This window comes from Diceros bicornis, chromosome 19 (assembly GCF_020826845.1).
Source record: "Diceros bicornis minor isolate mBicDic1 chromosome 19, mDicBic1.mat.cur, whole genome shotgun sequence".
Classification (NCBI taxonomy): domain Eukaryota; kingdom Metazoa; phylum Chordata; class Mammalia; order Perissodactyla; family Rhinocerotidae; genus Diceros; species Diceros bicornis.
Window position 1 is genome coordinate 1728260 of NC_080758.1, and position 133520 is coordinate 1861779.

The 133520-nt window shown below is 55.9% G+C and overlaps 3 protein-coding genes and 1 pseudogene across 11 annotated transcripts; 2 read left to right on the forward strand and 2 right to left on the reverse strand.

The window, feature by feature from the left end:
• Positions 1-929: 929 nt before the first annotated feature.
• LOC131418093 (mitochondrial nicotinamide adenine dinucleotide transporter SLC25A51-like) lies at positions 930-1944 on the forward strand (annotated as a pseudogene).
• A 9176-nt stretch (positions 1945-11120) lies between these two features.
• LAMA5 (laminin subunit alpha 5) lies at positions 11121-67251 on the forward strand. The gene is made up of 80 exons (XM_058562351.1): positions 11121-11482; positions 16249-16401; positions 26107-26224; positions 27063-27181; positions 27272-27442; positions 27537-27634; positions 32629-32744; positions 33116-33234; positions 33405-33495; positions 33782-33916; positions 34071-34130; positions 39837-39977; positions 40061-40198; positions 40294-40428; positions 40513-40647; positions 40723-40860; positions 41506-41558; positions 41790-41889; positions 42041-42093; positions 42186-42291; positions 42776-42875; positions 43041-43197; positions 43343-43481; positions 43685-43827; positions 43910-44016; positions 44112-44265; positions 44806-44966; positions 45066-45174; positions 46729-46826; positions 46907-47108; positions 47268-47394; positions 48067-48206; positions 48901-49016; positions 49099-49310; positions 49953-50157; positions 50344-50488; positions 50690-50830; positions 50965-51126; positions 51399-51500; positions 51604-51687; positions 52462-52692; positions 53325-53438; positions 53679-53806; positions 54045-54125; positions 54210-54424; positions 54919-55019; positions 55190-55370; positions 55468-55617; positions 56131-56282; positions 56350-56460; positions 56696-56807; positions 57429-57599; positions 57776-57972; positions 58243-58359; positions 58501-58655; positions 58953-59094; positions 59194-59296; positions 59907-60017; positions 60891-61070; positions 61169-61317; positions 61396-61566; positions 61664-61800; positions 61886-62039; positions 62195-62328; positions 62405-62567; positions 62646-62768; positions 62859-63007; positions 63078-63210; positions 63281-63424; positions 64062-64192; positions 64323-64493; positions 64585-64723; positions 64814-64959; positions 65027-65219; positions 65292-65456; positions 65580-65742; positions 65877-66010; positions 66085-66178; positions 66393-66512; positions 66697-67251. Exons 1-80 carry the CDS (start codon positions 11171-11173, stop codon positions 66858-66860), a joined length of 11124 nt encoding a protein of 3707 aa, XP_058418334.1. The 5' UTR covers positions 11121-11170; the 3' UTR covers positions 66861-67251.
• A 227-nt stretch (positions 67252-67478) lies between these two features.
• On the reverse strand, positions 67479-74060 carry ADRM1 (ADRM1 26S proteasome ubiquitin receptor). 4 transcript variants are annotated; one of them, XM_058562348.1, is made up of 10 exons: positions 73960-74060; positions 72906-73119; positions 72025-72141; positions 70248-70371; positions 69739-69855; positions 69052-69133; positions 68599-68831; positions 68195-68352; positions 67930-68032; positions 67479-67711 (listed from the first exon to the last, which is right to left on the reverse strand). In XM_058562348.1, exons 2-10 carry the CDS (start codon positions 73116-73118, stop codon positions 67605-67607), a joined length of 1254 nt encoding a protein of 417 aa, XP_058418331.1. In that variant the 5' UTR covers position 73119; positions 73960-74060; the 3' UTR covers positions 67479-67604. The 4 variants fall into 4 exon arrangements, with proteins under 4 accessions (XP_058418331.1, XP_058418333.1, XP_058418330.1 ...); XM_058562350.1 differs by lacking the exon at positions 73960-74060 and adding an exon at positions 73394-73717 and having other exon boundaries at positions 68710-68831; XM_058562347.1 differs by lacking the exon at positions 73960-74060 and adding an exon at positions 73394-73716.
• An 8038-nt stretch (positions 74061-82098) lies between these two features.
• On the reverse strand, positions 82099-130268 carry OSBPL2 (oxysterol binding protein like 2). 6 transcript variants are annotated; one of them, XM_058562354.1, is made up of 14 exons: positions 130201-130215; positions 121928-122036; positions 111910-112081; positions 108284-108428; positions 105280-105355; positions 99980-100114; positions 99235-99332; positions 95544-95726; positions 93633-93740; positions 92817-92906; positions 90563-90689; positions 88775-88903; positions 86821-86944; positions 82099-83471 (listed from the first exon to the last, which is right to left on the reverse strand). In XM_058562354.1, the coding sequence occupies exons 3-14, from the start codon at positions 111944-111946 to the stop codon at positions 83218-83220; spliced, it is 1506 nt and encodes a 501-aa protein (XP_058418337.1). In that variant the 5' UTR covers positions 111947-112081; positions 121928-122036; positions 130201-130215; the 3' UTR covers positions 82099-83217. The 6 variants fall into 6 exon arrangements, with proteins under 6 accessions (XP_058418337.1, XP_058418336.1, XP_058418338.1 ...); XM_058562357.1 differs by lacking the exon at positions 130201-130215 and adding an exon at positions 85576-85666 and having other exon boundaries at positions 83271-83471; positions 108284-108392; positions 121928-122910; XM_058562356.1 differs by lacking the exon at positions 130201-130215 and adding an exon at positions 85576-85666 and having other exon boundaries at positions 83271-83471; positions 121928-122893.
• Positions 130269-133520: the final 3252 nt, after the last annotated feature.

The following is a 133520-nucleotide window of genomic DNA, read 5'->3' on the forward strand; positions in this document are numbered from 1 at the left end:
CAGGGTCCCTGACCCTGCCAAGGTTGGTCTTAGCCCAGCTGAGCCTCCCTCTGAGGCCAGTGGCCAAGGTGCACCCCACACTGCCCACTCCTGGTCCCTGGGCAGCCTCCTCAAAGAGCTCGCCTCCCAAGGCTCAAGTCAGGACCTGGTGCCTTTTTATGGCTGACTAATATTCCACGGTGTGGCTGGACCCACCACACTTATCTACCCACTCACCCACCGATGACATTTGGGCTGTTTGCACCTTACATGTTCTGGATAGTGCTGCCGTGAACACTTGTGTACAGGTTTTGTGTGTGGACACATGTTTACATCCCTCTTGGGCACGTACCCAGGAGTGGAAGTGCTGGTCGCACAGCAACACTGTGTTTAATCTTTGAGGAAGCGTCATGCTGGTGTCCACGGCAGGTGTACCATTTGCATCCCACCAGCAGCATAGGAGGCCCCGACTTGCCCATGTCCTCACCCCGTTGTTGATGTCTGGTGTGTTTGTTCTGCTCAGTGACTGCAGAGCGAGAACTGCACTGTGGACCTCAGGCCACACAAGAGGAGCGCCAGGTCTGGGCCCCGAGCCCCCACCTCAGGGCCTCCAGGCCAGTGTGAAGGCGATGGGGCACAGGTGTCCCAGCACCCAGCCACTGTCGTGCAGCACCTGCTCAGCACGGGGCTCGGGATGCAAAATAAATAATAAAAGTAAGTAAAATAAATAAAATTTAAAAATAGTTGTTGAATAAATGAAGGAAGAATATACAACAGTTGCGGGCTCGCGGGCTCGGGCGCTTGCCAACTTGCAGGCGGGCGGCTGCCAGGCGTGGAGCTGGGCGCCTGCGGCTATGGGAAATCCATTCATCAATACTGACTCCAGAAGAGAGAACCTAGCAGACCAGTAACCATGGAAGAAATTGAGAAAGTTATCAAAAAGCTACCATCTTCCAAAATACCAGGCCCAGATGGGGTTACAGGTTAAAAAAATCCTTCATGAAGAAGGAAGATCTTAAGCAACATGGTGGATTCAGAAGCTCATGGAAAGAGGCCACCACTCCTGACATCTTCACAACAGGACGTGTCACCTCACACTGCAAATGTTGGTGAGACGGCGCATCGCTTGTGTGGCCGCTGTGTAGCTTTCAACCACACAGCCGTCACCTTTCCCATTCAGAAGGCCCTCTTTCGGCAACAGCCGTATGGAATCAGAACGCGGGATGCAGTCCTGCAGCTGAGGAGGGATGGATTTTGAAACTTGTGTCGCGGAATCCTTCCCCCCTTAACGCAGAAGACAACCACGCTGGCGCTTATGTTTGGTCTGTATGAGGATCTATCTTGCCTTCTCCGTAAGCCTGTCAGTACCCCAGAGCTTGCAACCCGCAGCATGGCAGCACTGCTGGCAGGGACAACAGAAGCGATTTTCACTTCACTGGAAGGAGTTGAAGCATTGCTTCAAGACCACAAGCGTCATGACAAATTTACAGACACCATCATGCTTTCAAGGCACTGAAATGCCACGGAATGAGAGAGTATTATCAAGGCTTGGTGCCCATTCTGTTCCGTAATGGATTCAGCAGTGTCCTTTTGTGGGCCTTCGAGGGCCCATCAAGGAGCGTGTGCCGACCGCCACAACTCACAGTGCTCACTTGGGCAATGATTTTGTCTGTGGAAGTCTATTGGGTGCCGTGTTCGGAATCTTGTTTTTTTCCAGTTAATGTTGTAAAAACTCGCATGCAGTCTCAGATTGGTGGGGGATTTCAGTCTTGCCCCAAGGTTTTCCAAAAACTCTGGCTAGAACAGGACGGGAAACTGAGAAATCTTTTCAGAGATGCCCATCTGAATTACCATCGGTCCCTCATCTCTTGGGGCATAATCAATGCAACTTATGAGTTCTTGTTAAAGATTATATGAAAGAAGTCAGTTAAGTGCCATTTACCAAGTGAATAGAACTTCTAATAAGAATGCAGTTTTGGGGCCAGCCCCGTGGCTTAGCGGTTAAGTGCACGCGCTCCACTGCTGGCGGCCCAGGTTCGGATCCCCGGCGCGCACCGACGCACCACTTCTCCGGCCATGCTGAGGCTGCGCCCCACATACAGCAACTAGAAGGATGTGCAACTATGACATACAACTATCTACTGGGGCTTTGGAGAAAAAACAAAAACAAAAACGGAGGATTGGCGATAGATGTTAGCTCAGAGCCGGTCTTCCTCAGCAAAAAGAGGAGGATTAGTGTGGATGTTAGCTCAGGGCTGATCTTCCTCAAAAAAAAAAAAAAAAAAAAAAGAATGTAGTTTGGCCTCATTCCTAATTGGCCAATACAAGTTGGTGTCATAAGTCCAGGGCACAGTGAATTATGGGCAAAGCTATTTTCCTTAAGCACCAACAAATTCAGAATAAAAGGTTTCAGTAGGGGAAAAAAAAGAATATATGACAGACTAGGGGCTAGGGGGACCCTGGAGCTGGGATCTGAAGGGTAGGCTGAGAGTGGGTGGGAGAAGCATTCCTGGTGGGAGATGTGGCTTGTGCAAAGGCCCGGTGGTGCTGTAGAGGGGGCACTTAGCGTTTTGTAAGGAGGCCAGTGAGGCTGGAGCCCTGGGGTTACGAGGGGCAGCTTGAGGTGGGGCCGGGCGGCATGGGCTGGCGTGAGGGCCTTGGAGGTTGTGGGAGAGCTGAAGCTTTGGGGCAGAGAGGAGAGCTGAAGGGTTTCCAGCAGGGTCCAGAGGGTGACTTGCCTCCAAAAAGCCAGCTGAGGTGACAGCCGTGTGGCAGAGGAGGGACCCCTTGTCACAGCCAGGGCCACAGGGCAGGTAGGTCTGGGCAGTGTCCAGACCAGGGCTCCCCAAGGGCCCTGCCCAGTCCCTTCCTGCTCGGTGCTGGGGGAGATGCTGCGGCTCCTGCCGGCCCACAGGACGTGCTGGTCTGCACCACAGCAGGACGGATGTGGCAGGTGCTGCCCGAGGCCTCCTGCCCCCACACTGGGCCCTGCCAGCCTGGCGGCCCTCGCCCTTCCACTGCGTCCCCTTCAGAGCACATCCCGGACAGACAACTGTTGACACCGCTGGCATGCGCCTCACTGGCCGCTTCCTGGGCCACAACACCTCCCCGAGCCTCAGTTTCCCCTCTGTGAAATGGGAATAATGATTCCCCGCGGTCACCTGAGAGCCCGCCTGCAAAGCGCAGACAGGTGGCAGGGCCAGGAGCCCCCACAGCGTCCTCGGGACACACGGGCCGGGCACGTGGAACCTAGTGTCTTGGGGGAGGCACAGAGGGTGGTCTGGGCTGGCCCTGACGTACATTCGCTGTGGGTCTCCACCTCGGTCTGCTCACCTGGACAGCGGGGTGACAGGAGTCCCTGCCTCTCACAACTGGCCCGAGGAGTGGCTGCACGCAAGCACATAGTGGGTCTGTCACCTCTTATCTCCCTCTGTCCTTGGCCCAGGGCCTCCCCAGACAGCAGCCCCGACCTGCCAGCGGGTGGACTATGGGTGGTGTGCACGTTGGGGTGAGATATGGAAATTCCTTGCCCCCTGGACGAGGTGGACACCACCTCTGCTTACTGCGCCCAAGAACGTGTGGCAGCTGCAGGGCTGAGGGTCTGTCAGCTCAGGGGCCCCAGGGGAGCTGTGTCCTCGCCAGCCAGCCCACTCCCCAGCCCAGCCTGCAAGGGCTGCCCAGACCCTGCAGCTAGAGCTTCCCGGGCAGGCAGGCAGGAAGCAGCCCTGTTGCCACTGCTGCTGCCCCTTGTCAGAAACAAATCCTTTCTCCAAAGGCCCCCAAAGATACCAGCGCTCCAAGGCCAGACACGGGGAGAGGGGCTCAGGGCCACCCGAGTGCTTGAGCTTGGCAGGTCTAGGGCAGTGGTGGTGGTGGTGGTGGGGGAGACAGACAGACAGACACAGAGAAAGAGACAGAGACAGACAAGCAGACAGAGACAAAGAGACACAGAGACAGAGAGACAGAGAGAGACAAAGAGACAGCGACAGACAGAGGGGGAGAAGGAACATTCAGAAAATGAGAAACTCAGAAAGGGAGAGTTAGAAGAGAGAGCAGCGGGGCCATGACGGAGGGAAGATGGAGGACTTAGGCGGGTGTGGCAGGGGCTGGGGGTTGAGTCCTAGTAAGAGCCCAGGAACAGGTCAGACCCCCTGGCTTGGCTCGGGGACCCAGTGCTGCTCTGAGGGAGAAGCCCATGCCAGGCTGCACCAGCCCGGGAGGGGAGGGAGCCTACTGAGGGCCAGTGGCCTGGCTGGTCAGGGCACAGGGCAGGGCTGTGGAACCCAGGCCAGTCACGGGCAGGGAGAGGACCATACCCGGTGGGTGTTCGCATGGTGCCGGGAGGGGAAGGCTGACCTCGAATGGCTGCTCTTGCGGCTGAGGCAGACCCAGCAGGATTCAGGGGAGCCTGCTCATCCCACTGCTGCAAGGGGACCCCTGGGGAGCTGCAGGTGAACCCCTTCATTACAGGGCCCCCAACCACATGTCCCAAAATTGGCAAGGGGGGCTATCTAATCCAGCTCCCTTTGAGGGACTGTGGGCCCAGGAGGCTGCAGTTTAGGGGCCCTTGGAGGCTGTCAGCTCACGGCAGCCCTGGCCCTGCCCAGGGCACAGCCCCGGGTCCCTGCCTGGGGGATCAGATTCCTCCTGGGCTGCGAGGCCTCCTGGCCATATAAGGCCGTCTGTGGGCACCTCTTGGAGAAGCTGCAGAGCCCTCACCCCCGCCCCACCCCCATGGGAACCAGAGCTTGGCCAGGCCCCCAAGGACGGAGGCGGGGGAAGGGGCCTGCTGGAGCCTCGTCCAGGAGGGAGGAGGGCAGGGCAAGCCAGGCCCCCAGGGCTGGGGATCAGGGTCCCTCCCTTTGTGCTGGGGAGCCCCCGCCCCTCACCTCTTTCCCCCAGGGCTGCCCAGTCTGGGGTACGGAGTTGGGAGGTGGTGAGGATGCGGGTGGCAGAGCCCAGGGGCCAAAGGTCAAATAAGATAAAGAATGACCCTGCAAGGGCCGCCTGGTGGCGCAGCGGTTAAGTGCGTTAAGTGCACGCTCCGCTGCTGCGGTGGCCCGGGGTTCGCAGGTTAGGATCCCGGCGCGCACAGATGCACCGCTTGTTAAGCCATGCTGTGGCAGCGTTCCATATAAAGTAGAGGAAGATGGTCACGGTTGTTAGCCCAGGGTCAGTCTTCCTCAAGAAAAAAGGGGAGGATTGGCATCGGATGTTAGCCCAGGGCCAATCTTCCTCAGAAAAAAGGGGAGGATTGGCATCAGATGTTAGCTCAGGGCTAGTCCTCCTCACAAAAAAAATAAAAAAAAAGAATGACCCTGCAGAGATGCCAGCACCCAGGGTGACCGCGATGTAAGGTGGACACATCAACTTGGTCATGGCCTCCTTCTGGCGTCACCCCATGTGCTCCCCACAGATCTGGGATCAGGAGCCCTAGACTCCCATCTTCGCACCCAGCAAGGTGCTGGGAGGGCCTGATGGGGTCCCCTCTGGAGGGAGGTGCATGGGGCTGGGGTCCGAAAAGCAACTTCATTACTGGAACAGCTCCTTCTTCTGCTCTCCCAGGCAATCACACTAACAATGATGCTGGAGATAGCTGGATCTCCAGGGAGGTCCAGGCCCCTCCCCAGTTCCCAGGGCCCTTGCCCTGTCCAGCCCCACCTCTGAGGCTGAGGCCGGCCATTTGTTGCTGAGGCTTGTCCCTCAAGCCAAGGGCTGGGTCCAGGGAGGGTCCTGTAGTGAGCCAGTATGGGGGGGTGATATCTTTCAAGGATGCAGACACCTGCGCCCATCACAAACAGCAGCCCCTCCCTCCACCCCCCACAGCTGGGGCTGCTTCTGCCAGGCGAGCCCCTCCTTCCAGCTCACAGGCCCCAGGCTGGAAAAGGCACCGGAGGGGACTGGAATGGGCCATTGGCATTGGGGCAGAGCAATGAGGGGTTCTTCCTGGGGACCCCAGGCTTCTTCTAAACACCCCTCAAAGTCACAGCTTGGCCGGGCTAGGGGAGGTGAATCCTAGAGGCCGTCCCCTCATGCAGTGGGCATGCTCTGGTCACCCACTCTTTGCCAGGCCTGGAGATATGGCAGGGCGGCCAGGTAGGACACAGCTCGGATTTAACTTAATAAAATGAAATCAGACCAAATGAACACCTGCTGGCTCTCTGGGGGCGGTCCCTGGGGGTCCCAGACCTGAGGTGGGGAGAGAGGGAGGTGGCCAGACAAAGGGGCAAGGGCTCTATTGTGCCCCGGGTGGAGGTAACAAGGCCAAAGTCCCGAGTGAGAGAGAGAGGGGAGGGCTGGAGGATCTGTGGGGCCTGGACTGACGGGCATAGCTGGGAGGCACCTGGCTCTGTGGGGCCTGGTGGGCTGCAGTGAGGGGTCTGGCATTTATCCTAAGACAAGCAGAGCCCCTGTTTGAGGCTTGTGTGCCAGCCCAGAGCCCAGCACCCAGCAGGCACTCGGCACCTGGAGCTGTTATCGTAAGTGTTCCTGTCCACAAGGGACAGCCTCTGACAATGGTGACCATTCCGATTCCTTCTTGCTAGTAGCACACTTCACAAGCCGGGTGTCCCAATGTCAGCCCGGGAGGGGGTTCTCCTACACTCAGCTGGAGAGACTGAGGCTACAGGTGGGGGCGTCCAAGCTGGACCCAGGACTCTGCACATTGAGGTCATGCTGACCACCCCATGGCGCATCACGGAGCCCCATATTTTTGAGCATCCTGGGTTCATGTGCTTTTTATAGGGCTAGGCCTGCCTGCCCAGGGCACCAGTTGGGAAGAAGGCAAACCAAGTTGGAGGAGACCTTTGGGGAGAGCCCAGGACCTGGTGGGCTGGCCAGCCCAGGTCTCCCAGGCCTTGGGCACACCTAAGCCTCTCTGCCCGCTCTGGCGTGCAGACCACCCCCATCAGGCCACTCGAGGGTCAGGCATGTGGTGGGCACAGCCTGTGATTTGGGCATGCAGCAGGCAGAGGTGGACCCTCCTGCAACTCCGGGGTCAGAAGGCTCCCAGAGGAGACGCCCTGGCTGGGCAGCGCACGGGTCAGAACTGTCTGTTCCTGGTTGGGGTCAACCCAGAGCCACGCGCCCTGGAGGCCGGGAAGAGCCCTGCGGTAGTCCAGCTGGGGCTGCAGGCAGGAGGAGAAGGGACCACTTCTTTCAGAGCAGCGACAAGGGCCTGTCCCCAGACCCTCCTCCAGCCAGAAATGCCAGGGGTCTCACCTGGCCCCATCCTTCTGAGGGCAGCAGCCCACGGCCCTTGGGGGGTTGGAGACAGGAGGCAGCCTAGGAGGTGAAGGGTGCTCCTGGCCTGGGGGAGGGGTCCAGCTGCTGCTCTGGGCCTCCTGCCAGTCCTCAGGCCCTGGGCCCCCATTCCTTGAGGCCTGTCCTCTGCCCCTGACCTCCAGCCCCGCAGGCTCTCAGGCGCTGGGCTGGCTCCTGCAGTGGACTGTGCCAGCCAAGGGCCATGGGATTGCTCCAGGCAGAGCAATGGCAAGGGAGGCCGGGAACTCTGCCTTGTCCTGCTGAGCTCACAACCTCCCAGGGAGGCCTTCTCCCAGCTGGTGTGCGTCCTCCTCCCACAGGACGGGGCTCCACCACTGCTGACAGTGGCCACAACGATCAGGGCTGCTGCCTGCTCCCAGCGTCTCTGCCCCACGGCCAGGGTAGACATTCTTGCCAGCTGAGTTCCTGGAAGGGTATCAGAGCAGCCCTGAGAAAGGGCGTGTGGCCTCCACTATTCCAAACCACCGCGCTAGCTTCTCCCCAAACCCTCTTCCTGCAGAGACAAACATTCCCTGTCGTGGAGCAGAGAGCCACACACCTCACTTGCCGGCGGCTGGAGCCGCAGGCCCCTCCTCCTCACACAGCGCTGCACGGATCTGCTTCGACTCTGCAGCTTCTCCCCAGGGTGCAGGGCCCAGTGGGAGAGCTGGGAGCTGGGCTCCGGGGACAGGACGTCCAGCACAGTCATCTGTTACTGATTGTGACCGCAATGACGAGGCCTGAGTGTGGAGCGAGTGGGCGCCCTGTGCAGCTGCTTCCCCGAGAGGCCCCGAGTTTATGGCTCGGGCTGAGTCAGGTGTGCCCATGGCCTGGCCTGCCGGTCCCCACAGCTGCCGCGCAGATGGGGCCGGGCAGGGGGCTCCTGGGGATACCACTGGAGTGGGGGTAGAGGCTCAGTTAAGGGGGCTGTCCTGAGGACCATATCCCATGGCTGAGGGGGAATCTGCTGGCCTCCCACCCAGGGCCAGGAGCATCCCTTCCCAGCTCAGTCTGCCAACCACCTCCGACCTCCCACAGGTCCCAGAGCCCCTGTTACCTGGGACTGGGTGAAGAGGGGCTCTGGGGCTGGGGTCATCCCATGGGGGCATGGCCTGAACCTGGTAGGATGGAGGACCAGCTGCCTCTGTGCCCCTCCCTTAGGCAAGCTGACTCCTTCGACCCACCCCGCACTCCCCAGGACTGGGGGTCCCTCTCCTGTGGATTCAGGACAGAACCTGGGGCTGCCTGACAAACCAGGGAGGGGGGCACTACATTAGGGACTGGTGCCCAATGAATGTGGGGGAGAAAATGAATGACTGACCAACCCTCTCCCCTTTGCTAACCGTGTGCTCTTGACTGACCCTTGGACCTTTTGGCCTCAGTTTCCCCATTTGTAAGTAGGAAAGGGGGCTTGGTGGCCACAGGACACACACTCACTGGGTCAGTTGGGGATGACTTGCTGGTTATGTGACCTGGGCAGCAGGGGTGGAGGGGGCCAGAGATGGGTCTTCCTTCCCCTGCCCTGCCCCTTTCCCCTCCAGAGCCCCCCCAAGAGGCCTGTATGTAGCCTGCTGGGACAACACCTCCATCCTCACGCTGCCCCAGCTCCTGCCCCAGCCGAGGCTCCTCAGCCGGCACAGGTTGGGGCAGAGGGTAGGCAGCTCCTTTCACCACATTCTCCTCTGCCCACTTCACCCCACCCTCCTCCTGGCCACCAGTTGCTCCCGGGGCAGCTGTCTGCCGGGAAGCAGCTAGCCCAGGATTAACCCTCCCTGTGCTGGGTGCTCCGGCTGACTCAGCGCATTCTTGGAGAGCCGCCCCTCCCTCCTGCCTGCTCTATGACCTCTGAAGGCAGAGGCCTGGCCGCTACGGGGCTCAGAGGGCTCCCCCCACCTCTGCCAGCTGGCCCCTCCAGGGGTATCGGGAAGCAGACCTTTGGGGTGGTGGGAAGGTTCCCAGTCTCCAGCCTCCAGGCCGCCAGGGACCAGAGTGCACTGCTGTGATGTGCGTGATGGGGGAGGGAGGGACCTCTGGGCAGGAGGGAGGGCGGGGCGGGGGCAGGTCAAATCCCCCATCTGGGAACCCTGCTACTGCCCAGAGGCGGCTCTCGTCTTTCCCTAGCAAGGGATCCAAGGGATCGTAAATTAGCTCCCGAGCTGGCCTGTCTGCACCAGCCCTGGGGGTTCCTCCCGGTCTCCCGCCCACCCTCTGGGCCGGCCCCTCCCCCACTCGGATCTTCTGCAAAGGGAACCGCCTCTTGTCACCCTCCTCCAGGTGGAAGAACTAAAAGTGAAGTTACAGAATTAGGGAGGAGGGAAGGGAGGGAGGGTCATCCCCACTGCCTATTTCCCAACTTGGAAGAGAAGGGGCCGCCCAGCCCCTTGGGAGTCAGGATTTGCAGGAGGCCAAGGGCAGCCTGGAAGATGTGGATGGTGGGGAAACCTTCCGGGAAGAGCTGCTGGTGCAGGACCCCGGCCAGGACCAGCTGGCCGTCGCTCCACGCACTTACCCAGCACCCCAGGACTGTCCAGGGGGTCCCACGTGGAACAGACACCCGTGCTGGCCTGGCTCAGAGAATGGGGGATCTGCCAGCGCGGCAGCTGCAGCCCCACTCCCACCCCCTCGGGGCTTCCCTGGAGGCTGATTTGGGCCAGGAGCCCAAAGGGAGGAGGCCCAGTAGCCACAGCCACCCAAATGCAGAAACAGCTGGGACACAGCCCTGAGCTCAGGCCTCTAGGTCCTGTCCCATTTCCCGGGTGTCCTCGCGTGCCTGCCCTGAGCAGGGGAGTGGCCCTGAGCCGGGGGCCGGGGAGGGGGTTCCGGTGACAGACGAAGTTGGTGGAGTCCATAGTCCCCAAAGCACGGGCACCCGTGGCACTAGGGCAAGCTCACACCCGCCCCCACCCCCCAGCAGATGTCCTCCCTCATGGCCAATCCTCCTGGCACCCACTGGGCTATGAGCACCCTCCTCTTGCCCCAGGGGGCCCCATGGTTGAGCACCTGGGTCCAGTCCCTCCTGATCCATTTCCCTATTTTAGAGTACTTTTAAACCAAACCTGGGCAGTTCGGAGCCAGGCGGGGTTGATTCTCCCGGTTGCCCCAGGAAAGTATGGGGTCCCCAATCGGGGTCTCCCTATCCCTCTGCAGGTCCCATTCCCTCCAGGGCCCCCACCCACACCACCCACTGCTGGCAGAGTGCACCTTCTCACACACCTGTGGGATGGGGCAGATATGAGGGGGCAGTATTAGGAGAGAAAACCCAAAAACTGGCTGGGGAGAGGAGGTGAGGCTGCGCCGGGTCTCCGGAGGTCACTCCCTCAAGCCCGGGGGACCCAAGCGTCCAGGCTCCCCAGCAGCGGCCGCTCGGGACGCTGGCCCGGTCCTGGGACTGCGGATATGGACGCGCTGGGCGGTTGACGGGGCAGATGCCGGGGCTGGACCCGGGGCCAGCGTGCCGGACTCCGGCCGCTGCACGTGCGCCCGGGCCGCCGGGGGCGCTCGGCCGCCGAGAGGTGCCCGAAGTTAGAGAAACAAAGAGCGGAGCCGCTAGGCTGGGAAGAGCGGGCCCAGCGCGCCGGTGCCGGGGGCCGGGGGCTCTTGGGGGCGCGACGGTCCCCCCGGGACGGGGAGCCACGCCCTGGGGGGCCCGGCGGTGCCGCGTTCCCACGGCCTGGCCCGGGGCCAGCAGGTGCCCCTTCCGGGAGGCCGGCCGGGCCGGGGTCCGAAGGGTTAAGGCCGCCAGCCGCCCTTCCCCCGCCCCCCCGCCCCCGCCTTCCCCGGGGCGCGGGGCTCGGGCGCCCGGGCGGGCCGGGGCGGGGCCTGACGTCCGCGGGCGGAGCGAGCCGGACCGCCGCCGCGCTGCACACCCGCCGGGCTCCCGCGGCGCCCGCCGTCCCTGGAGCACGGGGAGCGCGGCCCGAGCTGGACGATGGCGAAGTCAGGCGCGCGGCACTTGGCGGGGAGCGCACGGCGCGCGGGCGGCCTCCGGTGCCCCGCGCCGCTGCTGCTGGCCGGGCTGGCGCTGCTGGGCGCGGCGCGGGCGCGGGCGCGGGAGACGGCGGGCGACGGCTTCAGCCTGCACCCGCCCTACTTCAACCTGGCCGAGGGCGCCCGCATCACCGCCTCGGCCACCTGCGGCGAGGAGGCCCCGGCGCGAGGCGCCCCACGCCCCACCGAGGACCTCTACTGCAAGCTGGTGGGGGGCCCCGTGGCCGGCGGAGACCCCAACCAGACCATCCAGGTGAGCGCGGGCCGCGGGCAGGGTCGCCGCCGAGCTGGAGGGGTGAGGGGGACACCGTCCCGAGGACCCCTGCGCCGGGGACAGATCTGGCTCGGACTCTGGAACTCCAGCCCGACTCGGCGGGAGGCGCCACGGGCCGGGAGAGCCCAGGTACCGGCCGAAGCCGCTCGTCCCGTCCCGACGCCTCGGTTTCGCATTTCGGGGGACGGAAGGGACCCCAACTTGGCCACTCAGGCTCTGCCCGATAACTGCGCGTCCCTCCGAGAAGGCGGGACGCGGCGTCCCCGGCCCGGACCCGGGGGCGGCCAGGCGCCGGTCGAGTTCGGCGGCGGTGGCGGGGCAGGAGGGGGGCGGGTGCCCAGTCCCAGGCGGCCCCAAGTCCCGGGATCCCGGCGAGGGCGGGGCTTGGCCTCCGCCGCCGGCTGCCTGTGGGGAGGGGGCGGGCCCGCTCCGCCTTCCCCTGGGACAGGCTGGAACCTGCTGGCGTCGGAATGGGACAGGGATGGGGGCGGGAGCGGCCGGGGATTCTCGAGTTTGGGGCCAGACACAGGAGGCTCTCACTGCCCCACAGCAAAGGAGGTCTAGGGACTCGGTGGGACCCTCAAGGAGGGGGGCGGCAAAGAGGGGATTTTTAACTGGGGGTGGGAACGCGGAGCTGGAATGAGGGGCAGCGTCTCTGCCCCACAGTCGGTGGTGTCCGTGGGCTTCACTCGCCCTGGAGAGACGTGGTTTCTATCCCTTAAGACCCTCAGGGAGGCACGCCCTCCGGGGGCGTAAGCCTGTGGGTGGGGAATGGGTTAGGAGGCCCCGCCCATGGATACCTGACCGAGGAAGCACGGCTGCTGAGACTGGGGGACTTAGTTTGGGGGCTGGGGTCCCCGAGGCTCCTTGGCCGGCATGGCCTCCTGGGGTCAGCCTTGGGGGTGAGGGTAAGGGGCTCCCTGACACCCCATGCTGGGCCCATCTTCCCACCCCTGCTGAACTTTAGGGAGAGTCTGGGGGCCCCAAGGCCGAGGTAACTTGAGCCATCTCCTCCAGGGACTGGCGGCCACCTTCCTGCTAGGAGAGGCTGGGGGAGGGGAGGCGGGTAGGTGGAGAGTGGATGAGCTGGGGTGGGCGATGAATGCAGGAGCCTCAGCTGGGCCCCCTTCACTGCCTGCCTCCCCATCCTCCTTGGCCCCGCAGTGGAAGGAGGAGCCGAGAGGGGTCCCTGGTGTGGCAGCCATCCTGGGACAAAGGTGTCGCCTCCTTCGGGGTCCGGGGCTCACCTGCACGCTCTCCTCTAAGCCCAGCGCAGCTGAGATGGGAGGTCTCAAGCCAGCATTTCAGAGGGGAAGCTGAGCCCTGAAGGTGCACAGCCAGACCGGGATCTGGCTGGGGTGAGCAGTAGAAATCTGGGTGGTTGTTATGGGCCCGTGGCGCATCTGGTTGATGTCAGAGGGGCCGGGTTGAGGGAAGGAGCTTGTGTGGGGGTCTCCAAAGCTGCCCCGAGAGCCTGGCTGAGCCCCACCACCCCTCCTCACTGCTCAGCTGGGATCTGCCGCTCTGGCAGCGGAGGCTCCAGGCCACCTCTGAACCCCAGACCACTCCTCCTCACTGCCCACCCTTGCTGCCTGGGCCGGGACCGGGACCGCAGGCCCTTGAGGAGGGGCAGCTGCGTGGATCCCTGCGGGGAGGCCATTTGTTGCCCCTCCTAGTGCCTGAAGGAACCACCTGGGAGCTGGTGGCCGTGGTCAAACCCCTCTCCTCTGTCTTTCCTTACTGTGAGGCTTGCCTGCCTAAGCCTCATTCTCCTCGTCTGTAAAATGGGCACAGTGTGAGGGACCGGTCCCCTGAAGTTATGAGCTTGACCCACGGAGCCTGGGAAGCTGTCCTAAACACAGTGACCGCCTGGCAGATGGCGGTGGCCGTGGTGCTACACACGAGGCAGCCGGCCCCGAGTGAGCACCATCAGCCCTGCTCGTGGTCTACCAACAGAGAGGCGAAGCTTCCCTTTGGGAGTCTCTGGCGCTTAGTGCTTAGCGCCCCTGTTCCGAGGCTGCCGGGCCTGGTAGGAAGACCGGCTGGTCCGACGGACACGAGCTGAACCTGCCAGAGCCCCCGCCTTCTCCTCTGGGGGCTCTGGGTCTGCTCACCACCCTGGCCTTGCCTGCAGGCCCTGTCTGCGGCTGAGTGGCCGGGCGCAGGAGGTGCCAGGGAGGCGAAGCCTCCCTTCTCTCCATCCTGAGAGCCTAGTTTTGTGTGGACATGGAGGGTGGCTCGTGGAAGATGGGCCCAAGGCTGCAGGCCGGCAGCTCCCAGGGGCCCCCTGCAGGAGATGGACAGAAGCTGGCCCGGGGCGTCCCAGCTGGGGCCTGGGTGAGGCGATCCTGTGGGCAGAGGAGCAGGCAGAGGGCAACTTGGGACCCCGGCCCTCGCAGCCTCAGGTGGGCATCGGAGGAATTCCGGGCTGGCCCCAACCCCACAGGGGAAGTCGGGGCCTCGGCTGCCAGTGCAGTGACTCACTGGGAGGGGAAGTCTTTATCACGGCTCCCTGCTTCCTCGCACTGTTCCTGGCAGGACCCTCTGCAGCAGAGGGGCGGAGGGAGCCTGGTTTCCCCAGCCCTGTCCGCTGTGAGCCAAAGCCAGGCGGAGAGGCCGGCAGGAGGCCCATGTCACTGAGTGGCCCCCACTGGCCGTGTGGGGACAAGAGTCACCTCTCTCTGACTCTCGGGGTGGCCTGAGCAGAAACTTCCCTGGGTTGCCTCCACCCTTGAGCAGCCTCCCCATCGTGCTTACGGCCCTGGGAGGGTCCTGACCACAGGCAGCCTTCTCTGGATGGCCCACCACCCCATCCAGATGGCCCTGGCCACCTCCTCCAAGAAGACCCCCAACCACCCCCACTCTGCCAGGCCCCTGACGACCTGCACCCACATGCGCGGTACTTTCGGGAACCCCCTCGAGCCCCCTCCCTTGCTCACCCGCTGTGAGCCCCCGCAGGCCTGGGGAACCAGAGACCTGGGTTCCAGTTTGGGGGTCCCATTTGAGCTTGGCAGTGTGACCCACAGATCTGCCACTTTTTCTGGGTGTCTTCTGTTGCTCCAGCCTCTCAGTATGGCAGCTCTGGGTGGTGGGCTCAGGGACTGCAGTTAAGGAGGAGGCAGGTGTGGCGCCCCCACCGCTGAGCCCTCGCCCAGGGAGGCAGCAGATAGAGAAGCACTAACAGGCAGACAGTTCCAGGTCTCACGCAGGATAAATAAAGCAGCGTGATGCATGGGCAGGTTGTCAGGTCAGCGTCTTGGGTGGTCTAGGGCTCTGGGGCCCTGCTGAGGAGGTGACAGCCTAGCTGAGACTGAGGACAAGAGATGAGGGTGCGAAGGCCCCAGGCAGGAACAAGGTCTGAGACGGGGTGACCCAAAGCACCCAACACAAGGGTCTTGGGAGCCCACTGGCTGGGTGCCCGGTCTGCTGCCTTATGGTCTTGCCATCCTGGGCTCACAGTGGAAGCCAGAAGCAGATGTGTCCAGGGGTGGCAGGGGCACACTGTGCGTCCGTGGAGGCTGGGGGCTCTCTGTGGCTGCCAGGCCTGGGAGTGGGGGCAGGGAATCTCCCGCACTCCCACCTCCGACTCCTAGGATGAGGTCTGGCCCCTTGGGAGGCTGGGAGGGGTGGGACGGCCACATTTCCCAGACGTGGCCTCTCGGGCCTCAATCAGTGCCAAGTCCCAGAGGGCTGCCTTTGTGTGCGGAGGGACAGCAGGTCTGGTTTCCTCGGGGTCGGGGGTTCGTCCTGCCCTCATCCAGGGCCCGGCTCTGCCCCTGAGCCCCACACCAGGCTCCCGGCACCTGCTCCCCCTGACAGGGACAGCAGGCCAAGGCCCTGCTGGCAGCCTCCTCTGTCCCTTCAGAGGACAGGCCCCTGGCAGGTGGCTGGACCGTGACAGAAGCAGCTGCCAGGCCCCATGTGGGATCCGTGAATCCTTCAGTGGCCGAGGCAGGTGCCAGCGTTACCCCCACTCTTCAGACGGGGACATTGAGGCTCAACAGCTGCCGTGACTTGGCTGGGTCCCAGGGCTCAGAAGCGGCAGAGCCAGCAGGTCCGGGCCTCGCCTGCTGGCTGCCCGCGTGCCTCCGCTCTGCAGCCTGTCCCCTCAGTCCGCCGGAATGTCTTAATTCTGTCTTTCTGGAGACCCTAATCCTGACTGCTCTGCGTGAGAGCCTGACAGGGAGGTTGTCGGGGACGGGCTGGTGGAGGCAGGGAGAGGGTCTGGCTCTTCCCATCATCCTGGCCACCTGGACCCCTCGCCTCCAAATGATCCCAGGCCTTCTGTCTCTAGGGGGCTGTGACTTGCCTCTCCACTGGCCCCTTTTCCCCCTCAGCTCCAGTTACATTGGCCTTCTTGCTACTTACTCCTTGCTTCTTCTTGCCCCAGGGCCTTTGCACAGGCAGCCCCTCTGCCTGGAGCACACCCCCATTACAGTGTAGGCCTCAGATGCCACCTCCTCAGAGAGACCTGCCTTGATTTCCCCACCTGAAACAGGTGCCCCTCTCCCTCCCTGCTCTCCTGTTGCTTTTGTGATGGGTGTGTGCCCATCTCTCACGTGAGCCGTATCCCGAGTCGAGAATACAGTAGGTGCTCGATGTGTGTTTGCCGATCGAATGAGTAAATGGTGGACAAGGGTCTGCGGGTTAGGGGTGGAGGCCAGAGTGGTGGGGTGGGAGGGTGACTGGAGGCATCGGGGGGGTCCCAGCCCTTGTCAGCCATCTGACTGCTCCTTCCCCCACAGGGCCAGTACTGTGACATCTGCACGGCTGCGAACAGCAACAGGGCACACCCTGTGAGCAACGCCATCGATGGTACAGAGCGCTGGTGGCAGAGCCCGCCACTGTCCCGTGGCCTGGAGTACAATGAGGTCAACGTCACCCTGGACCTGGGCCAGGTAGAGTCCCTTTTTTGCTAGCTGCAGCCCCCACCCTGTCTCTGGCCGAGGGCTTACTGTGGGGCATGAACCGTGAGGTCTCCACGCGGAGCTGGCTTTCGGGGCCCGGAGGCTGGGCACACGGGCTGCTGGTGGCAGGCCTGGCATGGACATAGGCATGGCAGTGGGCCCTTCTGTTGGTTCTTTGAACATCCTTGGCACACAGGGAAGGAGCAGGCTCTGTGGGGTGCTCACCAGAGGTGACGTGGGGGGTCGGGTGAGGGGCACAGAGGGGCCCCCATGGAGGCGGGCCTGAGATGCTGTGAGTCCCTGGCCTGGCGCCCTCTTGTTTACTCTGAGGAATTCCTCTGCAGGGAGCCAGGCTCTTGCTGGCCTGTGGGAGGGGCTCCAGGAATGCGGAGGAGGCCAGGAAGTGGACATTCCTGGGATACCTGTGCTGCAGTGGAGGCCACCGCGGGGTCAGGTGTGCCTGCTCAGGCCCCGGCTCAGGGCCCACCTTGGCCTTCGAGGCTCCTGTGCAGGCGGGTGGGGGGAGGGGGGCAGGCATTTCTCAGTGATGAAGGAGCCCCCTCGGTGGACCTGGGCCGGGTCCAACTCACACAGGCTGTGTCCCTCTCTCTCTGTGACTGCCCAGGTGCCTGGCCTTGGTGTCCTGGCCTGTGAAATGGGCCAGCAATCCCCTTGCATCTTGGGACGGGGTGGGGAGGGGGCAGGTAGATGAGGCCGAGCCTTGAAGCAGCCAGCACTGGGCCTGCCTGGGAGTCGGGGCTACAAAGTCGATCCTTCAGACCCCTACCCTGTTGGCAGGGGCGGGGAGGGAACACTGGACCATGAGTCCAGAGGTCTGAGTCCAGGCCAGCTTTGGCACTGTCACGGGGTGTGACCTGGTGGGTCTCTGCTCCTTGCTGAGCCCCCATCCCCTACAATCCTGAGGGTGTTAGAGGAGAGGGGTGAAGTGTCTCCCGTGAGCCTGGCTGGAAGGGCGGGCGCTGGGGGCAGGTTTGGGGTATGGTGTTGAGGTACCTCCTACCCCCAGCCTGGAGGCCTGCAGGCTTGGCCCAGCGGGTGGGTGGGCTGTGAGGAGAGTGGGTTCAAGTCCCAGCAAGTGGCCCGGAATTTCCGGGATGTGGATTAGCTGCTATGCCCCGGGGAAAAGCAGCCAGAGTCGGTGGGGGAGCAGCGGGTGGGTGAGGGGAGGGCTGGGGAGGGCTGCCCATCCTGGGCTCCCTGCCTGGGGGTCCCAGCTGGCGGTGTTACCTGGCCCAGGTGTGGGTAGGGCTCTGCCGTTTCCCTTCCCTCCCTGAGTTCCCACTGCTTTCCTGTCTCTGGGAGCCTGGGAGGGGCCTGAGTGACCCCGGATCCCCTTCTCTCTGGCATCACCATGGGGGGCGTGGGAGGGGAAGCGGAGCCTGCCCCCACCCTGGGTCAGTCAGAGGGAACTTACGCAGAGCTGGTGGGACAGGCCTGGGCAGTCTGGGGGAGGGATGATGGCCCTAGCTGGACGCACAGGCCCAGTCTCCCTGGCAATCCTAGGGGGCCAGGTGGGCACGGTCCCTGCTCAAGGTGCAGTGGGCAGGGCTGAGGAGGCACTGGGATGTCACCCTGCCCCACGCACTGTGGCTCTGCCCCCTCCTGGCCCTGTGGCCCACTGAGCCTCCGTCTCGACATCTGTGAACTGCGCTGGAGATGTCGGAGCAGCAGCGCATCTGCATTGTAGACGGGTCCTCGGCCAGGGAGAGGGTTTCACCACGCACATCCTGCCTCTCCAAGCCTCAGTTTCCCCAACTGTAAAATGACACAAAGGGGAAAGGGGCCATTTCCAGGGGAGAAATTTGTGGGGAGAGATTGACCCACCTGCCCATCTGCCTATCCCTCTCTCCCTCCTCCCTTTAGCAGATGAATCCACAAAGCCCCTGTCTTGGTTTGGGCGAAGGAGCCGCCAGCCCTGGTTGGGGGGTGCAGGGGAGCAGAGAGACTGCCCGCCTGTGTGCCCTGGAGTCTGGTGGGGCGGAGGGACTGCTTTCCAGCCCTTCGGGTGAGAGGAGTCTGTTTCCTGGGGATGAGCCTCTGTGGAATTCAAGAGGAAATTCCCGCATTCACTGCCTTCTCTTTTGGAAAAAGGAAGCCCACTGCCCCTTCCTCCCTGAGCCGCCCAGCAGTGCCTGGGTCCCTCAGAGTGCCCCTGCCTGCAGGGTCGGGGACAGAGACCAGGTCCTGCCGTCGGTGCCCAGTCTGAGGGTGGAGGAGCCCTACGTAGGTTAGGAAGAGGGATGCGAGGGCTCTGGAGGGGGCGGTAGTCAGGGCCGGAGCACTGGGGAGAAGCGTTCCGGAGGAGTGGGCCTGGGATGTGTCTGACTGGCCCTCACTGGCACCCTGGGGTGTGGGCCCTAAGTCCTCCAGGTCTGGTGACGGGAGCAGCTGCTGCCCACAGTCAGAGATGTCCCCAGGGAGGACCCTGTGCACACTCTCCCTGACGCAGATGGGAGAAGGCCAAGCAGGAGGGGCCTGGCTAAGCCAGCACGGTCCAGGGGTCCTGACCCCCGACTGAGGCTCTCCCACTTTGGGGGCCAGGCAGTCCTTTGAGGCGCAGGTCCTGGGGTGGGGCTGGGGCTTCTGTCAGGAAGCAGGCTGAACGGCCGCGGGTCTGGGCACTCCCCCTGCGCGCGCTGCCAGCGGCCTTTGTTCTGGGATCTGGAGCGGATGCCCCGGGAAGAGGGGCGGGGGCAGCTGGCACTGGGCACAGGAGGCCTTCGTGCCCCTGGGAGGACTGAGAAAGGGGGCGAGTGAGCTGCACTGCAGCCTCCGGCTCACGCCTGGTGGGAGGAGCTGGGGCTGGCAGGGCCTGGTCCCTGCGGTGTCCACCCATCTCGGGACGCGAAGCCCCGTGGGGCCTCTGTGAGCCGGCTCCTTCTTTCCTCAGACCACACCTCATCCTGTTCTGATCTTTCCCATCCCAGAGTAGGGTGGGGGGGGCCGTTGGACCCTCTCCTTCCCCTTTTGTAGATGGAGAAACCGAGGCTCCAGGAGCAAAGCCCTGGCTGGGAAGGGCACCGAGAGGCCCAGGTCTTGGCTCCCTGCCCTCCTCTCAGTGTGGACCTCAGCTGTGCTCAGGCCTGAGAGAACCAAGTCATTGGTCTGGGCCTTGATGGGTGCCAGCCTCAGAAGAGGCGGCGGGGGCACATGAAGGCTCCATGGCTGGTGACTGAGTCCAGCGGTGACCTGCCCAGGGGTCCTCCCAGGGGCCAGGGGGTTCGTTCTTATCTCCTGTCTTCCCCGGGGGCCTCCTGCCCCTCCTTCCCTGCACCCAGGGAATGGTTGGCGCTGTTTCTGACCACCCCAGCTCAGGCTGCACAGCAGGGCCGGTCCTGACTCAAGTGCCCCACCCCCCCCAAGGAGCTCTGCCATGGGATCCCAGGCCCTGTCCCCCTTAGGCCACTGGCAGTAAGGAGCTGGGCAGGGTGAGTTGGGGCTGGCAAGGTGTTCCCCTCCCTCTCCAGACATCCCCCTGGTGTCCTGGCCGTGGGGGAGGGGTTCTCCCCAGCTGACCCCTCCCCTTACCTGCTGGCCCAGCCCACATTCCCTAGATCCGGCTTCAGGTGTAGAATGCTGATCCTCTCTGGCTGTTTTCTTCTCCTGTGCCCTGTGATGGGGCAGGAGGGCCCTTTGTCCTAGCCCTGGAGCCGGTCAGTGGAGGGGAGCAGACTGGAGGGCCAGATGGAGGGGTGCAGAGGGGGACCTGGGGCCGGCATCGGGGTATAGGCTGGGGTGGTTGAATGTGAGTCAAAAGTGTTGGTTGAGGGCCTAGAAATACCAGGGTGAGGGGTCTGTGCCCTCTCTGGGGGACACTGGGGAGACAGGGCGCCAGTGTTGGCACCAGATTGGGGTGCCAGGGAGCAAGGCCCTGGTGAAGCTGCTGACCACAGGGGGCTGAGTTCTCCCTGGGCACATGGGGAAATTGAGTGCCAGTGTTGAGTGACCAGGCCCCCGGTGTTGGTGTCTGAAGGAGACACTGGGCTTGGACACGGCCAGGCTGTCTGCGTTCCGTGCCTCCCGGACTCAGTTTCCTCTTGTGTCCGTGGGAATGAGAGCACCTGTGCCTTGTAAGGGCCCCAGGACACACCGGCTGCCTTGGCTGTTGGGCTTCCCTGTGCAGCTCTGCCCACCCCAGTTCTGGGCGGCATGCCCTCGGAGGCTGGCCGGCTCAGGCCTCTCTGGGCAGGCCTCCTGGTCCCGACGTGCCTGCTGGCCTGCTGGGTTATGAGGCTGTGGCCGCTGGCCTGGCTCTCCGGGTCCGGCTGGGCGCTCAGCCATGTGGCCAGCATCCGTGAGGGTCAGCGGGGTTATTCAAGGGAAGTGGCAGGAAATGCGACCGAGGCTGGCCAGGCTCAGGTTACAGAGCCCAGTGGCCAGGACAGGTGCGGGGCGGGGCCGGACGTGGCCCCTGGAGCTGGGCTCCCTGGGGGAGGACAGCATGGGGGTCCTGGTGGCATCCCTGGGGTGGGCCCCCTCCTCCCACACAGACCCCGTCTCTCACGAGAACTGACGCACCTGCCTTTGCTTGTGCTTTGCCCAGAGGGGCCGCCCGTCCCCAGCCCTGCACATCCCACTGCCGCCACCCTCGCCCTCGTTGGCTGCACGTGGCCCTCCTGGCACACTTGTCTCTGGGCACACAGAGATGCCCCCCACCACCTCACGCTGGACCCCCCAGGCCCTGGCGGCTCCCGTTTTCCATCTGTTTTTAAACAAACCCCACGGCATTGGTCTCCTGCAATACTGCTCATCGGAGACTAAACTGTTTGGGTTTCGGGGTCCCCTTGGGATAAACTGCACTTTCTGTGGCCTGGGGCTGACCATCTGGCCTGACCTGGGCTGGGCTGTAGGGAGGAGGGGACGGGGCAGGGAGCACTGGGTGGGACTTGAAAACTCCCCTTCAAGGCAGGGGGCCCAAGACCACCCCTGGGTGGTTGGGGGCCTCTGAATGCCCCCCAGACCCAGCTCTATCGAGGGTGTGGGCCACATGGGGCATTTGTCCTCCACTCTGGTTGGTGAGCTCCTGCACACCCGTCGGGGGCCCTTCTACCCCCACCCATTCCCTGAAAGTACCCCGACCCAGCTCTGCAGTTAGGCACCCTGCCCAACAGAGTGGGGGTCCCCAGCGCCTCTGCCTGTCCTCTCTGGATTTCCATGTTTTGTTTTTCTTCCCAGCAGTGGCTTTTCCATTCCCTGTCTCTCTGGAGCCGGGTCCCCATGTGGCCTGTTTTCGGGCTCCCTGATCTCATTGTGCTGACGGCTATGCTTATTTACCCAGTTGGGGGCCTGAGTAGACACACCCGCCCTGCCCTGGCCTGGCCCCGCTGCCCCTGCTGTGGTGTTTATCTTTATCGAGGTTTCCAGATGGGGTCTCTGCCGAGAGGGTGGACATGTTGAGGAGAGGGCAAACCTGGGGGTGCTGGGCTGGGCAGATTCAGCACAATGGCCCCGAAGGCTGGCCCAACAGTCTGGGGGGTCCAGGAGGTCAGGGTGCCCCAGGGCTCACTCCCAGGGGAAGGGGCAGGGAGCTAGCCCGGACGCCTAGTCTAGGAGGGGCTTCCTGCCTCCACCCGGCCACAGCCTGGGACCCTGGCCCATCCCCGGGAATCGCCAGGGGCCCCTGCTTCCTGAGGGGCCGGGGCTGAGTCACAGACTGCCTGGTGATTCACCCGCCCAGCCCGGCGGGTGGGGGCTGGGTCCCCCCTCCCCCAGAACAGGGGCACGAGGTCTGGCCTGGGTCTCCCCAGCCCTGAGACGGGCCCAGGCAGAGGTGGGTGTGCTGGCCCTGACCCCCTTGTTCTCCTGGGGGTTCCAGCGTGGCCCTGCCCTTGGTGACGTGGGTGCCTAAGCCCGGAAGTCACCCTTTGCAACTGCCTGCCCCCCAGGGGCTACGGAGACCTGGGCGGGTCTGAGCATCAGTTTTCCTCTCTAGCCCTCCCCATGCTGTCCAGACCGAAGCCCTGGCCCCTGCGCACTCCCTTTCCCCACTCTGCCTCTGGACACCAGGGTGTGTGGTGTGGCCTCGGGTGTCCTCTGCAGCGTCCCTGCCAGGTGGCTTCTGCTTGCACACCTCCAGGGGTCTCGGAACTGTTGCGCCATCTTGAAAGGCACCGAGTCTGACCCACACCTGCACTGTGTTCGTCTTCCCACTGCCCCGTGCCCAGGGAGGGGAGGTGACCGCCCGGGGCCACGCGACCACTGGAGCCTGGAACCCACCCGACCCCGTGCCCTCCGGGCTCTCGCCACCCTGGCAAGCAGTGGTCCTGGGGGCACATCCCCTCCTGGGGAGTCCTGGCCCTCCATGGTCAGGCAGGGCATGGGGGCCGGGGGGTGGTGGCCAAGAGGCAGGTCCGGCTGCTGTCCTGGAGACGTGCCTGCCCCGAAATAGCCAGATTGTTAAAAATAGCTCGGAGGCTTTTGTGGCTTTTGCTTTAAAAGACGTTTTTTTCCTTCTGCACAGAATCTGTAGCAGCAGGAAAGGTCAGCGCGAGTTGGCAGCGGAGCGGAGCGGGCGGGGCAGGGGGAGGGCTGTGTCCAGGGAGGCCAGGGGTCTGCGCCCGCCCCCGGGTCATGCCCAGGGCGGCTGTGTGGCCCTGGGAGCTGGGATCAGGTCAAGGGTAGATGGGGAGCACTGGATGCACACCCTCTCTCCCCTCCGGCCTGGGCCAGGGCCTCGGGGACAGCTGTCCGGGGCCCCTGTGAGACAGACAGATGACCAGGTGGACAGACAGACAGAGGCAGGGTCTTGCATTAGCTCATCCCGGCGTGCCGGGCGTGGGCGCAGAGGTCCCATGCCACCCTTGTCCTGCCTGATCAGTGTTTTCGAGTCAATATTTGTGCAAGTGCTCTCAGCTGGGAAAAATGCGACCGGCCCGCCGACCTGGGGGAGGGACAGAGCTGGCCAGCGGAGGGTGCAGCCTGGTGGCCTCACTCAGGGAAAGGCGGGGGTGGGTCCCAGGGGGCTTGACGGGAGCTTTTAATCTCCTCGGGGGCCTTTGGTGGGGGCCGTGCTGTCGGCTCCCCAAGAGCAGCCTGCGTTTGTGTTTCACACACACCTCGGCCCCCCAGGCCCTCCGACCCCACCAGGGCTCCCTGGAATGCCTGAGCAGTGGCCAAGGTGCCAGTCTGGGTGTAGGGTCCGTCCCCCCGGAGGCTTGAGCCCCTCCCCCGACAGGGCTGGGCAAAATGGAAGATGACCTCAGAGCCTGGCAGTGGGTGAAAAGCCCTGTGCCCACCCCGCCCCCACCCCCGGGAAAGGCCTCTCCTGGCTTCACTTGGGCCTGCTCCTGCAAACGCCAGACCTTCCGGGAAGGGCCGGACACAGAATGGGTGTGTCTCCGGGTCCTGGGACTCTTCCCCCTCCGCCTGGATTCTTAGTAGCCTGTGCCTCCTGTGGGCTGGAGCCACAAGGGATCCACAGTCCCTCCGTTGTCTCTTGTATGGGGTCACCACAGCGGCCTCAGGCTGACAAGGGCTGGGGGGTGACTGTGGGCCTCTGGCAGCCCTGGACGGGACTCCCACTCTGCCCTGTGGGGCCCCTAGGCTCCGGGGCCTGGCTGGCCAACAGAAGCCCAGCTGGTCTGGGGCAGAAATCCAGAGCAGCAGGTGCCACAAGGGGACCTGGTCCCCTGGGCTGGGCAGGGCCCTGCTGAGGGTGCATTGGGTGGCCTGGGGTCTGACATCACCCTTGAGGCCAGTGGGCTGTTCAAAGCCCACCTGAGGATGCCCCTGTAAGCGGGCCTGGGGTGGGAGTGTGGCTTATCCCAGGCCCCCGAGTGGACACGGGTGCCCTCTACATGTGGCATGTCCACTAGCTGTGTCTCTGCCCTTTGTCTGGGGCCTCCCACTCCTCCTTAGTGCCTGCCCTCCCATGCAGACTGGGGCATCCATGTCCCCCGCCTGCCCTGCGTGGGTCTCCTTGGAGCCCAAACATAGCCCGCAGAGCCCAGCCTGGTAAATGGCCTGTCTGGCTCTGTTGTTCTCTTGGCTTCAGGCTGAGCCGGGGGCGGGGGGGGTGCTCGGTGGCCCTCAGAGCTGTGAGGCCTGGAAACCGTCGTCAGCACGTAGGGGTGGCCGAGGCGGGGGTGGGTGCGGGGGGCCGCCCCCAGAGGTGTGTGTGCGGGGGAACGGTGGATGTGCACACCCGGGGATGTGAGAGTGGAGCCTGCACAGGTGCCCACTCTCTCGGGGGTCTCGATGGCCCAGCTTCGTCATCGAGGCCACAAGCTGGGCAGGTGCTTCTGCCTGAGCCCACGGGCTGTTCTCAGTGGACCAGAGCCCTTTGCTGGGGGCTGTGGCCTGGGGTAGGGGCTCCAGGCGCTGACATGGGGATGCCCCGTCTAGTGCTATGCCCCCAGGAGTTGTAAGTATCTGAGGGGTGCCTTTGGCAGTGAGAGCCCTGCTCCCCAATCTGGAAGGGCCCTACCAGCCTCCATGGGGCAGCTGCCTCTTGAAAGGGGCACCTAATTACCCCTTCCCATGTTTCTACATGTCTGGGGCCCTTGGGCCAACGAGGATGGGCTGCAGTCAGGAGGGCTTCCCTGAAGAGGTGTCTGAAATGCCCTGTGTGGGATGTGCCAGGTGGGGCTGGGGCCCAAGGCTAGGACCTGCCAGGCTGCAGGGCAGGGGGGCAGATGGCCAAGGAGGTACCCCACCAAGCCCCTAGGGGTGCAGGACATGGGGACGTCCAGGGCTGCTGACCTCTGGCCAGGAAGAGGTGAGAGACGAGGTGTGGGCACCTCCCTGGGAGTGAGGTCAGGCCAAGACCCAGGAGGAGAGCAGGAGAGGGGGGCCTGGGCCACCTGGCAGGGGCTTGGGGGTGTTCTGGGTGTCTCTGGAGGAGCAGCTTCCCCATCCCCCTGGCTGGGTGCTCCCCTGACATAACCCAGGGCCCAGTGAAGTTCCAGCCTCCGACTCCTGGGCTGGCAGGGTCTGCTCCGCCGGGCTTGGGGAGGGCCCATTTTCCAATCTGTCTCCCCTCTTGGGGCCTCCTGACAATGGCAGGGGCTGGGCCTCAGTTGCTCATGCCACCTGCCCCCTGGGGGCCTCCTTGGCCGTGGACTGATCAGCAGGTGAAGGGGGCAGGTCCTGAGTTGGCTCTGAGAATGATGTCAGGGTGACCAGAGTGAGGCTGGGACAAGGCCCCCGTCCCAGCAGGGGGTTCACCTGCCGGCTGTGCGAGGAGGCCAGGCTCATTTGGGAGCCGGGGGCCCACCTGTCCAGCCTGACCACCAGTGCTTCGAGGACAGTGCGATGAGCTCCTGTCCTCACCTTGCCCAGCCCCACCGCCTGGGGCCTGTAAACAGGCTACCCCTACCCTGTGCCCCATGTGGCCCCAGCCCCCACCAGGCCTGTCTGCAGCCTCAGAGCCCACAGACCAATGTGGTTCTCTGAGCTGATGGGGCGGGCAGGTGGCCTGGGCCCCAGGCCCAGAAGGGGAGCCCTTCAGAAACCACGGCTTCCCACCATTCATCTCTGTGTCCCCCATCAGGCCTCAGTGGCCATGGGCCCCTCCCTGAGCCAGCTGGCCCTCTCCCCTGGGTCCAGGCAACCCATAGATATTCACTGTGAGAAAAGGGAGCCCGTCTCCAGGGTGGAGTGGCCCTCCGGGTGTGTGTGCCGGGCCCAAGCAGTGTGGCAGGGGCCTCAGGTATCAACACTCTCCCTGCCCCACAGGTTTTCCACGTGGCGTACGTGCTCATCAAGTTTGCCAACTCCCCTCGGCCGGACCTCTGGGTGCTGGAGCGGTCCACGGACTTCGGCCACACCTACCAGCCGTGGCAGTTCTTTGCCTGTGAGTCTCCTGGAGCCTGGGGCTGGCCGGGGGTGTCCCTGGGGGTGGGTTGCCATTGTTGTGCTCTCTCAAGGTTTCTGGACACCAGGCCTGCCCTCACGCCCCGCTTGTGCTCATGTCAGGACTGTCAGGTGCATGTTTCCCAAGGCAGGTGGGGTTGAGCGGCTCCCGTCCCTGATGTGGGCCACGGCTGCGTCCAGGGGCTGGTGGCACCAGGCGTCCTTCGTGCCATCTCTTGGCTCCCTCTGGACTGGCTTCATGCTCTGGCAGCTCCCGAGGTGACGAAGGCGACCGGCCTGGCCAGGAGAGCACGGGCGCCCTGCACCCACACTCACTGGCTGGCCATGTCATGTGCCACCCCAACCAGTCGTGTTGGTGAGGATGCTCCAATTGGGTGGGTCACATGTCCCCCTGAAACTCCATGGCCCAAGAGTGGGGGCGGGGCAGTCCTCTAACGGGCAGTCTGGAGCTGTCCCCCAAGGACAGGGCTGAGGAGGGCCATCCAGGGGGACATTGTTCTCTGCGGAGAGAGGGACAGGTGCAGCAAATGCCCCGGGGGTCAGCTCGCGCAGTGGGCGAGTTCAGAGTCCCTGGGCTCGGGGCATGGGCAGGGGCCCGCGGGTCCCCCGCCGTGCCCTCTGTGGAGGCTGCTCCGTCAGCCCGAGTGCCACCCTCTCTTCAGCAGGACCCTGCGGGGCTGGCGGGGCAGCGTTCCTGCCTCACCACTGAGGCCTTGGGGCTCAGGAAGTTCAGGCACGCCGGGGCACTGCCGTGGGGCCCAGGGTCCCAGGGCTTTCCTGAGGGCCGGTGCCCTCACCTTCTGGCCCCCTTCCCACAGCCTCCAAGAGGGACTGCCTTGAGCGATTCGGGCCACGGACGCTGGAGCGCGTCACGCGGGACGACGATGTGGTCTGCACCACGGAGTACTCTCGGATAGTGCCCCTGGAGAACGGCGAGGTGGGCCCCGGGGCGGAGGGCAGCACGTGGGGTCTCGGCTGGTCTGGTGGTGGCCACCAGGCCCCGGCCTGACCCTCCACCCGTCTGCAGATCGTGGTGTCCCTGGTGAATGGGCGCCCGGGGGCCGCGAACTTCTCCTCCTCACCCCTGCTGCGCGACTTCACCAAAGCCACCAACATCCGCCTGCGTTTCCTGCGCACCAACACGCTGCTGGGCCACCTCATGGGCAAGGCGCTGCGGGACCCCACCGTCACCCGCCGGGTGAGCGGGCAGGCTGGGCTGGCCGTGTGCGTGGTCCGGGTGGGCCAGGCTGGGCTGGTGTGGGCGGGCCACAGTGCTCATTCCGTGGGTGCAGTACTATTACAGCATCAAGGACATCAGCATTGGCGGCCGCTGTGTCTGCCACGGCCACGCGGATGTCTGTGATGCCAAAGACCCCACAGACCCCTTCAGGTGAGACCTGCGGCTCCCTGCCTGTCCCCCTCACTCCCTGCCCAACCCTGGGGGAGTTCCATTGCCCACTGTGTCCCTGGTCCCGTGTGACCTGCACCGGCCTGTGGCCTCAGTTTCCTCATGTGCGCAGTGGGGGAAGGGGCCATGTGCAGCCTCCCTGGGGGTGCCCTGTGCCCAGGTTGGGCCTGTTTGCCCTGCTGCCAGTGGAAGGGGGATCTTGTCCGGACCCCTGAACCAGCTGCCCCTCCCGCCTCAGCAGAAGCCCGGGGCCCTGTGGAGGGGAGTCACTGAGGGAGGTCATCGGCCTGAGGCTGGCTGTCTCGGTCCTCAGGGGTGGGTGGGATGCCCACCCCAGCTCCTCCACCTGCCCTCAGGACACAGCGACATAGTCCCTGCTGCCCCCACCCCTGACCTTCGCCCCCCACCACAGGCAGGGGCTGCGGCCTAGGACGGGCAGTCACCCAGAGACCCCCGTCTGACTTGCCCTCTGCTCACGAAGCTGGGGGCAGCTGACGGCTCTGACCTCCTGCCCCCAAGGTTCTGCCTCCTCGGAGCCCCGCACAGCAAGGCGGCAGACCCAGGCCCCACCCAGAGTCAGCCGGTAATGCAGAGCCCAGGCGTCTGCATCTGACAGGCTGCCAATAGGTGTTGTGTGCCTGAGTGGCTCCGGGCGCCCTGAGTTTGGCAAGTGTTCACCTGAGTTCACAGCCATAGCCTGGCACTGGGCCGGGCTGTCCTCTTCCTCGAAGCAGCCCGGCAGCGGTCCCTTCCTTCATTCGTTCTTTCGTTTGTTCCTCCTTCCTTCCTTCCGTCAGCAGCCGTGTGTTCAGCTAACATGTCCTGGGCTGTTGCTGCTCTGGGGACACAGTCCAGCCCCAGGAGCACCTGTTCTGGGGAGACAGGGAACATGCAAACCTGTACCCAGCGCGGTGGTCCTGCAGGGCTGAGTGCTGTGGGCTCATGAAGCAGGTACGGGGCTGGACAGAAGGTGCTGAGAGAGGCGCAGCAGAGCCTGTGATGGTGAGCTCGTGACAGGGTTCCTGGGCACCCCCAGCAGGGAGCTGGCAAGCTCCTCTGGGTTCTTCCCTCACCTTGAAATTATGCAGACCTACCCTTCATGCGTTTGGATTTTGGACCTGCTCTGAGCCTTCTTCTGGGGTTTTATTGCTCTGTCCACACCCCAACTTATAGTGGAGGCGAGTGAAGCCCAGACACTCACCCCTATTCTCATGCTCAAAGCTGCACCGAGAGGCAGACCTCAGATCTCTCCAGCTGTGGCCAACGGGTCTGAAGGAGGGAGGGGTGCCGTCACCCTGGCTGGAGGGCTCAGGCAGGCTGGGTTCCTCCCGCAGCTTCAGGCGCCGAGCTCAGGGACAGCTAATTGCTCTGGGAAATTAGGTGCCAAGTGGGAACTCATGACCTCTGGGAGGGAGCCCACTGGGCGGCCAAATTGGCCTCGGAGGAGAGGCGGGCCTGGCCTCACCTGCTGGGAAGGCGCCGGCCTCCACCGTGACCCACCTGCACCTGGACACGGACTGAGCTTAGCTCACCCTGCGGGGCACGAGTGATGGCGCAGGCTGGGTGTCTTCTTCAGAACCACAAACACCAGCACTCCGTCACACACCAACGTCCCAAAATATCAGTCTGCCAGGTTCTCCCTGCACCCGTCTTCTACCACCTCTGCCTCTCCTCCAGGAAGAGCTCTGCCCCTCCAGCTGATGCGTCTCTGCCCCTTTACCCCCTCCATCATCACCATCACCCCCACCTGTACCACCATCACCACCTCTAGCACCACCACCTCCATTACCATCATCACCATCATCACCTTCACCTGTACCACTGTCACCACCTCTATCATCACCACCTCCATCGCCATCATCACCACCATCACCTTCACCTGTACCACCATCACCACCTCCATCACCACCACCTCCATCACCATCATCACCACCATCACCTTCACCTGTACCACCATCACCACCTCCATCACCACCACCTCCATCACCATCATCACCATCACCGTCACCTGTACCACCGTCACCACCTCCATCACCACCACGTCCATCACCACCACCTCCATCACCACCATCACCCCCACCTGTACCACCGTCACCACCTCCATAACCATCATCACCACCATCACCCCCACCTGTACCACCATCACCACCTCCATCACCACCATCATCACCCCCACCTGTACCACCATCACCACCACCTCCATCACCATCATCACCACCATCACCTTCACCTGTACCACCGTCACCACCTCCATCACCACCACGTTCATCACCACCACCTCCATCACCACCATCACCCCCACCTGTACCACCGTCACCACCTCCATCACCACCACCTCCATAACCACCATCACCACCATCACCTTCACCTGTACCACCACCACCTCCCTCATCATCACCTCCTCCAACATCACTGCACCCCCAAGCCCACCTGCACCCTCTCTCCCGCCTCCATCACCCCCACCATCATTTTGAGTGCTGACTGCCTGCCCAGCTCTGTACTGAACCCCTCATTCATCCTCCCCCTTTCCCTTGAGTTGGAAGTTTCTCTCGGTGTCTGAGTCCGTTCAGGCTGCTATAACAAAGTACCCTAGACTGGGTGGCTTATAAACAGCAGGCATTTGCTTCTCACAGTTCCAGAGGCTGGTGAGGACCTGCTTCCTGGTTCACAGAGGACACCTCCTGGCTGTGTCCTCACGTAGTAGAAGGGGCGAGGGAGTTCTCTGGGGTCCTTTTATAAGGACATGAATGCCATTCATGAGGCTCCACCCCCATGACCTAATCACCTCCCAAAGCCCCACCTCCACACACCATCACCTTGGGGAGTGGGTTTCACGTGTGAATTTTGGGGGACAGACGTTCAGTCTGTGGCAGTTGGTGACCCTTACGTTTCTTTTCTCATTCTGTTGACTGTAGGCAGGCATACCTAACTTAACCAGCTCCAGGGTTAGCCAGCTCTTCCACAATCTCCCTTATAACACTGCCCGAGAGCCCTGGCTGCGGGCGCAGGGTTCTGTCCAGCAGACCTCCATCACCACTGCCCCTAGAGCCGCCCGCTGGTCTCCCCAGTCCCTTGTTCTCATTACACCCTGGGGACTCGGTTTCCTTCGCCTGAAATGCATCCTTTAGTTGCTCTTTCCACGGGAGTCTGTTAGTCGTCTGGAAACGGCTGTTTTGCCTCACCCTTGGCTGATGGTGGAGCTGACTGCTGAGTTCCTAGTTGACGTCATGTCTCCCGACACTTCGGAGATAGCATCTCACTGTCTCTGGCGTCTCTTGATGGTTGGGAGAGTCTGCCATCACCTGCACCGTTGTCTGCCTCTTCTGGAGGTTTCCATGATCTTCTCTTGGTCCTCTGCAAATTTAGTCTGTAGTGTTGAGGAGTGGACATGTTTTCTGTTGCTCAGGACTCAAGTTTTTTGAATCTGAGAAAAGCATCTTCATTAATTCAAGACCATGCTGGACCGTTAGCTCTCTGACTGTCGGCTCTCCCTTCCTCTGCCTCTTCTCTTTTTCTGGAGTTCTCCTTATGTAGATGGGAACTTCTCGTTTCCTTCTGTCTCAGAACTTCTCATGTTCCCACCTCTCTGTCTTCTGAGCTGCCTCCTGGGCGGTTCCCTCAGTCCTCTGAATCTCTCCAGCTGTGTCTGACCTGGGTAGCCCATCGATTGCATCTTTAATTTCAGTAATTTTGTTTTCCTTTATAGACGTTCTGATTGGTTCTTTAGTCAACATCTGCCTATTTTTCATAGCATTGCGTTTTTGATGTTTTAGAGTCCTTTGGTTATAATCTTTAAACAGCCTTCTTTTACGGTTTCTACTCGACTGCTCCATTAAGTGAAGTTCTGGGGTCGAGTCCCGCGTTTGTCGTGTTGGCCGACCCTGCTGCGCTGTCTCTGCGAGTTCTTCAGCAGGGCTTCATCTGTGTCATGTCCACTTGCCCTACATTGGGGAGAATCCCTCCAGAGTGGTTTTGTGAGGGCTTTCACCAAGCACCCCAGGGCATCACCAGCCTGGCACCACTTTAAATGTTAATTTCTTGGCTTAGGGGTGCTCTGACCGTGTAGATTATTGAAAAAGCAAACACAGGCTGCAGGCCCTTGGTTGCAGATCCTTGGCACTGGGTGAACACAGACCGGTTTCCTGTGATTACCTGGCTGTAGCAGGTCATTCCCACTTCCTCTTTCCCTGAGGCCCTCCAGATGTCCCTGGACTCTGACGGGCAGCAGGGTTGACTCCCAAGGCCTTGGGGACCCTCGTGGGGGACGAGGTAGACCCTGTGATTTGAAGCTCTGGGTCTCATCTTCCTCAACTGGCATCTGGGGTCCGGCTCAGGGCACGCACAGCCCTGCAGCCGTGGTGCTGGCCCGGGCACAGAGCAAACAGCCCGGGACGGGGCTGTGATCCCTGCCCCACCTCCGCTGATCGTGGGTGTGTGTGCTGGGAGGTGGGGCTTTGGCACGGGCGTCCTGTGCGGTAGGTGGCTGCAACCTCAGTCCTCAGCTGTGACCAGCTGTCCCCCTGCCCACTGGGCCAACAGGAGCTGCTCTCCAAGACAGCAGGCGGGATTCCAGCCCTCCGCCTGGTGTCCACTCCTGGGTGGAAGAGGAAGCAGTTCTTGGCCACTTGCCCCTGGGGAGGTGCCCTGGACGTATGGGAGCATCTGGCTGAGCTCAGGGCTGCCTGCTGAGCGAGACCTGGGCCTCAGAGCTGGCCAGGAAGGCTGTGAGCTTGGCCTTGGGTCCTAGCCCTGTTGGGGAGGGCATAGCTCGATCTTGAAGGACCCAGGGCTCCAGGCCGACCTGCGGACAGGGGCCACTTGCACTGACCACTCAGTGCCCTGCCCCAGGGCCCACCCGCCAACACACAGCCCTTCCCCAGCTGCCACCCTCCACAAAGGCCCTGCACAGCATCTGCCTCCTCGTGTCCCTCGGTCCATGGTGGGGCTGAGCCCTTCCTGTGCCGTGTCCCCCACAGGCTGCAGTGCGCCTGCCAGCACAACACGTGCGGGGGCTCCTGTGACCGCTGCTGCCCCGGCTTCAACCAGCAGCCGTGGAAGCCCGCAACCACCGACAGTGCCAACGAGTGCCAGTGTGAGTGCCCCCCTTGTACACACACACACTCACACACACTCTGGCACCATGTTCTCACGTGCAGTCACGTGCACAGGTGCTTACATGACACTGACATCGCTCACACCTGCACACAGTGCTTACCCACACATTCACACGTGCGTTCACATGCATATGCTTACACAGTGCACACACACGTTCACACTCATGCTTGCACAATGCTCACACATGTGCTGTTGGCACACTCAGGCAACGTGGCACATTCTGCCACCTGAGCCAGCCCACATCTGGGGTCACCCACGGTTTGTGGGATGTGCCCCTGGGGGTCCCAGTGGTCCCAGCCGGGCGGGGTGATGGAGGGCCTGCTGACAGCTGAGCCCCCTCCTCTCCAGCCTGTAACTGCCACGGCCACGCCCACGACTGCTACTACGACCCTGAGGTGGCCCAGCGCAATGCCAGCCGGAACCAGGACAACGTCTACCAGGGTGGGGGTGTGTGCATCGACTGCCAGGTGGGGCAGGGCTGCTGTCAGGCCTGTGATGGGGGCTCAGGGGAGACCGAGGCACTCGGCATGGGTGGGGCCCTGTGCACGAGGTCAGGTGTGGGGCTGAGGGTACAGCTGCGTCCCCTGGGGCTAGGGGTGGGAATGTTCCTGAACTCAGTGGCCCTGCACACCCCCAGCATCACACCACTGGCATCAACTGTGAACGCTGCCTGCCCGGCTTCTACCGCGCCTCAGACCACCCCCTCGACTCGCCCTATGCCTGCCGCCGTGAGTGGGGTTGGCCTAGGCGGGGTGTCCAGGGGAGCAGGGTCTGCCCCAGTAGGGCCGTCCTAGGGGCAGGGACGTCCTGGATTTTGGGGGCTGCCCAGGTGGGGTTGTCCTGGGGCCTCCAGCTCCCTGCATTCCCGGGGCCCTCACACCACTCTGGGAGGCCTGGTCACGGCTCTCATCCCACTGCCCAGACAGGGGGGGCAAGACTGCCGCTTCCTGGAGCTGACCCCCTGGGGCCTGGTAGCCCTGGGCTGGGGTCTCATGACTCCCCGGCCCCACCCAGGCTGCAACTGCGAGTCGGACTTCACCGACGGGACGTGCGAGGACCTGACCGGCCGCTGCTACTGCCGGCCAAACTTCACGGGGGAGCGGTGCGACGCGTGCGCCGAGGGCTTCACGGGCTTCCCGCGCTGCTACCGTGAGGCGCTGGCCGGGGGGCACCGGGGCTCTGGGGGCGGGGGAGCCCAGGGTGGACGCTTTTGTCCTGCCTGCATCTCCAGTTGTGCGGAGACACCCAGGGCGGCCGGCGTGCTGAGCCGACCTGGCTGACACGCAGTGTCTCCTCCCCTCAGCGGTGCCCTCCTTCCCCAACGACACCGGGGAGCAGGTGCTGCCAGCCGGACAGATCGTGAGTAAGTGTCCCCCGCCGTCCCTGTCCTGCCCTGGGCCCCACTGAAACAGTGGGGCAGGAGGGGGCCCCACGAAGGCCCCAAAGAGGGAGGATTTTCGTTTTATTCACCTTATTTTTGGTTCTTGTATTTTTAAGCAAATAATATGTATTCAAGCTAGAAAACCTTCAAAAATATAAGTAAACACAAAGTCGAAGCAAAAATTATCCAGAATTGTACCACTCACAGATAACCCCTCTTCCCAGTGCGAGAACCTCTCCGTGCACGTGCACACTTTGCTGTGACAAACACTGGTGTACACGTGCACACTGTTTTGTAATTGCATTTTCCACCCACCACAATCCTGTAAACAGGTCACTTCGCGGTCTAGGTTATACAGACAGATGTAGCCGATACTTAACCAACTCCCAATTGTTGGAAGTTTAGGTTCTTTCCAGATTTTTTTAAAATAGTGCTACGATAAACATCCTTGCAGCTAAAGCTTTCCATAAATGCTTAATTATTTCCGCAGGACAGTTTCCTAGAAGGTTCTGCCCAGGCTAGACGTGCACGTTTTGGGACATTTTTGGCTGTAGCTTGCCAAGTTGCACCCTTAAAATAAAATAGTCTACCAGCGTAGAGTCGCGTTAGCAGCATTCACACGCATCAATCAAGTCATTGTCGTCACTAGTAGCAACATTTATTATTGTCAGCTGGATTGGCTAAAAACCTTCTCATCAATTCAGGGACGCATTTCTCCGTTTTCTGTACTTCTGGAATTGGGATGCCTCTTTTGGTTGGTGGCATGTCATAGTCTGATTGGCAGGTGTTTGCCTTTCGTAACAGGATATAAAATGATGTGCTTTATAATTGGTGGTGTCGGAAATTAGATTGCATTTGGTGTTTCATTGTTTTCAGCTATATTTCTTTGATTTTTTGTAAGATTGAATCTTCTTCTCCTTGCTCATTGGTGTGAACTCTTGCCATGTTAACTATGTTATCCATTCCTCACAAGTTGGTTTTTCTCCCAATGGGTCACTTGCCTTTTTTTTTTTTTTTTTTTTTGGTGAGGAAGATTGGGCCTGAGCTAACACGTGTGCCAGTCTTCCTCTATTCTGTGTGTGGGATGCTGCCACAGCACCGCTTTATGAGTGGTGTAGGTCCATGACCAGAATCCAAACCCATGAACCTGGGCCACCAAAGTGGAGTGCGCCCAACTTAAACACTACACCACCTGGCTGGCCCCGCCCCCCCCCCCTTTTTTAGGAAGCTTTATTTTCATGTGCTGGTGTTTTCAACTTCAGGTGGATCTGTTGACATTGTTCTTGGTCTTGGACTCAGTCATGTTTAGAGTGCGGTCCCTAAACCCAGCTGTTCTCATGGTTGTCGGATTTTTGACAGTTTTCTTTTTGCCTTTAAATGTTTAGTTTTTTGTCAACGGTGAAAACCAGGGGTCGGCAAGCTATTTCTGAAAAGGGCCAGACGGTAAATGTTTTAGGCTTTGAGGGCCGTGTGGTCTGTCGTAACTCTTCAACTCTGCTGTTGTATGTCATGGCTTGAAAGCAGCCATGGGCCATGTGTATATGAATGGGCATGGCCGTGTTCCAGTAAAACTTTATTTACACACCAGGCGGAGGAGCCCTTGGACTGTAGTTTGCCAATCCCTGGTGTAAACCGTTGAAAACCCCTCCTGTCCCCACCGGCCCATGGTAAGCACTCAATAATTGCCTCTGACGTCGCAGAATTTCACTTTCAGTCTGAATTGCACAATGAATTCTATTAATGTCTTTCCTGACCTTGGCCCAGCATGGGACATAAATGTTTTGTGTCTATAATCGTGAGTGAGACTGGTTGAAAGCTTTCTTGTTTGTTTTTTGTGTGTGCCATCTTGTTTTGGTTTTGTAATTCACCTTGTAAAATACTTGGAAAGTGATCCATACTTTTTTATGCTCCAGATCAGTTTAAAAACCACAGGAATTGTCAATTTCTTAAAAGTTTGATAGAACTCATCAAACCATCTGGTCCTGCTACCTGTTTTTCAATGGAGATCTTCAATGATGGTTTTCATTTCTTCTATGGTTATTGTGTCTATTAGTTTTCTACCTCATCTTAAGTCAGTTTTGATTATTTATATTTTCTTAGCAAATTGTTTCTGTCATTTGGATTTTTGTTTAAGGTCTAACTTTTTTTTCTTTTTTTCATATTGGTTTATAACATTATATAAATTTCAGGTGTACGTCATTATATTTCAACTTCTGTATAGACTGCATCGTGTTCACCACCAAAAGGCCAGTTTCCATCCGTCACCATACACATGTGCCCCTTTACCCCTTTCACCCTCCCCCCACCTCCTTCCCCTCTGGTCATCACCCATCTGTCCTCTGTGTCTATGTGTGTGTGTGTTCATCTTCCATATATGAGTGAAGTCATATGATATCTGGCTTTCTCCGTCTGACTTATTTTGCTTAGCGTAATACCCTCAAGGTCCATCCATGTGGTTGCAAATGGCAAGATTTCGTCTTATTTCTTATGACTGAGTAGTATTCCTTTGTATACATATATCACATCTTTATCCATTAATCCGTTGATGGACACTTCGATTGTTTCCAAATCTTGGCTATTGTGAATAATGCTGCAGTGAACATAGGGGTGCATATATCTTTTCGAATTAGTGTTTTTGTATTCTTTGGATAAATACCCAAAGTAGAATAGCTGGATCATAAGGTATTTCTATTTTTAATTTTTGAGCCATCTCCATACTGTTTTCCATAGTGGCTACACCAGTTTTCACTCCCACCAGCAGTATATGAGCGTTCCCTTCTCTCCACATCCTCTCCAACACTTGTTATGTCTTTTTTTTTTTTTTTGAGGAAGATTGGCCCTGAGCTAACATCTGTTGCCAATCTTCCTCCTTTTTTCTTTTTTCTCCCCAAAGCGCCAGTACACAGTACACAGGCCACCCCTGTAGTATATTTAGAAATCAGGGAGTGTGATGCTTCTAGCTTTGTTCTTTTTTCTCAGGACTGCTTTGGCTATATGGGGTCTTTGGTGGTTCCATGTAAATTTTAGAATTCTTTGTTACATTTCTGTGAAAAATGTCATTGGACTCTGATAGGGATTATATTGAATCTGTAGATTGCTTTAGGAAGTATGGACATTTTAAGCTGTTAATTCTTTCAATCCATGAGCATGGAATATCTTTCCATTTCTTTGTGTCTTCTTTGATTTCTTTCAACAATTTTTTTTATCGTTTTCAGTGTACAGGTCTTTCACCTCCTTGGTTAAATTTATTCCTAGATATTTTATTCTTTTTGTTACAGTTGCAAATTGGATTGTATTCTTGATTTCTCTTTCTGCTAGTTCGTTGTTAGTGTATAGAGATGCAACTGATTTTTGTATATTGATTTTGTACCTGCAACTTTACTGTATTTGTTTATTATTTCTAATAGATTTTTGGTGGATTCTTTAGGGTTTTCTATATATAAAATCATGTCATCTGCAAATAGTATATGTCATTTGGATTTTGAAATGTATTGGCATATGGCGCCAGCCCAGTGGCGTAGCAGTTAATTTCATGTGTTCTGCTTCGGCGGCCTGGGGTTCACCAGTTCGGATCCTGGGTGCGGACCTACTCACCGCTCATCAAGCCATGCTGAGGCAGCGTCCCACATAGAAGAGCTACAACTCTACAACTATGATACACAACTATGTACTGGGGCTTTGGGGAGAAAAAAGAAAAAGAGGAAGATTGGCAACAAATGTTAGCGCAGGGCCAATCTTCCTCAAAAAAAAAAATTATTGGCATAAAGTTACACACAGCATCCCATCATGACTTTTAAATTTCCTTTTGTTATCATTATTGTCTATTTTTATTTTCTTTCTTTCTTTTCTTTTCTTCCTTCATTAGACCTAACAGAAGACTGTTGAATTATTGGTGTTCTCAAAGTATAGCTTAAGGTTATATTGATAAGATCCACTGGGGTTTTTTCTTTGTTAAGTTTGGGAGAAAGATTTTACTTCCTAGTATAGAAAAATCTGAACTAAAATCTTTAATTCCTTCTATATACTTTCTTTTTATTGAGGTAAAATTGACATACAACATTATATTAGTTTCAGGGGTACAATATAATGATTTGATATTTGTATATGTTGTGAAATGATCACCACAATAAGTCTAGTTAACATCCATCACCTTACGTAGTTACAGAATTTTTTTTCTTGTGATGAGATCTTTTGAAATCTACTCTCATAGTAACTTCCAGTCATGCAATACATTATTCTTTACTCTAGCCACCATGCTGTACATTACATGCTCAGGACTTATTTATAACTGGAAGTTTGTACCTTTTGACCCCCTTCATCCGTTTCACCCACCCCGACCCCCCGCCTCTGGCAATCACCAATCTGTTCTCTGTATCCACGAGCTTGTTTCTTGGTTTTATTTTTAGATTCCGCATATAAGTGAGATCATATGGTATTTGTCTTTCTCTACTTTCTTTTGATTTATTACTGTTTTTATAGCTTCTTCAATTGCTTTTTATTTTCAGTCTCAATTAGCAACCAAAAGGTTTAAAGCATTGGTTCTCAACCAGGGATGATTTTGATCCACAGGAAAATGTCTAGAGACATTTTTGGTTGTTATAACTTGGGGGTGCCACCGGCATCTAGTGGGTAGAGGTCAGGGATGCTGCTAAACATCCTACAGTGCACAGGACAGCCCCCACCCCCACAATAAAGAGTTATCTAGCCCAGAATGTCAGTGGTGCTGACATTGAGAAATGCTGAGTTAAAGCTATTAATTTGCCTCAGAGTGCAGCTTTGGCTAGGTGGACCCCATAAGGTTGATATGCTGAGTTGTCACTATTGTTCTTTTCTAAACAGTATATCACTTCAGTTTCCATTTTCCTTTCAACTTGAGTTATTTAGAAGAGTGCTTGTCATTCCAGGTGGTTAGATTTCCTTTCTGTCCTTTTTTTTGATGGTTTAGTCCTGGTTTTACTGCATCATGGTCAGATTTGGTAGCCTGATAATTTCTGGATTTTCCTTTTAGAGTGAAACTGACACCTTTGGGTTTTATCTCTTGAAAGGAGATGGCCTGGCACAGAGACTGTGGCCACTGTCAGTTGGGCTTGCTCCTGCCCTTATTGTATTGTTTCTCCCTTTCTGCTTACATTTCTCCTTTCCTGCCTGTTGCTGAATTGAGCAACAAAACGTGCTTTGGTTGGTTGGTTTGCGTTTCCTTCTCAGAGGGTTTGCAAGTTCTGTTTCTATCTTCTAGTCAGGCCCATGGCTACTCTTACATTTTTGATAAATATCTAGTCATTATATTCTATCAGTAACAAAAATTAAATAGTATTTATGACCTTGTTTTCATGCATAGGTTAAGATACTTAGCACACTTTTTCTTCTTCCCAATCCCCAGAATTATTTGTAAAGACTAGAATTTTCTTTTCACCTTGTGTTTTGTTTTTACATTTTCTCTGGTTGTGTTAACGCCTGCAGTTGACTTGGTATCAACGTTATAAACAACTAATCAGATGTGTTTACAGTTGTCCTGATTTCATGCACACCACTGTTTTCCCAAAACGTCGGCTTTCCCTTCTTGGGATTTTTATTGTCTTTCAGTTTTGTACGAATACAGTGTAGGTGTAAGGAAATGAGTTTGTGGAGAAGGGAGGTTTTCTGGCAGGGAGGGCATCTGCGACTCCCCTCCCGCCCCCCACCTTTTAGACTGTGACTGCAGTGCCGCCGGGACCCAGGGCAACGCCTGCCGGAAGGACCCGCGGGTGGGGCGCTGCGTGTGCAAACCCAACTTCCAGGGCACCCACTGCGAGCTCTGCGCCCCAGGGTTCTACGGCCCAGGCTGCCAACGTGAGTCCAGCCCTGTCCCCGTCCTTGCATGGACACTGGGAGCCTGGCCCCTCTCTGACCAAGCATGCCACCCCTCCCTGCAGCATGCCAGTGTTTCAGCCCCGGAGTGGTGGATGGTGACTGTGACCATGACTCAGGCCAGTGCAAGTGCCGGGCAGGCTTTGAGGGGGCTGCGTGTGACCGCTGTGCCCCTGGCTACTTCCACTTCCCACTCTGCCAGTGTGAGTGAGGCCTCCCCCTGTGGGCACAGGTGGGTATGGGGCCCCAGCATGGCCTGCCCAGCTCAGGGCCCCCTGTGCACCTCTTCACTCCTCAGTGTGTGGCTGCAGCCCTGCAGGGACCCTCCCCGAGGGCTGCGATGAGGCTGGCCACTGCCTGTGCCGACCTGAGTTTGATGGCCCTCACTGTGACCGCTGTCGCCCCGGCTACCACGGCTACCCCAACTGCCAAGGTGAGCAGAGGGCTGGGGTGGGGCCCAAGTGGGACAGGAGGGCCACCCGTAGGTGCCCAGAGCCTGACCCCCTGTCCGCTGCAGCCTGTACCTGTGACCCCCGGGGTACCCTGGACCAGCTCTGCGGGACGGGCGGGGTGTGCCGCTGCCGCCCTGGCTACACAGGTGCCACCTGCCAGGAGTGCAGCCCCGGCTTCCATGGCTTCCCTGACTGTGCCCGTGAGTGCCCGTGTGGGAGGCAGGGTGGGCGGGTTCGTCCCCACCATGTGCCCACACCCCATCCTCCTCCCCCAGCCTGCCACTGCTCCGCCGATGGCTCCCTGCACGCAGCCTGCGACCCTCGCAGCGGGCAGTGCAGCTGCCGGCCCCACGTGACGGGGCTGCGGTGTGACATGTGTGTGCCTGGTGCCTACAACTTCCCCTACTGCGAAGGTGAGGCTGGCACAGTGTGTGTGTCCTGTGCTGTGTGTGTTGTTCACATGCTGTGTGCCTTCATGTGCTGAGTGTTCCCGTGACTGCTCACATGCCCTGCGTGCCCCCATGTGTGCTCGCGTGATTCTTCATGTGCCATGTTCCTGTGAATGTCCACGTGCTCTGTGTGTGTGTGCATTCGTGTGCCGTGTGAGTGTCCACGCACATCTTCATGTGGATGTTCTTGGATGTGCACGTTCACTTGCATGTGTTCATGTGCTGTGCGTGTATCCATGTGTGCTCACATGCTTTGTGCACACATATACTTGCTTGGCTGTTCACACGGTGCTTTTTCACGCGTGTTCATGTGCTATGTGTGTATCCATGTGTGCTCACGTGCTTTGTGCACACGTATGCTTGCGTGGCTGTTCACACGGTGCTTGTTCATACATGTGTTCACGTGCTGTGTGTGCTTGTTGCATGTTGACAACCTGTGCTCTGGGGGGGTGCACGTGCCCTCATGGCTGCGGGGACCACAGCACAGAGGCACATCTTTTCACGTTTGTTCGCGTGCATGGAAGGCGTGTGTCCTGGCCGGGCCTGGGGAAGCCCTTGGCCATTGGGGTCAGTGACTGAGGAATGACCGTGGCCCGGGTGTCTCCACAGCTGGCTCCTGCCACCCTGCTGGCCTGGCCCCGGCCGATCGCACCCTTCCTGAGGTAAGCCCTGGTCAGCCCTCACGGCGGGGGCGGGGGCAGTGAGACCATCACTTCTCCCTGATGCTTGGTTGTCATAGCAGCCTCAGGGCCCATCTCCTCCCCAGTAGTCCTCTGTCCCCACTCCAGGGGCATGCCAGAGATGGGGCAGGGGCAGGGCTCCAGGGCTGAGGGTTATGAGCAAGAGGGCAGGGACCCGTTCTGACCCTCAGTCTCATCTTCTCCCTGGCACAGGCCCCCTGTACATGCCGGGCTCACGTGGAGGGGCCAAGCTGTGATCGCTGTAAACCTGGGTTCTGGGGGCTGAGTCCCAGCAACCCTGAAGGCTGCACCCGTGAGTGTGCCCGGAGTGGGGATTGGGGTGCTGGGGGAGAAGCCTAGGGGGGCAGGGAGGAGAGGGCTGGCCCCATGGAGTCCTGGGCGGGGATGGAGTCCAGGCCTTCCTCCCCTCCCCTACTCTCAGGCTCCCTCTGCCCCTCCTCCAGGCTGTAGCTGTGACCTCAGGGGCACGTTGGGTGGAGTTGCTGAGTGCCAGCTGGTGAGTCTGAGGGCCCAGGTGCTGGGGGCTGTGGGGACAGGCACGTCGGGACCCCACCCCTGCTTGGTCCCACCTTCTCCCTTGGTCTCTAGGGCAGTGGCCATTGCTTTTGCAAGCCCCATGTGTGCGGCCAGACCTGCGCAGCCTGCAAGGACGGCTTCTTCGGGCTGGACCAGGCTGACTACTTCGGCTGCCGCAGTAAGTGCTTGCTTAGTCAGCCCTCAGGCCACGTCGCGGAGGAGGCTGAGGCCCAGGATGGGGCAGATGGGGTGAGGACCCTGGCCGGGGCCTGGGCACGGGGAGGCCCAGATATGGGACTGGCACTCATGGAGCTGCTTCTGGATGCCTGGCCAGGCCCGTGCTGGGCATGGGAGAGACGAGGCACAATTTCTGCCCTCAATCCTCCTTCCCTCCAACCCGCACCCCTGGCAGACATCACTAATCAATCCCAGTGCCCTTGCCCCTGAGCCTGGACTCAGAACCTCCAGTGTCCAGAGCCCCAGGCAGCCCCCAGTGGTAGATCAAAGCTGGCTGCTCTGCCCCTGTTGCTCTCGACAGAGGGTGGATGGAGCCCCAGGGGCCTGTCTGTGAGGCCAGAGCAGGGTCCTGACGCGGGCTGTGGGAGGAGCACCAAGGCCAGGTGGGGGCTGGGCAGCGTTGACCTCGCTCCCTCCCACTGCAGGCTGCCGGTGCGACGTTGGCGGTGCGCTGGGCCAGGGCTGTGAACCGAGGACGGGTGCCTGCCGGTGCCGCCCCAACACCCAGGGCCTCACCTGCAGCGAGTGGGTGCCCCCACCCTGACGAGGCAGGGGATGGTGCCTGGGGGTGGCAGCTTGTCCACTGGGCTGCTCCCTGGGGACCATGGTGGGCTGTGCAGGCTGTGCCTGCCCCGCCCAGCCAGGACGGCGGCCACCTCTAATCACCCCTGCCCACCCCTGCCGTGCCAGGCCAGTGCAGGACCACTACCTCCCCGACCTGCACCACCTGCGCCTGGAGCTGGAGGAGGCGGCCACGCCCGAGGGCCACGCCGTGCGCTTGGGCTTCAACCCCCTGGAGTTCGAGAACTTCAGCTGGAGGGGCTACGCGCAAATGACACCCATCCAGGTGTGTGTGGTGCTGCCCCAACCTGGGGCTCGGCTTGAAGTTCCCAGGGCAGCTGGCAGAGTGGGTGGGCAGGCCCCTGAGGTCCCAGGACCGGGCTGGGAATGGCCAAGGAGGGGTGACCCCGATTTTCCGCACTCCACCACAGCCCAGGATCGTGGCGAGGCTGAACGTGACCTCCCCTGACCTCTTCCGGCTGGTCTTCCGATACGTCAACCGTGGGCCCACTAGTGTGAGCGGGCGGGTCTCTGTGCGAGAGGAGGGCAAGCTTGCTACCTGTGTCAACTGTGAGTGTGGCGGGGTCCGCCCCTGCCCTCTCCTGCCCACCCTCCCCTGCACCCCCCCCATGCCTTGATCCCACCCAGCCCCAGCCCCGCCTTGGGTCCACCGGTGGGTGTGGAAGTCAAGCCTGTCCCGCTGGCCCTGGGGGACGTGCAGCCTGGGGTGGCCCGTGGGCTGTGTCCGGGGGTCTCACTGTCCCTGCTCCCAGGCACAGAGCAGAGCCAGCCTGTGGCCTTCCCACCCAGCACGGAGCCCGCCTTCGTCACTGTGCCCCAGAGAGGCCTCGGGGAGCCCTTCGTGCTGAACCCTGGCACCTGGGCCCTTCTCGTGGAGGCCACAGGGGTGCTCCTGGTGAGGCAGGGGCTGAGCAGGGTGGGGTGGGTCCGTGGCAAGGGCCGCAGTGCCCACGACCCACCTCCCGCTCTGCCCCCAGGACTACGTGGTCCTGCTGCCCAGCGCCTACTACGAGGCCGCCCTCCTGCAGCTGCGGGTGACCGAGGCCTGCATGTTCCGGCACACCGCCCAGCGCGCCGGGGAGAGGTGAGGGCCGGCCTGGGAGGCGGGACGTGGGGCCTGACCCTCACTCTGCTCAGGCCGCCTGCCAGTGCTGACCACAGACTGTGTCCTCCCACCAGCTGCCTCCTGTACACTCACCTGCCCCTGAACGGCTTCCCCTCTGCCACTGGGCCCGAAGCCCTGTGTCGCCATGACAACAGCCTACCTCGGCCCTGCCCCCTGGAGCAGCTCAGCCCCTCGCACCCGCTGCTGGCCGCCTGCCTGGGCAGTGACGTGCGTGTGCCTGGGACCTCACGGAGGGGCGGGCAGGCGAGGTCAAGACCAGGAGGGAGGTGTACCCTTGCCCTGGGGGACAGGGGTCTGTGTTACAGTGATAGGACCCAGGTGCAGGGCAAGAGAGACACGAGCAAGGCCATGAGTTTGACCTTGGGAGTCAGGACACTCTTGGGCCTCGTCTGTAAACGGGGATCCATGGCCCCAGCCTTCCGCTGATCGGCAGGCGGCGGCGGGTACTTTGTTCATTCTGACAACTCGGGCCAGACCTCTGGGCACGCAGCAGTGAGGAGGCCGGCGGGCCTCAGGTGGGCAGGGAGGCTCGGAGTGAGCAGAGGTCGGAAGGCCAGCAGCTGAGACAGTGTCCCGGGAGGAGTGGCCCAGGCAGCAGGGACAGCAGGTGCACAGGCCCTGAGACCAGGGGGAAGAGGCTGGGGGAAGATGGTGGGAAGGGCTGTGCCAGGAGTGTCCAGGGAGCAGGTGGTGTCCCGTTCTCCAGGTGGGGGCTGGGGCGGGGCCTCTGATCACCCTGTCCCCCAGGTGGACGTCCAGCTGCAGGTTGTGGTGCCGCAGCCGGGCGGCTATGCCCTGGTCGTGGAGTACGCCAACGAGGATGCCCGCCAGGAGGTGGGCGTGGCCGTGCACACTCCCCAGCGGGCCCCGCAGCAGGGGGCACTCACCCTCCACCCCTGTCCATACAGGTGCTCAGGGAGGGCGAGGATTTGGGGGCTGCGGGGCTGGGGGGAGGGCTCGGGCCCCAAGGCTGCCCCATGCGCTGACCGCCCCTGCCCGGCCCTCAGTGCCCTGTGCCGAGGCGCCGTCCTGGATGCCCAGCACCACCTGGTGGTCTTCCACCTGGACAGAGAGGCCAGCGTCCGGCTCACGGCCGAGCAGGCGCGCTTCTTCCTGGTAAGGTCCTGCCCCCTGACTTGCATGGACCCCACAACCTCCCATGGGGTCAGGTCTTTCCAATTTTAAGCGTGCACGGAGGTGGGGAGAAGAGTGCAGTGCGCCCAGGTGCCCATCACCAGCCCCACCCATAGCTCTTTCCTGTCCCCAGTCTTCTAGAACCCCCCTTACCTGCAGGGTTTTTTTTTCTCCCTGTGAGTACAAAATGTATATTTATTTAGAAATAATGCCCACGGCCATGGAAGGGGAAGTATGATGCCTTGGAGTTGGAGTGGAAAGAAAGTGATCTTAATCAAAGACCATTTTTTTGGTATAATTTACAAAAACATCAGCATGTGAACAGGAGCCCCTCCCCTGGGTTAGGAAGGAATCTGTTCATCGGGTCCTGAAGCTTAGGATTCACCAGCATGGTGGTGATTTGCTTCTTATCAACCTCACAGAGTTGTGAGAATTAAATCACAAGACTAGATATATACAAACCTGCTTTGTAATCACTAAACACTATACAGTATTCATCATTATTTTGATACCCAGAACCAAGCATAAAAGTTCATTCAATAAATGACAAAACGGATGACATTTGCTCTCATCAGAGTCTCTTACAGTCGTTATGTTATGTTTCCCTGGGCCTTTAAAAAGTTTACACGGGTGATATATGCATGTATTTTTATGAAAGCATCCACCATTGATAAGAGACTTGCAATAGAGTGGCCTGCGCCCTACCCCGCGTTTTTCTAATCCCACTTTCCAGAGTCAGGACCACGTTGCTTTCTCCTGACTTGTCGATGCTGGATTGCTGGCATCTTCCCTTGCACACAGCACTGTCACCGTGGACTACAGCATTTTAAACTTTCCCTGGAGCTATTTCGTGTACATGGGGAAGTACCCGCAGTGTGCAGCCCAGCACGTTACTCCCCGCCCCCAGCACCCAGGCCAGGAGGCAACATGCCCCACCCGACGGCCCTCAGTCCCCCCAGGGTAGCCATGCCCCCATACCAACAGCACCGCTTAGTTCGCTTGCTCCAGAAATTTCTGTAACTAGGATCACACGGGGCCGCCTTCTGTGCTGCGTCCTTTGCCAATACCATGTCAGAGATGGTCTGTGGTGTTGCTGCGGTCATGTAGCGTTGTCTTCGCTGCAGAATTTTTCTAGACACGCTGTGATGTCTCCTGTTTTGTTCTATTTGTCACGTGTGTTACCACACCACGGTAGATGGTGCAGGGCAGAGACACCTGCTCTTGAACCCATGCTTACTGAGCGCCTGCCTCTGCCGGGTCCCATCCTGGAGCTGAGGGGGAGGCAGGCGGTCAATGTGCAATTGAATAACTGCAGATAGCGATGGGGTGGAGAGGGGGAGCGGCCGGGGGAGAGCCCACGGGCAGTGCTCCAGGCCCCAGAGACCGCGGGTGAGGGCTGGGGTTTGTGCGGCCAGGGGAGGGGCCAGCCGGAGCGAAGACAGGGACTTGATGCAAAGAGCAGGACTCGGGCGTTCACCGGGGTGTGGATCGGGCTCCACCTGTGCCCCCGCATCCATGCCTGCCCTCTGCCCGCAGCACAGCATCACCCTGGTGCCTGTGGGCACGTTCAGCTCGGAGTTCCTGGAGCCCCGGGTCCACTGCATCAGCAGCCACGGTGCCTTCAGCCCCAGCAGGTAGTGGGCCGGGAGGGGCTGGAGCGGCCGGCGGGGCACACCGCCACAACATGGGGACTCAGCCCTGTGCTCCCTGCTAGTGCCGCCTGCCTGCCCTCCCGCTTCCCGAAGCCGCCCCAGCCCATCATCCTCAGGGACTGCCAGGTGCTCCCGCTGCCGCCCGGCCTCCCTCTGACCCGCTCGCAGGAGCTCACGCCGGGCGCACCCCCATCCGGGCCCCAGCCTCGGCCCCCCACCGCCGTGGACCCCGATGTGGAGCCCACCCTGCTGCGCCACCCCCAGGTGAGGGCCCAGGCTGGGAGGGATGGGGCCGTGGGTTGGTGACACTCAGGCCCCCTGCTATCGGCTGCCCTTGGCAGGCGGTCCAGGCAGCAGTGGGGGCCGGCTTGGGTCCGCCTGCAGCGTCCCCATACCACTGCTCACTGAAGCCTCTCCCTGCAGGGCACGGTGGTCTTCACCACCCACGTGCCTGCCCTGGGCCGTTATGCCTTCCTGCTGCACGGCTACCAACCGGTCCACCCCACCTTCGCTGTGGAGGTCCTCATCAATGGGGGCCGCATCTGGCAGGGTGAGTGGCTGCAGCGGGCGATGGAGGGGCAGACCCCCGGACGAGGAGCCTGTTGAGGGTCTCATCCACACGGCCCCATTGTGCAGTCACCACACACAACGTGGACAGATCGTGGGCTGGTTCCACAGCTTGCGTGGGCCATGGCACAGTCCCCATTACCTGGTTATGAGTGACAGCTCCACACGTCCACATCCTGCCGTCAGTTCTCAAATGAGGTGCCCCAGGGCCCCCTGCTGGCAGCAGCCCCAGCCTCCTAGCCCCCTTCCAGGCTCTGCTCCTCACATCTGTTTTACGAATTAAGGTTAACCCCGTCACACGCGTGGGTGATCGAGGGTTCACTAGGGGACACTGGTTGATGGCACACGTAGTCTTCCACGTTTGTCTGTTTTGCTTCTGCTCAGCCAAGCTCAGGGACCTGTGCTTAGTGGGCCCTTGCGTGTGACCACGGCTGGTTTATGTAGCATGAGCAGGCCCGGCCAGGCAGGCCTCTGCAGGCGGGTCATGTGTTCATGTCATGTGTCACAGATGCACGCTCCCTGGTGGTGGGGCTCTGCCCCACGGGCACCCCCTCCTTCCTGGTGACTCCAGGACTGCCTGGGCCCGGGACAAGGCTGTGGGGCCAGGGGTGGTCGATGTGTAGGGGGCCTGACCTGCCTTTTCTTCCCCCTCTAGGCCATGCCAACGCCAGCTTCTGCCCACACGGCTATGGCTGCCGTACCCTGGTGGTGTGTGAAGGCCAGGCGATCCTGGACGTGACCGACAGCGAGCTCACTGTGACCATGCGCGTGCCCGATGGCCGGTGGCTCTGGCTGGTGAGGCCTGAGGCTGACGTCTCTTTGTATGGGCATCCTGGGGCCCAGTGTGGGGCTGGTGTCCCTGCATGTGGACATATTGGGACCAGCGTGGGGCTGGCATCCCTGCATGGGGCTACTGTTCCTGCGTGGGAATGTCCTGAACCTGCTCAGGGACCTGCTCCCATGTGTCATACCACCACTGGTCACTCAGCCAGGGTGTGTCCCCTGCCTGCCTCAGCCCAGCCCCATGCTGAGTGCCATGGGGCAGCAGCCTCGGGGGACTTCCAGGCCTACCACCTGAGGCTCCAGAGAGGGCCCAAGAGCCCAGATGTTGCCATGAGCCCCCTAGGGCCCTGCTGGTCAGGGTGGCCTTTCTGGAGGAGATGGGGCTGGGAAGGATGGAGAGGGAGAGCGAAACTGTGTCTAGTAGGCAGGGCTAGGAGGGGGCCCCAGGAGGCTGGGTGCCTCTTCGTCGGTGCTGCCTCCTCACGCTCCCCAAGCTTCTGTTAGGCTGCGGAGGCTGACATCCCTTCGGAGCGGCCCAGGTGTGCGTTGGACTGTGATACTGCACCACTGTTTTAGCTGCCGGGCCAGACCCTGGCGGTTGCAGGGACCCTCTGGTGATGTGCTCCGGTGGCAGGCTCTGGCACGCTCCCCTGACCCGGGCCCGCTCCTGGGCCCACGGGGAGCTGACCAGGCCTTGATGCCCTAGGAGTACGTGCTGGTGGTCCCTGAGGACGCCTACAGCTCCAGCTATCTCCGGGAGGAGCCCCTGGACAAATCTTATGACTTCATCAGCCACTGCTCCATCCACGGTTACCATGTCAGGTGGGCCGGGCTCAGGGCAGGGCTGGGGGCAGAGCTGGGGGCCCGGGCAGGGAGCCAGCCTCACCACTGCCCCTCACCCCAGCCCCAGCAGCTCATCCCCGTTCTGCCGCGATGCCGCCACCTCTCTCTCCCTCTTCTATAACAACGGGGCTCGGCCGTGCGGCTGCCATGATGTGGGTGCCACAAGTCCCACATGCGAGCCCTTCGGGGGCCAGTGTCCCTGCCGCGCTCATGTCATCGGCCGCGACTGCTCCCGCTGCGCCACTGGCTACTGGGGCTTCCCCAACTGCAGGCGTGAGTAGCTCATCCACGGGAGCGCCAGCAAGGGGCATGGTGTCTGAGCCCAAGGGGGCTTCCTGGTGGAGGGAGGCTCACCAAGAAGTATGAGCACAGTGGTCAAGAGAACATTCTGGAACCTGGCAGACCAGTCCTTCACCTCTTTTTTTTTTTTTTTAAAGATTTTATTTATTTATTTATTTTCCCCCCAAAGCCCCAGTAGATAGCTGTATGTCATAGCTGCACATCCTTCTAGTTGCTGTATGTGGGATGCGGCCTCAGCATGGCCGGACAAGTGGTGTGTCGGTGCGCGCCCGGGATCCGAACCCGGGCCGCCAGCAGCGGAGCGTGCACACTTAACCGCTAAGCCACGGGGCCAGCCCACTTCACCTCTTGACTGTGGGACCTCAGGCAGCTTGTGGCTTGTGGCCCAGGCCTTGCAGGGTTGTCCAGAATGTTCTGGGGACTAGATGGCAATTCTGGGCAGCTGACCCCTTGTCAGAGGAGCTGCCTGAGGCTTGGGGCCTGGAGCTGGGTGGAACTCGGCAGGGGGTGGGGTGTCCCTGGCCCCGCCCCCATAGTGGCACACCCCCAGGACTGCAGTCCAGGGCCACCGAGTGGGGCAGAGAGGTCTGCCAGCCCTGTGCACACTCCCCACAGCCTGCGACTGTAGCGGCCGCCTCTGTGACGAGCTCACGGGCCAGTGCATCTGCCCTCCACGCACCGTCCCGCCCGACTGCATCATCTGCCAGCCCCAGACCTTTGGCTGCCACCCCTTGGTCGGGTGTGAGGAGTGTAACTGCTCGGGCCCCGGTGTCCAGGAGCTCACAGACCCCACCTGTGACATGGACAGCGGCCAGTGCAAGTGAGAGCCGGGGGCGGGGTGTCCCCATGGCCGCAGGGCAGTCCTGGGTCCTGAACCCACACTCCCCCCACTAGTGCTCCTTGGCTCAGCAGTGCTCTCTCGGTCAGATCTTTGGGGGTCTCTCACTTCAGCATGAGGGGTGGGGGTGGAGGGAGGCCCGGCCAGCTCCTGAACCCGCGTCCACAGGTGCAGACCCAACGTGGCCGGGCGCCGCTGTGACGCTTGCGCCCCGGGCTTCCACGGCTACCCCGCCTGCCGCCCCTGCAACTGCCACCAAGCAGGCTCTGCCCCTGGCGTGTGCGACCCCCTCACAGGCCAGTGCTACTGCAAGGTGAGGGGCTGGGGGGCCCGGGGGAGCCCCAGCCTGCCTCTCCTCTTGCCTTATCCTGAGATTCATCCTCTTGAGGTGGTCGGGGCTTCTTGGAAGCTTCTGGGAGAGTCAGGCCGTTGGCGAGGCAGGTCACAGGGAACCAGGGTGCGTCAGGTGCCCCAGCACACGGCCGACTGACCCGCCCTGCCCTCTTGCCCCCAGGAGAACGTGCAGGGCCCGCGGTGCGACCAGTGCCGCCTTGGGACCTTCTCCCTCGACGCCGCCAACCCCAAAGGCTGCACCCGCTGCTTCTGCTTCGGGGCCACGGAGCGCTGCAGGAGCTCGGCCCATGGCCGCCGGGAGGTGTGCGGGCAGGGGGCCCCCAGCCTGAGAGCGGTGCTGCCTCAGGGAGGGGACATGTTGCTCCCCGGCCAGCCGGGTCTGGGCTGTAGGACGGGCCCTGTGATGTGGGAGGGTACTCATCCATGTGCCTGCAGTTCGTGGACATGGAGGGCTGGACGCTGCTGAGCACTGACCGGCAGGCGGTGCCCCACGAGCTGCGGGCGGAGGCGGAGCTGCTCCATGCGGACCTGCGGCATGTGCCCGAGGCCTTCCCCGAGCTGTACTGGCAGGCCCCGCCCTCCTACCTGGGGGACCGGGTGAGCAGGCACATCGGGCCCTCACTGCGAGGGTGTCCGGGACCCTCTGGAGGCCAGGGGGAGCAGCAGTGAGGTTGCCTGTGTCCAAGGAGGAATGGGGGCTCTGTGAGGGTGTCCAGGACCTCCGAGAGGGCTGTGGTGGGGAAGGCAGCCAGAAGGGGTGCCCAGGCCCAGCCCTGTGTCCTGTCCCAGGGGTGCCCAAGACCACTGCTGTCAGCTCTGGGCCTGTGGACGGGGGCTGGCCAGGTCTCATCGTTCTGTCCTATCTCCAGGTGTCGTCCTATGGCGGGACCCTCCGCTACGAAGTGCACTCGGAGACCCAGCGGGGGGACGTGTTCATCCCCACGGAGAGCAGGCCAGACGTGATGCTGCAGGTGGCCGACGGGGTGGTCACTGCTGGGGGGCAGGCGGGCACGGCTGAGCGGGGACAGTGGGCGGCCTGATTGCCGGCCCTCACCTGCCCACGTGCCTCCCCAGGGCAACCAGATGAGCATCACGTTCCTGGAGCCGGTGTACCCGGCACCTGGCCATGTGCACCGTGGGCAGCTGCAGCTGGTGGAGGTGAGTGGAGCTGGCCTGGGCGCCCGGGTCCCTCCTGGACCCAGCATGGCTCAGGGAAGGCCTGCACAGGGCCCGGAAGGGGAGGGGGTGGGTACTCTCTTCTCCCACACTCCCATCGCCACGTCTCCTTCCTGGTGCCTGGGGCAACGCTCCCAGCCCATGCTGGCTTGTGAACCCTGATCCTCAGTGGGTGAGCGGCTCCTCGGACGCTCAGAGACCTGTGGTTCCCTCTGAGCTGCCTGTTTGTGTCTCTTGCCGGTTTCTCTTTCAGGTTGTGGTCTTTTCTCATCTTTTTAGAGGAGCTCTGTGTTATTCTTGACGCTCAGCCTGTGTCTGACTTCAGAGTGGGAGTGTCTTCTCCCAGTTTGTGGCTCATCTCTGTCTTTCTCTAAGGCGTTTTCTGATGAATAGAAGTTCTTATATTTAACATACTCAAATTTATCAATCCTCCATTTGCAGTTACTGTGTTTGTGTCTTGTTTAAGAAAGTGTTTGTCTCTGTGAGATCAGAAAGTACTCCTCTATATTTTCTTCTTAAACCTTAAACTAGCGTCTTTGTGTGTTTGAATTCTTACCGTATCTGGAGTTGGGTTTGTACATGGTGTGAGGGAGGCTTCAGGTGCCAGTTTTCCCCATGGGTGACGGGTTTTCTAGCTCTGCGTGTCACCCTTCCTGCTCCGTGATCTGAGTGCCCCGTCCCCTGTGGGAGGTCTCTTCTGGGCTCCTGTTCTGCCCCTTCGTGTGTGGCCCCTCTGAGGACCCTGTGGCCCCACAGGGGAACTTCCGGCACACGGAGACCCACAGCGCCGTGTCCCGCGAGGAGCTCATGATGGTGCTGGCCGGCCTGGAGCAGCTGCAGATCCGCGCCCTCTTCTCGCAGATCTCCTCGGCCGTCTCCCTGCGCAGGGTGGCGCTGGAGGTGGCTGGTGAGGTGGGCGGGGGGCCTCCGGCCAGCAATGTGGAGCTGTGCATGTGCCCTGCCAACTACCGCGGGGACTCCTGCCAGGTGAGGTGGTGGGGACGGGCACCAGGCCGACCACCAGTCAGTCTGCCCCCACCCACTTGCGTCTGTCCTGCCCAGCGTCCACTCTTGCCCTCCATCCCCATCTCCACCTCCCTCGCATCTGTCTCTGCTCCTCCCCGCTGTGCATCACCCTCCCAGCAGCCCTGCCTTCCCTCCACAGGCCCAGCCAGCCCACTTGCTCATCTGTCTGCTAATCCACTGTTACCCTGTCTCCGTGCCCGGCCCTCCGTGCATACAATTGCTCTTTATCCATTCGCTGCCCAGTCCACCCCCGTCCGCTGGTCCACCCAGACCTCGTCCACCTCACTGCCATCCACTCGTCACTCTCCTGTTGTGCGTCCGTCCACCAGCTAATCTGTCTGAGGCGGCTTGTAGTTGCACACCACCCACTCGGAAGGGGTGTTTGGAGGAGAAGGCGGCCCCGGCCCACGTGGGAGGGGGGTGTCACTGAGCCAGGCCATCCGTGTGGCTTTGCACGCCGTGACTTCATGCTTCCAGCCGGTCAGGGCCAGGACCTCTGAGGGTCTGACCTGTGAGCATGGCTCTTGTTCTGCCCCCACATCGGGCTGGCCCTGCCTCCTTCCTGAGCACTGATGCCCCACCCTACCCCCCAGGAATGTGCCCCTGGCTATTACCGGGACATCAAAGGTCTCTTCTTGGGTCGCTGCGTGCCCTGTCAGTGCCATGGCCACTCAGACCGCTGCCTTCCTGGCTCGGGCGTCTGTGTGGTGAGCGGGGGCCCTGGTGGAGGGAGGGCAGCCACCAGAGGCACAGACCAGGGAAGACCATGGGCCTCTGGGTCAGTAGTTACGGATACACTGAGGTCCAGGGGAAGGGAGGTGCCCTGGGCAGGGCCCCGGCTGGCCTTGTGCATAGAGAATCCCTGACAGGGCTGGGGGAGCTGAGTAGATCCTGCTGGTGGAAGCGGGGCCTCCACTGTCGGTGCTGAGCTGTCCCCTCTGCCCCAGGGCTGCCAGCATAACACCGAAGGTGACCACTGTGAGCACTGCCTGCCCGGCTTCGTGCGCAGTGGGTCTGAGGATCCCGCGGACCCCTGTGTCAGCTGCCCCTGTCCGCTCTCAGTGCCTTCCAACAAGTAAGCTGGGCCAGCCCCTCCAGGGTCCCGACTGTTGGCCGGCAGGCACGTGCCCTTACAGCCCTGGTCTGGAATGCCACCATCCCCGACCTGGTTGGGCCAGCAGTCCCCTCTGCAGAGGCCGGGGCAGCTGGGGTGGACTCATGAGGTGGGGACCCCTGACACCTGGCCCAGCCTGAGTACACAGGGTGCTCACCCAGGGCACGCAGGTGTGTAACGACCACCTCCATCTTTGCAGCTTTGCCGTGGGCTGTGCCCTTCGAGGTGGCCGCACCCAGTGTCTCTGCAAACCCGGCTACGCGGGGGCCTCTTGCGAGCGGTGAGCGGGTGGGTGGGCCTGAGTGCCTGGGGCCCGGGAGTACGTGGGCGTGGGCGCAGGCCACTCACCCTGCCCTTGCCGCAGGTGCGCGCCCGGCTTCTTCGGGAACCCGCTGGTGCTGGGCAGCTCATGCCAGCCCTGCGACTGCAGCGGCAACGGCGACCCCAACATGCTCTTCAGTGACTGCGACCCCCTGACAGGCGCCTGCCGCGGCTGCCTGCGCCATACCACCGGCCCCCGCTGCGAGAGCTGCGCCCCCGGCTTCTACGGCAATGCCCTGCTGCCCGGCAACTGCACCCGTAGGCGGAGGGGGCAGGGGCTAGTGGGGCCACTGGCTGTCCTCTGGGATCAGGCTGTGTTCCATACCGGGCCCAGCAGGGCCACAGTGGACCTGGCCAGGCCCCCAGGGCTCACAGTCAGGCCCCCAGACCTACCCCTGGGCTCACAGTCAGACACATCTCCTCTTCACGGTCAGCTCCCCGGGGCTTACGGTCAGCGACCCCACAGTGAGGCCGAGGGCTGCTCTGGAGTCTGGCTCTCGCTTAGGGCGGGCTCTGGCAGGTTCCTTGGGCTGAGTGTGGGCTGCAGGGGAGGAGGGCAAAGTGGGACAGCCAGCAGGCAGCTGTGTGGTCTGGATGGGGATGGAGCCTGGAGGTGGTGAAAAGTGAGGGGCTGGGGCTTCTTTGGGGCTGGGTGGAAATCTGCACAGTATGAGCTCAGTAAGGGCTTCTTGGGGGAGGGGGAAGAGGCTGGAGTGGGGATCAGGGCTAGTGTCACAGCCCCTTTTCTGCAGGGTGTGACTGCTCCCCATGTGGGACTGAGGCCTGTGACCCCCACAGTGGGCAGTGCCTGTGCAAGGCAGGTGTGACAGGGCCGCGCTGTGACCGCTGTCAGGTAGGGCTGCCTGGGAGGGACTGGGCCTCCAGGTGTGGGGGCGTGGCCTTGGAGCTGAAAGGGTGTGGTCTTGATATGTTGGGCGTGGCCTTGGGGCTGGAGGGGTGGGCCTTAATGTGGGGGCGGGGCCTCGGGCTGGGCAGAGCTGTGACTGTAGCTTGCCCCGGCAGGAAGGACACTTTGGCTTCGAGGGCTGTGGGGGCTGCCGGCCATGCGCCTGTGGACCAGCCGCTGAGAGCTCCGAGTGCCATCCCCAGAGTGGGCAGTGTCACTGCCGGCCAGGGACTGGGGGACCCCAGTGCCGCGAGTGTGCCCCCGGCCACTGGGGGCTCCCTGAGCAGGGCTGCAGGCGTAAGTGTGGGCAGGTAGGGTGCTGCAGGGTGGCGGGCACCTGGGGTCCTCCACTGGCCACTCACCCTCACCCCTCACCCCACCTCTCTCACCCCAGGCTGCCAGTGCCGAGGGGGCCACTGTGACCTGCACACGGGCCGCTGCACGTGCCCCCCCGGGCTCAGCGGGGAGCGCTGTGACACCTGCAGCCACCAGCACCAGGTGCCTGTGCCTGGCGGGTCCAGGGGCCACGGTGTCCACTGCGAAGGTGCGCCTCTTCCTCCACCCCACCTGCGCCTTGCCTGACCACATCCGTCTCACCCCAGCCCTCACAACTCCACGTGAGGGAGTGCGGGTCCTAGCCTACGCTGACCTGGTGACCCCCACGTTAACCTTGACTTCCAGAGGAGCCCTGAGATCCCGACTCTCCTTTCAGTTTTGCAGGGGACCCCACACCTGTCTTCATACTGACCCCAAGACTCCATGCTGACCTCACTCCCACCCTCTGACCCCCACGTCCTGGACTCCCTCACGGACCCCCACCACTCTCGACCCTCTCCAACTGTGTATTCACCCCGACGTTGTGCTGACTTCCTGGGACCTGCCCAGTTCCCTACTAACCTCCTGACCCTCACACTGACGTCTGACTCCCACTAACCTTGTCACCTTCAGGCCAGCTCAGTATCCCCATGACCCCTGGCTGACCTATCCCGGCTGTGCCGATCCCATGACTCCTTCCCTGGTCCCACACCCTGAGCTGACCCACCTGTGCTGTTTGCAGTGTGTGACCACTGTGTGGTCCTGCTCCTGGACGACCTGGAGCGGGCCGGCGCCCTCCTCCCCGCCATCTGGGAGCAACTGCGTGGTGTCAGTGCCAGCTCTGTGGCCTGGGCCCGGCTGCACAGGCTGAACGCCTCCATCGCCGCCTTGCAGGTACCTCTCAGCCCGGCCCCCCAGCCTCCTGCCCTGGTTACAGGCCCTCACCTTCCCCTTCCCACAGAGCCAGCTGCGGAGCCCCTTGGGCCCCCGCCATGAGACCGCTCAGAGGCTGGAGATACTGGAGCGACAGAGCTCGAGCCTCGGACAGGACGCACAGCAGCTGGACGACCAGGCAGGACCCCTGGGGACCCCTGCCCCTGGAGACTCCTCCCCCAGAGCCCCCCGGGTTGCTCCTCCCGAAAACCCCTCCCCCTCAGTAGACTCCTCCCCCAGAGGTCCCTCTCCCTGGGCCCCAGACCATCCACTGTCACCTCTGACCCTCAGCTCAGGCCCAAGGCCCCTCCCTAGGCCCCCAGCCTTCTACCCATCAGCAGAGGCTATGGGATGATGGGATGCTGCGTCCACAGGCCACAGGAGCGAGAGCCCAGGCCAGCCAGCTGCTGGACAGCACCGAGGCCTCACTGGGCCGGGCGCAGACGCTGCTGGTGGCCATCCGGGCTGTGGACAGCGCCCTGGGAGGTAGGGACTGGCTCAGCCAGGCAGGGGGATGGGGGCTAAGCAGAACAGTGCTCAGAGCTCAGAGCAGGGGCGCTGCTTCCAGGGGCTGGGCCTTGAAGAATTGGCAGGGTGTGGACGTTTAGAGAGGGAGATGGGGCCTCGGCTGAGTAAACAGCAGGGCAGAGTGGGGAGGTGGGAGAGGCGGCAGGTGTGGCCAGAGCAAGAAGGCAAGTGGACTGTGGGCACCCTGCCTCTGGGAAAACTGGCTGGTGAGCACATTAATTACAAACTAAGGTATGTCACCAAGAAGCGGGGACCTGGCCCAGCCCAGGGGTCTTGGAAGAAGTGGAAATTCAGCCGAGCACTGGCCTGAGAGGAGGGGTCGGCCAGGCAAGGAGGCCGAGGGAGCAGGCTGAGCAGACGGCAGTGGGGGTGTTGGAGTGGGGGCTGTGGGCGAGAGGGCCAGGCCGGCCTAGGGGCGGAGCACAGCCGTGGCCTTGAGCCAGGGTCTCTGGGAGCCGTTCAGGGCATGCTGGGTTACGTGCTGGTGGTCTGAAGATGCTTAGGTGGGGGTCTTGGGCTTGGAAGCTAGTGGGCAGAGTCTGCCCGGGCCCTGATGGCCCCCTCCCCCCACCCCCACAGAGCTCGAGTCTCAGACGGATCGCCTGTCACCAGCCAACGCCTCGGCCCCGTCGGGCGAGCAGCTGCGCCGGACAGTAGCCGAGGTGGAGCGGCTGCTCCGAGAGATGCGGGCGCGTGACCTGGGGGCCCCGCGGGCAGCAGCTGAGGCCGAGCTGGGCGAGGCCCAGAGACGTGAGTGGTGTTGGCCCCGGCCGGGCAGGGACAGGGAGGGGCGCTGGCTTGGCCGGGAGCCCTAGGGCTGAGGTCAGCGTAGAGTTGTGTCACATCAGCTTTGGGGAGCAGATGGGGGCCGGGCGGGCACCGGAGTCACTGCCCAAGCAACTGACCCCATATCGGGTCTTGGCCAGTGCTGGCCCGCGTGCAGGAGCAGCTGACCAGCCTCTGGGAGGGGAGCCAAGTGCTGGTTGCCCGCACCCGAGAGCAGCTAGCCCAGCACGAGGCTGGCCTCATGGACCTACGAGAGGCCCTGAACCAGGCAGTGGGCACCACGAGAGAGGCCGAGGAGCTCAACAGCCGCAACCAGGAACGCCTGGAGGAGGCCCTGGTGAGGGTCCTCTCTCCTACCTCCCTTGCCCTGCCCTGCCCTCCCCACTTCTCCCTTCCCCTCCCCTTCCCCCATCCCCCTTCCCCCCATCCCCCTTCCCCCTCTCCACTTCTTTCCCCCTTCCCCCCTCTTCCCCCCTCTGCCTTTTTCCTTCCCGCTTTCCCCCCTCTCCCCTTCTCCTTCAAGTTCCTCCCTCCCACCCTGTGCCCTGTTTTTACCCTGTCACACCTCTGTTTCTGTCACCCCCTCCTCAATCCCCATCACCTCCAGCAACGGAAACAGGAGCTGTCTCAGGACAATGCCACTCTGAGAGCTACTCTGCAGGCTGCCAGGGACACCCTGGCCCAGCTCTCTGAGCTCCTGCATGGCATGGACCAGGCCAAGGAGGTGAGCACCCCCTCCCAGGGTGCGCACCAGGTGGGTTTGGACACTCATCTGTGTGCAGAGCACAGCCCCCAGGGTCCCAGATCAGGGGAGAGTGAGGAGGGGATCGGGATGAGGGTCCCACTTAAGCCCGCCCACCCACAGGAGTATGAGCACCTCGCAGCCAGCCTGGACGGGGCCCGGACACCACTGCTTGAGAAGATGCGGGTCTTCTCCCCGGCGAGCAGCAAAGTGGGTCTGGTGGAGGCCGCCGAGGCCCACGCGTGGCAGCTGGACCAACTGGCGCTCAACTTGTCCAGGTGCGGGCCCCGAAGAGGAGTGCCCTAAGGAGGCAGCCCAGGTCCCTGCAGGACAGTCAGGGCCCGGAGGGGGCGCAGCTGGGCTGGGAGGGCTCCTAGAAGGAGAAGCCCAGGCTCAGGTGGGTGGCAGAGAGCAGGAAAGGCACAGTTGTCACAGACAGCAGGACAAGGGTATGAGCCTGGAGCTGGCAGGCAGGCCGGCCCAGCAGCAGCTGTGATGGCGGGAGGCCCGCGTGCTGGCCTGAGGACATCGGGCCCCCCCACATGCCCTTTGATCCTCCTCTGCCTCCCCCACAGCATCATCCGTGGAGTCAACCAGGACCGCTTCATCCAGCGGGCCATCGAGGCCGCCAACGCCTACAGCAGTATCCTGCAAGCTGTGCAGGCTGCCGAGGGTGCCGCCGGCCAGGCGCTGCAGCAGTCAAGCCACACGTGGGCGGTGAGGCCCTGACTCTGCCCCAGGCCCCGGCAGGAGCCCCTGTCCCCCCACAGCTCCCGCCAGCTGGGTGTGAGCTGCAGCCTGTCCTTGTGTCTGCAGATGGTGGTGCAGCAGGGCCTGGCGCCCCGTGCCCGGCAGCTGCTGGCCAATAGCAGTGCCCTGGAGGAGGCTATCCTCGAGGAGCAGCGGAGGCTGGGCCGCGGTGAGTGCCGGGGTCCTTCTGGGTCTCCGGGGATCCTCAGCGTCCAGCCAAGTGTGAGGGGGTTTCTGGGTCGTCACATTGTGAGTCAGGGTGGCAGCTGCCCCGTGTGGGAATCCTGCTTCCACCGCCTTGGCGTGTCTGCCCCTTGGGAGCCCTGCAAAGGCCCACTGCCCACCCTGGCCTTGTGACGGGGCTCTGGGACCGTGGAGGTGCCCAGGGAAGAGGACACTGGAGCAGCTGATGGTTTTCCTGCTGTCCTGGCTGGAGGGTCATGTATGTGAGAAAGGGCAGGTGGAGGGAGGGGCTAGCCGCATACCCTCTGCCACTAGAACCTCGGAGCGCTGGCAGGCCGTGGCTGTGGCTTGGCTTTTCTGAGCCTCCATCATTTCATCTATAAGATGAGGATAGTTATATTTGCCATGGGAGGGGGAGGCTGCCCCCAGACTCGGGGTGCTCCCACGCCTCCCCCTGAGCCGAGAGCCCTCGTGTCTGTCTCCGTCTATCTGCGTGCCTGTCAGCCTTGGTCCTCCCCGGTCAGGAGGGCTGAAGTAGGCTGCACCTGTACGCTGGGGGCAGGGGCTCCTTGGAGCTGAGGCTGCCTGCCCCGCAGCGCGGGCCACCCTCCAGGATACCGGAACCCAGCTCCGTGATGCCCGGGCCAAAAAGGAGCAGCTAGCAGCCCAAATCCAGGAGGCACAGGCCATGCTGGCCATGGACACGGGTACGTTGGGCCTTGTCCCTGCCCTCGCTCTCGCTGCTCGTCCCCAGAGATGAATGGATACCTGCCCCGCATGGGCATTGCTCCAGCCAGTGCTGCCCAGTGGGGCTCTGTGATGGGGGACACATTCACACCTGTGCTGTCCTGAACGGTGGCCAGGGTGGCTGAGGGAGCTCCATAGTGCACAGCCCCGGCCCTGGGGACCTGCCTCTGGTTGGGAGACAGACACCAAACAAAATAGCCCCGAGTAGTAAGTGAAAGCTGGAAGGGACAGGAAGTGCTTTGGAGAGAAAGAACCAGGGGCGAGCATGGGAGCGTGTGGTGGGGACATCTCACCCCCAGAGCTCGGGGACATTGGGGCGTCCAGGGGCAGGTACAGTTGGTGGGCAAGCGCAGAGGTGAAGGTGGAAGCAAGGAGGCCGGTGTGGGTGGAGCCGAGGGCCCAGGGGGACGGCTCGGGGAGCGGGGAGCCCGGGAGGGCCCAGGGGGAGGGGAGGAGTGAGGCGTCTCAGCCAGATTTGGAGGGGTCCCTGTGGCTGCCTGACCCCTTGAGAGTAGAACCTCCCAGCCTGGACATGGGGCCCTGGGAGAGATGGTGGCCTGGGGTGGGTGGCTGTGGGGACACGGGGCTGAGCTGACACGGGGAGGTGTCAGGGTCACCAGGTTCTGGCCCGAGAGGCTGGCACAGGAGGAGCCATCGGCAAGGGACAGAGGGTGGGTGTCCACTGCTCTGAGGTTCTCATAACAACTGTGGGGGTGGGGGGGCATCCCTGTTGCTGGCTCTGGCGGGGGGGGACTTGTGGGCTCCCCAGTGGGAGGTGAGGCCAGGGTGGTCCTCGCCTGCCCCTCTCCAAGCCTGCGCACTGCCCGCCACAGACGAGACGAGCAAGAAGATCTCCCACGCCAAGGCTGTGGCCTTTGAAGCCCAGGACACGGCGGCCCGCGTGCAGTCCCGGCTACAGGAGATGCAGGAAACCCTGGAGCAGTGGCAGGGCCAGTACGGAGGCCTGCAGGGCCAGGATCTGGGCCAGGCGGTGCTCGATGCAGGCCGCTCAGGTGGGCCCTGGAGTGCAGCGCCCCGGACAGCGGGTGGGCCGGGGCAGGGGAGGCAAGGCTCTCGGGGCCACCTCCTCCCCTCCATTCCCTCCCTGCAGTGTCCACCCTGGAGAAGACGTTGCCCCAGCTCCTGGCCAAGCTGAGCCTCCTGGAAAACCGCAGGGCGCACAACGCCAGCCTAGCCCTGTCTGCCAGCATCGGCCGTGTGCGGGAGCTCATTGCCCAGGCCCGAGGAGCCGCCAGCAAGGTGGGTGCAAGTGCCAAGGGAAGGTGGGTGTCTGGGAGACCAGGCAGTGGACGCTGATGGGCTGGGCACCCCGCACAGGTCAAAGTGTCCATGAAGTTCAACGGACGCTCGGGGGTGCAGCTGCGTGCCCCTCGGGACCTCTCAGACCTCGCCGCCTACACCGCCCTCAAGTTCTACCTACAGAGCCCGGAGCCAGGCCCCGGCCAGGCCGCTGGGGACCACTTTGTGCTGTACATGGGCAGTCGCCAGGTACCGCGCGGGCTCTGTGGGGTGGGAGGAGCGGGCACCCGGTTGGAGGGGCGGGCCATGCTGGGTCCTTGTCCTGCTGAGTGTCCCACCACCGCAGGCCGCTGGCGACTACATGGGTGTGGCTCTGCGTAACCAGAGGGTGCACTGGGTGTACCGCCTCGGGGGGGCCGGCCCCGCGGCCCTCAGCATCGATGAGGACATTGGGGAGCAGTTCGCAGCCATCAGCATCGACAGGTGAGAGGCCTGGCCCCCCGTGCACTCCCCCCACCAGCCGATGTGCCCACATGTCCACTCCTCACCCCCTCGCCTCTGCCCTCAGGACCCTCCAGTTTGGCCACATGTCCGTCACGGTGGAGAAGCAGATGGTCCATGAGACCAAGGGTGACACGGTGGCCCCTGGGGCTGAGGGGCTGCTCAGCCTGCAGCCTGACGACTTTGTCTTCTACGTGGGGGGCTATCCCGGCAACTTCACGGTGAGCCTGGCCTGGCCTGGGCAGCAGCTGCCCTGCCCTCTTGTCCCAGCAAGTCCTGCGTGGTGTCTGGGTTCAGTCCGTCCCACTGCAGTCTGAGTTCCTCCCCTTGGGTCTGTGCTGGGTGGGGAGGTGCCCTGACTGTGCTGTGCCTACAGCCCCCCGCACCCCTGCGCTTCCCTGGCTACCGGGGCTGCATTGAGATGGACACACTCAATGAGGAGGTGCTCAGTCTCTACAACTTCGAGAAGACCTTCCAGCTGGACACGGCTGCGGATAAGCCCTGTGCCCGGTACGTGCATCCTGGGGCCCGACCCTCTCCCCAGCTCGGCCTGCCCTCAGCTGACCCCACGACCTCTGACTGGCAGCTCCAAGTCAACTGGGGACCCGTGGCTCACGGACGGCTCCTACCTGGACGGCTCTGGCTTCGCCCGCATCAGCGTGGAGACTCAGATCAGCCACACCAAACGCTTTGACCAGGAGCTGCGGCTCGTGTCCTCCAGCGGGATCATCTTCTTCCTGCAGCACCAGGCACGCCCGCCCCACCCCCAGCCGCCTACCCGTCCGCACCCCCACCCCAGCCCGTGCTGACCCTGCCCTCGCCCCTAGGACCAGTTCCTATGTCTGGCCGTGAGGGAAGGCAGCCTCCTGCTTCTCTATGACTTGGGTGCGGGCCTGAAGGAGGCCGTCCCGCTGCAGCCCCCACCGCCCCTGACTGCGGCCAGCAAGGCAGTAAGGCCAGGGTTGGGGAGGGTCTCGGGGGCGGAGAGGGCTGGGGGGGGACATGGCTCACCCTGAAGCCCCCGGACTGGTGCCATCCAGATCCAGGTGTTCCTGCTGGGGGGCATCCGCAAGCGCGTGCTGGTGCGCGTGGAGAGGGCCACCGTGTTCAGTGTGGAGCAGGAGAACATGCTGGAGCTGGCCGATGCCTACTACCTGGGGGGTGTGCCGCCCGACCAGCTGCCCCCAAGGTGAGCACACCAGGCTGGGGTTGGGTGAGGAGCTCGGAGGCGGCGGCCCCCTGACGCTCGTCCCCTGCAGCCTGCGGCAGCTCTTCCCCTCCGGAGGCTCCATTCGCGGCTGCATCAAGGGCATCAAGGCTCTGGGCAAGTACGTGGATCTCAAGAGGCTGAACACGACGGGCGTCAGCTCCGGCTGCACCGCTGACCTGCTGGTGAGCAACCCCCGGCCCGCAGCACCCCCTCCAGGCCGGCGCGGGGTCCTCACGGTTGCCCTCCCTGCAGGTGGAACGGGCCATGACTTTCCACGGCCACGGCTTCCTGCCCCTGGCGCTCCCTGACGTCACGGCCCTCACGGGTGACGTCTACTCCGGCTTTGGCTTCCGCAGCACCAGAGACAGCGGTCTGCTCTACCATCGAGCGTCCCCGGTGCGTCTGCGCCACCTCGAGTACCTGCCTGTCCATCCCCTCTGACCTCCTGACCATCCCTCCCCGTGTCTGACCTCCTGACCATCCCTCCCCGTGTCTGACCTCCTGACCATCCCTCCCTGTGTCTGACCTGACCATCCCTCCCCGTGTCTGACCTCCTGACCATCCCTCCCCGTGTCTGACCTCCAGTCCATCCTTCCCCGTGTTTGACCTCCTGACCATCCCACCCTCCCCGCGTCTGACCTCCTGACCATCCCTCCCCGTGTCTGACCTCCTGACCGTCCCTCCCCGTGTCTGACCTCCGGTCCATCCCCCCCTCCCCCCCAATGTTTGACCTCCTGACCATCCCACCCTCCCCGTGTCTGACCTCCTGACCAGCCCTCCCCGTGTCTGACCTCTGGACCATCCCTCCCTGTGTCTGACCTCCGGTCCATCCCGCCCCGTGTCTGGCCTCCTGAGGATCCCATCCCGTGTGTGACCTCCAGTCCCTCCCCGTGTCTAACCTCTGGTCCCTCCCTCCGCTAGTCTGACCACCTGCCCGCTCCCTGACCTCCTACAGTGATTTGGGGGCTCAGGTGGCTGGAGGGAGTGAGTCTGGGCCCCTGGCCTGGCCCACTGACCTGGCCACTGTCCCCAGGATGGGCTGTGCGAAGTGTCCCTGCAGCAGGGTCACGTGACACTCCGGCTTATGAGGACCGAGGTGAAAACTCAAGGGGGCTTTGCGGACGGTGCCCCCCATTATGTAGCTTTCTACAGCAACACCACGGGGTGAGTCCGGCCCGCCTGGCCTCTCACTGTCGTCTCCAGGGGTGGGGGTTGCAGCAGAGCTGGGGACCTTGGGGGCAACCTGCAGCAGATGGGTGATGGCAGGTGGAGGAAACAGTGCTCTCCTCGCCAGGGTCTGGCTTTATGTGGACGACCAGCTTCAGCAGATGAAGCCCCACCAGGAGCCGCTGCCCCGGCCCCAGCCCCAGCCTGAGGGGCCCCCTCGGCTCCTCCTGGGGGGCTTGCCAGAGTCTGACACCATCCGAAACTTCAGTGGCTGCATCAGCAACGTTTTTGTGAGGCGGTGAGCGGGGGCAGGTGTTGGGGGGTGGTGGCTGGCACTGACCCGCTGCCGTGTGTCCAGCTGCTGACTGCCCACCGCGGGCCCTCTGTAGGCTCGTCGGGCCGCAGCGCGTATTTGACCTGCAGGAGAACATGGGTGGCGTCAGCGTGAGCTCAGGCTGTGCCCCAGTCCCTGGCACCCAGACCTGGAGGCAGGCACCACAAGGACTGCGGGCTGCAGCGGCTCGCAAGGTGGGGCGCCCGAGGGATGGTGTGTGGGTGGAGCTGGGGTGGGCAGAAGGCAGCCCCCAAGCACCCCTGCATCCCCATCTGACCCCCCAGGCTTCCCGCCGCAGCCGGCAGCCCACCCAGGACCCTGCCTGCACACTACCCAGGCCCCTCAGGACCATCCAAGATGCCTACCAGTTTGGGGGGCCCCTGTCCAGTTATCTGGAGTTCGCACACATCCCAGCAGCCACCGGGGACTGGTAAGGCCGGGCCAGGTGGGGTGGCTGTGGAGGGTGTGCCCAGCTGACACCTCTGCTCCGCTTCCAGGTCCCACCTCTGGATGCTTGTCCGCCCTCGCACCCCCCGAGGGCTCCTGCTCTTCGCTGTGCCCCTGACAGCCAGCAGCCCCTCCCTGGCTCTCTTCCTGAGCCACGGACACTTCGTTGCTCAGACAGAGGGCCCTGGGCCCCGGCTCCGCGTCCAGAGCCGCCGGCGTTCACGGGCTGGCCGATGGCACACGGTGAGGGGCTGAAGAGAAGACACGGGCAGGGCCCCGGAGCTCCCATCCTGACGTGCCTCTTTGCACCTCTAGGTGTCTGTGCGATGGCAGAAGACTCGGATTCAGCTGGTGATGGACGGCGTCCGTGCCCGGAGCCAGGAGGGGCCCAGCCAGCAGTACCAGGGCGCAGAGGGCCCCCGGCCCCACACTCTTTTTGTGGGGGGCCTCCCTCCCAGTGGCCGCAGCCCCAGACTCCCAGTGAGAACCACCTTGCCCTGGCCTCCCCAACCCCATCTCCAGCCCCCTGCCCAGCTGGACGCTGTCCGCCCTCCTCACCGCCCCCTGGGTCTGAGCCCATGCCCACCCATCTGTCCCCCACAGGTAGCCGTTAGCAGCTCCAGGTTCAGCGGTTGTGTGAAGAGACTGAAGTTGGACGGGCGGCCCCTGGGGGCCCCCACGCGGATGGTGGGGGTCATGCCATGCTTCTCAGGCCCCCTGGAGAGGGGCCTGTTCTTTGCAGGAAGTGGGGGAGTCGTCACTTTAGGTCTGTCAGGTGCTGGTGGCCCCACTCCCGCAGGTGCCCCAGGCCAGGGGAGGAGGGAGTGACACCCAGAGAGGGAGCCTGGGGCCGGGCCTTCCTCCCTTCTGCCTTCCTCCCTTCACGGCCCTTTCCCGCAGACACCCTGGGGGCCACATTGGCGGACGTGGGCCTGGAGCTGGAGGTGCGGCCCCACACAGCCGGCGGCCTTGTCTTCCACCTGGGCCAGATCCAGGTGCCCCCCTACCTGCAGCTGCAGGTGTTGGAGAAGCAGGTAAGCTGGGTGGGGGCCGCAGCCACAGAGCGGGGTTCCAATTGGCAGGACCCTCCTGACCGGCCCCACCCCAGGTCCTGCTGCGGGCGGATGATGGTGCAGGCGAGTTCTCCACGTTGGTGACACCCCCTGCGGCACTGTGTGATGGGCAGTGGCACCGACTGGCAGGTGAGCTGTGCCCCCTTTCCCATGGCCAGAGACACTCCTGAGCGCCCCCTTCTGCAGAGCAGAGAGCCTGGGAGGGACTCAGGAGGGGGCAGCTGTGGACCCCCAGGCAGAGGAACTTGATAGCGGCCAAAGCAACATGGCGAACAGCCCCCGGCCCCACGGCTGGCAAGAGGGGCCCCTCCCAGCCCAGCCACAAGCAGCCTGTGCCCCACAGTGACCAAAGGTGGGAATGTGCTCCAGCTGGAAGTGGACACGCAGAGCAACCACACCCTGGGCCCTGCGCTGCTCACCTTGGCTGACACCCTGGCGCCTCTGCACCTTGGGGGCCTGCCAGGTGAGTGTGGCCTCTGCCTGGGGATGCAGGGGGAAGCTGCCCCTCAGGGACCAGGCACTGGGGTCACCCCACTCTCTTTGCACCCTCCTGAGACAGCTGGGGAGTTTGAAGCTTTGTGGGGGGGCAGTGGGACATTGGTCTCTGCTCCAACCCGTCTTCCCTCCATCTTCCCCTGCACCCCCAGAGCCCACAGACGCACAGGCTGGGCCCCCCACCAGGCTGCGCCCTCGGCTTCCAGCCTACCGTGGCTGCATGAGGAACCTGGTGGTAAACCGGGCTCCCGTCACTCTGCCTCGCTCTGCCGGTGTCCAGGGGGCAGTGGGGGCCAGCGGCTGCCCAGCCACGTAGCACAGCTGCCTCTCTAGGACCCCAGCCACAGGCTCCAGCAGCCGTGCAGGACCCCCAGGCCTGGAGCCCACGGGCAGGCAGGGTCCTGCCTCTCAGAATCCCAGGCCCCCCCACACAGCTTGCTGAGGACACTGCCCTCAGCCCGTTTCATAGATGAAGTTTGTGTATATTTATCTAGGCTCTAGATTCTGCAGGTTATAAATCTTATTTCTGGAAATGGTTTAAGTTATGTCTTACTTTTTAAATGAACGGGTAAAATGGGGTTTTTATACTTTTTATCTTTCAGCTTAATATGAGATTTCCCTTCCATAAATTTTTAATAGCATGAGAGCTCTGTAAATCACTGGTCCCTGCTGCTTAAAACAAAAATTAAAAAGTAACTTCTGTTTAACTGAGTGTTGACTTTAAATTTGAAACGAGTAAAGCAGTTGAGACGGGTCTAGAACCGGATACGGAGGCCCAGGCAGAGTGCAGCACCTGAGTGGGGAACACCCTTCCCGGTATAGCACCTCACCCAGACTGTCCCTCAGAGGGGCAGCTCCCGTCCAGTCCAGCCAAAAAGGGGATGGGGCCGTGGCACCTGGTCCTGGACCCATAAGGAAAACCAGAGTCAGCAGATAGAAGAAAAGCCTTTTATTTCTCAGCAAGTTGGAACAGAGGTGTGAGGGTGCGCAACAGATCACAAACGCCACTACTGAAACCGCACAACCAAGAAGCCTGACCCCTTAAAAGACACCAAATAATTTAATCTAAGCTCATGTCTTCCTCCTCGTCCTTCTTGTCCTCCCCGTCGCCCTCCTTCTGCTCGGATCTGGCACTGTTCTGCATAGCTTTGGCAAATGCTTCCACATCTAAAACGCATTTAAAAAAAGCATGAGACAAGCTTTCAAGACGCTGGCCCAGGACTGCTGACCAGAGGGCAGGGGAGATGACAATCAGACCGAGGCCCAGGGCCACTGAGACACTGTGGCAGGGACAGCCAGCCTGGGCTTTACAAACAGAGAGAGGCTTTTTCTTTTAATTACAAGGAGAAAATGAACTCTGCCTGCAAGGAGGAGCAGGTACTTACCGCCCTTGTTGGCGGCCTCCACGGCCTCCGCAGGCAGGCCAAACTGGCACATGAGGGGGCCCAGCTGCCCCGAGGCCAAGGCCGCACTGAACATGCCCAGAGCCTGAAAGGAAAAGCCAGACCCCCTGAGCACGTGCTTGGCGGAGGCTCTGAGGGGGAGCCGTTTGGACCAGCTGAGGTGCAGGGCGCTCGGTGACAGGGAGCTGTGCTGAAGGCAGGCAGAGCACCACCGAGCGCAGAGCAGGGGCACTGGGCCAGCATCTACCTGCTGGAACTGGGGCGAGGTCAGCGTGTTCTGGATCTCCTCTGCCGTCTGCGGCAGCGACTCCCCAGAGGGCAGGTAGGGCAGCAGGCGCTCCTGGACGTCTGCGTTGGCGAGGATAGGTGCCATGATCTCAGGTGTCAGCACGCTGGCCAGGTCAACTAGGGCACAAGCACATGGCCATCAGCGGCTTGAGGCCGGCCCAGATGCCATGTGAGAGGACAGCGAAGGCTCTACGTGTGAAACTGCTGAGTGTGGTGTGGCAAGGGGGCAGAGGTGACGCACGTGCAGAGCAGCAGCTCAGCCCAGGGACATGCTCAGCCCCACACCTTGGAAAGCCAGAGAGTGAGTGGGCAAGGGCAGCAGGCATCTTTACCCCCCGCCTGGAGCCCAGGAGCACATGTTACCTTGCTGGCCGCCTCCTGGCCCGGCCGGCACGTTCATAGTGGCTAGAATGCTCTGGAGATCGCTCAGCTGGATGGGCTGGGTTGGGCTGGCTGCTGTGCTGGTTCCATTACCTGAACTAGGAGCGGGGCTTGGGCTGGTCGCCGAGGCAGCTGCCGGAGCAGAAGGGGCTGGGGTGGCACGAGCGGAAGAGGCGGTGGAAGATGGGGTGACCGCTGCTGACTGGCTCCGGGAGCTGGGAAGAGGAGACAGCACTGGAGCGGCCAGGCACCCACGACACAACAGTCCTGCCCCCAAGGTCCCGGCACTACCAGGAATCCGGGAAGAGTCTAGACCGTGAAAGCGACCCTCCCTGGGTGCCTCTTTGGCCCTGCACCTACTACATCCAGGCTCCTTGAAGAAGGGGACCCTTGGTGGTGCCTGAGGGTGCAGTGGGGGCAGGGTGGGAGGCTCACCTGGATGAAGAGCTGCTCGCCGGAGGCCCTCCACTGCCCAGTAAGCTGGCTAGGCCGGGCCCGGTCAGGGCCCCCAGCCCACCTACCAGGAGCAAGGAGACAAGAGCTCAGGCATCACGCCCACCTCCCCCTGCCAAAGGCGCAGAAACGTCCTGCACTAAGGCCAAGGGACAAGCAGGGGAAGGTGGTGACCACAGCAGGCCGGGGGGGCTACGGAGGAGCAACTGCTCAGGTCGCAGTGTTTTGGAAGCTTATTCCGTTAAGTCAGGTCACTTCTACTCCACCCTATTACGCCAGCGGTGCACTTAGCTTCAAGGGAACACGCGGTCCAAACCCAGTACAATCCAGCTACCGTTTCCCGTGTCCGAGAAACACCCACTAGAGCCCGAGAGGAGGTGGCAGTGGGTAGGCCGATCAAAGGGAGACTAGGGGGGCCCTAGGCAGGAGCCCTGAGCGCATGTTCCCAGGCCTCGCTCTTCAGCCAGCCGTGCTCCCCCCAAGTATGGAGCTGGGTCCTCCCTGGGGGTCCTGGAACGCCTCGCCCACCCTGTTCTCAGCTCAAACCATAAGAGAAACAGTCCATTCCCCAGGGAAGCAGGCACAGAGAACACACATTCACAGACGTCACTCAGACAGAACCAGGTAGAAGCTGGAAGGAAACACAACTGAGGGCTGTCTGACTTATACCTGAGGCTCCAGGGCCAACAGGGGCATTACCTAGTCCTCCAAGGCCGGCGGGTCCGATGAGCTGCATGAGCTGGCTGTGGCTCATGTTCCCCAGCAGGCTCTGCAGGCCGCCCTCACCTGGAAGACAGAAGGGGCTCAGATGTGGGGTCCACCTGCGGCCTGGACCAAGACCCACAGGACTGTGGGAAGGTGCTCTTGGAAGGGCCCACGCTGCCGGGGCTTCCAGCTGAGAAAGAGCAAGCACCCTGACATCCCCACTGCGATGGCCCCGGAGGGGCTGCCTCTGAATTGTACAGTCAATGTCGCCTGAAATGGCCCAACAGGGTGGAGCTCAGACACTGTTCTATCAGCTGAGTGAAGATGGGAGTGGGGAGTGACTCGGACATGGTAAGGCCTTCTAACTTGGAATTTTCTATTTCTACTTAAGAACAACCAGCCTGCACCACCAGGGGTCCCAATCCTTAAAACCTCCTCCGACCTCACAGCACATCCTGGAAGGTGACCATTACCGCCCAGTGCAGAGAGCTCATGGCCTCCACTCCCGCTCGCCCCCAGCGCTCCGGGCATCGGGGGGTTGTTCAGATACTCGTTGACTTTCCGGCAATGCTCCTCATCCTGGTCCGTCTTGGGCTCCTGCAGGGGAGGATATGACAACAGCCGCAGCTGAGCACCCGCCCGCTGCTGTCCCGGCTTACAGACGAGGGACCTGAGGCTCAGACAGGTGAAGTCGCCTGTGCACAGTCACACAGCACCCGGGAGAGGACCCAGCAGGGTCGACAGGACAGAAGTCTGACATGTGACAATGCCCACGTTACAGACGGGGAGACGAAAGCACTAAGGGCACTCAGTGTGCACAGGGCAATGCCTGCGATCCTCCAGAACCTGCTTCTTTACACGACAGTCTAAAACCCCAAATCTTTCCTTCAACACATGTAACGCAATGAAATAACTCTTTTATCACATCGCTGCCCATGGACCAGCCCTGGCCCACGGCCCTCTGGGGTTAGTGGGGAACTTGAGAAAGCACATTGCAGGCACCAGACAACGAGCACCTGGGTGTGGAGGTCACCTGGCAGCGTCACCCTGTAAGCGCCCCTAGAACCCCCAGACAAGGTACCCACGACTCATTCATCCAACAGTCACTGAGCATGTGCTGTGGGCCTGCAGGATGCCAGGGGGACAAGACGCACAGTCCCCACCCTCAGGGCAGAGGGGAGGAGAGCCGTCAGAGCAAATGGGGAAGAACAGAAAGGGTAGTGCGTGGTGCAAATCTGACATTTCTCGGTAAAACCACGTAGAAACAAGCTCTACGCCAGCGGCTGGCAAACCACAGCCCCCATCTGTGTTGGCAAATCAAGTCCCGGAACACAGCCGCGCCCAGTCACTCACTCATCGTCCACGCCGCTTTCACACCACGCGGCAGAGGCAAGCAGCTGCAACCCAGACCATCCAGCCACAAAGAGGAGAGCCCTCCCTGCCCTGCTCTAGAAAGTGATGGGGGTAAGCAGCAGGTTCAACCTCTGGGGAGCGAACCCAGCCACATCTGTCAAAACTGCAAATGCACGCACACCACTGCAGGAGTACGTCCACGCCTGGATTTGAACATACGGCTACGCTCATATGCACAGGACAGAGCGTTGGCACAAGGTCATTCTTTACAACACCGCCTGTGACGGAGCAGACGGAAAAGAGGCCACTGGCAAAAGGGGGGAGGAATGGCAGCTGCTCAAGTCGAAGGGTGCCGTCTACACTGTGGGCCCCGCGGGCGCCATCTGCACGGTGGGTACGAGGAAGCCCTGGTGCGCCAACACCCAGAGACCCCCAAGCACACCACTGGGGGCAAAGGCAGAGCTCAGAAGACCTTGGAGACGACACTCCACTTCTGTAAAAACACAACAGGGGCACTACACATGGTCATCCTTGCTTCTGCTCCGGGGTCCTCATGACCCTTGAGGGGGCACTGAGAGACAAGCAAACCAGAGGCCATGTGCCCGTCAATGCATCAAGATGGGCCCAGCCTGGAAATCACACCTGTCTGTCTGCCAGGAAATTCCATACCTTGAAAGGGCCCCCACAGCCCAGCAGCAAGTGCACGGCCTCTGGAAGAGGCCCCTCCTCCAACGGCCCCACCGAAAGGCAACACCCTGGAATCCTGGGTTCCACAGCAAGCGTGTCTGTCAGCACCAGCAGGTCTGTGAAAGCGAATTCTACCATCCATCGAGCAAGTTCCTAAACTTAATTCTATGACAGCGAGAAAAGAAAAACGCAAACAAACTCTCTGCACACCTGCATCCAGAAGAAGAGCCGTTTGGACCCTGCCTTAAACTTGAGCACGTAGACCCTCCCACTGGGGCACTGCGGCACACGCTTGAACTCACAGTCGTCAGGGAAGATAATGAGATCCTACAGAGAGCCAGAGAAGAGGACACGGTCAGCCTCACATAAGTACACATCATTCGCAGCCCCAGAACCTCCCAGGACACATGCTGGACCCTGTGTCAGAGTGCGCGTGTGTGTGGGGGGGGGTGTGTGGGGGTGTGGGTGTGGGTGGAGAGGACACAGACCAACAAGCCACCAAGCCCCTCCCCAACAGGCTCTCCACAGGGCAGATAAGCCAGGGTCAGAGGAACTCCATGAAGAGCATGAGGGCCAGGAGAGGGGCTCGGTGCTCAACAGGGAAGGGGGGCTTTCAGCTCTTGAAGGATTTTTAATTGAGATGTTTTGGGAACAACATTCCAAGATGAGTTAAAAAGTCAACTCTGACCTGCTCTCAAAACTAACAAAGAACAATTTAGTCGGAGGAACAAAGAACAATAAATAAAATGACCGCTAGATAAAGCTTTCTGGAAGGCTGTGATAAAGGTCAGGATTTGTACGTGGCTTCTCCGATTCTAGACACCTAATCTTCAAAGTGTAAAGTATATATACAGTGACACGAGCAATCTGTATAACTGTTAAGTCCAGGAAGACCCATAAGCACAGCAAAACAGCTGATGAGGGCACCAAACCAATATTCCCACATATGCCACCAATGCACTCCAAGTGGCAAAGCAGCTACTGTCCCCCAGAGTGCAGTGCTGGCAGCTACGCGTCCTTCTGTAAAATCGTACTGTCCCGCTGACCAGGCTGGCGTCCTCGAGATGAGGCTCAGCCACGCAGACACTTACATCTTCCACGTTCCCAGATGTCCTGTCTTTCCAGCAGAAGTGAATGAGGGAGTCATCCGTCTGCTGAATGTACACGAGCCCTTTCCGCTTATCTGGGGTGACGGTAGTTCCTTTTAATGACATTTTTCCTGCCCGAAACTCCACCAAATACTTGTTGGAGGACCCACGGGAGCCTGGCACCAGGCTTGGAAACAGAGCGCCTGAAGTCGTCATCCTGAAAGAGGGACCAGCACGCAGACCAGTCAGTACGGTGGAGCCCTAACTCCCTCCTCAGACGTTGGGCTGGCAGGACCGAGTGAAGGCTCCTCTCTCTCAACCTCCAGGCCACGACGACGCTGGGAGGAGCGGAGCCCGCGGAAGCCGCCCAGGGCCCGCTGCAAACACTGCTCGGGGCAGGCCGCAGAGCCTGACAGCACCCGCGCCAGTGCGGCCAGGCGCCGAGGCCCTCCGGCAGCTTCTGCTCAAGTTTCTTCAAGGGCGAAATTAACCTCTGCATCCAAGCAGCATCACTGCCTACGGCTGGGAACCCTCGTCAGCACCACCTTCTGTACTCCTAACTGGTTTTCAGTCTGGGGCTCCAAAGGATAAAAACTTGAGCTGGGCGCAGACACGGCTAACGCATCAGACGGGAGGCACGACTTGGGCCTGACACCCAGCTTCTGTCGGACACAGGCCGGCTCCGCTGCAGCCCGGCAGGTTTGCCCCCTCGAAAAAGAAAAACTGAGCCCTGGGGGAAACGCGGCGCCTCCGACCACCCCAAAGACCCTATGCGCGGGGTGAGCCGGTGCCCCGCCTCGCAGGCCTTACAGCCCAGCGCCCTCGGCTTCGCGCTGGGCCGAGGGGCCGGGGCTGCCCGAGTGCCCCGCGCACGGCCCCGGTCCCCCGAGGGCCCCCGCCCCGCCACGACCCCCGGCTCCCCGGCCCCTCAGCCCCCGGCTCCGCGGACCGGGGCCCCGGCTCCGCGGACCGGGGCCCCGGCTCGCGGGCCGCCGACGGCGCAGGCCCCGCCCCCGGCGCCCCCCGTGGCCGTCCCCGCCCCCGGCGGCCCGCGCACCTGGCCCGCGCCGAGACTCGGCCGAGAGGCGCCGTCCGGGCTCGCTCTTCCTCCTCGGCGCCTGCCGGGCCCCGCCGGAAGCCCCGCTCGCCCCGCCCCGTCCGCCGCTCTCGCCGCCGATTGGGCCTCGCCAGGCGCGGGTCCGGCGCTGGCTGGCGAGCGATTGGCGAGAGCGGCCGTCCATCGCCCGCCGCGCCCGCCCCCGCGCCGGCGGCTCTGTTCCGGCGGAAGCGCGCGCGGGCGCGCGGGCCAGAGCGGCCCCTATTGTTGCTGTGTCATAGGGGCGCGGCGGCGGCCCCTGGCGGCGGGGCCGGCAACGGCGGGCGGGCGGGCGCGGGCCGGGCGGCGGGCGTTTGGCCCCCGGACAGCGCGGGACAGCGGGGCCGGGCGGGGACACCTGCGGGGCGCGAGGCAGGGTCCCTCAGGTTCCCTGTCAGTGCGAAACGCCAGGTCCCGAGACGTAGGGGAAACAGTCACCGAGACGGGAGGGGTGTCTCAGGACGCCCGCGCTGGGGAGGGTCGGCTGCGCGTCCCTGGGTTGGGGCGGGAAAGGGACCGACCACAGCCCGGGACACTGTGCGTGGGCCGCGGCGCCCGCCGGACAGCGGTAGTCGCGTGGGGCGCACAGCGCGGGGGCTTAGATGGTGGTCCCGCTCGGGCGCCCCCAGGCTCCTCCTGATAACAGTGCTGAGATGACTGCCCCCCTCATCCTCCCTGGTCGCCGGGGATCCCCCAGACCCCTCCTGATAACAGTGCTGAGATGACTGTCCCCCGCCCTCCTCCCTGGCCTGGGGGTCCCCCAGACCCCTCCTGATAGCAGTGCTGAGATGGCTGCCCCCCCATCCTCCCCTGCCTGGGGGTCCCCCAGACCTCTCCCGATAAGAGTGCTGATTGGCTGCCCACGACCCCCCCCCCCCGCCCCCGCTTCCCTGTCTGTGTGTGGAGTCTGCAGAGGTTGATGTGCGCAGTCAGAACAGCGAGGGCAGCTGTTCCCCCTGAAGCCAGAGCAGCTGTGCCAGGAATGTAAGAGGATGCCTCCACTGTTCGGTTCACCGAGCTTGGACAGAGCTCAGAAGTTAGCAAGAGCACCGGTGGACTCGGAGCGCTGTGCTGTCCACGCCCCCTCCACAGGCAAGGTCGTCCTGAGTGGTGCCGCCACCTCCAGGCCTGCTTCATGATTTGCCATCTATGCACACGTAAAATTTGTTTTTAAGCTTTTTATAAAAACTATAAAAATGAAAAGTATTTTTTTATTGAACATGTTTTTAAGATTTATTCATGTTGATACATGTAGCTCTAGCCCCTTCATTTGAGCCCCTGTATAATATTCTGATTATGAAAACACCACAACTTCTGTATCTGTTGTCTTGTGATCTAAAGATTCAATAATTTTTTTTGTTTTGGAAAATATAGCAGTTTTTCATTTAAATTTTGTGTGTGTGTGTGTGAGGAAGACCAGCCCTGAGCTAACATCTATTGCCAATCCTCCTCCTTTTTTTTCCCCTTTTTCTCCCCAAAGCCCCAGTAGATAGTTGTATGTCATAGCTGCACATCCTTCTAGTTGCTGTATGTGGGACGCGGCCTCAGCATGGCCAGAGAAGTGGTGCGTCGGTGCGCGCCTGGGATCTGAACCCCGGCTGCCAGCAGCGGAGGGCGCGCACTTAACCGCTAAGCCACGGGGCCGGCCCCTAAACCCCGGCTGCCAGCAGCGGAGGGCGCGCACTTAACCGCTAAGCCACGGGGCCGGCCCCTAAAATGTTATGTTAATAAGTAATGGGTTTGTTATTTTCTAATTAGTTAAATATTTTTAAATTTTTCATTTTAATTTCTAATATGGTAAATATCAATAGATGAAACCCACATACACAAAACCTCTATGGGTCCTTGATAATTTCTGAGAGTCTACAGGGTTCCAAAGACCAGAGGTGAGGACGGTGGACATGAAGCACTGCTGTAAGCCATGACAGTGTCACCAGAGCCTGGCCCACCACACCGTACCTGATCTGAGAAACCAGGAGAGAAAACAGGGAGAAAATCCAATCTGGCTTCCCTGAGGAGGGGCCAGCAGGCAGGTGACATTCGTTCAGAGTCATGAAAAGTTCACAAGCTGCCCCCAGAGTCCACGGGGAAACCAACTTTCCAGAACCTGAAGACAGCACTTCCCTTCCAGGCAGCGACCTTGCAGGGGCCCTAAACTGAGCATTTCCTCTCCTTAAGCCAGGGGAGCCTGTGTCCTGGCATGGCTCAAAAAAAGCTTTATACTTTCAATACTTTCTGAGAAAGTACTTCTGTGAAAAATCTACAATAAGGAAACAAGCTACAGGTAGACGGGCATCATGGAGGCCACTCTGCATACCCACCCCCAGCTGGTGGGCTGCATGGATTCCAAATGTGCTGCACGTGCTACGACAGGGCGGCTGGGGGAGGACACCGCCAGCCCTCACTGCCTGGTGTGCATCTGATGACCACGCGCCCAGCAGAAAAAGCAAATCCAGCAGCTCGTCCTGAGCCTCGAGGCCTCAGTGAAAAGCAGGGCATGCAGTGATTGCGGGGCCTGAAGAGTTCAGAGTCAACAAGAAAGTGGGCGCAACAAGAAAGTGGGCAAACATGTGCCCCGACTTTCACCAAAGAGGTATACAGATGGCGAGACACACGGGAAAAGATGGTCCACATCACTATTCATAAAGGAAGTGCAAATGAAAACACACCGATTAGAATGGTTAAAAAAAGAACACCTGACAATACCAAATGCTGGGGCGTCCATAGGGTTGAGAACACAAAATGGCGCAGCCATCTGAGAAAACGGTTTGGCAGGTTGCTTTTGTTGTTGTTGTTGTTTTCTTTCTTTTCTTTAATAACAGACTTTCTTTTTTAGAGCAATTTTAGGTTCACACCAAAACTGAGCAGAAAGTACAGAGAGTTTCCCACATACCCCCTCCACACACCAACACCACACAACACCAATTGTGCATCTGTTACAATCCATGAACTACATGGACACATATCATCCAGAGTCCACAGTTTACCTTAGGGTTCACTCCTGGTGTGAGACATTCTAAGGGTTAGACAAATGCCTGATAACACGGATCCACCATTAGAGCATTAGACAGAGTAGTTTCACTGCCCTAAAAATCCTCTGTGCTCCGCCTATTCATCCCTCCCTCTTCCTTAATCTCTGGCAACCACTGATAATTGTTTTTCCATTTTTTTTTTATTGTGGTAAAATACACATAATATTTACCACCTTAATCATTTTTTAAGTGTAGAGTTCAGTGGTAGTAAATTCATAATGTTGTGAAACCATCACCACCATCCATCTTCAGACTTTTTATTATCCTCATTACACACCAACTCCCCACCTCCTCCCCTAGCCCCAGCACCCACCATTCTACTTTCTGTCTCTATGAATCTGACTCCTCTAGGGACCTCATGTAAGTGGAGTCATAAAGTATTTCTCCTTTTGTGACTGGTTTATTTCACTGAGTATAATGTCTTCAAGGTTCATTCACGTTGTAGCAGGTGTCAGGATTTCCTTCTTCTTTAAGGCTGAATAATATTCCATTGTATGGATGGACCACATTTTGCTTATCCATTCATCTGTCAATGGACACTTGGGGTGCTTCCATGATTCAGCTATTGTGAATAATGCTGCTGTGAACATGTATGTACAAATATTCCTCTGAGACCCTGCTTTCATTTGGGTAAATACCCAGAAATGGAATTGCTAGATCATACGGTAATTCTATTTTTAATTTTTTGAAGAGATGCCATACTGTTTTCCACAGCCACTGTACCATTTTACATTCCCACCAACAGTGTACAAGGGTTCCAATTTCTCTACATCCTCACCAACACTTGTTATTTTCTGTTTTTTTGATAGGAGCCTTCCTAATGAGTGTGAGGTGGTGTCTCACGGTATCTTTGATTTGCATTTCCCTGATGATCAGTGATGTTGAGCATCTTTTCATCAGTGATATGCTTATTGGCCATTTGTTTATCTTTTTTGGATAAATGTCTATTCAAATCCTTTGCCTATTTTTTTAATCAGGTTGCTTGTGTGTGTGTCTGTGTGTGTGTGTGTTTAGTGAGGAAGATGGGCCCTGAGCTAACATCTGTTGCCAGTCTTTTTTTGCATGAGGAAGATTGTCCCTGAGCTAACATCTGTGCCAATCTTCCTCTATTTTGTATGTGAGTCACCACCACAGCATGGCTTGATGAGTAGTGTAGGTCCACGCCCAGGATCTGAACCTGCAAACCCCGGGCAGCTGAAGCGGAGTGCACAAACTTAACCACTACACCACCGAGCCAGCCCAGATTGCTTGTTTTTTGTTGTTTAGTTTTATGACTTCTCTATATTTTCTGGATATTAATCTCATATCAGATATATGATTTGCAAATATATTCTTCCATTCCATGGGTTGCCTTTTTACTGATGATAGTGTCTGATGCATAAAATTTTTAAATTTTCATGAAGTCCAATTTGTCTGTTTTTTCTTTTGTTGCCTGTGCCTTTGGTGCATATCCAAGAAATAACTGCCAAACCCAATGTCATGAAGCTTCTGTCCTATGTTTTCTTCTAAGAGTTATTGTTTTAGGTCTTACGTCTAGGTCCTGGATCCATTCTGAGTTAGTTTTGGTATGTGGTGTGAGGTAAGGGTCCAAGGTCACTCTTTTGCATGTGGGGATCCAGTTTTCCCAGCATCACTGGTCTTGGTACCCTGTCATTTGACTATATATGTTGATTGTGGTGGTGGTTACAGGACGGTATGAGTTTGTCAACTGCACACAGGGGTGAGTTTCACTGTATGTAAGGATTTAAATCCCACTTCCTCCCCTTCCTGCTGTGAAACCTTGGGCAAGCCCACCTTCCTGAACATCCTCTTCCTTCTCCGTGGGTCAGATGGATGGTAATTGTGGGATTAGGCACCCCTGATACCAGGCCTGGGCTTTGGCAGGGCTGAGTGCTCCACAGTCTGCATCATGAGACATGGTAGGCCATGGGGGAGCCCCACATCCATGCACCTGAGCATTATGAGAGCATTAAAATCCCATGGACCGTCTATCCCTCTGCCTAGGGCCACCGTGGCTGCAGGGATGACTGCCTCTCCTGAGCTCACCCTCCTAGACGCACACGGCTGCTGGACACCTAGGGCAGCAGGTAGGCAACAGGGACCCTTGAGTCAAACTAACACCGTGTTCTGGGCATTGTGTTGCTTCCAGCAACAGGCTCCAATCCCCAGAAGAGATGAGAGACGGTCAATCAAAGCTCCCCACTGCTCAGAGAACCCAGACACCTTCATCCATCAAGTGTGCCCATCCAATGGTGTCACAAGTGTCCCTGAATCCTCCTCCTGCTATGACAAGCAGTGTTCTGGAACAACCCATTTGCTGGGCCAATCCTACAGAACACACAGTCCCAACACCTGACACCCAGGTTCAAGGACTCGTCCGGAGCTGATGTGCAGCCCTTTCCAGAGAGGCCAGAGCAGCTGAGACAATGAAAAATTGTTCAGTGCAAAACAAATGTCAACTACAACCCATTTTCAAAGAATCTTTATTCAGAGCTAGGGTTTAACATTTATCTTCACAGATTTGTACCAGTCCTCCAAAAAAATCTAAGAATGGTTGATTCTGTTTATATAGATGGATATTGACAGTTATTACATATTACATATTATAAAAATAAACCCATTTCACCAGCATGTTTTCTTGCCTGACAGTTTTGTGCTACATTGATAGGATGAACAGCGTTGTTGAAGACCAGCCAGAGATGGAGGAAGGAACCGTGTTTGTGTTGTCACCCTCGGCAGGGACCAAGCAGCCCTTTACTAAGCATCTTGCCCAGGACAGCTTGGTTCTCAAAGAGGCAAAGGAGCAGTGTATCCAGTGAAGGACCAACTGTCCAGTAAACTCATACTGAGAGACACCCGAAACGCAAACCCTTGCCCTGAAAATGCAGACGACCGTGAGGGAAACACCTGACGTGCTGCACGTCTGGCTACGTGCTCTTTTGTCAGGGGGGCCCAATCTCTGCACCCCCTGTGCACACAGGGAAGTCCTTTGGCAGACATCTGAAAGTCTGAACGTTCACATGAGAGAAACCAGTTCTTGTGAGAACTTTCTATCGACTGAACTCTCCTCTGGGTCCCATTGTTCCATGCAGGACAAAACTCTTCCCCCGCCCTCCCCTCCTCTTCCAACCAACAGGATAAGGGCTACTGGTGCTTCTGAATTTTGGAAGCTTATCAGCATTTTTAACTGTCTTCATTTCATTGTTCCTCATGGATACGTGAGACTTGTAAAACTTGTAAATCACCATCTCTGTTGGGGAGCACTTTTTCCCAAAAAGCAGGTGTCCTGAGAGGAAGCTTCTTGTTAGGACTGCCTGGAAGGCTGGCTGGCTCGCAGAGAGCCTCCCTGTGTCTCTCCTGTCCTGTTCTGATTTCCTGACCCCGCGTTCGCGCTAAGCGCCTCCTCAGTTGGACAGCTCCAAGCTCATTTGAACAAGTGGCCAGCGGCATGGCCCTGGGCCTGCCTGGGGCTCCCAGAGGCCCTCAGGGATGCACCTGGTACTTCTCCAAGTGCTGGGCCCGCTGGGTCTGACCTTCACTTCCCCGCCCCAGAATGTGTGTCTGGCAGATGCGTAGGCTGAGGCTTCCACAAGCACAAGCGTCATGAGCCATGGGGAGAGAGTCTGAAAGGGAGATGGTGGCCAAGACCATCAGAGCTGCTCCTCAGAGAGGCCCTGCCTGAGGCCACTTCGGCTTTCCACTTTGTCATGAAGGGCCAGGATAACACACGGTCCCTTTCCTGCTGAGAGCACGTGTCTATGGAGACGGAGAGGTCCCTTTTGGCACTTTCGTTTCCTTTACACCCCTTACAGCGACAAGCAGTACTTCGGAGGGTTCTGGCTCTTGTAGCAGCCTGAAGTGGCAGAATGCTGGATGCTCAGGAGGGACCAGGACCTGCTCCTCCACCACCTTCAGTGACCGGGAACCACACCCAAGCGAGAAGCTGCGGGTGCTAGGAGGGCCTTGATCCTTGACCCCACCTGGGAGAGCAGCGGCACAGGACAGACCTGTGCCGGCCCAGCGACTCCGATACGACCATCCGCCCCCAAAACCAGGCGGCCTATTAAATCTAGCCAGCACTAGTGTGCCCCATACCATTAATTTATATTTCATATAAAGCATACTCTGAGATGTCGGTCTGTCTGCTCACGGCTGAATCTCCCATGGCTCTCGACAAACGTGCGCTCAGTCAGCAGACACGTCACTGAGTCCTAACTTCAAAGGGTAGTAAAATCGAAATATGCAGTTCTTGGGGGAAAGTGTGCTCTACTTTCCTTCCATAAGGACATTCTAAGTTACAAGATTACTCTAAAAAGCACCTGGGTCCTTATGTCAAAGCCACAATCTCACAAACATGTGGCCACTGAGAAGCCATATTGGGCCACAGGGACCAGACACACCGGTCTGAAAAACTCGTTATTCGAGACAAACTTCTGACATCCAACAGTACCAGGGTGACAAAGTTGAGGTGGTAGCTTTCTTACATGTTAGCATTTGCAGACACAGCAGTTCAAAAATTGTAAGCAAAATGAAAATCACCTTGCAGACTTGCCGTGCTGTGGCCGTCCTGCCCCTTCTCTGACTCTTGAATTGGGTGGACACGCGCAGGAACCAGCTGGCAGGGGGCCGCGCTGCGTTGTGGACAAGCCCCTGCAACCTGACCTCAGGAGAGGACTTAGAAATGCAAAGTTTGTTGGCCAATTATTGGAGGCGGCGAGAAGTAGAATAATCCCTAAGAAGTTGTTAAACTGCCCTCAACACAGTCTAAACGTGTCCTCGAGCTCCGCCTTCCACATTCCCAGCACCCTGCTTCCTGGAGAACGTGCCGTTCACAGCCCAGCCTGGTGCCCACCAGGGCCCTCTGCCAGAGGCACAAACGGTCCCCTATCTAACCTCCAGATAGTTCAAAATCTCCTGAATAACGTCAAAATCATCCCTTGGCCCTCAGATGCCTCTGCATGTCGCTGGGGGCTTCGTTCAGGACTCTGTCGAGTAGACACTCTTGGATTCGACAGAGATACCATGGCTTCCAGTTTCCAAAGCTAGAGTTGAGCCTTCAAAACAAGTATTCATTTTTAAAAGTGTTTTAATTACAAACGTGATTTTGAAGCCTGGATACACAATGACGACGCTCTCATTGAGAACCCACCACTCCATACAATTGTGTGTTGTGTGCGTGTGTGCACGTGTGTATGCACATGTATGCATGTGTGTGCACACGCAGCAGACTGTCTTCGATTCAAAGGGCTCTACCATGATCTATGGCATTGAGATTTCTACAGAAAGAAAACAGTCACTTGATAAAGACGTATGCTGAGATGGACATACACCTATTTTTTTGTTAAATAACTTTAATTACACCACTGTAAGTCGATTCTGCTTCTGATCCTCCCACAGTGCACACCAGATGTGATTCACTTTTATTTTAAACATGCATGCTGGGAAAAACAAAAACACAGGAGTGCTGTGGGTGCAGGCGAAATGTTTTAAGAAATGACTCTCACTTTGTGACATGGGCTTGGCCCGCAGTGACAATGAAGCCCTGGTGACAAGAGGAGCAGACATGGCCAGAGGCGGAGCTCCCTTCAAGGCTGGGAGCAGCTGGGGACTTTCCGACAGCAACTCTCTCTGTTTCTGGCCACCCTAGGTTGTCATGGTAATGCTTCATTTTGGACAGAATACAATTGGTGATTAATGCATATCTTGCTCTTCAGCAAAATACTATTCAAGTAGTTTTAACTTAAATATTTTAAAAGTAATCTTTACATTATTGGAGAACGGTAAAAAATACAGAATCTGACAACTTTTCATTTCATTCAATCTGATGCTTTGAGAATCTTCACTTTTGTATTACCATAATTTAGAGAGCAATTCCTGGCCTGTATAAAGCTCTTTGCAGGACTATTTTCAAGATCCATCTTTTCCTGTTATTGGTCCAAATTTAAAATACTTTCAGACGCCCTTTGCCACTGTATCTAAGGAGGAGTACAGACCCTTCCTGTTACTTCCTTTAGTTCTAAGTTTTGTAATTAAGAGGGTGCTATGAGCTAAACAAGCCCAACTAATTTCCGTCACATAAAAGGGAACTGCAAAGAATTTTCCTTTTTAAACCTTAATGAAACATGATGATCCAAGTGAAGCTTTATGAAGAGACTGCAACAGTAGTAAAATGTTTGGCAATCAAAAGTTAATTAGAATTAAGTCCTCGACCAGGGATGGTGCCGTCTCCATGAACACGGTCCTTAGAAAAGCTGGTTTCTGCCGAGACCGAAGCTCTGAGTAGCCACTTGACGGAGTCCAGCCTCTCGGTCTCCGGGTCCCGGGGCCACACCGGTCCCTCAGTAGATATCTGGGCAGCCTGAGTAGTCCCGCTCAAAGTAGCCCCCCGTGTACAACCAGTCGGGGGTCCCAGTGTAGGGGTTACTGCCCTGGTGAAACCACCTGTAACACAGAGGAGGGTCAGGGGCACTGGACACAGACACAGCACAGCCGTCATCCTTCCCTTGGCTCAGGACGTGTCCCTCGCACCAGGCAGCATCACACGTGTTTTGAAAATGCAGCTCAGGGTACACTTCAACTGAGAACTATTAATCACATTTCACTCAAATGCTCCCACTTACAAATACCCACCCAGGTCAGCTTCACTGGCCAACAAAACCTCAAGGATTTAACAGAAAACACACTGGGCTGTCACCTGAGACCAGTCACTGCATCCTGAACACCTGTGCCTTTCAAGGTCAGGACAGTCACAGTGCTCACGTTTTCTTTCCTTTAAAGCAGACCAGGCTTGCTTGTTAGTTTAACTGGGGAAGAGGGGAGAGACTATGGGCAAAGAGAAGCTAACGGTGGCCTCCAACTTCAGCACATTTCAGGCACTGGTCCCAGTAAGCCTAAGGCGGTCCCTGCCTGCTGGTTCCCCCCTGGGTCCCAGGAACTCCCAGAGCGCCTGCACCATCTGCGGCTTCACTCTGCACAGTGACAGAAGCATTCCTGTTTTATGACATGAAACAACTAAGGACACTTGCAATTTACCATGGAGTGTATTTGGGGGGACTCGAAGTAATTATCTTCTCAGAACATAATATTATTTTCAGAGTATATTTTTTAAATTGACTACTTTAAAAAAAAAGGAAGGTTAACTATTTTCAAACTGTCTTTTTCTGGAATAAAGCAAATTCTAAATATCACACAATTAAAAGCATAATATTAAATGAAACTGGAAGCCCAAGCATCAAGAATGAGTTTTAAAACATCAGTCACATAAAAGTCATGAGAGGTGACTGTTACTAGGCCTTGGAAACAATTACCATAAACTGTCTAGCTTGATAGGAAAAATACGCTGATTAAACAGCTCAAAACCACCCAAAGAGTATGTAAGACTAAAAATTTAACTTTTATATATATTTTTTAAAATTATAGTATAGCTTAAGTATTACAGTACCTGACTCCTTATTAAACGTATTATTTTCACATTATGATACTGAAGAACAAACGACTAATTTAAAAGACATTTTAGCAAGAAAACAGGACTAGAGCCTCACAGCTTGTGTCCTCTAACTCCTCGATTTTGTTCAGTCTGGGTAAAGGCGTGTGCAAACACACGTGCAGGCACCCCTATCTCACACTGCCACGGCCCCCAGTGCTCACGACGAGCCCTCTCACGGGGTATGGGGAGGACTGGCTGGGCCGTTCTCCTCCCACGTGGTGTGGCCATAGCTCTCAGGCCCACTGTGTCACGTGGAGTGTGACAGGGAGAAGAGCATGCCATGCACGCAGCAGCGTAGCAACTCAGGGTGGCTCCTAAACCCACCCTGTTTCGTACACAGCATTTCCCTTCTGAGAGATTATTTCCTTCAGTTAGCGGCTTGGTTCTGGCTACACCATAGGTGGGTGTGTGTGGTCCCTCCTCACTGTCCCCAGGTGTGTGTGGTCCCTCCTCACTGTCCTCCAGGTGTGTGTGTGGCCCTCCTCACTGTCCTCCAGGTGTGTGTGTGGCCCTACTCACTGTCCCCAGGTGTGTGTGGTCCCTCCTCACTGTCCCCAGGTGGGTGTGTGGCCCTCCTCACCGTCCTCCAACTGTGTGTGATCCCTTCTCACTGTCCCCAGGTGTGTGTGTGGCCCTCCTCACTGTCCTCCAGGTGTGTGTGTGGCCCTCCTCACTGTCCCCAGGTGTGTGTGATCCCTTCTCACTGTCCCCAGGTGTGTGTGTGGCCCTCCTCACTGTCCCCAGTTGGGTGTGTGTGGTCCCTCCTCACTGTCCCCAGGTGTGTGTGTGGCCCTCCTCACTGTCCCCAGGCGTGTGTGTGGTCCCTCCTCACGTGCTCCAGGTACGTCTGTGGCCCTCCTCACTGTCGCCAGGTGGGTTTGTGTGGTCTCTTTCCACTGTCCCTAGGTATGTGGGTATGGCCCTCTTTACCGCCCCCAGGTGTGTGCCTATGGCCCTCTCCTCACCGTCCCCAGGTGTGTGTGTGTGGCCCCTCTTCATGGTCCCCAGGTGTGTGTGTGGCCCCTCCTCAGTGTCCCCATGGCCACCGCAGGGTCTCACCTCGTCTGCCACTCGGCCTCCTCTCTGGCTCGCTCCCTCCGGGCCTCCCTCTGTTTCTCCTCCAGCCGCTCCTTCTCCTGGCTTGCCAGGTCTAGGCCCAAGCAGACAGGGCTGAGTAAGGAATCAGGGCTACACTGAAGCTTCCAGTTTATGTCAAGCAGTGGGGAGGGCTACAGAGAGCAGAGGCTGAACACCCCTCGCACCCCCAACATGAGATGAGAAGTCACACTTTGGTTAAAAAACCACAGATAGTAAATTTGTTATCAGGGAACCAAACCAGTCATGAGAGCTGAGGCTCGGCTGCTGAGCGCACAGTGACAGCGATGCCCAGACCTCAGCACGGCTGGGCACGGGAGGCAGTACATGTCCACACGGCCACGCAGAGGAGCGCAGCAGAGCGGGGGCCAGGCAACGGTGTTCTAGAACAGCACCAACCACGTGCAAGTGTGAAGCTCGTGGGGCAGTTTAACCGGCAGGGTCGGTATCAACAGGAACCCCAACATCAAGGAGCCATTTCCCTTGCAAAACACAAGTCACATGTACCCTTGACCTCAGGATCAACTGCTGTGCTGGTTCCCAAGGATGACTGACGAATCCTGAATACGGGCACCACTCACCTCACTCTTGCCCTCCCCACCCCTGCCCTGCTGTCAGCACTCCTCCAAGAATGGTTTCTTTACTAAAACACTATTGAAACAGAACCCAGGAACACCTGTGAGACATCAGCAAGTAGTCTGTCGTTGGTCTGACTAGAACAGTAAGTGAATGAGCACAACGCACGCTCACTGTCACACGGAAACCTTCACGCTGCGCTGCACGGCGCCTGTCCACAGCATGCGCCCGGGTGCCGAGCACAGGCCTTGGCCTCGTTCTAGCTGCAGGCCGAGTGGTTCCCCACACAGACAGGCTGTGCAGACTTTCAAAGAACAACACGTCTGGTTTTTGAAATGTAACCTTATTGTTTGAAATGTAACCTTATTGAGCCTAATAACTAAAAAATTGGGGATGTGTATTTTGTAGGTATTCTTTCTCATTTTGTTTTTCTAGTAATTTAATTTTATTGTATTTACAAAAGGATTGGTCTGCAACAGGCTAGAAATTTTTAAAAATCTTTCACCACAAATAGTTTGAGAAGCATTGTTCTACAAGATCTAAAGCTTGGTTAGTTAAAGGGGATCAGCATTCTGTCAGCCAGGGCTGGGCACCCTGGCTTAAGTCCCTCCCCAAATGCTCGGAGGCACGCACCCATGTTGCCATTCTCCATGCCTCGGATGTCGGGGCGCAGGCGGCAGTCTGTGGGAGCCAGGATCTTCTCCATGCCAGTTTCCAGCTCATTGAGACTAACAGTAAAACTGGTGAAATTATACATCTGGAAAAACAGGCACAGAAATCTGTTACTATAAATGGCATTCTCTTCTGTACAACAGTCAATTTGAATCCACAGATGGTCTCTCTAAACCCATTCGAGGTGGCCAAGTGTCCCCTGCTCGCTGGAGATGCTCCCATCAAGGTCACCCAGGGGCAGAGGGCTCCTTCCCTGTCCTGAGATGAACTTCCCTTCGTCTCTCCTGGGGCCGCCCTGGGCTTCAGTCCTGGGCATTTTCCCCGCACTCTGACTTCCAACTTGCACATCTGTCTACTCAACATCTCTGGGATGCCTGAGAGAAATCTCAAATTTAGCACGTCCGAGATGGTTGCCACGTCTGCCCCCCACGCCCGCTGCAGCCACGGCCTCCTGGGCCTCTGCAGCCCGGCTCTCCCTCCTGCTGCCTCCCCAGCAGCCTGGACCTTAGGACTTGCCTACCCGGCCTCCCTCTTCTGCTCTTGCCCCCCAACAGTCTATCTCAACAAGTGGCCAGAGAGGCATACACAGTCCCCACGGTGTCCCAAGTCACACGGAGTAAAAGTGGAGTCATCAGCGCCCCTGCCCTGGCCCCCTTCCCCTCTACCTTCACTCCCACAGTCCCCTGGGCCTTGCTGCCCTCATGCCAGCCTGCTCCTGGGGGCTCTGCCCTGGCTGTCCCTCTGCCCGAATGTGGCCCAGACGGCCATGTGGCTGGATTCGCCCTCCCTTCAGGTCCCTGTTCAAACGTCCCCACCATCCCAAGGAGGCCCCCCTCGCCACCCTCATCAGCACTGACGCCAGCACCCTGGGTCCCCCTGCACTGCCTTGTTTCCCCAGCACCTGCGAACGCACACACAGGTCACTCAGGTGTGTGGCCACAGCCTGCCTCGGCCTCCCTGCGGGGCCAGGGGTCCTACCTATCCTGTCCTCCGGCTCGGGACACTCACCCAGGCCTGCCCAGCACCTGGCAGGCCGGGGAACTCAATAAATACTCACTGAACCAAAGGATGGAGGAACGAGTGTTATTTTTAAAAGGAATCTCATGAAAAAAATAAGCTTTTTTTCCTATTATACTATTTTATACTCTACTAAAATGATAATAGTGGCTGTGTTGAGGTAATGTACTTATTGGTGAATGTTTATTTTACACATGCTCTGCTACGTTTATAAGGCATGGTAATACAATAAACATTTGTATAATATGTTGTATATATATATTTTATATATAATTTTAATAGATAAAATAAAATATACTACACATTATATAACTATTCTTATGTATTATACTTTATTGTATGTAATAAATTTATTATAGGTAATATAAATTGTAAGTGCAATTTTCAAAAATAAATATCAAAATGCATTTAAGCATCTAAATTCACAAGTCAGAAAAATAATCTCTCAAAACTGGTTTGGAAACCCCTTTTAGTAAGATGTGGTTGGTGTAGACCTTTGAGGGTATGCAGTGTGTCCAGAGGCTGCCTCCACCCAGGTGAGCATCCCAGGGCAGCTGTGACACTGTGATGTGTGCACAGAGACATGTGCGTTAGTCATGTATCAACATGTCAACACCAGACGTACTGACAGAGCGTGGCCTTTGCTGCGAGTAAGGCCAAGCCAAGGTCAGGGCCTGGATGTGGCTCTGGGAGGGCAGGAAGCCCTCAGAGGGTCATGCTGCAGAAGCACAGTCCAATTAAGTGACAGAGGACCCCTCCATCTGCTTTGGGACAATGGACTGCAGCAGCTGGCATAGACTCTGGGCCAGGGAACAGCTGAGTGGCCTGGCCAGGGGCAGGGAGTGCAGAGAAACCCAGATTCACAGAGCAGTGAGTGTCGGGGTGGGGGAGCACGGACCTGGGCAGAGTTGGGGGGCCGAGTGTTGACCCTCCAGAGTAGCTTGCTGCCTGGAATGACCTGCACAGTCTCCTGAACCTCAGGCACGGCATCCACCACGTCGCCATCAGCATTCTCAGAGCCGTTGTCCTGAAACACAGAACACCTCAGCAGGGTCAGCCCAGAAGGAGAGGTGCTCTCAGAGCACCTGCCAGACCCATCACTGAGCCCCTGAGCAGAGCCAGATGGCCTCTTTAGTGAAGGAGAAGATACCACTTCTTCCCAGTCTGTGACCTGTCCCTCCCTCAGTTTAGGGAGAGGATAGAGCCTCCTGCTTCTGGAGTGTTCACCTTCTCTTTACAGGGGCTCTCTGTGCTAGGGCTCCCCAAAGAGTGGGTGGGAAGTCAGCAGCATGGCATTGCTTTCCTTTTGGGAGAAGCACACACAGCATAAAAAGATGTTCTCCTGAGTCTGAGCACAATTAGACATGGCAACACCTTCTAAAATAGCACGTTTCGTTCAAGGTAAGGGTAACTCTCCTAAATGGCGTATTTCTGAGACAGGGAGACTTTCCTACATGCTACACTTCTGCTGTCAATGAAGAAGTGGTTCATATTTGGTGATTTCATGGTATCTTAGCATTTCTAGACTAAACTCCAACTGGACATCACATCTTAATAAAAAGATATGACTGCTACATTATTTTTCAAAATCAGTGGGATCCGGAGAAAGCAAAAAGTAGTTATTCACGCCGCTGTTAAGGGAGAACACTTAAAATATGACAAACACAGCTTGAGAATTCTTCCACCTGACTGCACCAGGGTTTATTAGCGCCTGCTGTAGGTTGCTGCTTTGGTGCCAGAAGCTAAATAAAGACACAGCTTGTGGATAAGTATTCACATAAAACTCTCTCTCAAGGAACAACAAAGATAAGCTGATGCATTAAAAGACATCACTAAATGGATTTAACATTCTAAGTCTGTATAGTCTTTAAGTGAAACTCTTTTTTTAAGTAAAAGAGCATTATTAGAAAAGATTATCTAACAGCACACATGAAATATCACAACATAAAAACACCAAAAAATCCTAGAAGAGGTTGAATACCGTTGTTAAATAAATATCGAACACTTGAGGTTTGGTAAATTCTAATTTATTATCTAGAAAAATATGACACCTCTTTTGAACTATCACTTCTAGTTCTAAGCTCAAGAATAACTAGTCCCAAATAATGTTATAAACCAATGTGGCCTCAAAAAAAAAAAAAAAAACAGAACTAGTCTTAAGAGAACCAGCAGTCCAAAGCTCCAGGGGGCAGTATCCTTCCCCAAGCTCTCCCACTGTGCAACACTACCTGGGACTCAGAACTCAAGATGCAGAAATGACATTCACTTGTTCTTTTTAATAAGTCTAAGCTAACAACATGCAGGAAGACAGCAGATTTCTTAAGAAGCATCCAGAATACGGAGTTTCCAGAAAGGAATGGAGGTGTGCCCTGACTCTGCCGGGATCGGGGTAGGGCAGACACTGCGCCATCAGGAAAGCCGGAGCCTGAGGTTTACAACAGCAGCCTTCGCAGACTCGGGATGCAGGTCAACTCCACCAGCATCCAGAATCCAAGCCGACAAGCAGTTCACTTTGACAGATTCCACGCATGCGTCTTCTCCAGCCGGGGCCGTGAAGGCCCACTGTACCCACGTGCGCACCGGGGAAGCCAGCGGATCTCCCCAAGCTCACCTCCGGCAACACCCACAGCCCGGCCCACCGTCAGGGCTCTGCTCCCCAGGACGCCCGCGAGGAGCAGCGTCTTACCGTGGGCTTCGCCTTCTTCAGGTGGTCGCCTCTCCTCTCCTGCTTCTTGAAGGACTCGTATGCAACAGGATCTATGCCCCACAAACACTCTGTCCACTTGCCGTAGATCATAAAGAGCTTCTTTTTGCTGTAGTCAAAGGGAATTTTTAAAAACCAAGTTAATAGCAATTATAAACCATCCATCTAAACACACAGCACCTTAATTTTTTCTTTGTGTGTGTGTGTGTGTGAGGAAGATCAGCCCTGAGCTAACATCCGATGCCATCCGTCCTCTTTTTTTTGCTGAGGAAGATTGGCCCTGGGCTAACATCTGTGCCCATCTTCCTCTACTTTATATGGGACGCCACCACAGCATGGCTTGACAAGCGGGGCGTCAGTGAGCGCCCGGGATCTGAATCTGCGAACCCTGGGCCGCCGAAGCAGAGTGCGCGCACTTAACCCCTTGCGCCACCGGGCCGGCCCCCACAGCACCTTAATTTTGACGATGGAATAAATTCCCGTTCTGGCACATCTTCTTACAAATTGTAGGATATCTCCGGACGTAAATCCAAAGATGAAAACGTGCATTTTAGGATCTCTCCTCATGCCACTTGACACTAACTATTCATACTCCTTATACCAAAGCAGAAGAGAAAATGAAGGTACAAGACCCAATGGTGGATGACAGGGCGGTGGGAGACAAGAGGGGTGAAAGAGAGCATTGTATATTTAAATTTAAAACCCTATGTGCCTATCTGATTACTGTTTTTTAAATACATTATGTTTTTATATACTGTGTGTCCTTCAGCCCTTTTTCTATAATTACATGAACAACCCCTCTCATATTTGGGTGATACTGTTTGCTTTTTCTTTATAACCATAAATCAGACACCCCATATCATTACCCACCTGCATTTTTCATTTAATAACCTCTGGAGATCTTTCCAGATCAGCCACCAGAGCTCTCTGCCTGACTCCTAAAGGTACAATGCCAATAGTGTCAGACTTTTTTTTTTCCTTTTTTGCATCTTCCTTGGGGGAGAGCACACAGTGGCCACGCCTTCCCTGGAAACACTGCTCTGCTGGGCACAGGACATCCTGGGAGGGCACCTGTGTCTGAGAGGCTCAGCCTAGGGAGCTGGCAGGCGGGGACCAGCCGGGGAAATGCATCCCGTCCTCCCTCAGCAGAGACAGCTTGACGGGCACTCTGTCTCCAAGAGGCAGAGCATTAGGAAAGAGCTCACTCAAATTTGGGATGGAAAACCAGAAAATCAGAACAGGGTTTGCACGTGCTCACTGAGGGCTGGTGAGTGTGGCTTCAACGTCACATGGCTTGGACTCCACTCCTACAGCCTGCTTCTGCAGACGTGCTGACCACAGTCTCCCTTGCTCTAGATTGTCTGTACAAGGGAGAGGCTGTTCACAGTGTAGGCCAATGCTATTCTCATTAACACGACTGTCGTCCAGTAATGTGTGCACACTGAGTCCTAACATTTCAGTGGGAGAAGTGGTCAGAGTCCTAAGTCTAATGGCTTCCTCAGCTGTCTGAATGGGTGACCTTCTGGTACCCAACAGAGTGGGATGGAGCAAAAGCATGCAGTACTTTACACTGGCAACTTGTTTCTACTTGAAAATGTATAGATTTTAGGAGCTGGAAGGACTCTCTTGACACTATATAGCCCAAATTCCTTACTGGGAAAAAAAAACAAAACAAGAAATTTGAGACCCAAAATATACGGTAACTAACCCTAAGGGGGAAAAGAACCCAGAAAACTGGTTAAAACACTACTGACCACATCTCTGGTCACAAAAACTTTAAAAGTCCCTAATTTTTAGATTGGAGTGAACCAGTCACATGAAAATGATGCTCCCATGAGCTAATGTTGGAGTTTTGCGGACAACATGCAACAGATCCCAGTAGAGAGAATGAAATATATGGTTAAATTTTTAAAATCTCAGTTCTGTTTGTCAAAGTGCAGTATTATCTCTCAGTGAAAATGCCTAATTTTCTCATGTCCATTTTATTACAGGAAAACAGACCCAGATCTTTTACCCTCAAGAGAGGGTGAGACGGGCTCCACTCACTCACCACCCTAGAAATTACACTGGAAACATATCCTTTATCTCCTTTTATGCTCAGTAACAAAACGTTGTTTCTAAACGAAAATGAGTCATAATTTTTCTACCATGAACAGAGGTCACTGGTATAACTACATCTTTTGCAAGGCGCATATGCCGTGTGGGCACACCGTGAACACATCCAACGTGGACCTACTTTCTGTCTTGAATGTGCCCTTCCACTTTGTGAAGTTCTTTTCCAAACAATCCACAGGGTTTGAAGTGAAGCACACACTTATCTCCAGTTCTGCAGGAAAAACAAACACAGGCTTCTGTTCTCTGACACGAAACGTCCAGAAAAGGCAAATCGAGAGAGCGCAAAAGCCGACTAGAGGCTGCTGGGCTGGGGCGGCCTTGGGGGGCTGCAAACGGGGGGGCTGCAAACGGCTGATGAAACGTTCTACTGCTTCCGGTGGCGACAGCTGCACGATTTACCAACTTACTGAAAATCATTTGTGTCCCCTTTAAATGGTGGATTTTATGATATGCGTAATCACATCGCAACGAAGCTGTTAACAAACCAAGCCAGTCAGTCATGAACCTCCAGGAACGAGGTAGGACAGACTGGACAGTGGACAATGTCTGAAGAAGGTCGCTACATTTTCACCTGGTAATCATACAACTCTTTAGTGTAGTTTAAAATCTCCAAATAAATTAACTACTCTGACTAAAAACAAAACGGAGCACTGATGATGACTTGAATGCCGGCCAGAATCAAATCCAACCACCACTGGGCATGGGGTCTCCCGCCGGTGAGGCCTGTCTGGACGCCGAGGGGCACAGGGGACCAGGAATGGGGCCCTGCCTGCCCTCGGGGCATGGGGCAGCCAGCCAGGGGCAGCATGGCAAACCCTAAGAAGCTGGGCAACAGAGTGCAAACACGCCCTGAGCAAGCGCTTCCGGACGGCCTGTGGGTTGTCTTGTCCATCGCCTCCCAGTCTTTGACTGTCACACAACCGTCCGGGGCTGTTACCTGTGGTTTAAAATTTCCACCGTTCCATACTGCTCTATCCAGAGCTTCCCAATAATCACATTGTGGACACAGCAGGTAGGGTTGGTCCAGGTGTAGGCTTCATCGTGTCTGTGAGAGACGCCAGAAACAAGCCAGTGAGAGGCCAGCAAAGATACTGTGTGGCCGAAAACACAAAATACCAGACAGAATTAACCTTAATTGACTTAAACCTGTACAAGAGGACAACAGCGCTTTGAACTCCCTCCAACAGTGGCTATTTATTTAGCATTCGTTTGAAATTTATTTCTTCTTTCCTTTGTAGCATCAACAAAGCTTTCTACTTAAATGTCAAGACAAGTTAATAAGCAATAAAAGATGACTGAGACAAAGAGAATGGCTTTCCTGTGAAGTTGTCAACAGGAAAAACACTTCAGCAAACAGCCTGCAGGAACTGCCTGCTCCCGAGCCCAAGGTCCTGGTGGTCCGGGGAGCCAGGCACGGCAGGGTGCTGGGGAGTGGTCCACGGTTTGGAACAACACTCTAAACACCTTTCCTTTTATTCCTCATTTTCCCCAAATGGACTTATCCAAGAGGAAAAGAAACCTCCATAAATGAGAGGTGAGCAGATGGCCAGACCTGTGTCTTGAGGGAGGCTGCATCCAAGAGCCATAATTGAGGGCAAAAATCAGCACAATGCAGAATTATTTCATGACAAATATTTGGAATTCTTTGAATTTCCCAGGTGGAACCCAAACACATTAATCAATAAGGTTTGCAACTTTTCAATTCTACATGCCTTGCCCCAAGAAAGCAAAGACAGGCCTGTTTCCCAGAAAGGGGTTGCCCTCATTGGGCCTGGTGAGCTTGTCAGCTCCAAGAATGCAGGGAAGGGGGCAGTTACTGGGGAGACCATGCTGCTCTAGGTCCTCATGGTGTTCTCCAGCAAACAGCAAGGACGGGCCAATGTGAAGCAAAAATTATGTCAAATGCTTCATTACAGCAGGCTGCAGTTAGCGAGACACACCTCAGAGAACCGCTTGCACGCCATGGCCTGGACGGTGTCTACAACAGGTTTGCTAGAGACTCGGTCTGTGCTCTGAGGTGGCTCTGATCAACATCAGATCAGGAAGCATTTAGATTTAGATTTAACGGGTGTGTGGGCAGCCTCAAAGACGGCGCCATCAATGTTCCTCACCTCCTGGAATTCAAAGCCTACGTCATCCCCTCCCACACTCAACCAGGGTTGGTCCGTGTGACCAACAGCACACGTGTGGGGTGGTAAGGTTGTGGTCACTTCTGAGATTAGGTCATAAAAGACACTATGGCTTCTGTCTTGGTGGCCCCCTCTGAGGTATGCCAGCGCCATGTTGTGAGCAGCCCTCTGGAGAGGCCGTGTGACAAGGAATTTAGGTCTCCTGCCAACTGCCATAGAAGCTTAGCAGCAGATGCTCTGCCCCAGCCGTCTTCAGGATGCAGCCTGGGCCAGATCCTGACTGCAACCTCACGGGACCCTGAGCCAGGACCACCAGCGATACTGCTCCCAATTCCCAGCCCACAGAAACTATGCAAAAGAGCAGTTGTTTTAAGCTGCTAAGTTTGGGGTTGTTACAAAGCAAGAGATTATTACTACAACCAGTGACTAAAGCATATCAAGATCATGTGGGAAAAAAAAATGGGGAGTTCCAAGAGCGATGAGACATAAGAGGAGTGCCGCCAAGTAACAACCCAGTCCTGGTGAGGTGTCCAATTGGGAGTTCTTGTTTGAAGAAGTTTCTGCTGTTGGAAAGGCTGCCTGCCTCAGTAGAAAGGGCCTGATCCTTCAACTAGAAGGAAGAGTCTTCCTACTTAATAAAGACAGATTTCCTTTCAGATAAACAGCACGCATTTTGGTTTTTCAGAGAGGCAGGGCTCAGGCAAGACTCCGCCACTTACTTGAGAAGCTCCAGCGTGATGGTGCCCCGGGGCTCCGCCTCCACACTCTTCCCCCAGAACTTCAGCTTCGGGTAGATGGAGCCGTGGAACAGGAAGTCCTGACTGAGGCCTTCGGAATAAAATGCACTAATGGGGGGGTGGTGGCTGACCTGTTCGGATATAAATCTGAATCCTAAATCTTCCCTAGGTACAAAAATAAGAGAGAAAAGAAGGAGACCAGGGGGACAGAGAAAGAGCCACATTAGTGATAGCAAAACCCAATAACAGTTGGCTCAACACCCCTCCGGGGGGAGCCCACAGCTCTGTGGGCCAGTGGGCTCGTGCGACGGGAGGGCCTGTAGGGCCCACGCTGCCCTCACAGCTGGGAGAGGAGCTGGGAAACGGGAGCCACTCCATGCAGCCACATGGGGCAGAAATACCCAACACTTGCTCTGATGTCTCACTTGGCCTAACACTGACCACACACACACAAATTGTGCCTCCAGGGCAAATCTGAACACCACACAGAATAAGCAACAGCTCGAAGAGGGCTTTCACCCTGACCCTCTGCCTACACCCTCCACGGGACCACCCTGAGCACACACACGTCTAGAAGCATCTCTCACAACCAGTAACTTAGAGGTCCCTGATACCAAACTGTCATCTTAGTCCTTTAGGGACACCCACTACCTAATAAACCAAAAGAGTGATGACTTTACAGCCTTTCCAAAGGGGGTTCCTTTCTAGCCTTCGTTTAAGGCTCCTGGAATTTTTGTGATGAAATGTCTTACGCCCCAAGATATTCCTGGCCAGGAAATAGGATTTTTAGTACATTCTCTTTTTCAATAAAAATGTCAGTTTTTAATTGTTCCAGAACTGTGAATACACCTACAGTTGTAGTCATTAAAAATTATAAAAGCTGAACTACATAATTATTAACTTAACTGGAATCAGAATTTCCAATCATCACAGAGGAAGGAAAGTTGAAAAATTAGATTTTAAAAGGTTGCCTACTAAGGTATGTAATTTACAAAATGAGTACTTGTCTAAGAAAAGAAAGTGTTATTTTTAGCTATACAAGAGCAATCTGTAAGGACAAAAAGACATTGGTGAATGACTTGATTTAGTTATGTTGCTCCTCAAACAGGAATCTTCTATGCTCAGGATCTTATATGTATCATATACAGCAGACACAGGCAGAAATATGATCTGCAAATTAAGACACGACAAATGACGTATGTTGAAGTTTAGAAAGAATGTTAGTTTTTTCTATCAATGTGTGAAACTTTAGTTCAACCCCTGAATTAAGTTCCTGAAAAAGATTAACAATTAGGTGTGTCACACTGTATTCAGTCTCTTGGGTTGTTCATATCCTTTTAATTCATATTGCTTATTTCCCAGTGTCTAGAACTTCTTTCATATTATGCTTTGATTTCTCTTTTCAAGATATTTTAATGATGCTTTTAAATAAACAAAAATGCTAATAATTTTCTAACAGCTAGATAAGGTCAGAACCTCGAACACTAGCACTAAAATATGTTGACTGGAGGGAGGAAACTGTTGTTCAAGAGAAATATCTAGAAAAGGAAGAACATTCTACAGGAATTCAAAACAAAACATTCCCTTAGGAATGACTCTCCGGGCAAGTCTTTCTCTCGTCTGAGCCTCAGTTTCCCTGTTTCTAAATTGGAGAAGTACTCTCTCTTGCTGTGACATGCCATAACGCAAAGTCACCTACTGACCCCTCTGTCATTTACAAAGAAGCCCACGGCAGCACACATCATGCTTTCTCCTAACTCGTCCAGGTTTCTCCAAGGTAACGAGATTTCGAGAACAGTTGCTCAACCACTCAGCGCCAGCCAACATCTAAACCACACTAAAAATCAAGATGGTATTCCCACACTAGCCGTCTGTGGAGAAGGGGCCAGCAGCTGAACCATCCAGGACCAGCCAGAAACAGATTACAATTTGAAACTAGAACATTCATGTGGCTTTTCCAACTACAGTAAGTGATTTATATGCATAGGTGCAGGCTTGCCTGCATTACTAAAGATGACATTTCCTCCCCAAATAGTCTGAAACCAGTGCAGACACACACACCCCGGCACACACTTTTAAACTCTTCATATACCTGAACAGCGCCTATTTTAAGCAGACCAACATCCTCAAATCCCACAATCATTTACTCACCACGAACAAAACTCTTAATCATTAGTAACGCATATGTAATACAGGGTCCGAGAACCACGATCTGAAATTTCAAAGAAACTATACTTCTTTGAATCCAAGATGCCACTGATCACACAATACACCATTATTTTATTTTATGAAAGAAAAAGTGCTGTCAATTAAACTATGACATACAGAAATGCTAAAACATGAAAAATGTTTCTTAGTATCAATGAAATCCTGTAATTTAGAAAAAGTCTGTAATATCATGGAGAAATATGGCATAATGTTAAATGAAAAAGGATACAAATTAACATTATCACATTATGTAAACACACACACTCTCACACAAGGAAATCTACCAAAATGTTAACACTGATTGTCTTTTACAAGATTATGTGGAACTCGTCCTTTTCATTTTTCTCGATTTTACACACATTTTCTAAAAAGAGCATGCTTTTGTAATTGAAAACAAATTTTATTTAATAAAATTTAAATAAATTTTAAATTAAATAAATTAAATAAAATTTAAATAAAATAAATAGGGTCTCAACAGGACCCAAGCGTAGATGGGATAAAAGTTATTCTAGATGTCACCAAGTGGCCCCACAGAGGCACTGCGCACATTCACGCTCTCGGAACCCTGGCCCAGGCTGGGTATTTCACTCTTTTAACCCCGCTAACCTGATTACAGAAAAACTACAATGTTGTTGTCTATTACCTCTTTTACTTGTGGTTTTGGGGGGCACTTTCACCTGGGTGGACCAGCCCACAGATAATTCTCTGAATAACTGCACAGCCACTGAGGCAGCGAGGTCCGTGGAGAGAACCCCACATGGGCCCAGCCTAGCCCTTCCAGGGCCCCCACCAAGATCAGTGCAAATTGGGGCCCTGCCTGCCCTCTGGTCCAGTCTCAGTGTCTGTGCTGGGCTCAAGGACCAGGACGGAAATGGAGGGGCAGGATGGTGGAGCAGGAGGCACTGCTGAAGCTGCCTGGAAGAAACTCCATCAGAAGGAATTTCAGTCACATTTAAAATAAGGTGTGGTCTGGCCCACTCTCCATCACCAGCACCATCAGCCACCTCTAAGACCCTGCACGAGGCTGTGCAGTAGCCAATGGGAGGCTGCAGAGTAAAGCCCTCTCTGCAATTACTCTTCTCTTTAGGTTTATCTGCTCTCTCCATAACATTCACTAAGATGCTCTGGTAAAATGGGATAGTTTTACTTAGTACCTATTTCCATTTTAGTTCAAAACTAATAATCCTACCCTTCTGTATTGCACTTTCACATACATGGTACTTCCATTCCCAAATCGAATACATTATTCTATTTTCAACTCTGTTTCACATCATTAAGGTTTTATGTTATTAACACGACACCCCTCGTATGAGAAATATCTTCTCGCCTACAGTATCCCAAGCCCTTCACTCAAGTCCTTATTCAAATGGTCTCTTCTCAGAGTGGAGAAATCGATGCCGGGAAAGAACCAAACGCATCAGAAGACCCCCACGTACAAGACACTTACGAAGGCCTTGTCCCTTACCTGATCAATTCGTACGTCTCTCCCAAGAGTGGATTGAAGGGCTTGCCGGTCCTCTCCCACTGGGAAGCCACAGCCGAAACCGCAAAGGCAGCTACAGACTGGAAACAAAGCACAGGAGGGTGAGCGGGCTGTCTATCCGGAAAGGGCGGGTGGAGGGTGTGGCCGGCACTCAGCTCCTGAGCCGTCATTATTTACTCCTGGGTGACATTTCAGTCTTCCACTTGTAACATGTTTTGAGATTACAGAACTTCCGGGGAAATGCTGCTTACCACCCACCACTTCCCCAAAGCCACAAAAAGCAGGAACTCTGCTGCTTTCCACCCCCCTGGCCTGGTCCCTCCTGGCAGGCTCTGCAGCAAGGTCAGTCTGTCAGTCTGTCTGTCACACTCAAACACAAACACACACACACACACACAGGGTGGTGGTGATGGAAGGACCCAAGAGGAGCTGAGGCGCAGGGCCTGCCGCCACCTGCAGCTCTGCTATGACAGGGCAGCTGGGACTCCTGATGCCACAACCAGTGTGAACACGCCCCAGGACAGAGGACTCAGCCGCTGGGCGGGACTGCATCCAAAAGCCAGCGTGAGCTGTGCCGGCCCTTCTCCTAGACGCCCCACCGGTGAAGTGCCGGGTCCCAACCACAACGTGGCGGCCAGGCAAATGGTGTCACATTCATTAAAAACTACAGCCTGACACCCAACCAAGCGCAGCACCTGGCGCCCCCTAAAAGGAGCCTGCCACCCACCTGCATCCTCTCTAGCGGCTGTGGCTGGCGGGAGGCTTTGTGAATGAGGTACACGTGCTCCATATACTCCGTGATCCGCTGCAGAAAACTCAGAGGCTCGTTGAAGGCGATGGGCATCGTGATCTTGGACAGCTCCTGGAGGGAGCCAGCCAAGACTCATCACCCTACTGTAGGCTTTCCCCAGAAACCAGATCCCCCATTCTGCCCCTGCTCTGAGGATCACTTCTTGGAGCCTCAGTCACCTGTGCAGGACAGATCTTCAAACCCCCTGTGGGTGAGCTGTGGCCTGGAAGGGAAAGCCGGACAGCCCCCACACCCCGCCCAGAGAGCTCTGCTCCCATCCCTGAGCCCAGAGAGGTCTTCCCGCACAACAGCTCCCAAGTCGCCCCTCTACTTCTCCGTGCTCACCGCCCCATTCCGGACCCGCACCACACATGGAGACTGCAAGGATTGCAAAAAAGCTCCCAGACCGGCCACCTCCAGGGGCCCACCCCCGACTCCAGCGTGCCCGCCCTTCACACCACTTCCAGATCCGTGGCCCCAAAGCATCATTTGAAATAGTCATTAGCTTCCCATCACTTCCAGGAGGACGTGGAAACTCCTTAGCCTGGCAGGTAAGACCTCCCATAATGTGGCCCCGTGTGGCTCTGCCCAAAGGCCTTTCAAAATCGGCAAAGGTGTCTCGGGTACCTGCTCTCAGGATGGTGTGGCCAAAGTGAGCAGTGCAGCTCAGGCTTTCACGGAGCTCACGGTGCAGTGGGGAGAAGCCAGGAAGAGGCTAAGGGGGGACACTAGGGGACAAGTGCCCACAGGGGGCACTCTGTGAGCTGGTGTCTAGGGAGGAGATTCTGACAGACTTCGATAAGGCAGAGGCCCCTCCAGGAGAAGCGCAGCTGAGCAGGGCAGGATGGGAAGAACCAGAGTGTGAGGGGCTAGAGCAGAGGCGCGGGGGGGGGGGGGTGTGAAGAGGAGGAGGAGGAGCTGGTCTGGAGGGAGGGGAGGAGGGGAGAGGAGGGAAAGAGAGGTAGCTGGCCCTAAGCGCAGGAAAGATGCTGGCCTTGCTGGTGTCAGGAGAAAGGAAACAAAACTACATGGAGATTCCATTGCTCACCTGCTCAAGTGGCAAAACTCCAAACTTCTGACACCCCACCTGTCTGGGCGGCTGTGGGGAAACAGGCCCCCACACCTGCTGGTGGGAATGCAAAATGGCACAGTCCTGGGGCGGGGGGGTGGGCGGCAGATTTGGCCGCAGCAGCAAAACCGCACAGGCACTTATCCTTTGGTCAGCAGTGCCCTTCCCAGGAGCCTAGCCCCGAGTCCTCTGGCAAACACACGGTGGAAGGCCAGACATGACCCAAACGTCCAAGAATGGGCCCGGTTAGTAGATGATGGGGCAGCCACAGGAGGGAGAGCAATGCAGTGACCAAACAGTACCAGTGGCTCTGTGCTCGCTCTCTGCATACGCTCTGGCTATACCATGGAGCGCAAAATGGGCAGAAAAACCTTTAGATCATTATCTAAAGAGATGGGGAGGAGACAGTGCAGACACGCAGAAAGACCATAACATTTGTAATGGCCACCTCTAGGGGAAGGAAGAGTACGGGGGGGACAGGGACGGGGAGCAGAATGCTTGGAATATACCTTGTTTGAGAGATTTGACTTCAGACTTACAATTTTAAAACAAAATTAAATTTAGAAAAGCAATCTCCAAACATCAATAAAATGACACAAATGAACCCATATGACCCCCTCGGGGCACCAACATGGAGAAAAACCTCTCCAGGTGATTTTAAAGCACAGTGATTTGAGATACGCCCTAAGGACAGAAAGACCTATGAAAGCCAACAAACTCGTACTGTTTCAGTAAACATACTGCAGGCAGCGGAGTTGATCCTGTTCTCCAGAATTGTTATATATGTGGGATAAAGCAAGTGAGTCATTAGTTACATGCTAATCTAAATTGATCATCTCCAGTGTTGTTAAAAACTGGGCTTGTCAGTGCAGGAGAAAAGAGACACAGACATAAGACAGAAGAGGTTAGATAAATCTTGTCCCAAATTTGAAGTGTCGTTGAAACAAATCAAAACACAATTCCTAACTCTCTCCCCTGAAAAGACCTAGAAACAAGACCAATCCAGTAGCTGCTCCCGGAGCCAGCTATGTCCCGAGTTCTCTCTCCCTGGACAAGTGGCCGAGACAGGATGACCCGGAAGCATCTTTTGTAAAGGATTAAGAGCCAACTTGAAGAGGCCATCACCAGTCAAAAATGGAACAGCGTGTGGACTGAAACACATCAAATGGGTTAACTCCACGAGTTAAAAAAAAAAAGACAAACTCGTTGGTTATACTGGTCATGCTGGGTGATGCTAGTGAACCAAATACATTATTTGAAACTTTGATAAAGAGAAAGAAGCACTCATTGATCCTGATTTTTTTTTTTTTTGTGAGGAGATCAGCCCTGTGCTAACATCTGCCAATCCTCCTCTTTTTTTGCTGAGGAAGACTGGCCCTGGGCTAACATCCATGTCCATCTTCCTCCATTTTATATGGGACGCCACCACAGCATGGCTTGACAACCGGTGCGTCGGTGCACACCCGGGATCCGAACCAGCGAACCCCAGGCTGCAGCAGCAGAGCGCGCGCACTTAGCCGCTTGCGCCACCGGGCCGGCCCTGATCCTGACTTTCTTATGCAAACTGCATTCACAGCAGAGAAAGGGAACTTGCTCACACAGAAGTATCCCAGGTCATAAATGAGAGTGAGAATATTAGTCTGGCTCCAATGTGAAACTCCTAATGAATTAATGGATCTAGACACTGGGCATCAGCAGCTCTCAAATTCACAAGAAAAGCAACAGAAAGGTCTCCTGATGGAAGGATCCACACACACAGACCACAAAACACAAACAAGACAATGACACTGGAAATGTGAATACAGAGTGGATATTTGATGCTATTAAAGAATTACGTTATTTTAAAAGTAGAATAATAGTATTGTGGTTGTGTTAAAGATTCCTTATGCTTTAGTGATACATAAGAAATATTTACAAATGAAAAAATGTCTGGAATTTGCTTCAAAATATGAGGGGAGGAGGGAAGCAGCAGAGGTGCAGAGGAGGCAGAAGCAGCCCTGACAGCGGTGGTGCTGGTGACGGTGGTGTCATCACACGATTCTGCCTACCTCTGTATGTGTCTAAACTGTCCATGTTAACTAGTTTGTTGCTGTTGTCTCAGTGAGCTGATAAGCAGTACAGAGAGAGGTGTGTCGCCTCTTTGGAGGAGTGTCTAAAGAGAGTGGATGTCAAGGGGCAAAGCTGATGAATGCTGTGACGTGGGGCAGAGTGACCCAGCAAGATGACCTTCCCCCACGGCTCTGAGAACATGCCATGTGTTTCTGTTCAGCTTTCCTCTGAGTCCATCTTATGGTCAGTTCCTTAGAGAATGCAATGTAATGACGTCACTTTGTTGAATGGATGCTTTTGGTATTAGACTTCTGGAGTCAAGATCAAGCAGCTTGTCGAGTTCATCAAATATCCCCACACAGACACTTCTGTCCAGACCTGAATTGTTCACACAGTCAAAAAAGTAGGAGATAACACTGCTAAAAGAAAAAAATCCTGAACGCGTTATTTTAAAAGATAATGGAGGGGGCTGGCCCCGTGGCTTAGCGGTTAAGTGCGCGTGCTCCACTTCTGGAGGCCCGGGTTCAGATCCCGGGCGCGCACCGATGCACTGCTTCTCCGGCCATGCTGAGGCCGCATCCCACATACAGCAACTGGAAGGATGTGCAACTATGACATACAACTATCTACTGGGGCTTTGGGGGAAAAAAGGAGGAAGATTGGCAATCGATGTTAGCTCAGAGCTGGTCTTCCTCAGCAAAAAGAGGAGGATTGGTATGGACGTTAGCTCAGGGCTGATCTTCCTCACATTAAAAAAAAAAAAAAAAGATAATGGAGAGCTGTGTACAGAAATAGGCACGTGTGCAAGCAGGGGTTAGCGTGCATACTTCCGTTTCCAGCTCTGTCTGCAGAGGCCTGCAGCAGTGACACTCCCCAGCAACGAGCACATCTAGTGCCCGGGTCTTAGTTTTTTTTTTTTTTTTAATTTTATTTATTTATTTATTTATTTATTTATTTATTTATTTATTTATCCCCCAAAGCCCCAGTAGATAGTTGTATGTCATAGCTGCACATCCTTCTAGTTGCTGTATGTGGGACGCGGCCTCAGCGTGGCTGGAGAAGCGGTGCGTTGGTGCGCACCCGGGACGCCAGCAGCAGAGCACGCGCACTTAACCGCTAAGCCGTGGGGCCGGCCCTGGGTCTTAGTTTCTAAATACCATCCTCCCAAAAAGGACATCAGTGGAAAAACTGGGGAAAGCCCAGGGAAGTGCGCGGCTCAGCTAACAGTAACGTTCCACGAGGGATCCCTTCGTTTCAATCACTGTACTATGGTTATCACGTGTGATGTTAACGACGGGAAGCTGGGTGAAGGGCATACAGGACTCACTGCACTATTTTGCAACTTTCTATAAGTCTGAAATTATTTCAGAATAAAAAGTTGAAAAACAGATGAAGTTTCCTCTGGAAAAAAGGACTGAAATGGATAAGGGCAAAAAATAAACGGCATTCAAAGGATGGGGGTGAAGAACGTTGAGCAATAGTGAAGGGCACTTTTCCGAAAATCACTTAGCTTGAGTCTGAGTCACTAAATGCTGCCTGTGAACAAGCCCGCTCCAGAGCACTCCGGGGAGTGTTCTACCCTCCTGAGAAGGCATGCCTAGATATCTCAGTCAAGAAAGGCCATAAAAGGAAATGCCTATGGCTTCTGGACACTAATTACCCAACTATTTTTTGTGTTACAAATTCTGGGCATCTGAGCTCCGCCTGCAGCCCGGCGTGGGTGGGCTGCGGAGCCAGAGCCTCGGGTCCTGCAGGCCTACCCGTGGCTCACCGTCAGTGGGCGGCCAGGAACCTCGCTGAAGGCCCCCCATTTCATGCAGATTATTCCAAGCCAGCTAACTACAAGCATATCACAGAACACTGAGGTAAATGTAAGCCCATGTGACATTTCTTACGTCGAGTTTAACCTACAGAATTGTTTTCCTACTGTCTATAAATAATTTAGCTTTTTTGCCCTCTTCCCTTTAAAGATTTGTTCCCTTCTTGTTTTATTATCTTTTCTGCATGCTGTTTATAAATATGCAGAGCACATTTTCTTACACTACCAGCAGTGCAATAAATTCACAGGAATTAAAAATGTTTAAGCTCCCTGCTTCAAAATGAGTTCATCTGAACTTACCAAGCCAATGCACTTCTTCAATATGCTCCACACACTGAAATCGCTTCTGGTGAACATTGGGGCAGGTAAGGACGTCCTGTAAAGAAGTAACCAGAGTAACACGTGTTTACTCATCCAACGTGAGATTCACTTACAACCGATGATTCTGCTCAGTGACCATTTTTTTCTTTAATTTTTGTATCAAACATTAGCATTTCTCTATTCTGGCATCCCTAGGAAGAAAAAAGACTAGACTACTGTTTAAGTCCCAAAGAAAGATTTCTGCATGGGCTTTTTGGAGAGTCCCCTGGGAAACGATGATGACCACATGGACGACTTCCTTCCACAGAGCCGGGGACAGAGCACCAGAGGAGCAGGGAGACTGGTCACCTGGCCCAAGGGCAGCCGGGGCCCACTGCCTGGAGCAACAGCAGGACCACGGACAGAGGCCAGGAGGCCACCAAGAGGGAACCAGATTAAGAAAACCTTTTCAGGGCCGGCCCAGTGGCGCAAGCGGTTAAGTGCGCGCGCTCCGCTGCGGCGGCCCGGGGTTCGCCAGTTCGGATTCCGGGTGCACACCGACGCACTGCTTGGCAAGCCACGCTGTGGCCGCGTCCCATATAAAGTGGAGGAAGATGGGCATGGATGTTAGCCCCAGGGCCAGTCTTCCTCAGCAAAAAAAAAAAAGAGGAGGATTGGCAGATGTTAGTACAGGACTGATCTCAAAAAAAAAAAAAAAAGAAAATCTTTTCAGAAACCAGCTGTTAAACTCCTTTTAAACAAATGTTTATTTTTCCTGAGGTACATTTCTTTTCAGGCTGTCTTCCCAACAGCTCCATGGGGAGCCCCCAGCCGTCACATCTGCACATGAGACCCTGGTCACAGCTGAACGGATGGGGGACCACTGACCCAAGGTGGAGCCCTGGTCTCCCTCCTGGGAATGTGGATCTGGGATTTGGAATGGGACACCGTCTCTATCTGGGAGGGAGGGGGGCCTGAGATGTAAATCCAGATTTGGGGGGAGGCGTGCTGGACCCATGCACACTGAAGATAGAGCCGGTGGGCAGGGGGCTGCAGTGTGTGGGGTCTGAGAAGGCACTGCCTGGACCCTTGGGTCCTGGCATCTGCCCTGCGTTCCAGAAGACAGTCCAGCATTCTTCTCTGAATCCAGATTTATGTAAGCTGCTCTCAGGTAGTTTCTGCACTTGCACTGCACTCAGACAGCCTTGACTCGGCCACCTCCACTCTAGTACCCTGGTCTTTGGAACCATGACAGCACATGTTCTCGCCCAGTTAGGACCCCGGGCCCTCCCACAGGGATGTCACATTAGGGCAGATGGGTCAGGGCACGCTGTTTATTTTAGAGGGCAAGAGAGAGAGGAGAACACGGCAGCTGGAGACAAAATGGGAAAGAAAACTAACATTTATGCAGCACCACACGCTGGGCTTCCAGCAACTCACACTCAGCCCACCCCACCAGCTCTTGAGTGGGCATCCTAAGAACTCCGTAAGTGGCCACGGCGTGGCAGGCACACACTTCGAGGCGTGCCCAAGGAGGGAGCGTGGCTCTGTGGCGGGTTAGGAAAAGGCCCCAAGATGACCCTTGCATGGAGAGAGAAGGGAAGAGTAGGAACTAAAGAGATGAAGGAGGAGGAGAGGGCCCCGGGCCCAGGGAGCAGGGCAGAAAGCACCCTGACGTAGGAAAGGCTGGGTGTACCTGAGGACCCCCAAGAGGCCCCTGCGGCTAGGACCGGAGACAATGGGGAGAGGGAGCTAGGGGTGAGGAGTAAGCAGGGCCAGGCCCCTGGGGCAAGAGATGAGGATGCTGGCCCTCATCCTAAGAGGTGGGCAACCTTATGCTCATTGTCCAAACAGAGAGAGTTCTGAGAGGAAAAAGGCGTGCTGTCAGCAATTCCTCAGGACATTTAAGTTAGGGTGGAGGGGGCATGATTAGACCTGTCCTTTGAAAAAACGACTCTGCCCGCAGCATGAATAAAAGCAGAAAAGGGGTGCAGAAGCAGTTCAGAGATAACGGCAAGAGGCACAGAAGAAATGGTGGTGGGCTGGACTGGGATGTGACAGAGGAGCTAGGAGGGCTGAAGGGATCTAAGACGCATTTAAAGAGGCCAGTGTGTCAGAGCTGAGGAGGCCATGACGGCAGAGGTTTGGTCAGGGGGAGCCCGACCTGCTCTTGGACAGGCCGTGTGAGCATGCAGGGGGCACTCTGACATCTGCTGAGCAAATGGATGAACCAATACTGGCAGGAGGGGGGCACCTGCGTCCTCCGGGTGGACACAGCAGATAGGCATTTGGGTCTAAAGCTCAGAGCAGAGGTCTAGAGGGAAGCCGGAGGGCTCCCTGACCAACATGCAAATCAGTGTGGGGTGGACGGAGGCCTGCCTTCCCACCACCACCATCTCACGGGGCCTCCACCCAACGGATGGCTTGTCCTGCCTGTGTCCTCACTTCTGTTGGAGAGGACTTAGGTCACTGTCATCAGAATCCACTTGAATGAAAATGAAATGTTGGTGGGAGGAGAATGGAATGTGTTATTGCTGCACTAAACAACCCTTCCTAAACCCCGAGGGGTGAGAGGTCAATGTGCGGCAACAGAACGCAGGCAGGAGGACTGCGTGAAATCAGCAGGAGGATCTGATAGCAAAGAGACCATTTGCTGTGTGCCAGGCCCTGTGCAAAGCGCTCAGTCGCCCATCACACTCAGTCATCCCAGCAAAGCCAGGGGCAGGGATGACCATCCTCGTCATTGTACAGAGGACAGGAATCAGTAGTCAAAGAAGTGCCATCGCTGAACTCCAGGAGCCAAGGATAGAGGCATTGAGTCTTGAAAGCTGTGGCTGAGCAGGGCACTGGATGAATGCCTGACAGAAGAGCCGGCCCAGGCGATGAGGGGTGGGATGCTCCTCCAGCTGGGACTTGTGAGAGCAGAAGGGGGGCCCTGCAGCAGATGTGGGAGCAATCACAGATACACTGCAAGAATCTATAACACGTATGTGAGATGACATACCTGTGCTTTTGAAGTCCATTCTCTTGAGGGGGTCTCTCCCCAACTTTGCCAATCCCATTACTTTTGCTGGTGTCCACACGAATCACTCCAGTGATTCTCTGATTTGCCTCTGAAAATTCCCCAGAAGAGTTATCAGAATCAAAGCCTGCACAAGACAAGCAGAATGGTAATTTTCACAGGACTCGGAAGATATGAAAGCCTATCTCCAAGAACTCCAACTACGCAAACAGAATACCTGAAGCTCTAAACTGTTTTCAATTGACACACTTCGGAATAATTAACTCTGCTTCCCGTGAACTAAAGGTGGAGGCAGAGGAGGCAGGAACACTTTGGGGAGCTTCCCCAGTGAGAACATCCACTCAGAATCAATTTCCAATGTCGCAGGTTCCTTGCATGCCGGGTGTAGACTGCCGGCTGCCCTGAGTGCAGCTTTAGGCACTAGAACACAACTGTTCACTGTTTTAGTCAACGACTCATACCATTCCGGGCGAGCCACCTCTACAACGTTCAGACCTATCTCAAGGCTGCAGTGTGTTCTGTCTTTGCACAAGGTTTTCGGTCATGCTCTGCCTCTTGTTCTAAAACACAACCCGTTGCAGTAGTTTCTAAGGAACGAGAACACTGAGCCATGCAAACGCGCTGCCAGAATCTATCAAAGCAGCGAACAGCAACTGAAATAGCAAATGACTGGTCTGAACCTAGAGACCATGCCATGTAAACGGAAAACTGCAGAAAAGTTTAGGACTTGTGTGAAATACAGGTGTGCGTCTTCTTGGACCACTCAGTTCTCCGAAGAAGAGTTATACCACACTGGGCTGTGACCCTTCTCCACCAGGAGGGCTTTCTCCTGAAGGACCACCGACTGGGGAAAAAGGAAAACATGCTTCCTTTCACTTCAGCCAATACAATCACTGAAATACTCAAGTTCTGCTCCAGAACAAGCTAGAGCAGGAGCTGCAGCTGGCAGGGTGCGTCCATTCCAGCTCGGGGAGGGGTTTCCTAGACTATTTCAGTGAAGACACAGCGTTCACAAGGAGCTTGGGGTCCCACAACAGCCCCTCATTTCACAGAAAGAAAAGCGAGGCTGAGGGCATAAGGCCAGGCAGGTAACTGTTGTCAGACCCAAAATGTAACCAAATCTGCTGTGAAGCTTCCCTGAGAATAAGCAAAAATATCTTCGTTCATATTCTTCTACATTGACAGAGTCACAAAATGTGGTATTGAGATTTATCACACGATGATTTTGAAAGGATATATTAAAAATGAACCTCTTACATGATCACTATTTTCTGAAATAGCATGTCACCTCTAATTTTTGCTATCTACTCCAAAAGCAACATCTAGTTAATCCCCAGCCTAAAGTTAGCTTGAAAATGTTCCCTCCTTAAGGAAACTCTGTCCTGCAGGACCTGGGCCCCACTGCCTTACCCCAGTGTCCATCTCCATGGACCTCCTGCAATGCTGAGATTCCAGGCCGCCACCGTTAAGTAGAATATTCATTTAAATTAGAATCCGAATACGTGCCCAGGAAAACAGGGCAACACATCACTGAAGTCTTGTCTCAAATAAGCCAACGCTATGTAAACAGGTTAAACATTTTTAATATACAACAAGTATTTATTGTAGAAAAAGAGAAAATACAAAGAAGCAAAGGAGAAACTTGAAATCACCTGTAATCTGGTCTCTCCGAGATACCCACTACTAACAGGTCAGGCTGTGAATTTTTGTAGTCCTTAATCTGCACATATTTTTCATATACTTTAAAACCTTTTATTTTAATGGTACTGATTCTTGGAGGAAGTAATTGCCTATTGAAGCCATTCATGTAATAACTGCTGGGTTTAATCAGAGTTACAGAAATCAGAGTTACAAAGTAAGATCAATGTTACAGACAGTGAAGCAGGCAGGATTCTGCATCTTATATGGGTATTTCACTACACTGGGAGACTTAATATTTTTCTTCTTTCTATTATTTGTTTTGGAACCAAAGGACTGAGGTGAGAACTCATTTTCACCTAGCCATCCACCTCTTCTGCCTCCATCTCAGGGACACACAGAAAAGTGCTGCCAGGCCCAGAGGCAGAGACGGAGTCCGGCCAACACCACACCACCTAGAGCTCAAGTCCTCTCTAGGGAAAAATCTCTGGGAAAAGTTCAGAATGGTCAGGAGTGTCGGCTACACTGGTTCCGGGAGAAACGGACCTTCACATGAGACCCCTAGGAGGGAGCGACACTTCGAGGCCAGCCTCTCTTGACGTGGTCACCCTGCAAGGGCCAGGTGGCCCGAGGGCCTGATTTCCTGACAACCACTCCACTTGGTGGGAATTCACCTGCAAACAATTTCTGATGCCTGTGCAGGTGGAGAGACAAATTCGTCTCCTAAGACCCACCTCCATGGGCTCTGAATCATGCAGATGACTGAACACGGCAGCCTTTGAAAACCACAGGAGGGCAGTGCCTCCTTCTCCTTGGGTTTGGACAAGAATAAGTCAGTAATCTCGTGCTGCCAGCCCATCACCCTGCTAGGCCTCTTCGCTGGCAGGAGAAGCACGGCTGGTGAAGGACGACAACCCCTGCAAGCGTTCAGACAGGGTCTGTGAAATGGAAGTTCTAAGAGACAGCAAAGCGGATCCGGGGGAGCAGTCAGAGCCATCAGGAGGAATCCTTCGTTGTGCTGGGCTCCATGTCATTTCGGCAATAACTACAGAGGTGGCCCCTCTGACTGCACTTGGAAAAATCATCACTAAAAACCTTGCCTGTAGTAATATTTCAAAGTTGCTATTTTTATATTCCTATACCTAAGGAGGAGCGAATGGACTAGATTAGTCTCCTGAAGTCCCTTTCCACCAATAACAGTCCTCAACAGAAAAAAAAAAATGATATTCCAAATGTTGACGATGAGGGATGGAGGGTAGAGAATGAATGGCCGTCTTGAACTTTACGAGTTTTGGGGCCTCCTGTGGTTCTTACGCACTTGTTCCTTCAGGCGTTCAAGGCTTGCTCCCAGTGCTGGGGGAGGAGGGGCTGTCCTAAGCAGACATGCACTGACCCAGCCGAGCCCACCCGCCCCCAGCACGTACAAACACACACGCCCGCCCGGCAACACGCTCTTCTCAATCAGGCACTCACCACTGTCTCTCCAACTACGGGCTGCGCACCACTGCTTAAAGTGGTCATGTGAAAGTGAAAAATACCTGAACTTTGAGACAGTTAAGAGCTATTGTGAAAGCAAATAAACTGCCTATTTTTTGGTATACTTTAAGCAGTGCGAGACAAGATATAGTGATAAGACAATAATTTTTTGATCATTAGGTATAAATAATATAAGAATTCTGACCATGTCACTTAGGATCCAAATAAAAATATTTACACCCAGGGCAACTCTGTTAAAGACTAAAAACTCAGTTGCCCTTTCTTGTTATCTCCTGTGGTCCAAAGCTGAGTTTTTTCCCCAAATCTGGGAGAAGGCATATGCTTTTACTAAAAGTCAGTGCCTGGGAACATGTCATCTCTTTCTTGCATGGCTTTCCTGAGCAATCCTCATGTTCCAAATGCTAAGTGACACTTCGATCCGAGGGTTCTGCGCTCACATCACAGTCTCTGAACCATCTTCTCTTTCCACTCACCTGTGACGGCATCAAAGAATTCTTCCTCACCGTTCATCCTTCAGTAGCCAGGCTCCTTCGTGCCTGATCTGTGGTCTTCTACTGAATCATTGTACTGGATCTACATCGACAGTATAAGTAATTTTATACCATAAACTTTTTTTTTTGATAAAAATCCAATAGGCACTGGAATCTAAGAGGAAAAAAATTTTTGACTTAACATTCAGAAATTTTATGGTTTAGAGACATTTTTTAAATACTCATTCACCACTCGTGAAATCAGTCTCAATTACATCTAAGCAAAGAAATAAAATGATCTCATAACAGATGCATGATTTCTAAAAATATAAATGAGAGAAAACATTCATAATATAAATATCCATCAACAAATAATAGATCAATAAGTAATCATTATTTGAAGAGTTATTTTTAAAAATCATTATCTATAGTTGAATAAGAAAACAATAAAACGATTAATTTGGGGAAAGTCACGTCGACAGTTTGAGAGGCAGGTTAGTTTCAGTGAGGTGCTCACACATCAGGGGCTCAAACACATCTCAGCAAGTTTTGCCGAAGGTCACTGCAAATCTTTATCAAAAGCTAGAACAAGTGGTTATAAATAAATGCAAAATTATGATATTTATTTATTTATTTTTTTGTGAGGAAGATCAACCCTGAGCTAACATCCATGTTAATCCTCCTCTTTTTGCTGAGGAAGACCGGCTCTGAGCTAACATCTACTGCCAATCCTCCTCCTTTTTTTTCCCCAAAGCCCCAGTAGATAGTTGCATGTCATAGTTGCACATCCTTCTAGTTGCTATATGTGGGACGCGGCCTCAGCATGGCCAGAGAAGTGGTGTGTTGCTGCGCGCCCAGGATCTGAACCCGGGCCGCCAGTAGCGAAGCACAAGCACTTAACCGCTAAGCCACGGGGCCGGCCCAGCAAAATTATGATAAAATATTTGTTTCACATCAACTTTAAACCAATTTTCAATTCTAGAGAATCAGACTGCTGTGTAAGTTAGCTGCTATCAGCATAAACTGAAATCAACTTAAATTTTCTCAAAATTATTTTAGCTCAATATTTGAGTAGAACTCATGCATATTAACTTCTGCCATCATGAAGAGCGGTATTTTATAAATGGCAAAAGATTGAAGCATAAGTTCAGCCTTGTCCCAAAAGGTTGGACTTTTTCTGACAATGAGTAGAATCCTGTGTTTAATTGTGCAGCAGTGTAAAGATGGGCTCTCCTAGTTCTGAGAGCAGTGAAGGAGCAGGTAGTCCCAAGGGAAGGACACGCCCTCGCTCCTCAGAGTGGCTATATGGTGCTTGGTGACACCTCCAGCGTGGCTCATGTCTGGGCTCTGTCCTGCAAATACGTGAGCTTCCACAGTAGAAAACAAACTGGCATTATTCCATCACTCCTTCCCTGAAAGACTCTTGCAGAGTTTCCTTTTTCTTTCCCACCTTCCCAAGCAGCCCAGGAGAACCAGGCACTTCTGCAGTTTCTGGAAACACCCCTACAAAGCCTCACTCGCTAGTCCATGATTTGTTTTCCTTTGCAAGTTAGAGAAGTTGTTGTTACATACTTCTAATTCCTCTCTGATACTACAGGTCCCACATACAACATCCAGGAACCAGAGTTCCCTGGAGGAGAAATGGCTGAATGCAGGACTGGGACCCCTCTACAGGCAGCAAGACTAGTGGATCCTGTCAAAAGACTCAGGATGAACCCACAGAGGCTTCCACTGCAACAATGAAACAATCTGAGCACCAATAAACTGCCATAGACTGGAACACATCCTATATATTTAAGTCCTCAAGTTCATAAAGATTCTGAAAAAGAAATTAACTGCTTACCACTGGATGATGCCAACACACTCTTTTGAAGACTAGTAAACTATGGGAAAACATGAAGCCTTCAACCTGCCTTTCCTGAGCAGGCCACCTGTAGCACTGTGTGGCCAAATGATAGAGGTGGGGTGTGTGACTTTATAGAAGAGTTCTAGCAAGCTGATGAAGAAGCATTGCCACTGTACAACACGGATGGATTACCGCGTCTGGGCACGGACCACCAAGGGCTGCTGCCATCCCAGAACCAGATGCATTATGTGCCTCCCGGTGGAAGAGCATGCTGCCACCTCCAAAGCAGTCTTGCCGAGAAAATCAAGGCAAAATCCGGCCCAGCCTCCAGCTTTAACCACCAACTTAAGAAACACAGAGAACAGAAGAACATGCTAAATTTCACCATGAAGACACAGTCAGCAAAATCCAGACTCTGGGGGAGTCTACAAGACAAAACCCAGTTTCTTCAAGCAATAAATCACAAAGAGAGAGAGAAAGAGTGCTGGGGAGATGGAAGCAGCCATGAGGAGGGCAGAGCTGGCGGTTTCACAGGTGGCACACCTAGTCATGTGAACTATAAGTCAAACTACTTCCTAGGGAACAGTCAGCAAAATCCAGACAGGATAAACCTGGTTTCTTCAACAAATAAATTAGAAAGAAAAAAAAGAGAGCGACAGAGAGGTGAAGGGATATTTCACAATCTTGATTGAGTTTCATGGGTATATACATATATCAAAACTTATTTTACACTTTAAATATGTGCAATTTAGTGTGTGTCGATTATACCTCAAAAAAGATACTTAAAACGTATGGGTGTCATAATAGCATTTTTAAAAAGAGGCCTTATCTTTTAGAGCTACACACTGAAATATGTACGGATGAAATGACATCATGTCTGGGATTTCCTTCAAAATAACTTGGGAAGAGAGGGTGGGGATGATTCGTGGAACAAGATGGGCCATGAGCCGGTAAACTTTTGAGGCTGGGATTGGGCCCACAGGGGACCGTTACGCTATTCTGCCTGCTTTCTGTACATTTAAAACCTCCCATAATAAAAGACATGTTAAAAGCCACAGTGTTTGCTTTTTTATATGCTTCATCACCCATAACGAAAGTCCTAATGCTAACAGTCAATCAATTAAAACGTATGGAAAGTCTTTAAAATGAGGGCGTAAGATGTTAGGTTGGACAAACACTGAAGACACAGGCTTGGCTGACGACGGGGACAGTGACATGACCACATGGATCATGTGGTCCAACCACCCCACTAAGGAGCTGAGCCCGCCCAGGGAGCCCTTTCCCACAACACCACATGAACGTTCCACGAGGTCACGCCGATACTTGCACAGCAGCCATCAGACTCGCTCACATTTTGCAAGTTCAATAATTAATTCCAACACAGTCTTAAGGTAATTCCTGAAAGAATTGCCATTACAGCCACCACACATTTTATCTTCTTCATTTTACCGAATAACAACTACCCACTGCTACAGACTATCAACACAAAACAACAGTGATCTCATTCATTCATTCAGCAAACATTTGCCAAGAGCTACCGGTGCCATGCCTCACGGGGTGGAGCTCAGAGGAGGGCCTCCCCCGGGGAGGCTCCCCAAGCGAGTGACCCTGGAGCTGGGCCAGAGTGAGCATGGCAGGCAGGGCGAAGGGGGAGGCAGGTAGCTCAGGCTCCCTGGCACCACAGACGCCCATGTGGTTGAGGAATGCCCAGCCCTGGCCCGGTCCTCAGTCCCTCCTCACGTCTGCCCTTTCACTTGACCTCTCCTCAGAAACCTGGTCCAGCATGTGGGGACCCCAGCTGCCCAGAAGCCCTGCAGCACCTTCACGGTCAGCCCACGGGCTGAGTCATCTCTGACCCTGGACAGCAGGGGCCCCGCCCCCAAGCCCAGCCAACACAGCCCTCAGAGCGGGGCGCAGGGCTGTGTGTCCACAGCCCTCCCAGGGAAGAAGGCTGTGAAAATTAGGCCTTGTCATTCAGCATTCTACCAAAGTGGAGGAATGTACAGGAAGCCAACTGGTAAACAGCATCAACCAAAAGGCAGAATGTAGTATTTCCTGAATATGTTCTTCTTCATGCAGATTTTATGGTGCAATCAGAAAACAATCCATGAAGACAGTATTTCAGGAAAGGACTTCCTTTCTTCTTTTTAATTAGCTCTTTCTGGTCAACTGCTTCCTTTTCTTTCTTTCTTTCTTTTTTTTTGTGAGGAAGATCAGCCCTGAGCTAGCATCCATGCTAATCCTCTTTTTGCTGAGGAAGACCGGCTCTGAGCTAACATCCATTGCCAATCCTCCTCCTTTTTTTTCCCCCAAAGCCCCCCAGTAGATAGTTGTACGTCATAGTTGCACATCCTTCTAGTTGCTGTATGTGGGACACGGCCTCAGCATGGCCGGAGAAGCAGTGTGTCAGTGCGCGCCCGGGATCCGAACCTGGGCCGCCAGTAGCGGAGCGCGCGCACTTAACCGCCAAGCCACAGGGCCAGCCCCCAACTGCTTCCTTTTCTAATTAGAGAAACACCCAGAAAATTGAGCTTGCCTCCTGTCCCCTCACCATCCTTCCCCACCGCCCTTGGTCCCAGGGGCAACTCCAAGGGGCTGACCAAGCCCCAATGAGGGAAGGGGTGAGGGAGGTAGGGGGCTTATTCTCTCTATGTGGGGTTTGCTCCTCTTGCCAGGGGCACCATCGCTACAAGAGCCCCCTGCAGACTGCAGTGAACGCTCGCTCCCAGACCCTTCAGGGGGACGCCAGCCCAGGACACCCCACCATGCCTTCCAGTTTCCCACAAAACGCCCACTCCCTTGAAAAGAGCCCCATTCAGCTCTCTTTAAGCTGCCCACTCTGTGTCGGCCTGTACTTCCACGATCCTGGCTCAAAACGCAAAATGTCCCACCACCACTTATATGAATACTTGCACTCAAATCTTACAAATCCATCCTTACATTTTTCTTAGAAAAACAGATCTAGTCATTTAGGAATAAGCAACTGGCTAAGAGCCTGGGGACCCAGGGGTTAATCTCCATGGTCAACTCGCTAAAGAGTCGAATTGTGTGTTATTTCTCTTCTCTATAAAAACTGGGTGAGGCAGCCTAGATGTGATCTTCACAAAGTATGAAAAGTTCACAAATAATATGAAAACTTCTAAACCCACTTTGGAGGCTAAATATCAATTCTGAATTTAAACTGCCCAAAATGATATAAATTCTATTTAATAATTTAAAAATACATTAGCAAGCAATAACCAGACAGAAGATAAGAAAGGAAAGAGAACTTGAACAACACAATCCATCAACTAGATCTAACAGACACACACAGAACACGCCACCCAAAAACCACAGTACATACATTCTTCTCAAGGGCACGTGGGACATTCTCCAGGATAGATTATACGTTAGGCCACAAACTGTGACTTAATAGATTTAAAAAGATAAATGCCATACAAAGTATCTTCTCTGACCATAAGGGGATGAGTTAGAAATCAATAACAGAAGTAAAACTGGAAAATTCACAAAATTGTGGAAATTAAATAACATGCGCTTAACCAATGAATCAAAGAAAACAATCACAAGGGAAATTAGAAAATACTTAGAAATGAATTAAAATGAAAACACAATATATCAAAACTTATGGGATGCAGTGAATGCCACGCTAAGGAGGAAATTTACAGCTACCAACACATTAAAAAATAAGAAAGATCTCAAATCAATGACCTAACTTTACAACTTAAGGAAGCAGAAAAAGAAAACAAATACCAAAGCTAGCAGAAGGAAGGAAGTAATAAATATTAGAGCGGAGATAAATGAAATAGAGAATAGAGAAAATCAATGAAACCAAAAGCTGGTTCTTTGAAAAGATCAAAAAAATTGACTAACTTTTACCTAGATGGACTAAGAAAAAAAGAGAGAATACCCACATTACTAAAATCAAAAATGAAAGTGGGGGGCCGGCACCATGGCTTAGCGGTTAAGTGTGCGCGCTCCGCTGCTGGCGGCCCGGGTTCGGATCCCGGGTGCACACCGACGCAGCGCTTCTCCGGCCATGCTGAGGCCGCGTCCCACATACAGCAACTAGAAGGATATGCAGCTATGACATACAACTATCTACTGGGGCTTTGGGGGAAAAAACAAATAAATAAATAAAATTATAAAAAAAAAATGAAAGTGGGGACATTACTACCGATTCTACAGAAATAAAAAGGATTATAAGAAAGTATTATGAACAATCAGATGTCAAAAAATTGGATAAACTAAATGAAATGGACAAATTCCTAAAAACACAAAACTTCCCAAGACTAAATCATGAAGAAACAGAAAATCTGAACAGACCAATAGCAAATAACAAGGTTGAATTAGTAACCAAAAACCTCTTGACAAAGAAAAGCCCTGGACTTGATCATGGCTTCACTGGTGAATTCTACCAAACATTTAAAGAACTAACAACAATTCTTCTCAAATTTTTCCAAAAATTAAAGAGGAAGGAACACTTCCTAACTCATTCTATGAAGCCAGCATGATCCTGATACCAAGGCTAAACAAAGACACTACAAGGAAAGAAACTGCAGACCAATATCCCTTATGAACATTGATGCAAAAACCCTCAACAAAATACTAGCAAATCGAACACATTAAAACACATTCAGGGCCAGCCCCGGTGGCCTAGTGGTTAAGTTCGTTGCGCTCTGCTTCAGCGTCCCAGGTTCAGTTCCCAGGTGTGGACATACACCACCTGTCTATCAGTGGCCATGCTATGGTGGCAGCTCACATACAAAAAGAGAAAGACTGACAACAGATGTTAGCTCAAGGAGAATCTTCCACAGCCAAAAAAAAAAACAAAAACAAAACTCATTCAGCAACCCATTAAAAGGATTATACACCCTGACCAAATGGGATTTATTCCTGGAATGCAAGGATGGTTTAACATACAAAATCAATCAATGTAATATATCACAGCAACAGAATGAAGGGAAAAAACCCATGATCACCTCAATTGATGCAGAAAATCATTTGACAAAACTCAACAACTTTTTACGATAAAAACACTCGACAAACAACTAGCAATATAAGGACCCTACCAGAACATAATAAAAGCCATATATGGAAAACCCACCAGGAATATCATACGCAATGGTAAAAGACTGAAAGCTTTTCCTCTAAGATCAGGAACAGGGCAAGGATGCCCACTTTCATCAATTCTATTCATTATAGTACTGGAATTTCTAGCCAGGGTAATTAGGCAAAAAAATAAATAAATAAAAGGCATCCAAATTGGAAAAGAAGTAAAATGTTCTGCAGATGATATGATATGTTTGCAGATGATACGACCTCATATATAGAAAACTCTAATGATTCCACCAAAAAAAACTGTTAGAACCAATAAACAAATTCAGCAAGGTAGCAGAATACAAAGTCAACACACAAAATTCAGTTGCATTTCTATATGCTAACAATAAACAATCTGAAAAGAAAATTACAAAAAGAATTCCATTTACAATAGCATCAAAAAGAATAAAATACTTAGTAATTAACAAGAGGTGAGAGACTCGTACAATGAAAACTCGTACAATGCTGAAAGAAATTAAAAAAGACATAAATAAATGGAAACACATCCCATATTCATGGATTGGAAGATTAATATTGTTAAGACGTCAATATTACCCAAAGCAATCTACAGATTCAATACAATCCCCATCAAAATCCCAATGGTGTTTTTTGCATAAATAGAAAAACCCATCCTAAAATTCATATGGAATCTCAAGAGACCCCGAGTAACCAAAACAATCTTGAAAAAGGAGAACAAAGCTGGAGGACTCACACTTCCTGATTTCAAAACACACTACAAAGCCACAGTAATCAAAACACTGTGGTATTGGTATAAAGATAAACATACTGACCAATGGAATAGAATAGAGAGCCCAGAAATAAACCCTTGCATATATGGTCAAACGATTTTTGACCAGAATGTCAAGACCATTCAAGGGGCAAAGGACAGTCTTTCCAACAAATGATTCTGGGAAAACTGGATATCCACATGCAAATGAAGTTGGACCCTTACCTTACACCATCTACTGCAAAAGTTAACTCAAAATGGATCAAGGACTTAAATGTAAGACCTAAAACTAAAACTCTTAGAACAAAACATGAGGCAAAAGCTTCACGACAATGCCAAAGCTTCACTGGGTTTGGCAATTATTTCTTGGATATGTCACCAAAGGCACAGGCAACAAAAGAAAAAAATAGACATACTGGACTTATGAAAATTTTTAAAATTCATGAATCAAAAGACACTATCCACAGAGTAAAATGGTAATCCACAGAATGGGAGAAAATATTTGCAAATCATACATCTGATATGAGATTAATATCCAGAATATATAGAGAACTTCTAAAACTCAACAACAGAAAACAAGCAAGCTGATTCAAAAATAGGCAAAAGACTTGAATAGACATTTCTCCAAAGAAGATATACACATGGCCAATAAGCACATGAAAAGATGCTCAACATCACTGATCATCAAGGAAAAGAGGAGCCGGTCCAGTGGCATAGTGGTTAAGTTCGCGCACTCTGCTTTGGAGTCCTGGGGTTCGCAGGTTCGGATCCCGGGCATGGACATACACACCGCTCATCAAGCCATGCTGTGGCAGCCTCCCACATACAAAACAGAGGAAAATGGGCACAGATGCTAGTTCAGGGACAATCTTCCTCAGCAAAAGGAGGAAAGATTGGCAACAGACGTTAGCTCAGGGCCAGTTTTCCTCACCAAAAAAAAAAGAAAGGAAAAGAAAATCAAAGCTACAGTGAGATACCACCTCACACCCATTAGGACGGCTCCTATCAAAAAACCAAATAAGCATTGCCGAGGATGTGGAGAAATAGGAACCTTTGTGTACTGTTGATAAGAATGTAAAATGGTGCAGCCACTGCAGAAAACAGTATGATGGTTCCTCAAAAAATTAAAAATAGAATTACCATATGATCCAGCAATTCCACTTCTGGGTATATACCCCAAAAAACTGAATGGAGGATCTTGAAGAGATATTTGTGCATCCATGTTCATAGCAGCACTATTCACAATAGCTGAATCATGGAAGCAACCCAAGTGTACATTGACAGGTGAATCGATAAGCAAAATGTGGTCCATCCATACAATGGAATATTATTCAGCCCTAGAAAGGAAGGAAATCTTGACACATGCTACAACGTGGATGAACCTTGAGGATGTTATGCTCAACGAAATAAGCCAGTCACAAAAAGACAAACACTGTATGATTCCACTTATATGAGGTCCCTAGAGGAGTCAAGTTCACAGAGACAGAAAGTATAATGATGGGTGCCAGGGCCTGGGGGAGGGAGTGGATAGGGAGTCAGTGTTCAATGGGGACAGAGTTTCAGTTTGGGAAGATGAAAAGAGTTCTGGAGATGGATGGTCATGATGGTTGCACAACACTGTGAATGTATTTAATATGACTGAACTGCACACTTAAAAATGGTTAAGATGGTAAATTTTATGATATGTATATTTTACCACAACTTTTTAAATCAGAAAAAAATACATTAGCAAGCAGTAAAAACAAGAAATAAACAATTATGCACAGAGCTCAAATGCACTAGCTGCTAAGCTTACACTGTATTACGCTGAAATGGTAAAGTTCTCATTATTACCAGTGATAGGATTCTTTCCTAGAAAGGACCCCGAAACCCCATCTAACACTCCAGCTTTCGAGACTGTTTCTCCTTCTGACAGTTCAAAGTAAAGCAGCACCAACTCTGTGGCTCATGCCCAGAGGGAAGGACAACGTGGTCAGGTGAAATCAGGGAACTGCAGAGCCATGAGGGGCAGCAGCTCAGGGAAGCAGATGGATTTGGAAACCGAGGCAGGGGATGAGGAAGAACTGGCCAGGGAAATCCAGAGAAAGGATTCCACGAGGCCTGGTCCTTCCCCCACAGAGGTCACACCTAGAAGGTGAACACAGGGCAGGCGTCCCCAAAGGAATTGCAGACCTCATGAGGGCCTAAGCTGAGAGGCAAAGCTTCACTAACTGGACACTTGCTCAAACCACTGGATGCATAAAATTGGGTTTCCATCAAGAACAAGTCAGAAACAAAACCGAGAGAGCAGGAGCCACACGGAAAAGTACACGTGTCACGATAGCAGTATGCTGCGTACACCACCACCTTACCCTTCAAGAGCACGGTTCACCTGTAAGGCTCTCACTGCCCTGCAACTCTTAAGGTCATGGCCAAACACATCCAGGAAGCCCGTCCACAGTGCAGAGAACAGCGGTGAGCCTAAGGCCAATGACAGAGCAAACAGAAGCATCGTCACATCCCCATGAGGCCTCTCCCTCAGGAGCAGCCTGGCAGGGACCAACCTAGCCACATCCCCTGAAGCTGGCCTGTCAGACGCCCAGAAAGATGCTACAGTCATGCTTAAATGTTACCAGAGTGCTTGGGCTGTTCCCTGGGGTGCCCACTAAGAACGTAAAACAAGTGTCACTTCTGAGCATGAAAGCCACAAAGTTTAACACATAATGGGTACAATTAGCTATCAGTAGGAATTAAAGAACAGAAGGATGGGGATGGGAAAATTAAACGGGGGAAAGTAAAACCAAGGCTGCTCAGTGATGTTAACTCACCCTAAGGAAATGCTGGCCTTGAGGGGGGCCCGGAGCCCCTTAGTCTTTATATGTCCACTTTGCAAAGGAAACCTACCTGTTACCTGGATGCCTAAACACCATGGCCCTACTGATGCCCACCATGCCACTGTTCCCAGTTTCTTTCTTTTGTTAAAAAAACAAAAATTAATGGCAACAGAGACAGCCCTGATGGCCTAGTGGTTAAAGTTCGGCATTTTCACTGCTTCAGTGGCCCAGGTTCGGTTCCCGGTCGCAGAACCACACCACTCATCTGTCAGTAGCTGTGCTGCGGCAGCGGCTCACACAGAAGAACTAGAAGAACTTACAACTAGAATATACAACTATGCAGTGGGGCTTTGGGGAGGGGGAAAAAAAAAAGATGAAGATTGGCAACAGATGTTAGCTCAGGGTAAATCTTTCCTAGAAAAGAAAAAAGAAACCTATTTCAAAAAAAAAAACTTAATGGAAACAAAGACTCAACCTGTGCAGGCTCCACAGCTGCACTGCGGAGCCTCCAGCCGCGTTCTAATGGCTCTGTCCAGTACAGCAGCCACTGGCTGAAGGGGACTCTGAGCACTTGAAATGTGGCTAGCTCGGGAGAGCAGGGGAATGTTTCCTCTTATGTAATGCTAATTAATTGAATTCCTTCCACTTAAAGAGCTGCATGGGGCAGTGGCATCCATCCAGGACAGAGGCCTCTAGGGCCTCGCTGGGCTGAGACACCACAGGGCGCTTCCACGCTGACTGCCTGGCAGCCCTAGAAAGCTCCCACGGCCCCACCAAACTGAAGGAGGACATGGAAAGGAGGCAGCGGTCGGAGTAGGCCGGCATTCCTGGTCTCTGTTCCTGGTCTCCATCCACAAACCCAGGCGTAGGCGAGGAGGGACAGAAGTGCAGAGCTGGCCCAACCCGCAGCTGCCTTCCAAAACTCAACCCGCTGGACGGAACAGAGGCAAGATCCTCAGGCCAAGCCTGCTATTTATTCTTATTTCCAAAACCACCTTGGATTTCTCAGCTCATACTCACTGAAACATGCTTTTTGCTAATTGCTGAGGAAAGATCAAGCCTTAATGTTCCTGTAATTGTAAAAGCTCAGCAGTAGAAAGAAATAAACAAGTCCTACTCTATCCACAAAGCCTTCTAGAAAGCTTAGTGTCCACACCGTCTGTCTCCGGCTCGCTGTCTACAGACACACTCTGTGCCTCAGTGACCATGGAAAGGAATCTAGAGTGAACTTTTGGACACTAGTTCCTTATATTTCAGCAGAACATGGTTAAGTCCACTTGTACATGGAGTTCTGGTAGAACGCCATTTTGAGGGCAAAACGAGAAAGCCGTGTGTTTTCCATCTGTGTAGCTTTCACAGTGTCTCGGCCTTCTTCTCCAGGCCTGTGTGGTCTTCCTTAGCTTGGGCTTCATGACAAAATCAGCTACTTGATACTTTGCGGAACTTCTTTACTCAAGGGTCTTCATTCTAATAAACTGGCACGACTGTGCAGGTGGCAGCCCTAACCCAGAAGGCCCTGCATTACATCCACACCAGCCAAGCGAGCCTACCAGTCATCACACGAGGACTGTGTTTGATTTTGTTAGGAGTTCGTGCCAGAAACAGAAAGTTTCTAGACTTGAGGAAGGTAAACGAACCTATCATGCTATGCAAACAGCTGCAGTAATCGCCAACTGTTTACCATTCTCCACTCCAACAGGGTGGCCTCGAAAGGCAGCAGAGGGTAAACCAGCCTGGCCCCAGGAGCAGTCGTGGGAGCCACACTTCCTGCGGGAACTCAGGCCAAGCCACCAGACTCGGCAAGCGGGAGCCTAGAGCCCCACCGTCCATGACAATCTCCCTCTAGTCCCTTGTCTCCTCTTGATCAAACCGATTTTTCAGTAGTGAGTGCCAAAAATATATCACACACTTCGAGGAACACGATCTTATAATCCAGCACAAAGTACTTCCAAACACACATGAGATGAATGTCAGCTCTTTTGTACAAACACATTTGTGTTAATCAACCTCGTCATTCTGTAACACAGAAAAAAGCAGTGCAAATGCAGCCTGAGAGAATGGGTGAGAAAGCTCTGGACAGGGAGCTGTGTCCACAGCCTACGGCCCTGTGTTCACAGAAAACCACAAGCAGCAGCCGCCACATGGGAGGCACCCTGCAGTGTCCTGAGAGCCCCAGGAAGAGCCACTCTTCCCTGCTGCTTGTCCGTCTCTGTCTCTCACGAGCAGAACCAAGGGCCCTGGTCAGCAAGGGGGTGCCTGCGGCGGCTGGAGGGCTGGGCGGTGGGGGAGCAGCGGGCGGGGGAGGGAGCCTGCTGCCATCCTGCAGGGCACCTGTGACTGCCCTCAGGGCACCCCACCACCGCACCTGCCACCACGAAGCGAGGCTCGCTGCCCTGCCTATGGCGCCCCACCTATGGCGCCCCGCCTATGGCGTCTATGTAGTTGGGCAGGATGCTTCAGATGCCATCTCCATCACTGTGCAGACTCCAGTTTAACATCCTCGCCCTTTTGCCTGCTTCCCTCTCCCATTCCAGGTCCTTCCTCATCACCTCTTGCCCAAGGGCCACCTGCTCAGCCCCCTAACCGGTTTCACTGTGCTGAGAAATCTATCATCCTAGTATCAGACCTGCCCCACTCACTGCCAACTATACTTCCCAGGCACTAATGGGAGTGGGTGTTTAAACCAAGGTCAGAGAAATTCACGAATTTGTAATCCTCCCCTCAAAAAAAGAGAGACAGAAAGAAAGAAAAAGGAAAAAATTGCAAAATTCTGTTTGAGCTCATTATTTTTCCCCAGGAAGATGACTCAGACTCTTCATTAAGTTCTCAAAGGGGTCCTTGATCCAAAACAGGGTTATGACCCCACAGTGGGTCCCAAGAGCTGGCAAGCACACCAGCCACACTGGAATCATGGGAGCACGTGACCCACACATCCCTGGGCCTCTCTCCTGGAAGCCCGGATCTGGCAGATCTGGGGCTGGCCCTTGCACTTGCACTTTTTACAAAGTTCCCCAGGTTTTTCTGATGAGGAGCCAGGTTTGAAAATCCTGTGATGTTAACCAAGGAGCCTTCTACCCTGACAAGCACAGCATTCAACCCAAAGCACACTACCTCAGAGACAGAACCTGCAGCAGCCGCAGCACTAGAGGAGCTGGCACCCCAGCACGGGGGCCCCACCCACCTCCCTCCCTCCTCACACCTGCCCCACTCCCTCTCCTGTTACATTTCCCAAGTTAATGTTTCTTTGGCCCAGTGCCTAACTTACAGGAAGTCGGGAACAGGATGGCTCTGGTGCTTCTCCTCCTTCACAGTGTCTGATAGGGTGACCCCACGCCCCGGTTTACATGTGTCACCACTGTAATTCTTTTTTTTGTGTGTGTGTGTGAGGAAGATCAGCCCTGAGCTAACATCTATTGCCAATCCTCCTCCTTATTTTTCCCCCAAAGCCCCAGTGGATAGTTGTATGTCATAGTTGCACATCCTTCTAGTTGCTGTATGTGGGACGCGGCCTCAGCATGGCCGGAGAAGCGGTGCGTCAGTGTGCGCCTGGGATCCGAACCCCGGCCGCCAGTAGTGGAGCGCGGGCACTTAACCGCTAAGCCACGGGGCCGGCCCGCCGCTGTAATTCTTAATGGTGCTCCTTTTCACTCTCCAAAGTTCCCCGGTTTGGATATCAAATCATAGTCACACTGGTTTTAAGGCAATAGAGGAAGTCGCTTTCCAGTCAAGCTTGGTGGCACGAGGTGTCAGATTACAGCTGATCTTTGCTCACCTCCAGCCTCAGATCAGCCTTCTTTGCTCAGTAAAACACACAGCTGCTCACTTTGGGTATCACACCCTTCCCTCCCCTGACGGCTACCACCATCCTTTCTAGAATCTGGATCCAGCACAAGTTCCCTACAGACGGTTCTCACGCCATGCTCTCCCCTAAGAACCCCCCCGCACCAGCCTGGAACAAGTGCTTCTCTGGGCACCTTGTAGGGCTGGTGGTTCCTGCCCCTCTGGTGAAGGTATAAGCTCAGGGATCAGACAGGTCTGCCCAACCAAGAGCAACCCAGACCGCTGCCACTGCTGACATGTGACCCAGCACCCAGGGCCTCGGCGGTTTCTTCAACAGACAAGGAGGCACAGGGGCATGACACCCTGGAGAGAGTGCCAGGCTCCGTAAGCCCTCAACAGGTGTGCGCCCTTCCCTCCAGCCCTCAATCTTCAGGCCCCCAGGCTATAGAGCCAGGGGTGAGCTCAGCCAGCACTGAGCCTGGAGTTTGCGTCTCAAAATAAATCCTGCAAGTATTCCACTGACAAAATGAGAAAACAAGCAACGAGAGAGACACACGCAAACACCAGGCAAAAGTCTCCAAACATCCATGTTTCTCACATATAGCCTACTTGCACAAATCTAGATGGTACAGCCTACTACACACCTAGGCTGTATGGTACTAACCTCATGAGACCATCGCCATATATGTGGTCCATCGTTGACCAAAACGTGATTATACAGCGCGACTGTACAACTTCACGTGAACAGTCATAATTTAAAAGCATTATTGTAACTCATTTCAATAGAATGCAAATCTGCCTACCAAAGATTGCCTTGGCTTCGCTTCTAAATTGCATTTGTGTGTGTCTGTGTGTCATTGCTGGGTGGGGTAAATTTCAATGCTCTTAGGTGAGGGACTGAACGTGTACGGAACACCTATTACAGTGCCAGACACTCTCCGTCATTGTCACATATATTCCTCACAATGACCCATTTTACAAGCAAAGACCCTGGAAGCGAGAGCAGATAAGGAACTTTCGTCCCATCTAAGTTAGAGAGAGACAGGGCCAGAACCTGAACGCTCTCAGCCCGTGCTCTCCCCACAAACTCCCAGGCCAGGCTGCCTTCAGAACAAGCCTCGAATGGAACACATCAGCCACCCTGAAGAGCATCATCACTACTTTTGCTCAAAGACGTAAGCCCTAAATGCCTTATATCTGCCGCAGCCAAACTCCTAGGAAAAGACAAGGCCTTGGCTTTTCACAGGCATCCTAAAGAAATCATTTGCAAGAGGCAGCTAACTCCCTGCGTGAAGACAGTATAAGAGTGCATGATGGGCCGGCTACGTGGCTTAGCGGTTAAGTGCGCGCGCTCCGCCGCTGGCGGCCTGGGTTCGCATCCCGGGCGCGCACTGACGCACTGCTTCTCCGACCATGCTGAGGTCGCGTCCCACATACAGCAACTAGAAGGATGTGCAACTATGACATACAACTATCTACTGGGGCTTTGGGGGAAAAAAAATAAATATATAAAATTATAAAAAAAAAAAAAAAAGAGTGCATGAAATGTTTCAAAAACTTTGCCACCAAAAAAAGAAACGTCACTTTTGTAATTGGCTGAACATAACAAAATTTTTAAAGTTGAGCAAGTTTTAAGTACATAGCCAAGACTCATTCGCTAGCATTTCCTGGAGGGCACGGATAAGAGACACTAGGATGAAAGTCAAGTGGCACTTTTTAAAAATTAAAATAACACTCATCAAAATGTTAAACAAAGCAAGAGTCTGACCCCCTAAATGCACTAGAGAGGAGAAAAAGAACTCCCTAAGCATGCCCTTTACAGCGAACTGCACTAAGTCTGCTCAGAACTGAATTCAAAACTACAACCTGGTACTTGAAGCCATGTACATCATCATCCCTGCTCCTCCAACTCACCCTGAACACAATGAACATAGACATTCCCACTAACCGTGGAACTAGGAGGCAGGTGGGGTAATGCAGCAAAATCTCGGATAGCCAGATGGAAATTTACTTTATTTTAGAAAAAATAAAATGGTTGTATAAAAACTCATGCTCACAAAAAATGAAAATCTATTAGTTATATATGCTGTGAGAAACAAAGTTCTGACAAACAGCAATGCAGCACAATTGGAATGTTCTAAAGAAAAATGTTAAGGGGACATTGTAAATGAAAATCTTGGTTTTAAAGATAGTATGGAGAGGTATTTAAGGGTGTGAACTCCAGAGCCAGACAGCCTGGGTTCAAATCTCTGCTGCATAACTTCCTACTGTGTGATTCAGAGTAAGTTAGTTAACCTCTCTGTTCCTCAGCTTCCTTACGGATAAACTAAGCATAGTGTTAGCACCGGCCTGTAGGTTGTCATGAAGACCTCATGAATAACGTGAATATAATGTGCTTATCTTACCGCAGTCCTAGAACAACAATTGTTACATATTATCATCACTCTTAAGCTGTTATGAACAGGACACCTGAGGCCAACAGGAAAGGTAAATTCTCCTACGGAGACTCAGTCATCCATTTGCTCATCGTTATGTTTTAAATGACAACACCGTGGCAGGCACTGTGCTGGACAAGGAGGAAGTGCAGCCGATAAGTTTCCTGTCCTCAGCAAGGGGAAAGAGAACTAACCATCTGGGGCACCTACTATGTGCTGGGGACTGCTGGAGACAATCGCTTCATCTGCTCCTCTCATCGGCCCTGCCGGGTCAACGGTACATGTCACAGAGGAAGGAACGGAGGCTGGGAGAGAAGGGAGAACCACGCCCAGCCTACAAAGTCAGCGAGGGCCTTCCGCCTCGCCCCACCGCAAAGACAGCGGGTCCTGTGCGGGCCCCAGGACACCGCCACTCTGGAGCTGTGTCCTCTCAACATCTCCAGTAGGTTGGAGAGGGCATGCAGCCCTCAAGCAGGCACAGAGTGGGCATTCCAGCAATGTCTGTTGAACCCAACTGCACAAGACCACGTCTCCAGAGGCGCAAGGGCAGTCCCAGAAAAGGGACGAATGCGCAAGCTGCTGGCTCCCAGTCCAGGGCCCGTCCTAGGCTGACCGATCAGGATAAGAACCCCGGACACGAGCACAGCTCCCAGGGGGTGACCCTCACACTCATGAGTGCCGGGAACATCCTACCACCACCGAGCTTTCCGCCAGCATAACGCGGGAAGACTGATTTGTGAGTACCCAACAGTCTTGATCTGGCTTATAAACTTACAAAGTCTAAAGACTTATTCTCCCCTGGAGAAAGAAGGAACCTTTTAAAATCAGATCACACATCTAATGTAGCTAACGCGTGTTAGGTAAAGAGCTCTCAACAGCACTATGGTCAGCTAAGGTTGACAGATTGGAAACAAAGCAAGGGTGGGAGGCGGACACCCGCACAAAACCTCCCAGGACGAGATAAACCCACAGGTGGTCGCCTCAGGGAGGGGAGGGGCTGGACCACGAGTGGGAGACCGACTTTTCATACTGAGCCCTTTCTTCCTGGTTGACGCGGGCCAGTTACCCTAAACACACAGGAAAAGCCAGGGGGTCCGCACGCCACCCGACGCTGCCCGCCCATCGAGCCCACCCTCACTGGCCCCTGACCGCTAGGAGCGGCGGCAGGCCGCCCCCGCCTCCGAGTTCGCTCCAACCCGACTTCCGGGCGCAGGCGGGGGGCGAGCAGGCCGGGGGGCGGGCAGGCCGGGCGCCCGGGGCCGCAGTTGCCCGGCGACGCGGGGTCTCGGCGGCCGCCCGAACCCAGGCCCGCCAACCCGCCGTCCCCGCCGCCGGCCGCCAACTTTCCTCCCAAGTTTCCGCGGGGTAGGGACGGGGCCTGAGCCGGGGCGGGGGTCGGGGCCGGGGCGGGGGCCGGGGCCGGGGCCGGGGCGGGGCCTAGCCGGCGGGCGGTGGGCGCGGGGCTCCGGCTCCGGCTCCCCCCAGCCCGGCCCGGCCCGGCCTCCCCGCCCGCCCGCGGCCCAGGCGCGTCCGCCCTCCCGCCTGAAGCCGGGCGCCGCTCGCCGGTGACGCGGAGGCCGGGCCGGGGTCACTCACCTGACCGCAGTCCCTGCGACGCCGGCCGAGCCTCGCTGCCCGCCCCGCCCCCGCCCCGCAGGCCCGCGACCCACTGACACCGAGGCGGAAGTGCGGCCGGCCGCCCCGCCGACTGACAGCCCGCGCCCGCCACTCGCCGCGCCCCGCACCGCCTCGTCGGTCTCCGCCCGCCCAATCAGCGTCCGGCCCGAGGGCTGCGCCGGGAGGCGGGACTATGCTAATCGCCTAGCCGGAGCTGTACCTCCCTCCGGCCCTCGGGAGTCCCGCCCACACGAAGGAGTGGCAACGCGTATGGCCAATCGCAGCATGTGAAGGCGGGATTATGCAGATATTGACCCCAATGGGGCGGGAGGGAGGGAGGAAGGGGCGTGGCTGGGCGAGCTGAGTTTACAAACACCGAGTCAGGTGGTCTCGGCGCAGACGCTCGCGGTCAGGTGGCTCTCTGCGATCGCCGCTCCCAGCCCTTTGAGGCAGCGGAGGCGGGAGTCATCCTCTCAAAGCTGCCCTCCTCAGCTCAAGCATCTTGCAGGGCATCCCCCAATCCCCACCCTCCTTGGCATGCCATTCACTGCTCAACAAAACCCGGCGCCTATTTACCCTCTGGCTGCATCCCTGACCGTTCACTCTCCTGTTTAAAAACCTTGGGGGCTCCCACTGACCTGTAGTGACTCCGTGGTTAAGCCTAGAAGCTCTGGAGTTAGACCCGGAGTTTGCATGCTTACCAGCTCTGTAGCCTTAGGCAAGTTAACTAACCTCTCTGAGCCTATGAGCACCCAGATTTTCCTTTGCAAACCAGGTTTCTCCCACCTTCATCCCATTTGAATCATGGGTCTGGTTTGGGGTGGGTGGAGTAACATGATCCAGGCTGGCTGCTCAGAATCACAGTGATTGGTTCAGGGATGAGCAGGTGACAATGTCCTGGCCAGTGAGGGTCAGCCCTGGGACTGTTGCTGGGCGTCAGAGAGCTCTGGCCACAGGGAAGGCTGAGGTCAAATGACTCTCCCATCTGCTTACAGACCTCCCAGAACTGGGCTGGGTGATAGGAAGATGTAAGTCTGGGGCTACTGATGGGCATCTTGCCACCGTGAGGGGAGCAGGCACCTGGGAATGAAGCCAACCCAGAGGAAAGCAAGGGCAAATACCCCTGGGTCACCTGGAACCAGCTGCACCTTAAGCAAGCTCTATCCTAAACTTTTCAGTTATATGAACTATATATTTTTTTCTGCTCAGGCCGGTTTGAGGTGGAACCAAAAGAATAAATCGCCTGTGACTATATGGTGCATTCTGAAGGTCCCACTCATTGCTACCTCTTCCACAAAGCCAGACCCACTTGGGCGTCTGCACTGCCCCCTCAGAATGTGTTTCCCCATTTCCAGCAAGAGCAGGGGACTGACACACAGGTTGCCTTAGTGGGACTATGGGTGCCTTGAGGGCAGGGGCAGGCCTTGGCTGCCTCTGTAGCCCCCATACAGACCCTTGTGCCCCCAGAAATATAGGGGCATAAGTGAGTGGATGGGGCCTCTGTGGCAAGGGTGGGTCCCAGAAAGCCAGTCGTCCCCCATCTCAGGGGCTGGCCGCAGTTCACCAGTGGGCCCATTGTCAGCTGGCACCAAGACGTGCAGGGACTGAGAAGGAGCTCTCCCAGCCTCTGCTGAAGAGAGAAATCAGGAGGGAGGCGGGGCTGGGCCTCAGAAACAAAGGCGTTGCCATGGTTACTTCTGAAGAAACCGACTTCAGCGGGCGAGGGAAGGGTGTAGCGTGCAGGCCCCCGAGCCAGGACAAGGACAAGGCCAGTTGCCACGGAGAGGCTCCGAAGCTTCCCTTGTGGGCCTGGCTGGAGTCCAGCACAGGGTCCCGGAAACCCACCACCCTCCCTGCCAAGTCTCTAAGACTCTGACCCCCATGCAAAGGACACGCCCCTGAGAGGTTTAACCTACCCACCACCCCTTGGCCGTGAACTCTGGGGGCGATTGCGGCATCAGAGAGCTCGGGCCAGAGGAGAGGCTGGGGTCCAATGAGCTCCTGTCTGCCCAGGGACCACCCCAGGGCTGAGCGTGGCAGTCTCTGCCTCGGCCCTGGGGGTGGGAGTGGGGTCTGACCCTGGATGAGCCCTGCTGCCTGGATGTCCGCGTTTACCCCCTTTGAACAGATGCAATAAACTGGGCTCCCAGGGTCGGCTGCTGCTTCCTCCTTCCTGGTTCCTGTGGCTGGAATTGGGCAGGAATCCCCCTTCAGTTGGTGGCTGGAATGAGGGTGCCTTGGGACCAACTCAGGAGTGTTTTTCGTGATCTTCACTAGGTCAAGAGGCCAACTGCAGAGGCAAAATTCTCCAGGAATGGGATGGAAGACAGGAGCAGAAAAGGAGAGAGACAAAGAGGGTTTGGGGCCACGCAATAATGCTGGCGATGATGGTGACAGCTGAAATTGTCGAGTGCCCCGTGGTTTACGTGCCTCATCCAGCTTTATGTTTACAACAGCCAATCGAGTAGATACTGTGTGTCACCATTCCCACTTCACAGATGAGCAGACTGAGGCTCACACAGGCAAAGTGACTCGCCCTGGGCCTGCAGCCAGGAAGTGCCCAGGCCCAGTGCGGTCTTGCAGACCAGCAGCCTGGCATGGCCCAGGAGCTTGCGAGGAAGGCAGAGCCCTGCCCAGGCCTCCTGGACCAGGATCCGCACTTGAACAAGGTGCCCAGGTGTCCCTAGGTGGCTGGGACCTCTGGGGGTCTTGTGGGTCACGATATCAACTGACTACCTGCCCCATGGTGCGGGGCCGTCACAGTGTCCCCCCTCCATACTGAGCACTCGGGCCTGGCTCAGTCCCCAAAGCCATCTCAGGACACCAGAGATCCATCCACGTGTGTGATCATAGACTTTGAGAAGTGCTGGGCTAGTAAATAACTTTTGGGGTATCTGCTCCCACCAGCACTGCTCTCAGATCAGGCCGACCCCAAGAGTGAAACCCATGGTCACGTCTGTCGTGACCTTCCCCCTACCCCAGGCATGGATGATTGGGGTCTCACTGTCCCAACTCCTTCTGAATCGGAATCAGTTGGTGTCATGGCCCATGAGCCCCCCGGTGGCAGCCCTGCCTCCCCTCCGTGGGTGGCTGACACTGTGGACGTGAAGCCTGGTGTGCTGGGTTCTGGAGGTCCCAGCCGCGTGGGAACACGTGCCCTTGCTTTGCCCTCGGGAAGCACATTCACGTGCGTCGCCTTCCTTCCTTCCATCTCACCATGAGGAGGCAGAACAGAGACTATTGCTCCCCCTTCAGATGGGGAAACTGAGGCTCAGAGAGCAGAGCAGCTCACCCTGGGC

What these genes read in the sequence shown, in the direction of transcription:
- LAMA5 (XM_058562351.1), top strand. Translation starts at nt 11,171, where the DNA reads ATGGCGAAGTCAGGCGCGCGGCACTTGGCGGGGAGCGCACGGCGCGCG. An exon ending in CCGATCGCACCCTTCCTGAG is followed by an intron (nt 41,559 to 41,789) that starts GTAAGCCCTGGT and finishes TCCCTGGCACAG; the next exon opens with GCCCCCTGTACATGCCGGGC. An exon ending in CCTCCTACCTGGGGGACCGG is followed by an intron (nt 51,127 to 51,398) that starts GTGAGCAGGCAC and finishes TCCTATCTCCAG; the next exon opens with GTGTCGTCCTATGGCGGGAC.
- ADRM1 (XM_058562347.1), bottom strand. An exon ending in GCCAGGAGGCGGCCAGCAAG is followed by an intron (nt 68,353 to 68,598) that starts GTAACATGTGCT and finishes CTTGTGCCCTAG; the next exon opens with TTGACCTGGCCAGCGTGCTG. An exon ending in CCTCGCCCCAGTTCCAGCAG is followed by an intron (nt 68,033 to 68,194) that starts GTAGATGCTGGC and finishes TTTTCCTTTCAG; the next exon opens with GCTCTGGGCATGTTCAGTGC.
- OSBPL2 (XM_058562353.1), bottom strand. Translation starts at nt 111,946, where the DNA reads ATGAACGGTGAGGAAGAATTCTTTGATGCCGTCACAG. An exon ending in ATTCTTTGATGCCGTCACAG is followed by an intron (nt 108,429 to 111,909) that starts GTGAGTGGAAAG and finishes TGTCTTGTGCAG; the next exon opens with GCTTTGATTCTGATAACTCT. An exon ending in TGAAGAAGGCGAAGCCCACG is followed by an intron (nt 88,904 to 90,562) that starts GTAAGACGCTGC and finishes TCTGTGTTTCAG; the next exon opens with GACAACGGCTCTGAGAATGC.